The sequence below is a fragment of the Dreissena polymorpha genome, chromosome 5 (assembly GCF_020536995.1).
Source record: "Dreissena polymorpha isolate Duluth1 chromosome 5, UMN_Dpol_1.0, whole genome shotgun sequence".
Taxonomy (NCBI): domain Eukaryota; kingdom Metazoa; phylum Mollusca; class Bivalvia; order Myida; family Dreissenidae; genus Dreissena; species Dreissena polymorpha.
The window spans coordinates 52,587,568-52,691,843 of record NC_068359.1 but is presented as its reverse complement, the minus strand read 5'-3'; the positions used below and the strand labels follow the sequence as shown (position 1 = coordinate 52,691,843).

The following is a 104,276-nucleotide window of genomic DNA, read 5'->3' as shown; positions in this document are numbered from 1 at the left end:
TTTTTTTTTTTTTTTTTTTTTTTTTTTTCTTTTTTGGAAGATAATGTAATAAATGTCCACAACCCCACACTATACACCCCTCTTCACTCCACTCCTCCCTCCTTTGTGATTGAAAATGAGAGTCCCTTCACCTTTAAAAAGAAAATAGATGAGCGGTCTGCACCCGCAAGGCGGTGCTCTTGTTTAATTGAGCGATGTCTTTGGCTGTTGCTTCCTAATCTTCTAATTAAACTCAGATTTTTTAAATGTATTTCATATTTTGCTGAATCATTTGCAAATAGCGCCTTTTTGAAGCGAAAATGAAGATTATTGAATGAACAAATCTCACACAATCTCGGAGATTGAAAAACCATCGAAAACAAATTTAAATGGGAAAGGCAAGAAACAACAGTGAATATAAATCACAAAGCCATACCACTTTCTGAATTAGTACAAAATATTGACTGTCTTGGTACTAAGGCTTAAGTCTATTCCATGTGAAAAAAATAAGTGAAACTACAGATTCCCTGGTAAATTGGCGTTAGTTTGGACACTGAAACCTGGTTGACATTATTTAGAATTTAAAGGCATTGAGCTAAAACAAAAGATAGCTGCATCATCGTTCACACTGATCGGAACACACTTTGATTTGATGGCAATTAATACTGGTGAATTTGCATAATATGTAAAATGTGAATTCAAACAGGTTTTTATTAATATATCTTGTAAATGAGGTCAACTTAAGATGGTGTTTATTAAATGTCTGTTTTAAGGTTTGTCATTGCGTTTGTTGTATTAATCAGTCTACAGAATTTTCCTCCCCCCAGACTTCACCTCAATCACCACCCCTAAATATGTGCTTATGAAACGAAAATTGAGGGAAATGTCGTTCTTTGTGAAATTTTTGTGACCGCAATCAATTAATTTGTAGTTTTTCCTCGGTTGGGAAAGTGCCTTTTACAGGTACTAAATAAATAAGGGAAAGCCTTAAAAACTTAATCTAATAGAAAGGTCTTTTAACTTTAACTTTCTAAGAGACTACAAATGCATGAAAATACGTATCTAAGTTGGGAAAAGGTTAAATAACAATGACATCATGTTTTGTCCTCTACATGCAATTGCAACTTTGTTTCTTATATCCCAGAGCCCTCGTCAGATGAACTCAAGAGACTGATGATGCTTCATGGGGGCACGTACGAGACCTATCTGTACCGGACCAGGGTCACACACGTGATTGCCACCAACCTTCCAGACAGCAAGGTCAAGGAGATCCGAGGTCTCAAGGTCGTCACACCGGAATGGATTACTGACAGGTTGTGGGATCATAAGTGCCTTGTTCTGGGAAAACTTGGCTAAATGCATGTGCAGAAATTGTGGTCTCAGATTGGCCTGTGAAGTCTACACATGCTTATCAGGGATCACACTTTGAAACTTTCTAACACTTTTTTTGTTGAGAAGGGTCTTCCTTTAAACAAAAATACCATACCAGCCGAAAGTGTCATACTTTATTAGCCTTTGCACACTCTGGTTTAAATAAATTTAGTATATATATTTATAATTAGAGGGCTTTTTATATTTGGGGGAAAACCCATCAACAAAACTGAGGAAGGGTAGATATATTACAAGCTAAATTAGAAATTTGGGGCAAATAGCATATTTTAAAATAAATTTTGTTGAAAAATGGGATTTTCTTTTACAAGAAGGGGTCTTTCTAAGACCTATTCTAAAGGAAAGAGAAGAAAGCCCTTTATAATTATGTTGATAATTATATCTATACAATTTTTAACCAGGTTTTCCGAAGGAAAAAACTGGTTATTAGATTGGCGAATGCGGGCGGGCTGGCTGGCTGGCGGGCTGGCGGAATAAGCTTGTCCGGGCCATAACTATGTCGTTCATTGTCAGATTTTAAAATCATTTGGCACATTTGTTCACCATCATTGGACGGTGTGTCGCGCGAAATAATTACGTCGATATCTCCAAGGTCAAGGTCACACTTTGAGTTCAAAGGTCAAAAATGGCCATAAATGAGCTTGTCCGAGCCATAACTATGTCGTTCATCTTCAGATTTTAAAATCATTTGGCACATTTGTTCACCATCATTGGACGGTGAGTCGCGCAAAATAATTACGTCAATATCTCCAAGGTCAAGGTCACACTTTGAGTTCAAAGGTCAAAATGGCCATAAATGAGCTTGTCCTGGCCATAACTATGTCATTCATTGTGAGATTTTAAAATCAGTTGGCACATTTGTTCACCATCATGGGACGGTGTGTCCCACGAAATAATCACGTCAATATCTCCAATGTCAAGGTCGCCACGACTAAAAATAGATTTAAAAAAAAAAAAAAACTTACAAAGGGGGTTAATTTTTTATGGTCATTTCAAAAGTTCAGTTTGAGTTTTCTCCCTTTATCAGAATTTTTTTTCACAATGAAAACCTGGTTTTGTGACAATTTTGTCCCTTGTTAAGATTTAAATATATGAAAAAAGATCTTACTTACTTTGGCAAGAAGATACCACTGTATATAGCTGGATTTAGTGTGATGACCAAATCAATTTTGCTAATTTATAGATTGCGTATCATCCTTTCTAATGGTAGCCATCAGTCAAAATCTGCTCAAAGTAAGGTTAGTCAGGCAGAAATGTATCATTCAACAACACTGGTCTCTGCTAAGCCCTCAATCCATTGATGGTCACTAGGGCAGGCACTTGCCAACTCATAACTGGCCTGGACAAAGTAATGTCTAAATAGAAGATGTTAAAATCAATCCCACATTGGGGATCAAACCAGGCACCTCATGTTCGCTATGTTTACAGCCTAATTATCCACATAGCCATTTTGAATTACCTGTATATTGCTGCATTTCAGCATTGCTGCTGGGAAGCTGTTATCTTACACCAAGTACCAACTGTACACTGCCCAGTCTGGTTTGCAGAAGGGTTTGCAATCATTTTCTGTGCAGATTGATGCTGAGAAAAGCATCCAGTCAACACCAAATCAGAGTAAGATTGCCTAGCAGTCAGTAGCAGGATCATTCTGGGTTTTGTACTTGAACAATTTTTAGCTCACCTGAGCTTGAAATGCTAATGCTATTATGATCCCCCTATGTCTGGTGACTGTCTGTGTGCAGTGTGCGGTTTGTGGTGGTCATCATCTCTTTAAAGCTTGTTATCAATCTTGAGGCCACATTTTTTTGTCCATCCTAATTGATTTTGTTAGACAATGTTTAGGTCAAGTTTGAATCTGAGCCACGTGTGTCAGAAAACTAGGTCACCAGGTCTCTGAGCCACATGTGTCTGAAAACTAGGTCACGAGGTTAAATCTTAGAAAAACTTGGTACTAATTTTAATGCTACATTTATGACTCAGTCTTGATGAAACTTGGTTAGAATGTTTATCAGGAGAATATTATTATCATGTTTGAAACTATGTAAAGTGGGTTAAAAACTGATAACCAGTTTATGTTTTAAACAAGCGATTGTCGGTGAACCAAAATGAGTTTTAAAGGACATCGTGGCCCCTCTTGTTGTTTTTGTGCCCCTTTCAGCAATTTGCCTGTTTGTTCTTTTTTCCATCCTTCTGTGTGTCAAACGAGGTAAATCTTAAATTTTGTATGAACTCATTAACTCCTACTGCAAAGCTTGGATACATGCACAGATGATGTGTTTGAACTTTATCAACACAACCACTTTACCTGACCTTATTTCTATCTTGACTTTTGAACATTCAGTCTAATTAAGAAAGTCCAAATACTTGTGTAATCTGAAAGTGTTTTTTTTCGTATAACATTAACCCTTTCCCACTTAGATACATTTTTTGATGTGTTTGTAGTCTCTTAGAAAGTTAAATTTAATTAAAGACCTTTCTGACTAGATTCAAATTTGAAAGGCTTCAATTAAATTCTTTATTCTAACCCTTACTGTTGAGCAGCAAACAACATAAAATCTTAACAGACTGTGAGTTACTTGCAGTCTGTTCTGGTTTTATGCTGTTTGTTCACTTTTCTTTTAAGAGGGAAGGGTTAATAATTCTTGGTACAAAGTGGTGATTATTTTTTTAACACTACTTATTAATGAATATAAAAACATTGGTATCATTTAACTAACCTCATTTTGACCAGAAGGTAAAATTTCTTTGCTAACCCAAATATATTTAACAACAAAGCTTCTTACTAAACAGTTTTTAACCAGGTTTTCTGAAGGAAAAAACTGGTTGTTAGATTGACAAATGTCAGCCAGTGGGCGGGATGGTGGGCGGGCATGCGAACAAGCTTGTCCGGGACATAACTTAGTCGTTCATTGTGATATTTTACAATCATTTGGCACATTTGTTCACCTTTATTAGACGGTGTGTCGCGCGAAAGATTTACGTCAATATCTCCAAGGTCAAGGTCACACTTTGAGTTTAAAGGTAAAAATAGCCATAAATGAGCTTGTCCGGGCCATAACTATGTCATTCATTATGACATTTTAAAATCATTTGGCACATTTGTTCTCCATCATTGGACGGTGTGTTGCGCAAAAGAAATAAGTCGACATCTCCAAGGTCAAGGTCGCCACGACTTAAAATAGAATTTGAAACAAGGGATAACTATGAACAATCAGTAACAGTGCACATTTTGAATTGTCTCCCTTTATCAGACTTTTCTTTTCAAATTGAAAACCTGTTTTTGTGACAATTTTGTCCCTTGTTATTCTTAAATCCAACAATCAGCACACCCACATCACCTGACCTCATGTTGACTTTCTTCTGGACTCAGGGGCTCCCACCAGGGGCGTATGTGTTTCTTAGAGGCAGCATCTTTTTGTGTGCATTTTATACAGGGTGGTTTTTTAGTATGGTTAATTTAATTTTCGGGAAATACATAACATATTTGCATGAAGCTGATAAATAAAATATATTTACCTTCTGTTGAATCAGTTGACAATATCTTAATGTGGAATTACACTTCAATAACATCAGTAAAGATTATTTGATGATGACTTTTTCCCATAAATTGACCCACATCGGTGCTTTTGGTTTTCTGCCAAAAAGCCCTTTTATGGAAAAAAGAAAACTACGGAATTATTTAATTTATTAAGACTAAATAGTTTTATATGATCAATATATAATTTTGCCTCTACTGACAGGTTCTGCTTTTCTTGGGGAATCCTTGACCAGACCACTGGCTAACCAGTCTAAAGGTTCTGTTCCAAGAGACCAGTCCACAGGAAGTGGCCCACTGTCGATGGCAGACACGGATGACACATCAACCAGTCTACCATGTAGAGATGACTCAGAGACACAATACTTTGAGACTGGACTTTCCCCCAAAGAGGAATTCTCTGAGAATTTGAAAGACTTTAGTGGAATGGAAACCAGTCTGCAGCATAATGGGCCAGCAGAGAATTTCCATGCAAAGGCACAGTCCAGATCCCCTGCAAAAGCTGGTGACCCAAAGTTCCTTAGCGAATATTATGGGAATTCGAGACTCCATTTTCTATCCACATGGAAAGCAGAATTCAAAGAATATATAAATGCGATTCAAAAGAAGGGAGATAATTTTCCAGGGAGGGAAAAAACTTAGGCATGTTGTGCAATCAAGGGAGGCAAACGCTTCCCAGTCTGAGCACAGCCACTTCACTTATGTGAAGAAATCTCATGAACGGTGCATTATGCATATTGACATGGATTGCTTTTTCGTTTCCGTTGGTCTTCTTAAAAGACCAGACCTTATTGGGAAGCCTGTGGCAGTGACACATTCTCTGGGTAAAGGGGCCACGGTTGATCCAAGGTCAGATCTGGGGTTTGAAAGGAGGGAGTGGGCAAAAAATGTGTCCAATCAGAAGAGAGAAAAATCTGGTTTGAATGCTAAGATGGACAGTTTAAATGAAGGTACATTTTTAGCTCGACTATTATATATGAAATATACATAGTGGAGCTATCCTACTCATCCCGGCGTCGGCGTTAGCGTTAGCGTTCCTGTTAGCGTGCAAATGTTAAAGTTTGCGTACTACCCCAAATATTTCCTATGTCCTTTGACATATTGCTTTTATATTTTGCATACTTCTTTACCAACATGACCCCAATCTATAGACAAGAGCAGACAACTGTATCAAGCATTTTGACAGAATTACGGCCCCTTTTATACATAGATAATTGGACATTTTGCTTAAATTGCCATAACTTCTTTACTTATGATCACATTTGATTCATATTTTGACAAAACAACACTTACCTGACATACCACAATACACTCCACCCGAAACCTTCTCCCATGCCCCACCCCAGAATACTCCCCCCCTTAAAAAATTTTTTTTTCCCCTTATTTTTGAAAGATCATTATTAAATGACCACACACCCACATTATACCCCCCCCTCCATGATGGTTTACGTTATACTGTCAAGCACTCAAATAGTCAAGTGCGCTGTCCTCTGACAGCTTCTTGTTGAATATTTGAAATGCAGTGTAATTTTGTGCTTAAATGAAATGTTTTATGTCAAATTGTGATTTAAAAACGTGGTAAATTTTTATGTCATCCAAAAGTTTGAGTCCCAGTTATAATTTTAGTCGTCTAAATAAGGAAAATCAAAGATCAGATGTACCATGAATTTACATTTGTCAATATTTCAAGTTGAAACTATGTTTGAGGTTGAGATCTTGCATAGTCATGATAATGGGGCCATGTGATTGTACAAAAATATAAAAGATTAGACTTTCATGTATTTTAGAGAACATGAGCTTCCCTGACCAATCAGAATCTGACACTGATGATGATGTCACTGATGATGTCACAGATGTCAGCAACTTCTCCAGGACATCTGAATCATTTCACTCCATGGCAGAATTAGCATCCTGCAGCTATGAAGCAAGAAAAGTAAGTTGATCTTTGTGTTGTCATGTCCCCCACCACTATAGTGGGGGACATATTGTGTTTGCCATGTCTGTTGGTTTGTTTGCCCAAACTTTAAACATTTTGCAATAACTTTTGCTATATTGAAGATAGCAACTTCATATTTGGCATGCATGTGTATCTCATGGAGCTGCACATTTTGAGTGGTTGAAAGATCAAGGTCAAGGTCATCCTTCAAGGTCAAAGGTCAAAAAACTATCAAAGCAGCGCAAAAGGGGACATAGTGTTTCGGACAAACACATTTCTTGTTTTTAACCATGTTTTTGATGAAATTTAAATCCTGGTTATAAGATTATGGTATTTGTGCAGGCAGCTGGATGGACTTTTAAATGTGAAATACTTAGGACCTGTGCAGGGTTAGCCAGGTGTAGGCCAATGTCACTAAGTAAAAATAATTAAATAAATCAATACCGGGTAACATAAGTTTGGATGCAAGTTTTTAACCATGTTTTCAATGAAGTTTAAATCCTGTTATAAGATTGTGGTATGTTGACAGGCAGGTGGTTGAACTGTTTTATGTGACTTAGGACCTGTTCAGGGCTAGTCAGGAGAAGGCCAAGGTCACTACTTACAAAAACTCAATAACATTGGTTTGGGTGCAAGTTTGTGGTAAGTTATCTTACATGCAGTCCTAGCATGGGATTGTATTTTGGGCCAGCGTGATTAATTTCAGGTTTACTGGTTACTTACTGTTAATTATGATAGAAAAACAGTATCTGCTTCACAATGTTAGTTACATTGAAGTTATGGTGCTGAATTGTTTTGTGTAGGTAGCATGCTAAACATTTAACACATATCTTAAATTCAACACGAAATTGAGGTCATTATCTTGAAAATGGGGTTTAAAACAGCTTAAAGACTTGCTGAACCTTTCACTTAGCTAAGACTTACTTATATGATATGAACATGTCTCAGTATTAATCAATTATCACAGGTGTAAAATGCCATATAGCAAAGCTTGGTATTTGAATAAATAACAAAAAATCATAGCACGATCACAAGAAAGTATCATATGAAATGGCTGTGATGAGCATTGTGCTCAATGTATATATTGTTGATTCTTGCATATGTCAGATGCTTTACAGCATTTTGCATCAATTTTAACCCCTTCCCACTCAGAGGCAAAGTGAAAATGGTTACGTGCAAACAGCATAAAACCAGAACAGCCTGCGAGTAACTCACAGTCTGGTCAGGTTTTATGCTTATAGTGCTGCTCATCGGTATCTAAAGTTTGGAAATGAAACCTTTATAACTTGAATCTTGTAAGAAAGGTTTTCAATTACATCAGGGCTCACACTGGGCTAAAATTTTAGGGAGAAGTGACTTCTCCCAGGACACTGATTAAGGGAGAAGTGAGGAGACTCTAGGGAGAAGTGGAGAGACTCTAACACAAGGGTTTGCATGTAGGACGTTACAGCACACATGTGTGTGTATCACATTATTGAAGTATACCACAGTAGTACACATAATTATATTTCTTTTATGTATCTTAATTTTTCTAGCAGTTCTAATTAACCAAGTAATAATAGACACGACAGATAAATAACTAAAATTTTACTAGCTCTATATTCAATCCATTTTGATGTAAAAATCATATTATACAGACTAAAGTATTTCAAAGATAATGTTTATGAAGCAGTAGATAACATAAGCTTAATAAAACTGTCAGACCAGATAAATATTTGTGTTTAAAATATGACATTAAACATATGCTTTCTTAATAATTATTTGTTATTTTTTATAGTCTTTCCAATGGCAATTTCATGTGAATACAATTTGAAATATGATAAACCACACCGTCCGCAACACCCCATCTGTATTCTTCATTCTATTTGTTCTTTAAAGAACTCCGAAATTAAATTATAATAAACGCAAAATAATGTATCCGAAAACGACAGTCCGAAAAATTGTACGCGTTACGCACATGAAACAAATTGTGCATATCGTTTGACAGCAAAATATGAAAATAGGAAACCTAGCAAATACGTAGTCAATATACAATTTAATTGACATATTGCTTTACAATAGCATAGTTTGTGGGTTAAAAACAACTTAACTATCACGTTTTATTTCAAACGATAATCGACAGAAAGGTGTAACATCATCGAAATAGATCTAATTATTTAATTATCATCCTTTTGTTAATTCAGATCGATAGTCGGTAGAAATGTAAAGTGATCAAGTTAGAAATAATTTTTTTATTGTTTGGCTCCTTTTTATTTGTTTATCTTTAAATACGAAGTTTGCCATCGGTCGCTATAGTGTACTCCTATAAATATGAGGTCGGTTTACGTCTAATTATTTGGACTAGCTATAGTGGTTGCAGACGACAATATCAACTGTGTATTTCCAAGTATACAGTGTCTGCGCATGAATGACCCAATATAATGTGTGAGTGAACTCAATGTTGATTGGCCAGCTACCATGTGACTTGAATGCTGACTTGACCAATATCGATCGCCGATTAGATAAGTTCGGAGGTTGGGAGAATCGGGGCAGGGTTTACCTCAAATTACATGTCGCTCAATTGTGACACGCTCTGGGCTGGGACAGTGTGTATTGGAAAATTGAGTCAGACCTTGACATCGAGAAAACCGGATGTAAACAAATTCCGATAAGAGGGAGACTGGAAGTCGCTTTTTATGTACAATTTCTTAATTTCTTAACTTTACGCACATGCATTATGCCCAGTTTTATCAGAACAAGACACAATATGTGAGCCTTATGGGAAATGGGGCTTAATGCATTTGAGTACGTTTTTGCCCAGATAAGCCTGTGCAGTGTAATCAGATACGACACTTTCTGCTTTTATTGTGAGTTTTTTCATGTAAAGCAAGTGTATTAAAAAAGAAATCAGGCAGAAAGTTTCATCCCTGATTATCTTGTGTCTATTGCACAGGTCTATCTTGGACAATAGTTTGTGCACATGAATTAAGCCCAGTTTTTTCCACAGCAAGGCTTGCTCATATGCAAAGAATCATGTCTATTAGAAATATGCTGTGACAGCTGTACAAATTTGTCTCTAGGCTGGTGTGAAAAACGGCATGTTCATGGGACGGGCTAGACAGTTGTGCCCAGACCTGGTCACCATTCCGTATGACTTTGAGGGCTACAATACAGTCTCCAGAGTGCTGTACGACACTGTGGCTAGGTACATGCAGATGGAAAACATAATGAACTATTGAGAATTATTTGTCAGACAATTGATACTGAAATTTCACTCTTCTATCAAATATTTTATCTTAAAAATAAAGTTTAAAAAGGGTATATTTTTGAGTCTGCACAGATAATCTGGGATGACACTTTTCGCACAAGCAATATGCCTAGTTTTTCAAGATTGCCGCACAAATCCATTCCAGTTTTACCCACGACATTGAGGCGGTGAGCTGTGATGAGATGTTGGTCGACTGCACTGACGTTCTGGCCGACACAGGGGCCATGCCTCTTGAGTTTGCTGCAATGGTCAGGGAAGAAATCTACAAGAAAACTGGCTGCTGTGCATCCGCTGGGCTGGGTAGGGCGCATGTTGTTTCAGACTGTAGGGCTTGTATTTATTTTTTTATTTGCAACTTATTAAACATTTACCACTCCGATGTATGTATACGTATTTTCATGCATTTGTAATCCCTCAGAAAGATATTTGAATTGAATACCTTTCTTACTTGATTTAAGATTTTAAGGCTTTATCTGCAACCTTAGATACTGATGAGCAGCAAACAGCATTAAACCTTACCAGACTGCGAGTTACTCGCAGGCTGTTCTGATTTTATAATTTTTGCACATAGCCCTTTTCACTTTGCTTCTGAGAAGAAAAGGGTTAAATAGGTTTTCAATAGAGCTCAATATACTGGTTATAAAATCTGGTAATGACAGCAAGGTTGGCATGCAGCATCAAACAGGTTGTTTCCGGTCTAATTCACTTAAGTATGCAATCACAAATTGGATATACATATTTAGGAGCTTATTTGGGGCCAGTCAAGTCAAAGTCAATGTCCCTCTAAATAGAAGAATTGTTTCCAGTCAATAACTTAAGTTAAGAAGGACGTATACGGTCACACTGTTTTCGAGCTTATACAAAAATGGTTTCCAATCAATAACTTGAGTTATGAGAGGACGTATAGATCGCACTGTTTTCCGCTTAATACAAAAATGGTTTCCAATCAATAACATGAGTTATGAGAGGACGTATAGATCGCACTGTTTTCCGCTTAATACAAAAATGGTTTCCAATCAATAAATTGAGTTATAAGAGGACGTATAGATCGCACTGTTTTCCGCTTAATACAAAAATGGTTTCCAATCAATAACTTGAGTTATGAGAGGATGTATCGATCGCTCTATTTCACTCTTAATACAAAAATGGTTTCCAATCAATTACTTGAGTTATGAGAGGACGTATATATCACACTGTTTTCCGTTAATACACCAATGGTTTCCAATCAATAACTTGAGTTATGAGAGGACATATAAATCACACTGTTTTCAGCTTAATAAAAAAATGGTTTCCAATCAATTAATTGAGTTATGAGAGGACGCTTCGATCACACTGTTTTCCGCTAATACAAAAATGGTTTCCAATCAATAACTTGAGTTATGAGAGGACGTATTGACCGCACTGTTTCCCGCTTAATACAAAAATGGTTTCCAATCAAAAACTTGAGTTGTGAAAGGACATATAGAGTGCACTGTTTTCTGCTTAATACAAAAATGGTTTCCAATCAATAACTTGAGTTATGCTAGGACGTATTGATCGCACTGTTTTCCGCTTAATACAAAAATGGTTTCCAATCAAAAACTTGAGTTATGAGAGGACGTATAGATCGCACTGTTTTCCGTTGATACACAAATGGTTTCCAATCAATAACTTGAGTTATGAGAGGACATTTAGAGCGCACTGTTTTCTGCTTAATACAAAAATGGTTTCCAATCAATAACTTGAGTTATGAGAGGACGTACAGATCACACTGTTTTCCACTTAATACAAAAATGGTTTCCAATCAATAACTTGAGTTATGAGAGGACGTATAGATCGCACTGTTTTCCGTTGATACACAAATAGTTTCAAATCAATAACTTGGGTTATGAGAGGATGTATCGATCGCACTATTTCCCGCTTAATACAAAAATGGTTTCCAATCAATAACTTGAGTTATGAGAGAACGTATAGATCACACTGTTTTCTGTTAATACACCAATGGTTTCCAATCAATAACTTGAGTTATGAGAGGACATATAGATCACACTTTCCGCTTAATACAAAAATGGTTTCCAATCAATAAATTGAGTTATGCTAGGACGTATCGATCGCACTGTTTTCCGCTAATACAAAAATGGTTTCCAATCAATTACTTGAGTTATGAGAGGATGTATAGATCACACTGTTTTCTGCTAATACACAAATGCTTTCCAATCAATAACTTGAGTTATGAGAGGACGTATTGATCGCACTGTTTCACGCTTAATACAAAAATGGTTTCCAATCAGTAACTTGAGTTATGAGAGGACGTATAGATCACACTGTTTTCCCCTAATACACAAATGGTTTCCAATCAATAACTTGAGTAATTAGAGGATGTATCGATCGCAATGTTGTCCGCTTAATACAAAAATGGTTTCAAATCAATAACTTGAGTTATGAGAGGACGTATAGATCACACTGTTTTCCGCTTAATACAAAAATGGTTTCAAATCAATTACTTGAGTTATGAGAGGACGTATAGATCACACTGTTTTCCGCTTAATACAAAAATGGTTTCCAATCAATAACATGAGTTATGAGAGGACGTACAGATCACACTGTTTTCCGCTTAATACAAATTTGGTTTCCAATCAATAACTTGAGTTATGATTGAGTTATTCTGTTACACTGTGGTCTTACATCTTTTCATTATCGCGGTGTGTGTTTTCACAATTTTGGGAATGGGGCAGGGTCCCTTTGAATTGGGATAATTTTTGGCATTTTGACTAAAATTGGGAAATTAGTGTTTTTGCTGTTTTTCAAAAAACATTTTAAATTGAGAATAGAAGTGTTTTCAGTATTAATTTTACTAAGATTGAACTTATATGGCTTGGTGGGAGATGAACAAAATGTTGAAAGGATTTTAATATGTTTTGAAAAGATTAATTGGGAATTTTAAGGTCTCATTTGGGAAAAACGAAAAACAACACTCAGTCTGTATGATTATTTCAGCCAAGCTTTATATAAGTCCCAATTTGCAGGTTCAAGCATCCTGTTAGCCAGGCTGGCCACTCGTAAGGCCAAGCCCAATGGTCAGTTTCACTTGACCCCTGCCCTTGTGGGAGAGTACATCAAGGACCAATCAGTCAGGGACATCCCAGGTATCAGTTCTTTACATTGTTTCTTGTTCTGAGAAAACTGGGCTTAATTCATGTGCGTAAAGTGTTGTCCCAGATTAGCCTGTGCAGTCCGCACAGATCGCGGTGGTGTAGTGGATGAGGTGTCCGCCTAGCTATCGGGAGTTCGTGGGTTGCTCCCCACTCGGGGAGCGTTCTCATTATCTCCTCCATAGACACCTAGTACTGGTTCTTCCCAGGAAACGGACTCGATAATGTCCCTCTGCCTATAATGCTCTAAAGGGCGCTTGGCAGTATATATATATATATATAGATAGATAGACACTTTCCGCTTTAATGGTATTTTTAGTTTCAATGAAGTCCCTCCTTACCGAAAATCAAGTTTAGGTGGAAAGTGTTGTCCCTGATTAGCCTGTGCAGACTGCACAGGCTAATCTGGGACGACACTTTACGCACATGCATTATGACCAGCTTTCACAGAACAAGACACCATTATTTTAGTCTTGTTCTTTGAAAACTTGGCTTAATGCATTAGTTTATTGAAGTCTGCACAGGCTAATTGTCGACAACAACTTTTATGCTCACCCCAAAAATTTGGGGGGGGAGCATATAGACACCGCTTTGTCTGTCTGTGTGTGTGCGTCCGTCCGTCCGTGCACAATTTTTGTCTGGGCTATTTCTCAGCAATTAATGACCGAATTTCAATTAAACTTTATGGGAAGCTTCACTACCAAGAGGAGATGTGCATATTATCAGCCGGTTCTGGTCCGATGATTTTTCACAGAGTTATGTCCCTTTGAAATTTTCTATAAAATGTACATATAATGCAATTCTTGCCCCCCCCCCCCCCAAACTACTTTTCCTTTCATCTGATTATATAGTGCAATATGGTGACAAAAAAAACTTTGGGGAGCATCACCCGTCTCCGACGGTTTCTTTTTTGTTATATTTGGTTTAAAGGAAGTCTCAACGTTGTGACAATCCATTGGAGGCAGAAAATGTCTTCCCTGATTAGCCTGTGTGTATTGAAATAGGATAAAACTTTACATACATGCAAGCCCATTTGTTTTCTAGAATAAGGCTCATTTGATTAGAAAACTTATCTTAGTCAGAATATAATTTTTCAGCAAATGAAGTAAATGAGTGTTAAATATATTGTCCAAAGTAATATTTGAATATTTTTTTATACAAATGTATAGCAAAATCAATTTCTCAATCATAATGTGTATATATATGTAATTCGAATGATTTAAGTGAGCAAATGAATATGAATATTTTATTTCCTACACCAGTACGTTCTTTATAACATTGATATGACCATTTAAACAAAATTGTTGAAATTTTACATTTTGTTGTGGTTTGTTATCTTTTTATGAGAACAGGTTGAGCCAGTATATGTGGGTGGGATGGAGAAGGGGGTTGTAGCGTAGTTTCATGTCCTGGTGTGTTTCCAGATTAACTCCTCTCAACTGTACATTCAGGTGTGGGTTGGTCGCTAGCCAGGAGATTTGAGGCGATGAAAGTGACAACCTGCGGAGACTTGCAGAGGTTCAGTCTTGATGCTCTTCAAAAGGACTTTGGCCCCAAAACCGGTCAATCGCTGTTCAAGTATTGCAGAGGTCAGGATGACCGACCAATCAAAATTGAGCAGCAGAGGAAGTCTGTATCGGCAGAAGTGAATTATGGGATCAGATTTACCACGGTAATTTTTGTGTGAATTATTAATTCAATTAGTATTCAATTATGCATTCAATTAGTAATGTGGCTTTAGTCTTTTATTGAGTTGAATACACATTCATATTGCCTTCTTTGCTAGCTTTGTTAGGTTAGTTTTATAAAGACTAGGTTTGCATGCCAATAATTAGCAGAAGATTATTGGCCTAGAAAGTCCAGACACTACCTATAAGCTCCACTTTCGGAAAACGGGGCTATATGCGTATGCATAAAGTGTCCTCTAAGATTAGCTTGTGCATTCATTACAGGCTAATCTACTCTTTCTTCCCAACTGGATTCTCGCTTAGAAGAGACTTTTAACATGATAACTATAATAAAAGAGGAAAGAGAAGTCCCTGATAAGTCTGTGCAGAAGCTAAACTGGGACGAAACTTTATACAAATGCATTAACCCCTGTGTTCCCCTGAGTGCTGCATATATCTTATTCAACTCATTACCACTGAGATACGTTTTTTCATGCATTTGTTGTCCCTTTGAAATGGACCTTTCTTACTAGATTAAAGTTCTAAAGGCTTTGTCTCCAACCCTGATGAGCAGCATACAGCATCAAACCTTAACAGACTGCCAGTTACTTACAGGCTGTTCTGGTTTAATTCTGTTTGCACATTGCCATTTTCACTTTGCTTCTGAATGGGAAAGGGTTATATATAACAGAGTGCTGAGGCAGAGAAGTTCATGCAGGATCTATCTGAGGAAGTTACCTCTAGACTGCGCAACATTCGCATGAAGGGGAAGACAATCACCCTAAAACTCATGGTGCGGAGGCCTGACGCCCCAAAGGAGACATCAAAGTTCATGGGTAAAAATCATCATTAGGCCTTCTATTTTTTGTCTGAATATAAGAAATTCACCCTTTCAAACTCAGAGGCAAATGGAAAATAGCTATGTGCAAACAGCATCAAAACAGAACAGCTTGCAGTCTGTTCAGGTTTAATGCTGTTTGCTGCTCATCAGTATCTAAGGGTTCGAAATGAAGCCTTTAAAACTTGAATCTAGTAAGAAAGGTCTTCAATGAAATTTTATTTTGTAAGGGACTACAAACAAGTCAAAATACGTATCTCAGTGGTAAAAGGTTAATTATGGTAAATTTTAGTTATGCCATCAAATGTCAGTGTTTAAAAAAAATGTATTTGGTGATGGTTTGGTTAAGAGAGGCAACATATTTTGTTTATATTGAACCATTTGTAGAATTATATGTTGGGCTCAAATTGTGGAGATATGATATGGCTTGTATATTTGCAGAAAGATATTTATGTGAAAAAGTACCTCAACTTGTATTTATCTGACACACATTTGTGAGGAAAAAACATTCTATTCAACTGATAATATTTCTTTTGGATACCATTAGTTCACTCATTTCAAAATAAAACCAATAAATAAAACTTAGTATTCATGTATATCAACGTGCATTTCATCCAAAATACCAAAAAAGCACACATTTCTGCTGGGACTTGGCTAGATTTTATCATACTCTCCGAGTAAAAATAAAAAAATGTGTCTGTTTTTTTTCTGAACACCAGGACATGGAATTTGTAACAACATATCCAAGTCTATCACATTACCCCTGGCAACAGATGATGCCAAGATTGTCACCAAAGAATCTTTGGGACTGCTCAAGCAGCAGAAAGTGGCACCAGAGGACCTTAGGGGGGTAAGTTATTGCTATTGAAACATTATCAACATAAGGGATAGATCTATGAAGGAATAGTAAGGTTTGAGTCCTGTTCCTTTTTGCTTTCAAACCTTCCCCCACCTCCCACCTCCTGCTACCTCTCTAGTCAAGTAAACACAAAAAAATGTGAATTTTGAATGAATTGTTGCAAACATATATTGACAAATGAACGGCTTCGCAAAAAACTCAAGAAGTGTTTGATCAAGATATCGGATCATCCAAATGATTAGAACATGTCACCAGACTGGTATTGCTTTCCAGTCAGCATCTTTTAACCCATATATGCCTAGCGTCTAGAAAAAAGGCCTTGGCAAACAGTGTAGATCCAGATTAGACGCCGCATGATGGGGCGTCTCATCAGGGTCTGCGCTATTTGCTTAAATGAATTTCTGTAAAAATATTCTAAATATAGAAATAAATATACAAGACATCCCTAATTTTTGAAATAAATTGATCCAATTTAGAAGAATGGGTGAGTCCACTAGGCAAAAAAGGGTTAAGCAGCATCCTTTACTTTTTGTGATCCTAGATCTTCCCACACAACATCTAAATATAAATAATCATGCATGTTTGCGGAGGTAGTTGAAAATATTAACGGATTTGGGTTTTAAAAAAAAGTGTGATTATGCATGCAGTATGTTAAATTTTACTTATTGTATAGTTAGGCTTCGTCACCAGTGGTATAATTGTTCTTTAATATCACACAATGTAGAAAATACTAAAAAGAATTGTTTGTGCAACAAAATTTAAATAATGATAGATTTATAAGCAGTTTTATGCAAAAATAGGTCTAATGCATTATGCTGCCTGCATATCTGTAGACCAACCTGCACAATCGCCAGTCTGGTCAGGAGCTACCACTTATGAGACCACTAAACCTAGCATGAGTCGATAATGGACATGCGTGCTACAGACCTATCATGGCTGATGCATAGGCTGTTCTTGAGCGATGCTGGCTGCATATGACATAAGACCCATTTTCACATGACAATATTTATTATTTAAGCTTCCAAATTTACCATGAAATGCATCAATGTATCGTTCATTCCGCACAGATTGGGATACAGATTAATAAGTTGGAGCCAGTCAGTATGGGCATGTCTGGAAAGTCCACATCCACTACTAGCATTCTAAACTTCACCGTGAACAAGGCGCTAGCTAGTGACACTACCTTGGCTGCCTTCAATACCAGCCGAGTCCAGGGGGACATGAAGTCACCTGGTAAAGCAGCCAGCATTAAAGGGAAAGAGAATGTAACGCACAGCAGTCATATAGGTGGAGTGAGTTATTGTGTTGATATTCAGCAAAATTATGAAGGTGTTAAGAGTAACGGTGTTAAATTTGTGACAAGTCCTGAAGAAGATTTCGGGAAAAGCCGCAGTGCTATTGGGCAAGTTTTACCTGGGAATAACACAAAAACTGAGGATTTTGACTTTAATCATGTTTACAACGTATTAAAAAATAAATCTGCTGATGTAATAAACACTTTTGCAAATGACCAGAAAAATGATGAGAACTCTATAAAAGAAGCCTTAAATAAGGATGATGCCTGGTATGCCAATTCAGAAGACGAGGATTTGTTCAACTCACCAGAGCAGAATTCAGAAGATAGGCTCAGACTCCAGCACTCGCCTCAGGCATACAGTGTGCCAGAGAGCTCTGTGCTGACAGAGTTGGGCAGGTGAGCTTCTCATGTAGTGTTTGATGATTGAATCATAAGTATACCCATGCAAACCAAGTTTGAGAGAGGATATCATGTCATCACTTTCTTTGTTGGTCCATCCTTTTGGCATTAAATGTTGTGTGTGGAGCAAAGTATCTGCACATTACTCAAGGGATTATATTGGAAATTTCAAAACTGTCATCACCATCAAGTGTTGATTAGCAAGGTATTTGTATTGTGCCCAGTAATCCACTCATTTCTGAGTTTTTTGTCCTGGAACATGGCTGACTAAGTGAGGGGTATTTAGTATTGGCCCTGGAACATGACTGTCAAAGTGGTGAGGGGTATTTAGGTAATTTGCCCTGGAACATGGCTGACAAAGTAGTGAGGGGTATTTAGGTAATTTGCCCCGGAACATGGCTGACAAAGTAGTGAGGGGTATTTAGTTTATTTGCCCTGGAACATGGCTGACAAGTGATGAGGGATATTTAGTTTATTTACCCTGGAACATGGCTGACAAAGTGAGGGGTATTTGTCATGTCTGTGACAAAGCTCAAGTCTGTCTTTTATGTGTATTCCCATTGCGATGATACTAATGCAAAGGCATAAAGAGGTACCCCTGTCAGTATGTTAGTCTATTTGAATGTTTGTATGGGACATTTTGTGTCCTGTTTATTACCAGGGTACTTTGTTGCCTGTTTCAATATTAATCAGCATAAATGATCATGATATCAAGACAGCGTGTTGAGTGCTACAACCCTCTTTAGCTTCAAGGTAAGGTCACTGTGGATTCTTAGTGTTTGCTTATTCCTTATATGTAAATGTTTTATTGAAGTTGAACATACATGCTTGTTTTGGGGCTCATGAATTTGTCTTGCATTATGGGATTTCAAAATAAATTGTTTCAAATGATCATCATATCAAGGAAAGGTGTCAGATGCAACAGCCATGTTGCTCACACTTAAATGTCAAGGTCCCAGTGGAGACTCGTTTCTCTGTCCAGTGAAATATTGCAGGGGCATCCATACCCTTTCACTTTTCTAATATTTTTTTAATTTTTATGTCCTTTGACCTTAGTCAGTTTCAAACTTGACATTAGAATATTGTTGAACAAAAGTGAACATCATTTTAAAATTATTGTTTGATATTGAAAACATGTTTTTAGAAAGTTAATTTATTGAATCTTTTCTCTGCCATTTATTTGTTCCACAAGTACTAATTTTCTTTATACCACCTTAGAAGATGTCATGTATGTTTGTACAGGAGGCAGACTGACCAGGATATGTTACCTCCTTTACCCTGTCTCCCTGAAGTGAACACACCAGAAAGTGGCAAGAAATCATCAAGGACAGTGACAAGGCAGTCCAGATTATCACCAGTAGTGGATTTCTTCCCTTCTCCCTCTCAGGTTAGGCAACTCAATTACTCAAATCTGTTTGGGCCTTGCCTTGGGAAAACGGGTTTTAATGATGTTTATATACAGATAATGGAATTTTTTTATGAAACTGAAACAACCTCCTTATTTTTTTTGATTTATAGAAAAGCAATGGGGATTTTTTTTTAATTGCCAAGATTGGGAAAGTACTGGTACTTTATGAAAATAGCTTATCTTCAAATGCATTGTTGCTTTTAATATGAAGTATTGCTATTTTTGTTCTTAAAAAGTTATTACCCTTTGTCAAGTTGGAATTTCTTTAACATCATTTGTATATGTTTTTTTGTCATTTCTGTGAAAAGCTGTAGTTAAAAAGTTGTGTTGCATTATTAACAGGTTGACCAAGATGTTTTGAATGAGCTTCCAGTAGAGATACGACAACAGATTGAGAAGGAAATCGCTAGCAGAAAGAAGACCTCATCTAAATGTACACTCAGACGATCCCAAGAACAAGGTAGCTCCAGATTGCAACAGGATCAAGATCAAAGAAGTGCTCTTTTTCCTCACTTTGAAAGTGACGATGGTCTAGATGCTGAAGATCTGATTGCATATCAGCATTCTAAAGGTGGTAATTCTGAACCACCAAAGGGAGGTTACCTGTCACCAGCTAAGGGCAGCAAATCTACTAGAAATAGGTCAAACTCTGGGGATCCAATTGTGGCTCTTCCTTCACCCTCCCAGGTGAGTTGATAAAATAAAGATTGTAAAACAAACTGTGACATTTTATATTGCATCAATTTATTATGCTTTTTCCTCTCTTATCAGAACAATTCACATATATAATTTATTAAATGTGAACATCTCATATTAGTTTCACAACGCTGTAACAAATATTAGTAAGACCTCCACAATAAATGACACACTTTTAGATTTTTCTTTTAAAGCCCCTCAGAATCAAAATAATATTTCTTAAATAAACTTAATTCATAAATAAATCCATTTTCCTAATAGCAATAGACACCATTTTAATGCTAGATGTGGAATGGTAACATAGATTTAACGAGATACAAAATGCTTGTTTTTATTTTTTGTGTGACATTAAGCAGATGGTCAGTTCCCACTTATATTCAATGATCTAATCAGAATAAAGTCCACGAGGAATGTTCATTATTAAAAAAATTGATGTCATTGCCAATATAAAATTAAACTGCATGTTGATAAATTTAATCGTCAATAGCCAAATAATTAAATCAAGTAATGTGGGACTGTATTTATTAGCCATTACAATGGAATGGGTACCCCACATTTAAAAACAGTAGCAAAACAAATGGACGTGAGTACAATCATTATATATGATCATTATGTACGACCATTTTGCAGCTAGATCCCAGTTGTCTGGATGCTTTGCCAGAGAGTCTCCAAGCAGAGCTGAGAGAGGCATACGCCAGACAGAATGCTCATGGAAATCTAACAAACAGGGGAGGTAACCAACACCAGTCTCCAACTAAGGGAGTTAACTTTCTCAGCCTTAGACAAGCATCACCCACAACTTCTCCAAATAAGAGGTAATTAAGGCATTAATAGTGAAAGTTTGGCTAATTTGTTAGTTTTAACATTTCTGTTTGGCAGACAGCATAATAAATCATGAAATAGATTGGACAATAAGAATGAAATTATCATCAGTTTCTTTCCATGATGTTGACTCAAGAAGTTTATCTTTTAAAAAGTTATCATGAAATAATGTTCCTGATTGGCTAATTTAAACCTGTCAAAAAGAAGGTAAAGAATACCTTTCTCAGGAGTTAGTTTTTAAATATTCATTCAACATGTCTGTTCTGTTTAGGTCCCCAAACAAGAGAAGTCCTCAGTTCAAAATACCTAGGGGTAGACCTGCAGGACGGGGCAGAAAAAAGGGAACCCGCTCAAAGAAAACACTGTTCAGGGACCAAAAAAGGGGCCAGTCAATCAAGGCAACTAGGCATTTTTTACTATTACAATCATTAAACTTAAATTGAATTATTCATAGCCAAAAGCACCTTCCAATAAAATTTATGAAGACTATTGTTTTATGATGTGTTTATGTCTGCACATGTTAAATTAAGTTATTATAAATAAATAAAATTTTCCATAAATGAATATTAAGATTTAAAAAATGTATATTAGACAAACCATTTATAAACTCAGGCCGCTCCTCATCAATATGGTTTATTGTTTTGCACCTGTCTCCCGTGAATTGTCGGTTAGTAAACCATTGAACCCTTTCCCACTCAGAAGCAAAGTGAAAATGGTTATGTGCAAACAGCATAAAATCAGAACAACCTGTGAGAAACTCTCAGTCTGTTCAGGTTTTATGCTGTTTGCTGCTCATCAGTATCTAAGGGTTTGAAATGAAGCCCTTAAAACTTGAATCTACATGTAGTAAGAAAAGTATTTAATTAAATGCAACTTTCTGAGGGACTACAAGTGTTTCAAACTATGTATCTAAGTGGTAAAATGTTAAATGTCAGTTTCCATTTTGATCTACAATAATTTAACTTAACTTATATTATCGAATACTCAGGAAAGAATGAATGTTTTGAGGTCAGCAGGTAAAGCTAACAGGAAATTAGTTTTTACAAGAAAGGGTATGCTTTGACCATAATCATAGAATTGTTATTGTTTAATATTTCATAAAACAGGAAGAGGTCAAAGTTCAAGGTCATTAGCTTTTAAAATGATAACTATTTTCTCCATGATTGACCTTGTAAAATATGCTGGAAATGTTGGAAATGCTTTCACCTATGACAAGACAGACAGACAGACAGAGACACTTTATTCAGACTTATACAAAAGTACATCGTCTTAATATACACATTATTTTCTGTTTAGTCAGCAGTTGTTAAATATGTGTTGATAAATCAGAGCCAAAAGTAAGTGATTAATCAAATAATCATGACATATAATGTGTATTTTTATTTTATCAAATACCTTTTAATTGATTGTATGTTTGTTTATTTTGCTGAACACAGTTCTAAACTTGATTAAAACATGGATTAAATTTGCAGAGTTTGTCATATAAGACATTAAATTAGGAGATTTTGAAAGCCTTATTAAAATAAACATACACACCAAATCTATTCATTATTGAACCTGTTCTTGGAAATATTGCCTTTATGCATGTGTTCAGTGTGACTAAGAACATGTGCATTCTCTTCAGAGAGAAGAATCAAGTGCAAGGTCTGATGCCACTACTGTTGAAGTTCTGGAAACAGATGTGATTCAAATAGATGATTTCAAGGATGAGATGACAGTGATTACCGGTACAGACATCGGTGGTAAGTCCTAAATGGCTTTTCGTTTATTTTATATCACTGAAAAATTGGCAAGTGCTTTTTAGCTCACTTGATTGCTCAGGTGAGCTTTTGTGACCGGTCTCTGTCCGTTGTCCGTCCGCCCGTCGTCCGTCCATCCACATTTGTTCGTAAACACTCTAGAGGCCACATTTATTGTCCGATCTTCATGAAACTTGGTCAGAAGATTTGTCCCAATGATATCTCGATCGAGTTAGAAACTGGGTCATGCTGGGTCAAAAACTAGGTCACTAGGTCAAAAAAAAGAAAAACCTTGTAAACACTGTAGAAGTCACATTTCATGCCCAATCTTCATGTAACTGTGTCAAATGTTTGCCTTAATGATATGTTGGTTGAGTTCAAAAGTGGTTCGGGTCCGTTGAAAAACATGGCCGCCACTGGGCGGGGCAGTTTTCCTTATTGGGCTATAGAAAAACCATGTAAACACTCTAGAAGTCACAAGTTTTGCCCAATCATCATGAAAGTTGGTCAAAACATTGGTTTTATTGATATCTCGAACGAGCTCTAAAATGGTCCAGATCGGTGAAAAAACATGGCCGCCAGGGGGGTTGGGCAGTTTTCCTTATGTGACTAGAGAGAAACCTTGTCATCGAACACTTTTTTCTAGTCACATTTTTTGCCTAAATCATTGTGAAACTTAGTCAATACATTGGTTTTATTGATTTCTTGAACAAGTTGGAAAATGGCTCAGATCGGTGAAACACACTTTTAAGCTCACCTGATTGCTCAGGTGAGGTTTTAGGATTGGTCTTTGTCCGCCGTCCGTAAACACTCTAGCATTCACATTTCTCAAGCATTCTTTATCAAGATCTCCGTCAAGTTTGATAATAAGCAAAATCAATTAATTAATGCCATAATTATTGCCCTTAGATTGTTCAAATTTTCATTTTTATTAAACAAAATCCTTGTAAACACTCTAGAGGTCACAATTTTGTTTAAGATTTTATGAATCTTGGTCATAATATATATTTTTGTAAGCAAATTTTGATGTTTGGTAAGGGGGGGCAACTCAAAATATAGGTAACCAGGTCAAATCTTACAAAACACTCCATACGCCAGTGTTTTGGTTCAATAATGATGAAACTTGACCAGGATGTTTGTCTGGACAATATCTAGGTAAAGTATGACATTGGTAAAGATTGAATAAACCGACTCCTCTCAGGTGAGCGAACTAGGGCCATCTTGGCCCTCTTGTTGAAATATCTATCTATCTAAATTAATAAAACTAATATATGGCAAATTTTAAAATTTAACAACTGGGGTTGCTATAATTTATCTTGATAATATCTGATTTTGGATCGTATATGGATCGTCTGGGGTCAAAAATTAGGTCACCGGGCCAATGCTAGTAAAACCTTGTGTAGATGAAAGAGGTCACAGTTTTCATCATGTCTTAATGAAATTTTGTCAGAATGCATTAATTGATGAAATCTTGCGTGGGATTTATATGGGTCTGATAGAATTTAAGTTGACTGTTGATGTAGCAAGCTTAGTCAGGTGAGCGATTCAGGGCCATCATGGCCCTCTTGTTTTGATTTACATGCCAACCAATTGAATAAAGATCAACATGGTTTAGTAGTAGATCTAGAAAGTATGAAGTAACTGTAAACAAACAAAACATGTTTCCTCTCCCATATATATAGAGAATACTCGGCTCGTGGTTCAGATTTTCTAAGCCTCGCAAAATAAACTTTGCTTTATTCGGCACCGACCTAGTATTCGATTTATCCCATCAATTTTCTTAGTCGTAAATTATTTCTTTAAAATTAGAATAGGAAAATCGAACTACACGGAAAATCCCAAAGTTATTTTAAGCAAACATTGTTTCATTATTTTAATAGTGCCGAGCTTAATACATTACAAAAAGATCAGTAACTAACCTGTTTTTCAGTTTATCATACCTCTACGTCCCCGATTTTTAAGAAATAATGAAAAAAAACACACTAAACAACTGCAGCTTTAGCGTGAAAGAACATGCATTGTGTCGTATGACGTGTTTATAATGACGTCACGAGTACGCGCACTTAATATTTGTAAATAATGTTTCCTTGCTTTTTGAGTTGCATTATGTGTTAAAAATATATTACATCTTGGTATCAAATCGTTTGTTTTGTTGAATCTGATTCGATTTTACTAAAAATGATTACTTTATAGTTGATTCCGAGTAATATGACCATTCTCCGCTGCGCGTGACAGCTATATTTCAGCACTGCCGAAATAGAGGAAAAATTATTCCAAAGTGGTTTATTTCGACAATGCACGTCTGATGGTGGGATAAAATGGGAACACCTTGACAGTTGTTCCTGTGGCCATTAGGCAGCTTCAAGGTGGACCATGTCTACTTGCTTAACACAAATACCTAAAATCGCAACATCACGAAACTTGGTGATAATATTTGTGGGCATATAATCTAAAACCATTTCAATTATCAGATTTTCTTGAGTGCCTCTGAATTATCGATCTTCAACTGTAATAAAATGTGCAATTAACCTTCTCCGCTCTCTTACTCAAAAAGTATTAATCAGGACATCCGTAAACTTGGTGACAATTTTTTTGGCATGGTATATGGGTCTTAGGCACTTTTGAACTGTAGCCCTGCTTTATCCAAAATTTGCCTGTTGTACCTAACTCTAATAGAATTTATTGAATCATCATCAAACTTTGCTGCAATGTTGTTTTTGTGCATAATATTTAGTCAAAATTTGATAATCAGCTGACCACTGAAGCGCACTTCTGAAATGTTGCTGATAAAATGTGCAAAAATAACCCTTACCTTTGATATTTTTTACAAGTTGTTTATTTTTAGATGCCGAGGCTACCAGGGCTTCTACATCTAGTACAAGTGGCCCCATGGACTCTGTAGAGACAATAACTGATGTCAGCAGAGACAGTGCATCTGTTGGTGTGAACCTGTGTGGGGCTGTGTCCATACATAATGTGAGAATACTTCTGAGGGTATGTACTCCAAGCAAGAGATGACTCGTTAGTTCATGCTTTGATAATTAAACTAGCCTTGTTCTGGACAAACTGGGCTAAATGCATTTGGTTGAAATGTCATCTCAGAATAGCCTATGCAGTCCACTTATTGCTTTTATAGAATTTTTTGCCAAAAGGAAGTTTCTTCTTAAAAAGATCTATTGTAGGTTGAAAGGGTAGTCACTGAACAGCTTACGCTGACTGCACAGGCTTACTTTAAAGTACATGATGTATTTGGTCACATAATATAACTGAATGTATATTACTGTTGAACTTCTTGTTCTGGCATAACTCTACTTCAGGAATGGATCTCATCCACGCCCGCCCCACAGGCAGAAGATGAAGAGGTCCTTATCAGCTACCTACAGGACCTTGTCATGGACAAGAATCTAGAGCAGGTGGACCTTGTGTTGAAGTTCATGGCCAGGTTTGTATAAGTACCATTACTATTTCTACAGTATATTTAGAAATACACATGTATTGCTCTTTGTTTATTCTCTAATTTAGGATATTAAGATGAATTTTATAGATATTCAGAAGCATTTTGGGTACTGGTAATCGCAGAATGATAGAACTATAAGTAACACTCTTTAGTGTTTTCTGAGTTATTGCTATTAATATTGTATATTTCTTGTATTTTAATTGTGTTGATAATTACTCAAAAAGTAGTAAAGGAATATAAAACTTCATAAACATGAGCTGTCACCATAGGATGACTTATGCCCCCAAAAAACGCTTTTTCGAAACTTTAATGCGGACCCTAAGATCAAGGTCAATGGGGTTAAAATTTGTGTGCGTATAGAAAGGCCTTGTCCATATACACATGCATACCAAATATGAAGGTTTCATCTGAAGCGACGTAGAAGTTATGAGCATTTTTCGAAACCTAAACGCAAAGTGTGACGGAAAGACAGACGGACAGTGCGATCACTATATGCCCACCTTTGGGGGCATACAAATATTTAAGCATTTGATGAGTGTCGAGTACAAGAATCATAACTCTTTGTATATGTATGAATTTAAATAGTGACTATTGTTTAATTTTCTCCTGCTAAGTTTTAAATTGACTGTGATGTAAATGTATATATTAAAAGAAGATGAAGATTGCTCTGTTTTTCAAGAACTTGATACAATTAGAAATTAGACTATTTTCCCCAACTGTTAAGGTCAAGAACATCCTTTTAGGTAAAAACAATTCTTTGAAGGCATTCAACATTTACTATAACAGCACATATATTTTAAATTGCATACATATGTAGGCATCATTTATCGTGTTCAAGATCCATTTCATACAGTTGGGATTGCTTTTTCAACAAGCATACGTAAGGTTTTGTATTTATTCACATTTCATGCAAGGTGTAATACCTGTTTCTTTGCCTTGTCTGTATATATCTCATTTGAAAAAACCAGGGTGGTATATTATTATCATATATTTCATTTCATTTGAATATTTTCAGGAACTTAAAGCAACAGGAGAATGACAACTGGTTAACATCACTTCATCGAATTTTCACTCAAACACAGGCATTGGTTTTCCATCTCTATGGAAGCCGACTTGCATCAATCAGCGTATAGGACATTGGTAATCCACATTTACAAAGTCTGTGTAAAATATTTAACAAGGACAATAGCTGTAAAGGACATCATCGTAAAACATCAGCCAACTTGTATTAAGAAACATATAACCTCTGCAGAAAATATGGTGTACTGAATTTATTGAGTTGTTAAATATCTGTGATATGTATGAAAGTACGGTGTTGTTGTAATAAACTAAAAAAATAGGGTAGGGCTTTTTTCTTTCTATATCAATATACAAACTTTTGACAATCCTCTGATCAGGAACCACAAATCTGAAGTCTTCTACCAACAAATCCTAATTATTTTGAATGCTTTAATTTTACTTATCGTAACGCATAACCACTTAGCTATGTATTTTGACAGGTTTGTAGTCATGTAGAAAGTTACATTTAATTAAATACCTTTCTTATTACATTTAAGTTTAAAAGGCATCATTTCCAACCCTTAGTTACTGATTTGCAGAAAACCCTAACAGAATGCGAGTTACTCGCAGGCTGTTCTGGTTTTATGCTGGTTACAAAAGCCATTTTTACTTTGCTTCTTCTGGGGGTAGGGGTTACACAGTAAGCTCATGGGTTTACATATTAAAGAGTTATCTTCAGCCACGTCTGGGACTTGTTCCTCTTTTGAAAAAAAAATTACCAACCTTATCTGACACTAAAAAACTGTCAAAAAAAAATACAATTCTAGTAAAAAAAACTATTATTTAATAATTGCTATATTCAAATTGTTGCAGTCTATAACGAGTTGCATTATAACGAGAATATAAATACAGGTCCCATATTTGTTAATGCATAAGGTATTGATGCATGTAAATACAGGCCAGATAATTGTTGATGCATTAAAACCTCTTGGTAAATTAGGGCCCAAGATTTGTGAACGCATTATAACAAGTTGGTAAATTAGGGCCCCAGATTTGTGAACGCATTATAACAAGTTGGTAATTAGGGCCCCAGATTTGTGAACACATGATAAGTTGTTAAATTAGGGCCCCAGATTTGTGAACTCATGATAAGTTGGTAAATACGGGCCCCAGATTTGTGAACGCATGATAACAAGTTGGTAAATACGGGCCCCAGATTTGTGAACACATGATAACAAGTTGGTAAATACGGGCCCCAGATTTGATAACGCATGATAACAAGTTGGTAAATACGGGACCTAGATTTGTGAACGCATGATAACAAGTTGGTAAATATGGGCCCCAGATTTGTGAACTCGTGATAACAAATTGGTAAATATGGGCCCCAGAGTTGGGAATGCATGATAACAAGTTGGTAAATACGGGCCCTAGATTTGTGAATGCATGATAACAAGTTGGTAAATACGGGCCCCAGAGTTGTGAAAGCATGATAACAAGTTGGTAAATACGGGCCCCAGAGTTGGGAATGCATAATAACAAGTTGGTAAATACGGGCCCCAGAGTTGTGAAAGCATGATAACAAGTTGGTAAATACGGGCCCCAGAGTTGTGAACTCATGATCAGTTGGTAAATACGGGCCCCAGAGTTGTGAACTCATGACAACAAGTTGGTAAATACGGGCCCCAGAGTTGTGAACGCATGATAACAAGTTGGTAAATACGGGCCCCAGAGTTGTGAACGCATGATAAGTTGGTAAATACGGGCCCCAGAGTTGTGAACGCATGATAACAAGTTGGTAAATACGGGCCCCAGAGTTGTGAACGCATGATAACAAGTTGGTAAATACGGGCCCCAGATTTGTGAACGCATGATAACAAGTTGGTAAATACGGGCCCCAAAGTTGTGAACGCATGATAACAAGTTGGTAAATATGGGCCCAGATTTGTGAACGCATGATAACAAGTTGGTAAATACAGGCCCCAGAGTTGTGAACTCATGATAAGTTGGTAAATACGGGCCCCAGATTTGTGAATGCATGATAACAAGTTGGTAAATACGGGCCCCAGAGCTGTGAACGCATGATAACAAGTTGGTAAATACGGGCCCCAGAGTTGTGAACGCATGATAACAAGTTGGTAAATACGGGCCCCAGAGTTGTGAACGCATGATAACAAGTTGGTAAATAGGGGCCCCAGATTTGTGAAAGCATGATAACAAGTTGGTAAATACGGGCCCCAGGGTAAATACGGGCCCCAGAGCATGCCAAAACCCTGCAGGGACATGATTAAGCACAAACAAATCTTTTCAACACATTTATATGAAATATATTAAAGCAATATTTAATAAATAACAATATACACAGAGAGATCAAGTTTTGAGATGTTTTTCCTTGACAGCTGAATGATGTTGGAAAGCACCAGAAGATCTTTGGCCTGAGAGATCAGGAACCCGCTCAATATTCTGAAAGAAACAACAAATGAGCCTAATTCTGGGAATACTGGGTGTATGTGCATAGTGTCATCCCAAATGCCGTATGCCTGGGCAGGTGGCATAAAAGGCTAATAACAGGGGACGAGACTCTCCGCCTACACTGGATTTCCATTTAGAAGAGACTTCATTGAAACAAAAAAATTCATAACAGAGGCAAGTGTCGTCCCTAATTAGCCTGTGTGGACTGCTAATCCGAAATGACACTTTACACACATTCATTAAGCTCAGTTTTCACGGCTCAAATTATCTCCCCTACAGTCTGGAAAGGATGTCAACGTCCTGAATGAAACTACGAATCATCTATATGATATTGCTGGGAAAAAAGAAAAAAATACTGGAGCAGTGCTCTGATTGTTTGAATTTACTTACGGGTTTAGCCGGAATAAGTTTTTGCAGAACCCATCAATAATCACACACCCTTGTTCTCATGAATTGTAAATGTATTATTATCTTCTAAACCAAACACTTGGTGTTTGTACATATTGCTTTGTGCTTTTTACTGGTGAGTGAATTTTACTATAAACTTAATACCAGTGGAGATTTATTTCTCTAGAAATTTGAAATAACTACATAGAAAGTGTCAACTGTGAAATTGCGTGAACATCATAATAAACCTAGGTTGTCCACACAAACACAACTGTTATACACATTTACAATAACTCTCACACATGTTCCATCATTCTACATCACACATTCATAATAATACTGTATCACACTTCTTTTACCTGTGCAGGCCAAATCCATGAGACAAGCCACAGAAACACGAGGTCTAGAATGACAGCTATGACGAACAGTTTGCCTGCTAATGGACCACATTGGTAGTACCTGAAACAACAGTGTGTCGGGGTGAGAGTTTGTCAAAAGACCGTCGCCCTGTGGAAACATGACCCGTGTCTTGACTAATGTGCTGTCCGCACAAGCTAATCATGGATGACACTTTCCGTTTTTAAGGTATTTTTAGTTTCAAGGAAGTCCCTCCTTACCAAAATTCAAGTTTAGGCAGAAAGTGTCGTCCCTATAGACTGTGTGGACTGCTAATCTGGGACGACACTTTACGCACATGCATTATGCCCAGTTTTCTCAGAACGCGACACAATTGGTCATTCGCAAAGGTGGTCAGAGCACCCTGTTAGCTATGAAGTCATGCAAGGTTTCCTGGTCTCATAGGCTAATGTGCACCCTGGGGCTTGAGCAACTCTAGCCACATATGGCAAACGCCCCATTGTCACATGGTGCTGGTAATATGATAATTAAAGAAGAATAGAAGTATCCTTTTCATGCTTTTTACCCTATGTTGTAAACAATTGTGTGTGTGTGTGAAAGTCAACAAAACTCACCAATTATTGCATATTGAAGAAATAGTTTGTTTTCCCTCCAAAATGTGTAAACGTCTTAACCTAGTGTTTCATTTTTGTCTAGAAATACTTAAATAGCAAATGGTTAAGATTTGTAGTATTTGTTTTATTTAATGCTGATCTACAGTACAAATCTACTTTAATTTCTCTAATAAAAAATACCAACATCAGGCAACAACAAATCTATAAATTCTATTGAACCACTCTGAATGTAAAAAACTACAATTGATTGATCTTAGGCAAGGTCAAATCAAGTAATTTTTAAAGTTCAAACCTAGAAATTCTGCTTTTCAATTCCCGATGTGGCATCTGACTGACCATATCATAGACGACCTCAGTTCTACGGGCCACGTTGGGCCATGTGTACATGTTCTGTATCCTGTTGTGGGCCTCCATGGGGGGCATCACGTTACCACGACGACAATCACAGATAGCCTCTTCTAATTTCTCCACCAAGTCTGTGTACAGAATGAGCATACACACAATTTTGAGGCAAAAAAAATGTTTTAGGTGTTAATTTTATTACATGTACACTGCAAATGTTAATGAAACCACTATTTGATAAACTCCTGTTTTAAAAGACACACAGAAGATGAAAGAAGACAGCAATTGCTTGAAGAGGAAACAAAAATGCTTATTAAAGCAAACAGTTTAGCCTCACTCTGATAAAATGGAGCTTAAAGCAAGGCGTAGTGTCACCCCAGATCAGCCTGTGCATTCTTCACAGGAATGGAGCTTAAAGCAAGGCGTAGTGTCACACCAGATCAGCCTGTGCAATCTGCACAAGCTATTGAGCTTAAAGCAAGGCGTAGTGTCATACCAGATCAGCCTGTGCATTCTGCACAAGCTATTGAGCTTAAAGCAAGGCGTAGTGTCACACCAGATCAGCCTGTGCATTTTGCACAAGCTATTGAGCTTAAAGCAAGGCGTAGTGTCACACCAGATCAGCCTGTGCATTCTGCACAAGCTATTCAGGGATGATACTTTCTGCATACACTTGATTTTTGTTTAGAAGAGACATCCTTAAAACATTAAATTCCAAAGTATCGTCCCTGATTAACCTGTGTGGACTGCACAGGCTAATCTGGTACAATACTTCTTGCACATGCGTTAAGCCCCGTTTTCCACGAGTGTATCTCAATTTGTTTGTGCTTTTTCAAAAAGTTCACACTGTAACTGCACTGTGCAATAGGCAGATTTTAGTCAATGTGGTTGTTAAACCATTTCCCCCATAAGAAGTGAAGTGAAAATGGCTTTTGGAACCAGCATAAAAACAGAACAGCCTGCAAGTAACTACTTTACAACTAGAATCTAGTAAGAAAGATCGTTAATTAAATGTAACTTTCTAAAGGACCACACATGCATCAAAATACGTATCTAAGTGGTAATGGGTTATTAACAATATGGAATATCAGGGGTTGGAACAGTTCAATAGAATCTGCGTCCTGATTTCAATATCCTTATTCCCACTGTACCTTTTACACTTGGCTCTGCTAGCTTTATCATCTCGGGGGGTAAGACTTCTGGGACCCCGCCCACTTTAGTGCTCACCACCTGTAACCTAGGCAACAAGCAAGAAAACAATTGCAATGGACTGAACTGCAGGCAGACAAGATTTTATCTTTCTGCCTCGCCTCTTTAGTGAAGATATTACAAATAAAATCCTATAAAATTGAGGTACATTGAGCTTTTGTATAACTATCTTGTAAAATAATAATACACATGTTTATATGGTAGTACCCGGTATATGACATTTTGTTAATAAGCAAAAACTACTTGACACTTCTTACGTCTGTTTAAAGAAACTTAGAAGATTAGTTTAATCTTGTTATTTGCAATAAAACATGCAGTTTTACTCTTGCATATACATATTTAATAAAAACTGTTCTTTAGATCATAACAAAATGGATTTTCTTTTGTGATGATGAATACAGAACTGTGCAAGGCAGGTGACAAGTGGTTGAGACCTACCCGCAACATGCCGCCTCCACTATGGCGATACAGAAGGCCTCAGTGAGGGAGGTGTTAATGAGAATGTCCCCCCTTACCAGAACCTGTAAACAAAATAACTCATTACTTTCTGCATAAGATCCGCGTTCATGGAAGATAAAGCTTAATGCATGTGTGTAAATAAAGCTTAATGCATGTGCGTAAAGTGTTGTCCCAGAATGGCCTGTGCAATCTGCAAGCTAATCAGATTCCATACTCTCTGCCTGTGCAATCTGCAAGCTACCCTTGTCAAAAAATAACCCACTTTCATACCAAAACACACTTAAACCAACATAAAACTGTGTTTTTTCTGAGTTTTTCTTAGCGGAAGTTGGTTTTTGCTAATAAAAGTGAGTTTTATGTGCGCTAAACTGTGCTTAACTGAGTTTAAAGTTGGTTATTTTAAGAAGATGTGTGTTTAAGCGAGTTTTTTTCAGTAAGAAGTCGGTTTTTTGTGTGTCAAAAGTGAGCCTTTTTATTTATGAGTTGGTTTATGTGTGTTTAAGTGTGTCTTTTTGTTTTATAAGCGAGTCTTTTACAACAGAAGTTGGTCTTTTTTTAAACAGAAGTGGGTTTAAGCGAGTTTAACTTGGTCTTTTTGTAAATAAGTTGAGAGCTGCAACGAGGCTTAAAGACTCACTTTAACACACTTTTCAACAAGTTGGTCTTTTGTTTATTAATATAACTCATCAATGAAACAATAATTCTTCAACTGGGTCTTTGTTTGATGTTTATAGCCATAAATAAAACAAGTCAATTGTAAAGGGGCTTTTTTTACAGCTTGTTTGCCATTGTCCCTATTGTACATTTGTGTGCTCCCCATAATTTTTAGGGAATATTGGATGAAAATGGCTCTTTCAGAACATCACAGGTTCACAGATGGACAACAAGTATCACTGACAAAAACTAACAATGGTCAAGCTTAGTTTTATACATGAAAATGAAAGAGTTTGTGTTTCACTTTGAATTTTTTCTTTATGTTTGTTTTTATTATAAACAATATCTTATGATTGTTTTATGTCTTAATTTTTTTTTTTTTTTTAAACAATCTCATATGATTGTTTATATTTGTTTAAAACAGTATTTACTTGTAAAATCTGCATATTTAAATAATTATGGTATTGGAAACATTATTTTGGAAATAATCTATTTATTTTTGTACATAAGTTATGCAAGATTTTGATATTTGCATATGATACCATCATATCCATTTTCTTAATTTGGAATAAAATAATAAAATGCCAAACATTACCTGTGTTACATAAACTGTCAACAAAATAACAAGACAATACCTTAAAACACCCTTATTTCACACCACTAACAATAAACAGATAACAATCTGTCAGGCATTCAGAGCTAAACAGGGTACTGATTATCTAGGGGTAGATAAGGCTACTGATGGGGTCCTAGAGATAAGGCTGTGTGGAATAAGATATAAGGCTTTTGATTGGCTATTGCACTGAGGAAGTTATCTTTTTGAAAACAACAACTTTTGAAAAACAAGCTGGTGTCAGCAACTGAATATTGAGCTAAATTTAATTCAGCAACATTAATATAAAGAAGTGAAAGACTTATAATGGTAGTGTAAAATGTCTTGAAATTCTGTCAGCATGAAGTATTGTGTGATGAAAACAATGTGTTTTTTACTGCAATGTGGAAATCAATAATAAGTTGGTTGGAAAGGAGGTTGAACTGCCTGTTGTTGTTTTTGGAATACTGAAGAACAGTTTTAACAGGTTTGTATTGTCATTTCTTCACCCCTTTTTTTATTTAGTTTATTGAATTAATTATGATCATTATCATATTTATGTATTGTCACTGGGAAATGTAAATGGATAAGTTATTGTATTGCAATTTAAAGGATAAACAACACATTTTGAAGCAAAAATAGATAAACTTACACATGAAAAAGTGTAAATGTTGTGTACAGTGAATAATTATGGTTGTGTTTCATGGTTATTGTCATCTAAAATTTTATTTATATCTATTTCTGGTTATTACTGAACGGATTTCTTTCCCTCTTACTTAATTAGAACTTATATATTTTAATTTTGAAGGTTAAACTCTTGCCACAAGGCAAAATTGACATCGTTGGGAAGATCCTTTGGAAAGAATGTGCATCATCGCCTGCCTGATGTATGGACTTTTAAACCTGGTTTTTACCCTGCACAAGCTGGCAAACTTGAGGGGAACAAGAGTGGGAAAACCTCGCCCTGTCCTTGACCAAGAAAGCTCGATTTGTTGAGAGGTAAACTATACAGGTTATTGCATTTACAATGCCACCAGACCACACAGCCAAATGAGACCACGCATCTTGGTACATTTTCAAACTGCATTTTCTACCAAACGCAATTTCTTTTAATAATTGATGAAAAGTGCTAAGTCACATGTGATCACGGGATTAAAATTTCAAAAATAAACAAACAAAAACAACAAGCAAATAACTTAAATTTATTATTATTAAAGCAACAAGATTACCATAACAGCAATATTTCATAGTTAAGTGGAACAAAAACATAACCAATCAACATGTTTGAAGAATGCCTTGCCCTTTTGAAAGTGATATGGTATTAATCCTTTGCAGATCAACTGGCATAAGAGATGCTCAAGAGGAGAAGGACACAAGCAGCATCAATGGAACAACTACATGTCGCTCCAGCGCCCGCTTTCCAGGTCTCTACCAGCTGCTTTCCAGGTCCCTCCACCCGCCAAGATCAGGTCTAGGTCCCTGCACTGGCTGCTTTCCAGGTCCCCTAGCGGTCAAGGTCTCTCCAGTAGCTGCTGTGCAGGTCCCAACACCGTATGCCGTCAAGGTCCCTCCTTAAGCTGAAATCCAGGTTCCTCATTCCACTGCGGTTCAGGTACCTCCAACAGCTGAGATCCAGGTCTCTGCAGCAGCTGCGGTCTAAATACTCCACCCGCAGTGGTCCATTGCGGTCAAACTTTTGCTTTAAAATCTTCCATAAATGTCTATTATTTTATAATGTATTGTAAAAATAATCTGTTAGTATTAATTTGCGGTGTACTATTTTTGTCATATAAACATAATTTTCGTACACATTGTGTTTTTTTCCCTTTTAACCACATTGGGCTTATAATGAACTGTTGTAATTGCTTCACAAAAACCATTTTTCTAGAACATATCAGTCCAAAATTTTTTTTTTCACACTGCAAAATCCCACAAAAGGCTCACAAAAAAACTACTTTCTTAAAAAAAAAATCACTAAAACACTGTTAAAACCCACAAAAATCAACTTACCCAAACCCACAAATTGCTTTTGTTTTTTTCACAGATAAAATACTGTTAATAACTAGGTTTAAAGCGAGTTAAAAGCATGTTTTCACTGTGAAAAAAACTAACAAAGGCTTGCTTTCAGCTCACTTTTCGCTCACTTAAAAACCGTGTTTAGCCTGCTTATAGCTCACATAAAAAACACACTTTTTACCCACTTAAAACCAACTCCACAGACAGAAGTTGGTCTAAGCATGTTTAAAAAACCTCAAAAAACCAACTTGTAGAAAATCATACTCACTTTAAACCCACTTAAGATGGTTAAAAAACCCACTATGTTGGTTTAAAGCGAGTTAAACCAAGATTTAACTCAGAAAAAACCAAGTCGGTAAGCTAAAAAACCCAGTCGGTAAGCTAAAAGCGTGTCTGAAAAACCCGCTTTTAGCACAGTGCAAATACCACAGAGTTAAACACAGATGCCTGAAAAAACTCACTTTAAACCCACTTAAGACGGTTAAAAAACCACTATGTTGGCTTTAAGCGAGTTAAACCAAGATTCAACTCAGATAAAACCAAGTCGGTAAGCAAAAAGTGTGTTTAAAAGACTCGCTTTTAGCTCGGTGCCAATACCGCAGGGTTAAACCCAGTTTAAAACTGGGTTATAACCGGATTTTGCCCACTTTTTTGACAAGGGTAATCAGATTCCATACTCTTTGCCTTATCTGGATTTTCTTTTAGAAGAGGCTTCCTTTAAAAGAAAAATTCCAAAAAAGTGGAAAATGTCTTCCAGATTAGCCTGTGTGGACTGCACTGGCTAATTAATGGAGACACTTAACACACATGCATTAAAAACAGTTATCCAAGACTGTGGCTCTAATTATCATACCGAACATAAAGGAAAGACAAAACAACACATGATAACACATATTCCTCAACAAATAATTATAATTATATTACCTTCACAATTATTTAACATAAACACAATTTAAGAATTTACTTACACTTTTGGTGAATGGAAATAAATAGGTTCCCCTATTTTGCTACCGAAGGAAACAAAAGCTTTGTGACAAACGTGATAAATATTAATACCTTGACACCGTACTACTTTTACAGCATCGTTGAAGGGGGATACACTCAAGAATGTGTGGATACAAAGTGTCTTGCACATCTGCGCTTCAAGGTGGTGACATATTACAAGTTTCAATTCAATATCTTAAGAAATGTGCTTGTTGTTCACTTCAATAGTCACTCCCAACTGAGATATACAAACTCATTTTTGCAAATAAATAATAATAGATACCAGGGGCGTAGCTGCTATTAGGCACAGCAGGCCCGGCCTACAACTTTTTTTTTAAACATGAAAAATATTAAAATGCTTCAACTTCGAAAACCACATTAAATTGTTGACCCTGATGGAGTGAGGTGTTAGAAATCTGCATTTCACATTGACACAATCCTCAGACAATGGATTCTGGTCTTGTTTAAAGGACATATCTTCCAATTATCAAATCTACTTCTTTCTATGTGCATAGATTCTAGCTCGCTTCTTTTCACGTGACTTGCTGTATCAAGTATATTTAGATCTACAAGTAGATCTACTTGTCTCCGTTTCAACACTACAGTAAGTTGTAATCGATTATCGTTGGATTTTTAAGAAACATTCCGAATGATGTTTATGACCGCGGAAATTTAAAATGGAGCACTTGCCCCCGTATCCCGATCCACTGACTGAATCCGGGTTAGTTCGGTCCCTTGATGCCGAACAAAAACGTGCTGTTATAGACATGCAGACAGTATTATTGGAAAGAATTCCCATGGTTTGACTAGTGAATAAGTGGAGTGTTACACTTTTAAATGTTTCTTTGTTCCATATTGTTTTAAAATTTAGTTCCCTTGTATAAAGATAATACAGTAAAATTTAGTTATCTGACATTGAGATAAAACAGTAAACAAGGGACAAAATTGTCACAAAACCAGGTTTTCATTGTGAAAAAAAATCTGATAAAGGGAGAAAACTCAAACTGAACTTTTGAAATGAACAAACAAAATAAACCCCCTTTGTAAGTTTGTTTTTTAAAAAAATCTATTTTTAGTCGTGGCGACCTTGACATTGGAGATATTGACGTGATTCTTTCGTGCGACACACCGTCCCATGATGGTGAACAAATGTGCGAAATGATTTTAAAATCTCACAATGAATGACATAGTTATGGCCAGGACAAGCTCATTTATGGCCATTTTTGACCTTTGAACTCAAAGTGTGACCTTGACCTTGGAGATATCGACGTAATTATTTCGCGCGACACACCGTCCAATGATGGTGAACAAATGTGCCAAATGATTTTAAAATCTGACAATGAACGACATAGTTATGGCCCGGACAAGCTTGTTCCGCCCGCCCGCCAGCCAGCCCGCCAGCCAGCCCGCCAGCCAGCCCGCTCGCATTCGCCAATCTAATAACCAGTTTTTTCCTTCTGAAAACCTGGTTAAATATCAAAGAAATACAGGCCAAAGTCTTATCTTATTATTTGTCTAGATATGCTGTAAATCTCACCAAAGGCGTTCTAGGATTTAACAATTTTCAGGGGGAGGACCCCCGTACCCCACGTTTTTATGTATTATATCCGGGCCTTCAGCTCAAAAAATGCTAGCTACGTCCCTGGATACCAGGGCTCAACCCCTACACCCAGCACATATGGATATAATTGGTCACCCCTTTCTTGAATTATGTTAGAGTGCTGGGACACACACAGTCCTTTTTAAAACGCAGCTTTATCCATGAAAAAAGCTTATAAACATATAACAAGAGGGCCATAATGGCCCTGAATCGCTCACCTGACTAACTTTGCTACATCAACTTAAATTCTATCAGACCCATATACAATCTCAAGCCAGATTTCATTAATTAATACATTCTGACAAAATTTCATTAAGACGTGATGAAAACTGTGACATCTTTCATCTACACAAGGTTTTACTAGAATTGGCCCGGTGATCTAATTTTTGACCACAGATGACCCAAATACAATCCCAACCCAGATTTCATCAAGATGAACAATCTGGCAAAATTTCATAAAGATTGGATGAAAGCTGTGACCTCTACTGTCTACACAAGTTGTTTTTTTAACTTTGACCTAGTGACCTAGTTTTTTACCCTAGATGACCCAAATTCAATCCCAACCCATGTTTTAACAAGCAAATTTGTTGAATTGATATCCCCCGCCAATATGCTTCTTGACAAAAGGGTTATATTTGACACTGAAAAAAGCATTTTTTCAAGATACAAAGGGCCATAACTCCGTAATTAACACATGGTGTACAATGTCATTTGGTGTGCATCATCCTCTTATCCATATATATACTCATACCAAGTTTCAATGAAATCCGCCAAAGCACTTCCAAGATATGGCTCCGGACACACACAAAAAGCATTTTTCAAGATACAAAGGGACATAACTCTGTTATTTACAGATGGTTTACAATGCCATTTGGCGTGCATCATCCTCTTATCCATATATATACTCATACCAAGTTTCAAGGAAATCCGCCAAAGCACTTCCAAGAAATGGCTCCGGACGGATGGAAAGACGGACGGAGGGACGGATGGAAAGACGGACGGAGGGACGGACGCAAGGACGGACAACGCCAAAACAATATCCTTCCGCCTATGGCGGGGGATAACAAGACAAACATTCTGACCATATTTCATTAGGATCTTATAAAAACTCTGACCTCTATTGTCTACACAAGGTTTTTTATGATTTGACCTAGTGACCTAGTTTTTGACCCCAAATGACCCAAATACAATCTCAACCAAGATTTCATCAAGATAAACATTCTGACCAAATTTCATAAAGCTTGGATAAAAACTGTGACCTCTATTGCCTACACAAGGTTTTTCTATTATTTGACCTAGTGACCTAGTTTTTGACCCCAGATGACCCAAATACAATCCCAACCCAGATATCATCAAGATAAACATTCTGACCAAATTTCATAAAGATTGGATGAAAACTGTGACCTCTATTTTCTACACAAGGTTTGTTTATTGTCTACACAAGGTTTTTCTATTATTTGACCTAGTGACCTAGTTTTTGACCCCAGATGACCCAAAAACAATCCCAACCCAGATTTCATCAAGATAAACATTCTGACCAAATTTCATAAAGATTGGATGAAAACTGTGACCTCTACGGTCTACACAAACAAATTGTTGACGGACGCACGCACGCACACACACACGCACACGCAACGGACACCAGACATCACAAGGTCACATAAGCTCACCATGTCTCATCGTGACAGGTGAGCTAAAAACGAACATATAATTGCTTGGAAGATTGTATCTCAAACTTCTGTTTTAGTCTTCTATTAAGCATTGTTCTAGGAACACATGATTTAACAAATATGCTTTAAATGCCTCCCCCCAGATAAGCCAATTGCAATTCATAGGCTTATAAGGTACTACACTTTCCACCTAAAATGGATTTTTGTATAGAGGAGACTTTCTTTAAACAACTGCATAGGCTTATCTGACACGACGCTATTCATATGCATTAAGCCCTGTTTTCCTGGAAAGTTGCTCTTTTATACAATCCACTGTCCGCCATACATTCCTGACTTGGCTGTGTTCCAGGGCCCCAAGGAAGACAACTCTATCCTGCAGCTGATAGTTCTCCCTCACCTCCTCCAGCACTGTCCTCTTGGGGCCGTCACCACCTGGCCACATACAACAGTGATGTGATCATTTAAACTGCATTCTGGGAAACTAAGGCTTAATGCATGTGTGTGAAGGGTAGTCCCAGATCAGCATGTGAAGTCTGCACAGGCTAGTCTGGGACAGCACTTTCTGTGTTTATGGAATTTTTCATTAAAAGGAAGTATTTTCAAAACAAAAATCAAGTAAATGCAAAAGGTGTTGTCACTGATTACAAAGCGTCAATTTAACAGTTCATCCCCAATAAACAAATGTTAGACACATCACATTTTCTACACAATCAAGCCATTTACTAACTAACAAATCAATGGCAATCAATTGCAATTATTAACAAATTGTATCATATTGAGCAGTAAGTACAATTAACTTATGTATAATTATAACAAGAGCACCCACCGCCTTGCGGGTGCAAACCTATCATCTATTTTTCTTTTTAAAGGTGTACGGACCTATCTCAATTTCAATCACAAAGGAGGGAGGGGTGGAGTGGAGAGGGGTGTTTAGTGTGGGGGTGTGGTCATTTATTACATTATCTTCCAAAAATGCAAAAAAAAAGCAAAAAAAAATAAAAAATTTTTGGGGGGGTGGGGGGATTCTCGGGTGGGATGGTTGTACGGTATTTAAAAATAAAATAATAAAAATAAATATTTGTGTTTTTTAACCATGTTTGAAAAAAACAAGAGATGTGTTCGTCAGAAACGCAATGCCCCCTATTGCACCGCTTTGAAAAAAAAAATGTTTTTTTTTTACCTTTGACCTTGAAGGATGACCTTGACCTTGAACTTCCACCACTCAAAATGTGCAGCTTTATGAGAACACCGCTTTGAAATTAATTTTTTTTTACCTTGACGGATGACCTTGACCTTGAAGAATGACCTTGAACTTCCACCACTCAAAATGTGCAGCATCATGAAAACGCCGCTTTGAAAAAAATAAAAATACCTAGACCTTGAAGGATGACCTTGACCTTGAGGGATGACCTTGACCTTTAACTTCCACCACTCAAAATAATGTACAGCTTCATGAGAAGGCCGCTTTGAAATTATTAATTTTTTTTTTTACCTTGAAGGATGACCTTGACCTTGAACTTCCACCACTCAAAATGTGCAGCTTCATGATAACGCCGCTTTGAAATAATAACAAAAATACCTTTGACCTTGAAGGATGACCTTGACCTTGAAGGATGACCTTGACCTTGAACTTCCATCACTCAAAATGTGCAGCTTCATGGGAACACCGCTTTGAATTTTTTATTTTTTTTACCTTGAAGGATGACCTTGACCTTGAACTTCCACCACTCAAAATGTGCAGCTTTATGAGATACACATGCATGCCAAATATCAAGTTGCTATCTTCAATATTAAAAAAGTTATGGCCAATGTTAAAGTTTTCGGACGGACACACGTCATATATTTGACATTTGACCTTGAAGGATGACCTTGACCTTCACCTTTCACCACCAGATTTATTCAACTTGTCCTTTACTGTCCCCTTATGATAGTTTGCGAGTGTTCCAAGTATGAAAGCAATATCTATGATACTTTAGGGGTAAAGCGGACCAAAACACAAATCTTAGCCAAATTTTCAAGTATAAAGGGCCCATAATTCCGTCAAAATGCCAGTCAGAGTTATATAACTTTTCCTGCACAGTCCCCTTATGATAGTAAGTAAGTATTGCAAGTATGAAAGCAATAGCTTTGATACTAAAGGAAAAAAGTGGACCTAAACACAAAACTTAACCAACATTTTCAATTTTCTAAGTATAAAAAGGGCACATCATTCTGTTAAAATGCAAGCCAGAGTTATCTAACTTTGCCTGCCCAGTCCCCTCATGATAGTAAGTAAGTGTACCAAGTTTGAATGCAATAGCATTGATACTTTATGAGAAAAGTGGACCTAAACGCAAAACTTAACTGGACGCCGACGCCAACACCAAGGTGATGACAATAGCTTATAATTTATTTTATTTTTTTAAATGAGCTAAAAAATGGACAACACTTTACACATGCATAAAAACCCATCTTCCCAGAGTGACACTCATATCAATCAATCCATCCATCCATCTATATGATCTAACTTCCTGCCAACAGAAATATAGCTCACTTAAAAGCGGAGTTATAGAGACAGTTATTTATATTTTGAAAGCTCCACATTAACCACACTAATGTAAAAAAAAAAATACAATTTTTTTAAAATTAATTTTAACAATAAAGTGCTCTATTATGAGATTTGTCATCAATGTTTAAACTTGAATTCGATCAAATAAACATGGTTCTTGCATGGTGCAACAAGCCATCTCCGATAAGTGAATATTTGGACCATACAAAATTGAATCATGCATCTTCTAGTATCAAAGAGCATCTGCAACAATACCTGACAATTAAGGACTGAATGTTTATCTCTTTATTGACCTTGACCTTGAAGGTAACCACATGCACCATCACATTGTACATTTGTTCTAAATTACGGGTGCCACGCTCGGCTGCGAAAGCTTGTCAGATTTTTTTTAGAGGTCACAGTGACCTTGACCTTTGACCTAGTGACCCGAAAATGGGTGTGGCGTGTAGAACTCATCAAGGTGCATCTACATATGAAGTTTCAAAGTTGTAGGTGGAAGAACTTTGATTTTAGAGCCAATGTTAAAAACCTTTACAAACCTTAACACGGACGGCGGACACGACGAGCTGGCTATGACAAGACCTCGTGTTTTCTCCGAAAACAGCCGAGCTAAAAATGCATTCATGTCATGTGGAAGAAACAGTCAGAACAAGTATCAGGAAAGATGGACAGACTAATAGACTGAGGGAAAACACTAATGCCAATAATGCAGCTTCAAGGTGGTGGGGGTGTTCTTATCTGTTTTTAATGTCATATTTTACATATCTATAAATGGTAATACCATCAATTACTATATAAGAAACAAGAGCACCGCATAACAGGTGCCAACGCTCGGCTGCAGGTGCAGTTTTGAATAAATGAAGCTTGTCAGAATTTTTTTATTGTTTTATTTTTAAAGGTCACAGTGACCTTGACCTTCAACCTAATGACCCAAAAATAGGTGTGGCGTGTAGAACTCGTCAAGGTGCAGCTACATATGAAGTTTCAAAGTTGTAGGTGGAAGCACTTTGATTTTAGAGCCAATTGTTAAGGTTTTAGCACAACGCGGTTGGCGGACGAGCTGGCTATGATAACACCAGGGGTTTTCTCCGAAAACAGCCGAGCTAAAAATCAACTTGGTTCATTGTTGAAACTGAATAATGAATCCTTACCAATAATGAACTGTACATCGGGATGCCTCCTGCAGATCTCAGGTATGATCCCTGCAAGGAGATCCATGCCCTTCCTGTAGACCAGCCGACTCACCACCACCACCGTGACTGAAGTCACAACAGTCACAAGACAGTAAATGTAGATAATACATGTTCAAGCTGTCCTTTGAATAATATTGGAAATAGTGAACTGTAAAATCTGGTTCTACAGATCATTGGAAAAAAATCCATAGGACAAAAGTATTATATTTTCCCTATTATTTTCCCTATTATAGATTAAAGGGACATTTTTACAGATTTTGTCATGTATTGAAGTTTGTCATTGAATGCTTTATATTGATAAATGTAAACAGTGGATGTAAAAAGCTCCAGTAAAACATTTAGACCACTCGGCCAGTGATGCTCATACAATTACCGATGTATTTCATACTTTATACAAGCAATCTTTGTAGTGTCACAAAATTAAATTACAACAACAAAACTCTCACAATTATCGATCATTTCCTGTTGCAACGCTTTATAATTTTCAGGTTTTTAAATCGTCAAAAGATGCATATAATTGATATTTTAGAGCATGGTAAAATGTCCAGTATTACTGTTTCCTTTTAAATATCATAACTACAAGAAAATTTGCGAATTTGAAACATTTTCATTTTCTTTGTCAATTTACCAAAACATGGAAAGGTCCCTTTAATATATGTAATAAAAGTTAAGTGACCCCTGGGGTCTGGTAGATTTAGACCCTTAAGGTATGATTTGAACAAACATGGCAAAAGACCATCGTTTTCAAAAATTACATAAAGGGGGAAATAATCAAGAAATACAAAACCTCAGTGAGGGCCCTATGGCAGAATAGTGACCAGCCAGGCAGCCCCTTTGGCTTCGGTCAATACTTTTTGGGGCTGCCTGGCTGGTCACTATTCTACCATTGGGCCTGAAGTGAGGTTTTCTATTTCTTATATTATACGGAACATTTTGTGCAGATAAATGTCAATAAATAACAAGAGCACCGCCTTGCGGGTGCAGACCGCTCATCTATTTTCTTTTTAAAGGTGAAGGGACTCTCATTTTCAATCACAAAGGAGGGAGGAGTGGAGTGAAGAGGGGTGTATAGTGTGGGGTTGTGGACATTTATTACATTATCTTTCAAAAAAGCGAAAAAAAAAACAAAAAAAAAAAAATCGGGGGGGGGGGGGGGGGGGTATAGTGTGAGGGTGTGGTGATAATTTGTGAGATGATCTTAAAAAAAAAAAAAAAAAAAAAAAAAAATCAAAAAAAAAATTTTTGGGGGGGGGGGGGGGTGGGGTGGGGGGGGTGGGGTGGGGGTATAGTGTGAGGGTGTGGTGGTCATTTGTGAGACAATCTTAAAAAAAAAAAAATTAGGGGGGGGGGGAGGGGGGGGAGGGGGGGGAGGGCACGGGGGATGGTTTGGGTGAAGTCTATTGTGGTATGTCAGGTAAGAGTAGTTTCATCAAAGTATCAATCAAATCTAATCATAAATAAAGAAGTTATGGCAATTTAGCAAACTTTAATAATTTGACCTTGAGAGTCAAGGTCATTCAAAGGTCAAAGTAAAATTCAAGTTGCCAGGTACAGTAACCTCATGATAGCATGTAAGTATTTGAAGTTTGAAAGCAATAGCCTTGATACTTCGAGTGGATCGAAACACAAAATTTAACCATATATTAAAAGTTACTAAGTCAAAAAAGGGCCATAATTCCGTAACAATGACAACCAGAGTAATGCAACTTGTCCTTTTACTGTACCCTTATGATAGTTTGTGAGTGTTCCAAGTATGAAAGCAATATCTATTATACTTTAGGGGTAAAGTGACCAAAACATAAATCTTAACCAAATTTTCAATTTTCTATGTATAAAGGGCCCATAATTCCGTCCAAATGCCAGTCAGAGTTACATAACTTTGCCTGCACCGTCCCCTTATGATAGTTCATAAATCTTGCAAGTATGAAAGCAATAGCTTTGATACTGTAGGAATAAAGTGGACCTAAACAGAAAACTTAATCAAATTTTCAATTTTCTAAGTATAAAAAGGGCACATAATTCTGTCAAAATGCCAGTCAGAGTTACATTACTTTGCCTGCACAGTCCCCTTATGATAGTTAGTAAGTGTTGCAAGTATGAAAGCAATAGCTTTGATGCTTAAGGAATAAAATGGACCTTAACACAAAACTTAACCAAAATTGTCAATTTTCTAAGTATAAAAAGGGCACATAATTCTGTCAAAATGCATGCCAGAGTTATCTAACTTTGCCTGCCCAGTCCCCTCATGATAGTAAGTAAGTGTACCAAGTTTGAATGCAATAGCATTGATACTTACTGAGAAAAGTGGAACTAAACGCAAAACTTAACCAAAATTTTCAAATTTTTAAGTATAAAAAGGGCACATAATTCTGTCAAAATGCACGCCAGAGTTATCTAACTTTGCCTGCCTAGTCCCCTCATGATAGTAAGTAAGTGTACCAAGTTTGAATGCAATAGCATTGATACTTTCTGAGAAAAGTGGACCTAAACGCAAAACTTAACCGGACGCCGACGCCAACGCCAACGCCAACGCCGACGCCGACGCCAAGGTGATGACAATAGCTCATAATTTTTTTTCAAAAAATAGATGAGCTAAAAATAAATAACACAATATAATTCTATAAATATTTATCAGTTACTTTTAATAATATGTACCGTATTATTGTTGTGCGCGAGTTGGACACGGAAAAATTTGCTTCTTTATTAATAAGTTCATTTTTATTGTAAAACATTTCACATATTGAGATACATTTTATATAAAGATAACTACTTATATCAAAGACAACATGTTGCAAAACATTGATCCCAAATATAGCATTTAATTTTTGTATTTTTAAGATGTGATTAATAATAAAAATCACACACTCGTGGCCTGCCGAACGAATCGTTACTATTAATTATATGTACGGTATTAGTGTTGTGCGCGAGTTGTCTCTCTGCGATAGTTGGACACGGAAAAAAATCTCTTCTTTATACAAAATTCAATTTGTTTTGTAAAATATTTCACATATTGAGATACATTTTATTTAATAATATCTGCTTTAATTACAGACAACATGTTGCAAAACATTGATTCCAAATATAGTATCTTATTTTTGAAAGTTTTAAGATGTGATTAATAAAAAAAACACACTTGTGGCCTGCCAAACAAATCGTGCGTTTACCCTAAGTATATAAAACACAAATCTCATCGTTGTAAAACTTGCACAAATGTTACAAATAACTATTCTAGAGGGCACTATTAGATGCGAGCACATCTTGTCAGCAGGCGCTATTATGAATATCGCCCGCTGACTAGATGTGGGCGCGTCTTTACCGGTCACTATTCAAAATAACAGACCTGTGTAGTTTATGTACGCAAAGAAGAAACACATTAATGTGAGGTATAATATATGACAATTAGAGGGGCCCAGTTTTGAGCCAAGTGACATATGAGGTGCAAACACTTTATAAAGACCATAAAATGATATTACATGCCAAATATCAAACACATTGGCCCTTATGTTTCAGAGCATTTATTGTTTTTACTAAATACATATAAGGGAAACAAGTTAGCCCAACAGTGGGAACACTTTTGACTGAATGAACATGATTGGAACACACATTTTAAAAAAAAACATCATATGACATAACATGTAAAATACAACTGTGTTTTCTACAAACGTAAAATACTACTACATAGATACCTACTTTTATCAGGGTCCCTCTGAGATGGGTCTGGTATAAACATGGAGGCCTCTACTGCATTCGGTATCACAGACACTGTCTCCGGCTTGATGGCCGCACGTAACACAGTGTTCTCCTTGCTGAAGAATCAGTCATATCAGTTTAACTTAATGTTAAATTGAGAGTTGACAGCAAACTAGTATTTGTTAATCCTTTCCCACTCAAAAGCAAAGTTAAAATGCTATCTGCAATCTGCGAGTCTGTTCAAGTTTCATTCAATCAAAATCGGATCTGGTAATCGGTCCCATTCCCAATGCAAAAAAGGAAAAAAAATATTCCCAAATGAGAGCTAAAAATTCCCAATGGAAGGTTCCCCCCCCCCCCAAAAAAAATTTTTTTTTATAGATCACAAAAGCTCTAAATCTCAACTTCCATCTATATAAGTAGTTCAAGTAGGTAAATATAAAACTGCAAACACTTGTATTCTCAATTTTGAAGATTTCTTTAGCAAAACAACAACACTTATTTCCCAAATTTAGTCAAAACGCCGCAAATTTTCCAAATCAAAATGGGGAAAAAGCACACCAGGTTTTATGCTGTTTGCTCTTATCAGTATCTAAGGGTTGGAATGAAACCTTAAAAACTTGAATACAGTGATTAAGACCTTTATTAAGTTTAACTTTCTAAGGGAATACAAATGCGTCAAAATACAAAGTGGTAAAGGGTTAAATGTTTGTATATTAGTAGTGTCATGCTCAACCCTCCATGTGTCAGTGATAGGGGAAATACAATAGCCTTGCAACAACCAATATTTTAAATGTTATATTAATTTTCAATGTTTGATATTTAATCCATGGAAGTTTCAGCTTAAATGTTACAAGAATTCCAGATAAAATTATAGTGGAAACTTTTCCTCATGTTAGTACTGCCTTAATATTTGGTGAACACATGGTCTGAATGTGCACTCATATATATGCACTTGTTGCATATAAGAAGCACAAAGAACAATCATGTGACGCTATACAAAAGGCATAAGTTTGGATATTTTTTTAGATGTATTTGTTTCTTATATGTCACCTGAACAATATACATTATTTTCGTTAAGATTACGTGTAGGTTCTTTAAAGCTGATTCATGATAAGTATGAATCAAATGACATATGTGAAAAACAACACTTTTATTACAAATAAAATCACCTAAACACTAACCCACGTGTAAGGAAATAGGCCGGGTTATCACAAACAAACATTTTTTTAAGAATGGTCCAAGTAAGGGTTTTGTTTATTCTGTTTAGTATAAAATCAAACAAGGCTTGTAAAACAATGTGAATTTGAATAAAATCATATGAGGTAAATAAAGTATTATTTTATTCAAAATGTCCTCCTAGACCAAATTTTCACACAGTTCAGCATTTGTTTCTTTAAAGTGAATTATTACCGGTAAGTAACAACCCTTACTCTTATCATGAGGGAAATGAAATCTCTAATGAACTATAAAGAACTATGAGTATACCTTGTATGGGACACACAGATTGCATGATGGCAGTCGGCAAGGGAGAACTTGAGGAGTTTATTAGTGAGAATGGAGCTTGCATCAGCGAAGCCGAACAGTGAGTGATCTGTGAACACGGTCTTCAGGCCCATGTTACGTGCATGGAACATTGCTTCATGGGCCATAGTGGAAAATGCCTGGAAGAGAATAGATTGATTGTCATACTCAAGACAACAAGCTGGGAAATTATACGGTAAACTCTAGTGTGTATTTTTAACCTGTCTACATGTATTTTGAATATTATTTCAAAAAGTCTTTAAGCCTATGAGGTGAGTTCTGGGAAAACTTGGCTTAATGCATGTGGGGAAATTGTCTTCCCAAATTTACTTGCGCTTTTAGCACCAGCTTATTAGGGTAGACACTTTACGCCAAGAATCGAGTTTTGTTTAGAAGAAATTTCCTTAAATAAAAAATTCCATTAAAGCTGAAAATGCTGTCCCTGATTAGCCTGTTGAGGCTGAACAGTCTAAATTGGGACTATGCTATAGGCACATGCATTAAGTCCTATAAAAAAGGGCACATAAATCTTGAGATCACTGAATGTCCTACCGAATGTCCATGCACAATGTGGATGTCCTCTCGTATGAAGATGTTTCTCAGCAGGGGCAGGGTGGTAAGAATGGTGGGCAGAACACACTGGTTATACATGGTCGGGAAGGGTAGATAGTACACCTGAACAACAGTGAGCCGTGTTCTGAGAAAACTTGGCATAATGCATGTGCGTAAAGTGTTTTCAGATTAGCCTGTGCAGTCCGCACATGCTAAACAGGGACGACACTTTCCGCTATTATGGTATTTTTAGTTTGAAGGAAGTCCCTCCTTACCAAAAATCAAGTTTAGACGGAAAGTGTTGTCCCTGATTAGCCTGTGCAGACTGCACAGGCTAATTTGGGATGACAATTAACACACATGCATTATTGATTAAGCCCAGTTTTCTCAGAACAAGGCTTAGTGTGATATTGCTATGAGAGCTAGCTACATTTATTGCATTTAACCAGCAATTTTTATTTTATATCCCGCATTTTTTTTTATTCTGATAAGTATATTAATTTTAATCTCAGCAACCAAGCTATAGTCATTTTCAAGATTTGAAATTTTAAGCACATAAGTTTAGTGATTTAACGTTAAGTATTTTCTTCATTGGCTTCTTCATCTGATGAGAGAACTAAGCGTTTCAATATGCCTTAGGCTTTTGATGTCATCAAGCTAAAATAAATATGCTTAAACTAAACAGACCTTGAGCCCATTCTTGAGGTACCTGACCCCCCTCCGGTTTCCATAGAAGTGTGTGACAATTATGACCTTGTGACCCCTGTTGATGAGGCACTGGGACACGTGGTATATGTGACTCTCCACGCCACCTTGGTTCGGGAAGAAGAAGTCTGATACCATACTGAAGAAAATGATGCAGATTGCACAAATAAGTTTCAGGACTGGTAAGTGTATTGTCATTATAACATGGGTTTAGGAGGGGCATATTTCTTGCAAAAATTTACAATTTCTTTAATAAAATGAGGGTGTGGCATGACACAAGATATACCTTGAAGGCTGAGAGATGAACAACATTTGGAAGAGATAAGATGTTATCCAATAACATTTTAAATGCAATGGCTTTTAATAACTTAAACAATAATAAAACAAGGCTATTGTCAAGCAATATGGTCCCCTACCGGCTCCACCATTGTCAGAAATTCCACCATTTTCAGGATTTTTTTTTGTTGTTGCCATAGCAACCACAATTTTTTACGTAGGAACAAAATGAAAATGAAATAATGTGCTTTATGTCCATATTGCCATCTATCCATGTTGCAAGTTTCATGAAAAAATATTAAGAACTTTTACAGTTATCGCAGGATCCAGAAAAGTGTGACTGACTGACTGACAGACTGACAGACAGAGCGCAAAACATTAGTCCCCTCTGGTGAAACCGGTAGGGGACAATAACTCAAGCTAAAACAATACTAAGTAAATGGAAGTACATTCAGCGATTTTTTACCCTTCTTTATAAAGTACCTGTAAAATATACTTTCCCAATTGAAGAAAAACTACAAAATTCCCAATTGCCATCTGAAAAATTCCCAAAGTAAAGAAAAATTTCGACCATTTTTCTCCAAAAGTGCATTATCTGTAAGTTAATAAACAAGAGCATCCCATAACAGGTGCAACGCTCGGCTGCGGGTGCAGTTGTGAATATTGACCCAAAAATGGGTGTGGCATGTAGAACTGATCAAGGTGCAGCTACATACCAAGTTTCAAAAATGTAGGTTGAAGCACTTTGATTTAAGAGCCAATGTTCAAAACCTTGACAAAATATAAAGGTTTTAGCACGATGTGGACGACACGACACAACAAGCTAGCTATGACAATTATACCTCGGGTTTTCTCCGAAAACAGCCGAGCTAATAAAATGAGCACTGACACTGAACATTTCAAGCCAAAATGAATGGAAATCAGTATTTGAGTTAATCTGTTCTATTGATACCAAGCAATTAAAAAAACACATAATTCCCAATTTGAAGATTTCATGACGCGAATTTTCCCAATTTCAGGGGTTATTGCGCTAATTTTTCCCAATTGGTATCATGGTACCGGTACTTTTCCCAATTGGGTAAGAAAAATCGCTGACGTTAATTTACTTTTTGCATTTCTTACCATACATTATATTTCATGGTTGTTTGCTGCAATGTAGCAGTTAACTCTGATGTTTCAGTTTTACTGTCAGGAGGAGTGAGTACATCTGCTTAACTGAAAGTGTTCAACTGGAAAAGTGAACATGTATGTTTGTGTACAACAAAAAGCAATTTCAACATTCAAATAGTATTGAATTTTTAGTACTTTCACAAACATGTTATTGTTGTTTTTTAAATTTAAATCCTGCACTAAAGCTAAAATATCCATTATATGCATCTTTTGACGAAAAAACCCTGAAAATTAGAAAGCACTGCCACGGGAAACAATGAAATAATTTGGATAGTTTTGTTGTTGTTGTTTTTATATTTTGTGACAATACGAGGATCGCTTACATAAAATACATCACTCATTGTATCAGCGCATACATGTAGATAAACAAGTGATAGAAGTGTCAGACTTTTACTCCAGAGGCCAGTGGTTCGAGCTGAGTTGAGGGTTCCTTTTTTTTTCTTTCTTTAATTTTATTCTAGTTTTCGACTAGAGCCTTTTAGATCCAACGTTTACATTTACCAATATCATGCATTTAATGACAAACTTAAATATCTGCCAAAGTCTGTGAAAAAGGCCCCTTTAATGGTGATGATTCTATATCTGTCTCTAACCAAAAGCAACTATGGCATTTATTATATCATTGTACATGTACAAAGATCAGATGTGCGCATTTTCTCTAACTTAAAAACAAGTCATGAACGCTGTTTTAAGTTTCTATGATATGTACCCAGAACAAAATGAGTGTGTTGGATACCAGACACACAGCAAAATTGATCACTGTATGATGAAGTGATTTCACTGTATTTCCAAGGATAACATATCACTTTGAACACATTTATTTTTTTTGTATTATTTGATAAAAGCATTTTATTTATTGTGTTAATATTCTTGTGCTTGCATATAAATGTTATTTAATATTTGTATTGCCATAAATTACAATGTACTTAATTATGTCTGTACTGAAAACACTAGCATCATTAAATTTAAATGCTTACAAAAGCGGAAAAGAAATATAATATGATGATATAATGTTGTGTTTGTTTGCATGAATTATATATATATATAATACAGTACAGTCCACGCGTTTTCCCTAAAAAACGCGCTCCCTCCGCGGGGGATTTATCTGCTAGAGAGTGATTCCGCGGCGGGGAAGGCGAGGTGTACTCGCTAAAACGCTTGGCATGCCGCCAAGTAAGCTAATACCCGCGACGTTTATTACTTAAGCCTAGTCGGTAAATGCAGACAATTTCCGTTCTTATCAGGACACCGCCGCACGACACCGCGGTAGCAGTGTGCTACTGTGCATGCCAAAAAATAAAAACATTGTAATTAAAAATTGTTTAAATACTGTGGGTTATAAAAATAAAGATAATTGTTTGAAAAATAAATATATGTTTTTATTCACAGGTACGTCTATTATTAAATATGAATGAATATTTGACACGTTAAGCATTTTGACAAATTAATATTTAATTCATAACACGTATAACACAAGAATAAATGTTCCGTAAATATCCAAATGAGAATAATAGTTTGTAATCCGAAACGCGCTTCTGATTTTTAATGCTTACACGACGTTTACAAATGCTTCCATTATACAGTCATCATGTATATTTGAAATTTTCTCGACATAAGCGCGCGAAAATTATGCTGCAATGTACAAGTTCAAGGTGTATGCGTGGAAAGAGTGCATGTATTGATTTTTTTATACAAACTTTGTAGCACAGAGAACACTGAATTCTGTTGATTTCGGTTAAAAGTTTCTTTGGTATTTTTTAACACAATTATATCGCGAATAATTTGATAATTCATCCAAATTAATTTCAATTCAAAAACGCTGTATCTTTATCGTTACGGTATTTTAGTAGAGTAATTATTGAAACAGTAATTGTACTGTATACTGATTAAAGAGAACATCTGGAACGGAACTGGATTAAGTGTTTGGCGTTTTGAAAACATGCAAAGCTTGTCTACTGACCTATTGTGTAGACTGCTGTCTGTGGTGTTTTGACAAAAGGGATTATCATGTGTGAATGTCACTCTGCCGATTTGGTTCATAATTGACCACTCGCCAGGTGTCAATCATACTCACAAAATAATCAATAAGATTTCGTTTATTGCGGCCACATGGTCCGACAAACAAAAACACAACTTAGTGGGCGGAGCGATCTCATATTTGGCGACTGGTCAATGATAATTACTGGTAATACATTGTTTGGAATGTCATTATTTTATATACATAAGTACTTGTAATGAATGTAATTTTATTTGAAAATCAGGAAGTCAAACAAAGTTAAATTGATCGTGTTAAACACGGAGTTTCCTCCGCTTGCACAACGCAGAAGGCCGCAGCGTCAGCTTATCAATTTGCTGATCATTAACCTCAGCAGCACCAATCATGCAAACTCCGCGCATCGCAGGACGTTCTTAATCTCCCTCCGTGGGCGTGTCTGCGGAAGTAGCGAGGGAAATAGGGGAAAACGCGTGGACTGTACCGTATATATATAACCTTACAGCAACAAAGCTTAATGTATGCAGTGAAGAGTGATAAGTGATAATTTAAAATGGCTTTAAAATAGCTCAGTTTTTAGTTGCTAAAGATTATTAAACTAGAGACAAATACTGAAATAGGGCAAATGAAAGTTATCACAGCGAGATACCTGACAGACCTACAGTTAAGGTGCGTATTTGCGTAAATACCCAATGTACAATTGCCAATTACGCATAGAAAAATAAAACCATGCGTACCGAAGCCCAATTGAAATTGCCGATTACGCATATCATATTTTCCTGTGCGTAACAAGTAAATCTGTCCCGGAAATACCCGGGTCCAAAATATGGGGTTCATTCCGCTTTGTCCAAGCACTTTCAGTATAACCTTCAGCACAATAATATGTACAGAAGAAAGCGTCTATGTAACTATGTGTTATTGTTGTGAAAATGTCAAAACCGCGAGGCTGTAAAAAGGGAAACAACGTATCCCAGGCACAAACAAAATCAATTTTAAGTTATTTAACCGCGAGCAACACAAAATCAGAGGCGGACACAATTGTAAACTAATTCTTGACGATATTGTGTCGGAGGAAAGCGTTGACAGTGCTTACATTGCAAGAAAACTGGTTGAAAAATTTGTCGAACTTTTTTTTTATGGATACATAATAACACCACAGGTGGAAGTAACGTACCCTGGATAGTATTTTTTTTTTTGGAGCCCAATATATTCAAATAAATATATAAAATCATGTTTAATGGGAAAAAAATGACAAAGAGCCATGAAAAAAAAAATCCCGACCCTCTGATATTGGTATCATAACAAGGTCATTAACTAGAATTTATCATAGACCTGTCTTCGCTGGCCGCAAAAATGTCAAAAGTAGCTTTAATCAAAAGCATCCATTGATCCTCCTATGGGCAATTGGACAACCTTTCAAAAAAAGTTAACTTCAAAAATATCTGTCCAGCCGTTAACTCACAGTCGGTCAAAAAACGAGCAATATTTCGAGTCCGTTTGTCAACCCGAATAAATCTTCTACAGACTTTCAAACAAAATTTTTGATTTTTTGCCTCTTAATCGATAGCTCGCGTCCTATTCCTTTGAAACAACGAAGCTAGTCAAATAATGCATGCATATGCAACCACTTACCCCTAAAAACTAATTCCAAAATGTTATATTTTCTTTGCAACAACTGTTTTAACTCTAAATTTGATTTACTTGAAAACGAAAGAAGCCATCGCTCTTGAACCCGGCTTAGCAGTGAATTACACTGACAGAGCCAGGCACATAAATATGCAATCAACAACAACAACGATGTTTTAATAAATGTGAATAAATGGAAATTACTTTTCATTCTGATTGTTTTGGAATAAGTTTTTAGGGGTAAGTGGTTGCATATGCATGCATTATTTGACACGCTTCGTTGTTTCAAAGGAATAGGACGGGAGCTATCAATTAAGGGGCAAAAACTAAAAAATATTGTTTGAAAATCTGTAGAAGATTTATTCGTGTTGACAAACGGACTCGAAATATTGCTCGGTTTTCGACCGACTGTGAGTTAACGGCTGGACAGATATTTTTGAAGTTAACTTTTCTTGAAAGGTTGTTCAATTGCCCATAGTAGGATCAAGGGATGCTTTGGATTAAAGCTATTTTTGACATTTTTGCGGCCCGCGAAGACAGGTCTATAATAAAGTCTAGTTAATGACCTTGTTATAATTCCAATATCAGAGGGTGGGGATTTTTTTTTTCATGGCTCTTTGTCAATTTTTTCTCATTAAACATGATTTTATACATTAATTTGAATATATTGGGCTCCTAAAAAATATATATATGAAAAATACTATCCTGGGTACGTTACTTCCACCTGTGAATAACACTAGATATCTGAAACTAATCAATTAAGAGTGGAACTTCAACCAGCTCATTTTGGTAAGCATTTGAGAATTTAAGACAATGAAAATACCAAATTTTAATACAAAAATACCCAATTGCCAATTAAATAACTGGGTTCCGACTTTTTTGTACCCAATTTAAAATACCCAATTGGACTCAAAAGTAGTGGGTATTTACAATACTCAGAAAAGTTATTTGGAGCTCTGACCTGATCTGACACATCATGTTGTTTTATTACGATATTCAGTTTATTATATAATCAACAGCATTAAAGCAAAATTAATTATTCATATTATCATAATAGGACTTGCAATGTTGAAAAAAAAACTTATGCAAAATACACAATTGTTTGTTGAGGTTGTTGTTGTTGTTCTGATATATTTAGGTCCAAACGGTTCATGGCAAAACAAAACGGATTTCAACAAACTGTTTAACTTAAATGTTGTCACTACATTCCCTGGTAAAATCATGCTTGTTATTTGAATTTGTGACGAACATATGTGTTATTTGTTCAATTATATACAGTGAATTAAGTATCAAGTGTTTCATCCTGTGTTTTGTTTTTACATAAGTGAACTTTTTATAGTAGGAAAAACATCGATCATCTTATTTACACTCCGCAATGCCACAACTAATAAAGGTTCTTACGTCTCCCTTTTTTTTTAATTTGCTAACTCATAGGGAGACGTAAGAACCTTTATTAGTTCCTATTAAAGTGTGAACAAGAAGAAGCGGCAATGTTATCAGTTTGCTTGAGGAAGAGTTTGGAGAAAAAAAGTAGTCAAGATAAATTTCTGAAATAGACCAATCGAGATCAAAAACAGTTTCTCGCGAACCAAGTGTTGCTCCCTCCAACAACTAAGGCTTCATACGCTGACCTTTGCAAATAAAGTAAGGTGGGATCTATGTCCTTATCAAGTTGTGCCTGTAGATCTACTTGATGTTACTTCAGGCATCCTTGATGAGCAGTCTTAATAAATGGAGACTCGTTCTTAGTTTGAATCTCTTTATTTTAACAACAAAGATTAGTAGTTCAGTAGATCAGTTTTAACATATTAAATAAACCGTGAATGTATAGTACGATATCAATGTATTATAAATGCTTTGTGATTGCCAGTTCATTTGACTCTACAAGCCTCTCTAAATCTTTCTGAAGCCATCAACCCATGTATAATTCAACGGATTGTCATGAGGTCGCGTTCCAAGGTTTACTTCGTATTAAAATGCTTTGCCAATAGTTTTCTTCACCATGTATTGATACCCTAGATAGGCCGTGTGTGTCAATGGTTAATGAGTTGTTCCTCTTCCTCCAAATCTTACTGAGGCGCTAGTTCTTACTTTAATAACTCTGGATCGGTTTTGTGTCGACTCTACCTTTTATCCTATCTCTTAACATATTTTTGGTCTTGCTTTTAAACTATCTGATTGGCATCAGTAGAAGCTGAGGATTGTTTGTTTTCCTGAAATTGCACAAAAAAATCATTTAGAAAATTCTGCGAAAACAATACACCCATCCTCTGCTAAAACTAGTTTGACGGGAATATTAGTTTTAAAATGAACTGTAACAGTGATAAGCAATATCCTGCACATGTCAGTCACTTCTAAACCACAATGGGCCAAAAGGGATTACCATGTAGAAAAATATCGATTATAAAACATACTCGTATAAATGTTTTCCTGTAAACAGCAGATGCAATTGTTTGCATATAGTGTTCGATCATTATCAGTTTCCAATAAAAGGGATGCTTGTTATTAATGGGGTTGGATCAACTTGATTGCTTGCTGAATTTATTAGTATTTTTCTGCATCTTCGGTTCATGTTTTGTAAGAGAAAAATAACGCCTATAATTTGGGTATGTAATAAATAAATGTATAACGACATATTGTTCAATCAATCGCGTCTTTTAATTTCCATTTGTTTACCAGCATACGAGCTATGACAGACAAATACAACGTCTTAAATATAACATAAATCGTATTAATGATTACTGTATATGAATGATCAAACATAGTTTACTTGCAGTTCAGTCGAGACGAAGGAAAACGTCCTACATGACGACATCTTTTTTTAATTATCCAAAATAAAACTAGTTTTGTACAGACGATTTTGCCGCTTCGATAGAAAAACTATCATTATTGTATACTTCTGACATCGGTTTAAGGTGCTCTAACAATTTCCAAACTATGATATATAGTGACAAAAAGAGAACAAACATTTATTGTTCTAATTGTTCTGTTTACCCCTATCAACAAGTTGTCGAAACATTGTGATGTGCTGCAATTTAATACGAAATTCTATAATACCATTAAAAAAACATCGTGTAGTTAAGAACAACGCACGTCAATACTGAATTTTTTTTCAACGCTAAAGTGGGAAACACATATCGTATTACCAGTCACAAATGCAATATGCTCCCAAATATCCTTTGAATGTCTTGAATGGATTTTATTGATAGTTTGTGCAAGTTGAATATTTTGGCCATGACTGATTTATTCTAGAACTGTAAGAGAAGGACAGAATAGCATATTCAAAAGAAAGGATACTCTGTACTTGGTTTAAGATTTTATTTGACACATCGTCAGGATCAATAGGATTTTAGTAAATATCGAGCTACCTTTAAAGGGGCCTTTTCGCTGATTTCTGCGGATGAGCGGACAAAGAGCAATTATGTGTCTGAAATAGCTCTACCTATTTAAGATTAGTCCAGCTAAAATGGATAAGGGATGGGTATGGATGGAGAAAGTTTAGCAAGCTAAACTTTAGAACTATCAGCCTTGTCTTCAACTCATCCGATAAATAACTTTATTTTACATACTTACTTTTTTCAATACACGGAATGTTATCAGTATATATTACATAACAATTACTGTTAATAAGTATGACATCTTAATTTGTATCAGAACATGTGCTTATTCTTTGATATACCGGTGCATGTTTTTTTCATGGGCATGATTGTATAAATTGGCGCAAACCGTTATCGTGTAGAATTTTAAATGAACGTATACATCTATAAACATTTAACATTATTATAGGTCACAGAAAAAATCCATCCTGGAATGTATGAAGGAACTCACATTCAAGTTATAAAATTAAACTTTTCAATAAATTAAATGTATGATAAACCTTTTGACTGCAGTCTTCGGAACTAGTCTTCAAGTCTGTTCGCGAAGGTTGCTTTTCAAATTCTAGTGATATGACTGTTGTGAGCTTAGCTGTTGTTTAGCTATTCCATATAATTGCACACACTTGATGTTGATTTTATGGTGTCTGATTAAAAGTCCTAATTTTAAGTCGTTTTTTTTAACCCTTTTGACAGTATTGACCTTTTCGACATTATTTTAAGGGAGACAACTCTGAGTGGATTTAGTGAGGTCGGGGGGGGGGGGGGGTACTCGATAATCTACTGCAGTGCGTCTGCACACAGGTGGAAGTAACGTACCCTGGATAGTATTGTTTTTTATTTATTTTTTTAGGAGTCCAATATATTCAAATAAATATATAAAATCATGTTTATTGAGAAAAAAATTGACAAAGAGCCATGAAAAAAATCCCCACCCTCTGATATTGGAGTTATGATTCCAATATCAGAGGGTGGGGATTTTTTTCATGGCTCTTTGTCAATTTTTTTCTCATTAAACATGATTTTATATATTTATTTGAATATATTGGGCTCCTAAAAATATATATATGAAAAATACTATCCTGGATACGTTACTTCCACCTGTGCGTCTGCATACAGTTCTATGTTGAAGCAATTATAATTTCCCAATAATTTGCAGATATAACTTATAAGGTATGATATTTTTTGGTAATTTTTTATTAGCTTAGTATCTTTGATATAATTGTCGTTCATGTTAATGCTTTATTTCGATTTCATTGTGTTTAAAATAGGTAAAAACAAAACATGCTAAAGCAGGTGGGGTATGGAAAAATATCTTATTTGTTAAGTTTGGGCAAATTAGAAGTTTGATGGCATTTGGTAAAATACTTTTCTTTAAAAAGAAAAATTATTTTAAAACAGATAACTTTGCTGTATTTAAATGTTATTGAATGGTTTATTGTTATAACTTCTAGAAACTTTTTTTTCAGGAATATCACACTTCACAGTGTCAACAGAAACTGGGATACTGTACTGAGTATCTAATGCTGCATGAAGATCAAGATTTCTTCACCTGGAATTTTATTAACACTTGCAATAAATATTATACATCACCACAGTTACATAACTATGTTCTTTGACAAAATAAAATAAAGATACTTCAGATGTGTGTCTACTTCATACCCTTACATTAAAAAATATCCTACACATTCAGAAATATAATAAAATGGATGGTGGTTTAAGTTGCTACACATCCAATGTTGTCATGTAATCATTTAATATAACATGTGATGTGTTGTAACTTGACATGACTATTAACACTGCTAAGAAAACATTTACTTTGAATCAAAATTAGTGTCCCTGGTCAAATGTCCATTGGCTTAATATCTATATGGGTGAAACTTTCACCTGCATCACAGTCATCCTTAATTGGTTGTGTGTTAAGCTATCCCAATTAACTACCAGTCATGGCAGATTTGTTCAAAAGAAGACAAGTATCAATGTTTGAAGAATTGTTATTGCTTTTACAGTCTTGACGCTAACCCCTAGCCCGACAGCCCGGGGCTAGTGATATGTATTAAATTTGGGCTATTAAAGTTTCCAGATTCATATAGTCGGGCTAGTGGGTATTTTAATCTGTTCTATTAAAGCATAAAGATTCAGGCTGCAGTTAGTTGTTCAAAAATGCTAAAGTGAAGACTGCTTGTATATGCTGGTTAGTCTGAGACATTCCAACAAGTAATAACTGTGACAGTTCAAATATTTGCTCATTAAAGTGTGTGTATGTGCAGGAGCTTGTGTGTGTGTTTGGTACAAGCTCATCTCAAAAACTGATTCACTATTTAGTTTTTAACCTAATAGAAGTAAAACCGGACTGTAAAATGAATACTATCATTGTAAAGATTTTGTTGTTGGGATGAAATATTATAAATTGTAATCCCTATGATTAACACAGAAAACATTAACCGAACGCCTATTCTGTTGGTGTAGCAGAGCCAAAAGACCTGGAAGTATAGATGGTTAATGGATGATGTTCCTTATGATAGTACTAGTAGGTACCAGTTGGTTTGTCTTTTTGAATACATCTGATAGTATATTTAATTTTTTTCATTAATAAAATGGGTTAAACTAAGTAATCCTGCTCAGTGGTTGAATCTTCAGGAAATGTTAACATAAGCACATAGTTACAATGTATTTGATACATGTATGCCGGTGACCCTCAACTGCAATTTTGGTTACAGCCAGGGTAGCCTAAGGTGTAATTATTTATTAGAGATGAACCCGAGTTGAGGCTTAAACTTACCAACCCATAAGTGAGTCAGAGATCAGCACTCTACCGGTTTAACTGGCCGGGGTAAGCTTGGGGTAAGCTTGGAATCGGGGACTTACTTTTGCTTAATTATGATCTTAAATAATATTATAGTTGTCAACAATAGATTTTTATGTATTTTAAAAGCGCAACAAGTTGGGCTTGCAACAGAAGTAATAAAAATATATAGATTATTATACAATTTACAAATTTAACAATAAAGTAGTCTTATGTTTACTGAAATGTGCAAATACCAATTGGTTTTTATTTCTAAAAATTTAGAAAAATGAGCTAATATAATAAAAATGTTTATTTTTAATTAGTGGGTGGGTTTAAATTAACTTGCACTCAAAAATTATAATAGTCTGGGGTTGTTTTAATTTCTGACATTTCAGCACACAGTACAGTAACATGAGTAAGGTATATGATCTTGTTATTTTTGTCAGTACCGGTAGTTAATTACGGAGCCGTTAATTACAATTATACTGAACTATTAATGAGCAGATGGTCGTTGAACGTTATAATAAAAATAATGATTGTTTTTATTTGTAATAAATCGGCAATTTATCGCTTTTATTCTATTTATAAAGTCAAAATATCGGATAAGTAAGGTGTCTGCTGTAGAGCGAATACTGTCAGAACCCCCCCCCCCCCCCCCCCCCCGAACCCTTGATTTGCGAAAACAAAACCATATTTTTCAAAACTAAACATATTTTAATCAATAGATGTAAACAAGAGTTTATTTAAATTTATTGACCTTGGATGAAGTGTCCTCAAATGTGTCAATCGCATCTTGTGAGTGATTGGTGACACGCGTGATTCAATCATCACTGGATAATTCTAGGTAGCAATTAGCTGCTGATAATATTAGCTTGATATACAGAAAAAACATACCTATGATAGTACATTCGTGTATTTCAATACATTTAAATAAACATGTGTTGTAACGTTTAGTTGTGTTTTAATAGACTGAAAGGAGGTATGATTCTTGAATTTTCGTAAAAATACTCTACATCAATATAATATGTTTGTGAAATTGTAATATCTTCAATACCGTTTACGTAGTTGTTAACAAACAAATGGAAATAATAACTACACATGAAAAAGTATACGTACTGAGGTACCAGTAAGTCTATTGTAAATACTTGTAATTTAAAGAAATTGAAGAGGTGTGATCACAAAGAAGTCACAGGGGGCCAAAGTACGTTGACTCTGGAAAAGTGACATGCATAACTTAGTGACAAATCTTTAAAAACAGACATAATAATACACACACTAAGTATTGCTAGTGGGACTTTTTATTTCTTATATTTCTCATATTAAGGATACATATGTTACAGTATTCATTGGGTTGAATTCCTAGATGTGTATTATTTTGTTTTCGATCCCTGTGAGCATTGTTATCAATCTTTTACATATTCTCAATGACTTACTTTCACAATATTATTATACGGGACACTTGCAATAATCAAACTCTCAGCTACATGTATATGACAACCAGGGTCGGTAAACGAATGTACTCATAAAAGCTCCAATCATAAAAGAAGAACAAGGCAGAGTTAACAGGTATTTCAGAAAAAAACTCCGCGGAAATCACCGTACAAATCATATGCCAAAATACCGCAAGTTGTTCCACAATTAATGAAACTAAGGCAATCGAAGGCGCATAACTGCATGTAACAATGTATCATATTTGTCAGTTGCAAACATGCACTCATCCTCTTCTGAATGCATATGACAGCAAAACAGGAAACCGTTTCATCTATCACAACCGCATACTTTGCACGCTTATTGTTCATTTTGAATTCGTATCAACACCGACATTCGAAAACTTTTATTAGAATTTCTTAACAAATGAATTCGCGTTGGATATGCTATTGCTTTTATATAATGGGTTCAGCGTTGCAAATTGCGATTCAGTACAATCTGGCATCTGCACTTTATCAATAGTGAAAAAAGCGTTACATTAAAAACTTCTTCAATCGTGATTATCGTACAAAGAAATTCTCTGCATCGCCCTATATTTTTGCAAAACAAGCATCCATTGATAAATATGTTCACACATGCACGCATGCAATTAATAATGTGACCTGCACGCATGCAATTAATAATGTGAAACTCATTTAACTTCACTTCAAAGACGAACGTGTCCTGAGACTGAAACAATGAGTGTGTAATGGGAAAATGCCAATAATCATACCATCAGTGTGTTTATTTACCATCCTAGATACATCTTGTTTGTGTTCTGTATCAGTGTTGATTCCTAAAATTGAATGTCATAAACGAAGTCAAAAAATAAAATATATGATCGTTATATATATATATATATATATATATATATATATATATATATATATATATATATATATATATATATATATATATATATATATATATATATATATATATATATATAACTCTAGCTCTAAAAGCCCTTATTGTCACATACACTAATACTCATGTCTAAAATACCCCAATAATACTAGTTTAAGATAAACCCAACTTGGACATCAAAACTGAGACCGGAAACGGCTGCCATCTTGAAAAAAATCGACGCCATCTTCTATCTTCGGGTGGATAAAAGGTTTTATTAAAACGCACATCAAACTTAGTTTTTATACCAAATTGCATGTTTCCTTACTGTTTTTCTAAATTATTATGCATACTTATGAAAGCTGCCCAACTTGTTCACATGAACTGAGACCAGAAATGGCGGCCATCTTGTTACTGGACGCCATCTTGAATTTTTGACTATCTATCAAAAGTGTGTATCAAACTTAGTGTTTATACCAAATGTCATGCTAAATTGAAGATTTGCACAATTTTACGCACAGTTGCTTAAGATATACCCAACATGGCTGTATAGATTGAATCGGAAATAGCGGCCATCTTGAAAATGGCCGCCATTTTGAATTTTTGTGTGGCTAACGATTTCTATACATAGTGCATATCAAACTGAGAGTTCATGCAAATTTTCATGCTTGCTCACAGATTTGCAAGATTTTTATGCTAATTCTCCTAGCTAGAGAGAGAGGTGAATTTTGTTTCATTTTTGACCACATGCTAACGGATTTCTTTAAAAGTAAGCAGCTAGGAAGGTAGGGATTACGTTCACAACGTCCTTCTTACTAAGGCTCTCAAAGAACACACGCAATACTGCTTAAATCAATAGGTAAAATATAAAGAATAGGGAAATACTTAAACTCCGCTTTTAACCGACATGTATACAGTACCTCAGCCGATGGATGAGCCACAGATGTTGCGTTAGTCGATTGAACGGTGTGGTATCAGGGTCAGTTCGCGGTCAAAAAAGGATCGACGCGCGAGAATCTACCACGAAATATCGCCCTTGAGTAGGAAGCCCAAAAGGCGATGTATCGTGGTTTATATCGAGTTTCGCTTCGTGTATCGCGCAAAACATCTAGTGTCGCTTCGTGTATCGCGCCAAAAATATTAAGCGCGATACATGAAGCGACACGCGATATTTGTACTGTTCAAATATCGCTGTAATAAAATCGCCTGTCAACTCTCGCGTTTTCAAAAATCAGGGGAGACAAAAAAAGGGGATAATGCAGCAATATTGTTAACAAATGGTTAAACATAACTGTAACACGGTTTAAAGAACGCGAGAGTCGACAAGCGACAAGCGTGTCGCTTCGTGTATCGCGCTAAATATCGTGTGTCGCTTTGTATGTCGCTCAAAATATCGTGTATCGCTTCGTGTGTCGTGTGTCGCGGTCTTAAATTAGACCATGATACACGAGATTCGAATAATATGGGCGATATTTAAATAATAAAATATCGTGTATCGCTTCGTGTGTCGCGCAAAATATCGTGTGTCGCTTCGTGTTTCGTGTGTCGCCTTTTGAACGCGAGACACGATATTTTGCGCGATATTCAAAGCGACACACGATATTATGCGCAATACACGAAGCGAAGCACAATATTTTGTGCGATACACGAAGCGACACGCGATATTTACCACGATATAACGCCTTTTGGGCTACCTACACAAGGGCGATATTTCATGGTACATTCTCGCGCGTCGCTTCGTGTATCGCGCAAATATCGTGTGTCGCTTCGTGTGTCGCACAAAATATCGTGTATCGCTTCGTGTGTCTCGTGCCGCCCTTGATGAAATAAGGGCGAGATTAAAGATGGCACTATCCGGACTCCGTAGTACATACATCAACTTTCGATTGCTTTCAAAGCCGTTCGATGCCTGATGCTTTTTCTTCTTTAATGGTTTGCGAAGATGTGTAAACTCGAAATATTTTTGTGGTAAATACATAATTATCAAGCTCATAATTATCAATAAAATCAAATATTAACACGAATATAATCGTTAAACGAATGTTTTTTTTTATTAATATTCATTAAATTATTTTTCAATGTATTGAATTATTGTGAACATAAACCATGATAATCTCAACGTGTTTCTATACGCGATTAAATGGATTATATCACCTTTTGCCAAACATTGGGCGGGGTCTAAACTGTGTTAGTGTGCTTGACGTAACTCGTCAACGAGTCTATTTGCTGGCGCATGGAGACAACGTCCTGCTCGTGACGTCAATTTGTTATTAACGATGATTAAAAACTAACATTGATATTTGATTTCGTAAAAGTATGTTCAGTTTAAAATATTGATGAGGGCGATTTAGCATTTCAAAACCAGGTATAATGCGCAAATATTTACCGCTTGTAACAACAAAGTGGTAAACGGTGTTCAATGCTCAGTTACGTTTTATATAGTAGAATAGCAGAGGGGTAAATACGTGATAGTCAAGATGAAGACATCTATACCGAGACAGTTATTTTTGGCCGTTTTATACAAGTTATTTCTTCTGTTTATTTTTTAAATGACGCTCACTTTCCAGCAATATCAGTTAAAAGGTGATTAGCGTTTATTTCGTATTTAAATCCGCTTTATATCTCGACTTTACTCCCCGCAAATTTTCTTAGTGGAGCCCTAATTAGGTCATCCCGCTAAGAAATTTCGCACCGAGTAAAGTCGAGATATAGAGCGAATATTACTATGGAATAAAAGCCAGTTACTTTTTTCCTAATATGGCTGGAAAGTGAGCGGAATAAAAAAAATAAGTAATAAAGGGTATAAAACGACGAAAAATACCTGCCTCGGCATGGACGTCGCCTTCTTGTTTGACACGTGATTACCCACTCTGGAATAGGTAAAACCGGTAAATCGATGTACTTGCACATAGCATGAATTACAAAGTTTTACCGTTATAACTGAAAGTTTTCGACCACGTATAAATAATATTTAAATAAAAAAGGAAAACAAAACTGTGTGTCCGAAAAATAAGAGTTAAAGAAATTTATTTTAGCAAAAAGGAATATTTTGAAAATTAAGAGTGTCCGAAAACTTAGAGTAATAAAGGTAGTTCCCTTACGCTTAAAACTGATTTGCGAGTTTCGAAAGAGTCGAGTTTCGACAGTCTTGAAACTATATTCGATTCGTGCAACAAATGTAGAGTCCGCCATGTTTGTTTCAGTCTATTCGAGGATGACGTTTTCTAAGAAGCTGATCGGTGTTTGCCTTCTCCTGTGTGTGTTCCCGAAAGGAGCGGGAGGTAAGCTGCTGCCTTAATGAACTGACAACAGCTTTGATCCTAATGGTTATTGTTTTATTGTAAATCTAAAAGGGACTTTTTCACAGATTTTCGTAATTAAAACAATGCCATTAAAATAATGGAGAGTACGTCGTTTCCCTTTTCCTAGTTCATGATTCCTTATTTAAGCGTTACATATTTGATATAGGTTTTTTTTACAGAAAAACATTGCAAATATTTATCAAGTAAATCAAAACGAAATAACTCTAATACATTTACTATATATACCGGTAGTACGTTACATGTTCAGGTTTTTCTTCGCGCTTGCATATGAATTTTTATTTAAACCGGACCGGCATGTTCTACTTCGAATACTAGCTTCACATAAACAAAACCTGAAGCATATAAAAATATGTTACATTTATATGATGTAAAAGAGTAATCTAGTACATTGAAATATGTTTGTTTTTATTTAGAGTCCAGTTCCTTTTTTCGCGGCTGAATGAGGAAAACAGAACCAGTTCCTTATTCCTTATTAAGGCCGAATAAGGAACGGGCATTTCCTCATTAAAATATCTATGGAATTGATTCAAAGTTAGCCAAATATAAATGAACATATTATATATAAAGGTTGTATATTTAAAATACTAATTGCAATATATTTCTATTAGTTTTATGTAATGATACTCCAGTTCCTTATTCAGTTTGACTAAGGAATATGGAACTGGTGCACTGTTTCTGCTTAAATACATATATTTGCATTGCTTTTATTTAAATATAATTACTAACTTACGTATTTGATTGTTGTTTTGTGTATTTTCAAGTGTTTTTTACACGTTTTGATGAAAATGCACAAGAAGACATATACAATGTATTAAGTGCATTAAATGCGTATTTAATACGCGTTAAATACAGTACTTAGACCAATTGGTTTAATGCCCATTTAATGCGCATTAGATACACTTTTGTGAGAGGAGCTTATATTGCAATCTTTTAGTAATATGTGCATCACTATTCATGTTCTATTGTATGTATTTTATAACATATATACATGCAATTCTTTAACTTGTGTAAGTTTTTTTCTCAAATAATTTCATCTTTCAAAAGTATTGTAGACGATTACAAATAATACGAATAAGACATTTAAATCAATGGTTAACCTATTATTTCATCACAAATAAGTTTTTTTTAGCTCACAATATCTTGACAATAACCATTATTAGATCGAATAGAGTATCTCGCGTTCAAAACTGAGTTGCCAGGTCAAATCTTACAAAAGTGTTGTTACCACTTTTAAATCCACATCTACAACTAAATCATGATGAAACATGGTCAGAATATCTATCTTGAATGGTTATGTTTGTAACGGTGTCACATGCGTCCATGTTTTCTTTTCTTCAAAATTTCAAATCATAGAATGCATTACTCCTCGAAGACGCTTGATTGGAATGCGTGTTATGACAATATAAGGTAAATTTAGGCAACACGACCGTTTAATGAGCATGCGAAAACTAGGTCACTAGGTCAACCATTAGAAAAACATCGTTACCACTCAAGATGTCAATGTATGATTGAATCTCCATGAAACTTAGCTATAATGATTATCTTCAAAATATGTTGGCCAAATTTAAATCTTGAAAACGTATAAAAAAACAAGACCACCCAGCCATATAAAAAAGCTCACTAAAGAAGCCACACCTAATCTTGCTAGAACATATATATCGATGCCATGCTTGAGATTAGATCAATCACGGTCAACAACTAGGTCATCGGGTCAAGTCTCTGACAACTGGTGTACCTTGAACTCAGGTGAGCGTTTAGGGTCATCATGAACTTCTTTTTTCTTTTAAGGGGGGCCCATTTGTACCGTCTCTTGTATCGCGGCCGTCGGTGTTGGTGGTCTACTCCTCGGTACAGCTATACTGCCTTTGCTGGGGTTCACTTCAACAGGCATCGCAGCCGGATCTTGGGCCGCCGGCTGGATGGCTTCCTTTGGAGGCGCGGTGCCAGCCGGAAGTCTCTTTGCTGCACTCCAATCAGCCGGCGCTACCGCGTCGTTCTCCCTCAGCACTTACGGTGGCCTGATGGGCTTTTGTACTGCTCTGTGTTTACCTTTACCATAGTAACATTTATATTGTAGTGTATATTCGATAATTCTCATTAAGTGAATAAGAGATTTGTATGGCATATTTATATGCTTAAAATACAGCGGCTATCGCTTTTAAACTAAATCACTGTTCTCTGCTTAAAAGAGAAAAATACGATTACTATTAATTGCTTTTGTTAAATTATGTTGGGTTGTTAATGTGTTTCTCCAAATAAAATAAGGCTCGTGTGTGGGTGTTTTATTTCTACTTGTTTATATTAGTAAAAATGATACATGTAGTTGTAATTAAATTCCACACCTGCAATCCGCTCACATCGATCGTATACTTTATTCTCAATATAGTCTAGTCATTAAGCGCCACACATAGACTGTTAATCTTGACATTACTTTGAACCACGATTGCATACAGACAGACAGACAGACAGACAGACAGACAGACAGAATAGTTTATTTACGTCTCACTTTTGTACATAAAACACAATAAAACAGTTCAAAATCATTATATATATATATGTGTACAAAACCACTCTAAAAGAGTAACGAGAGACGGTAGTTCTAAAAATTCTAAAAATGTTCAACGATTATATACAACATAGAATCTTTCATATCTGTTAGAAATATAAAGAAAGTTTCTTAAGGAAATTCGATTTAAAATGATTAGTGTTTTTAAAATAAATAAAAAAATACAACTGTTAGAAATATAAAAAAGATCCTGATGAAATTCGGTTTAAAATTATTAGTTTTCTTAAAATAAATAAAAATATATATCATCAAACAATACAGTAAGAGAAAATTATGTAGTACAATTTATATTATTATTTGATACGAAATTGACTATGCGCACACATTAAGTGGATTATATATACATGTGGTTGCGTCGCTTCATTAAAATGTCATGACAGGCTCTGGCACTGGGTTTAATGATGCGGTCATCTGACAGCAAGAAGTTCATTTTCTCTCTTGGGTTTAATGTGTTGAAATGTTGGTTTACCAGAAGAGCACTTTCTGTTAAATTGGATCTTATATTTTCATATAGCGGACATATCATTAGGGCATGTTCTTCACTTTCGACATACGTCTTACAGGTAAAACAATATCGTTCATTTTCTGGTACACCTTCATACCGTCCTGTTTCTATACGAAGAGGTGCAACGCCACAGCGGAATTTTGCCAATGCACTACGTTGTGCTCGACTTATCGTTTAACACTTGACGTATGGCTCTACAGTGAATTCTGTTTAAAACTGCCTATAGTTCCGAAGTTTATTAACCCCATTTGCGCGTATTTGACCATGTTCTCCATTAACAGTGACTTCCCATTTAAGCTTAAATTCGTTCAACATGGCTTGTTGATAGCTATTAATTATCGACGTTTGTTGAGCTTTGCTGTATGTGTGTCCATGGCTGAGAGCGGCATTTTGGAGTTTGGTATTGACTGATAAGATTATCGTTTTGCTCCAGTTTTTTCGTCGTGCGCCCTGTCAAGTTAAGTAGTCAAAACACTGTTTATTAAGTATGTTACATGTGTTGCTGTTGTCGGTCTTTATTGCCAAGCGACGTTGTACCGTAATAACACATACATAAATCAACTCAATGATAAGTTCTTTGCTCTTTATTTAGCTGTTAACATGATGTTTCCAGGTACATATACTTCTTTAAATTAGTTGTTTATGCAATATTTCCAAGTCCATGTAATTCTTCAAGTACCTAATAACGTTACCAAGACATGGCAAAATCCGCCCAAATCCATCCGGATAGGACGCCCCCCCCCCCCCCCCCCCCCCCCCCCCCCTGTGATAACCTGAAGATAATCTTCAAGCGTCTCTCATATGGATTAAATTCAATCAATTAATAATCAATAAATCAATTAACAATCTTGTCATGATCTATAATTAAAACGGACTGAGCCCATATGCAAGCGCGCATCTACTGTCAACAAAGTGATAAGTCTCCGGCCACACTGACGGAAATATAGGGCATGCATTATTATGATACCATATGTATACATGAGTTGTGTGACAATGTGTAGGAAATCAACGACTAATAAACCAGAGCCTGGGTAGCCCCTACGCTATTTGTTTATATCAATTATATCTATGGGCCGTGCTCTGTGAAAAAAGGGTTTAATGCTTGTGCGTACGTGTCGTCCCAGATTAGCCTGTGCAGCCCACACTTTCAGCTTTTATGATATTTTTCGATTAAAGATAGTCTCTTCTTAGCAAAAATGCAGTTTAGGCGGAAAGTGTCGTCCCTAATTAGCCTGTGCGGACTGCAATCTAATCTGGGACGACGCGTACGCACACGCATTAAATCCGCTTTTCACAGAGCACGGCCCATATTTATTACACGATCATACATGTCATATATCAAAGCAGTGCAATTTAATTATGTTTACTGTTTTTAAATCAAGCTTTAATTTTTCTGTCAAATGAAAGATATTACTCGGTTAGGTAAAGGGTAGACATGAAATTAAAAGTCAAGATGTACATATGTGCTGAAAAAGTTAGTCATATCAAGTAATTAAAAAAATGCGTCATACTTATCTTTTTTGTTTTATTTTATTTTATTATGCAATTACAAGGTAAAAACATGAACATGTAATTACAATATCTCTTATTCATGTTTTACATACACCGATGGTACTATATTTAATAAACAAAAACGACTATGAAAGCTAAGTTTTTTTTATTTTTGGCTACAATGTCTTGAATTTAGCTCCAACTTTTTTCAATTTGGCACAAGTGTTGGCGCAAACAAATTTTGATCCAGAGAGAACCCTGAATGAGGATATGGTTTAATTAAGTGTATATGTGCGCATGCGATAATTAAACGGTGCGCGCATGATAGCTATGACGTGTTAAGACACATGTTCGTCAATGAAAAAATAACGCAGGTTTGGTAATAGCGCCATTTCATAGCGTTGTCTCATACGAAAACGACATGAAAAAAAATCTTCACAATGGCAACCTATGTAAAAGACCGAGCCAGTCCAATTGAGATTTTTCTAATCGGCATACCTCGCTGATTATCATCGATAAAGGTATAGGAAGCTCAGCTATAAATAGGATAGCATATTCTGGGGAAAAGATTTAATAATAGTTTGAAAACGTTATTTTAAATCAGTTATATTCAATCCATTATATGTTTATAGATCAATGAAACAAATGCATTTTTTTTGTATTGTATTTGACATTTGTCGTGATTCAGTAAATAAATTGGAAATTAAAACGTGTATAATTAACTTTCATCGCGATCATGAGTGTAAAGAAAACGAATTATTTCGAAAAACCTGCCATTTGTAAACGTTGTAGGGACAATGGTATATAAACAGCATAATAGCCGTATGACATCTGTGAAACTCGTTTTTCTGCGTGCTTTCTCATTTTGCATATTTAATAAACTTTTCAAACAGAAATAACAGAGCCACATCAGTGCACATACTATGTTTGATAATTCATTCGTTTGTTGGATATTGTTTGCTGTTTTAAACACATATTAGGTCTTATCGCGGAGATTTAGTTAACCTTACCATGCGTTCATGGGCGAACTCACGTATTCAAGTGCTATTACGACTATGTGCTCATACCTACTTTCGGGAATCATCATGAAATTATTGCCGTACTTAACGAACAAACATGCCTAAGCTTATTGAATTAGAGAAAAAAACAATAATCAAAAGAGGAAAGTTACATGTTCATGCACACGGGTATGCGAAATCACGTCCGTACACATATCATTATTAATTCATGAAAGGAAACAATGAAATATAAAGTTTGGTATGATATACATGTGAAATTAAACAGCATGGTGTAATTAAAGAGCATGTCAAGTTTTGATTTTATATGCTGAAACGCAATGTTATAACCCGTAATCGTTTTACTGTAGCAGAACGTTTGATTTAAGATAAGTGGTACAGAAAATACACGTCGAATATCTTTTTAAAGATATGTCTTGTTATATTTGATCGAGAATGTAATCCGCCTCCCAGTTTCGCTGAATGGATCAAGTTCCCCACGGGTACTACTTCCCAGTATCCCCAAATTTTTTTTTCGTACCCTACATTTTTCGTTCCAATTTTTTTCGTACCCATTTTTTTCGTTCCCAAATGTTTGCTGGTACCCAAAAAAATTTTCGTACCCATTTTTTTTTTGCCTACCCAAATTCTTTTTCGTAACCAAATCTTTTTTCGTACCCATTTTTTTTGCATAATATTTTTACCCAAAATGTTCGTACTCATTTTTTCCTACCCAAAATTTTCGTACCCACATACACAATTGTGGTGATGTAGATAAACTTAAATATATGCTTTTTTATATCAATCCTCTTCAAAAGCATCGTCACACCAGTACTGTCAGTACTTTGATTATTTACTGTGTTATTCTTTCTTACGCTCTATTAACCATATTAGAACACTGTCGCAATGTTGCCGATTAAAATTTCGCTATCGGTTAAGTTGCAGTACACCAATCTTTTGCACATTGTTATTAGTGACGTAGCCTAAGTCGATAATATTTCGAATATTTACACTGTTCCAAATTTCAATATGAAAATGTCAGCAAGAATAGTGTATTGAAACATTGTCGTGTTTTTAAGAGTGCATGCAAAGAATAACGTCCGTAGGTTGCCATTCAGGTAAATTTAAAGTGTGTTTGAAGTTTATTCATCGCTTTCCTTGATTGGTCACGAACGACGTGATGCGCACTGATAGCTGCGGAGAACTGCGTTTGTGTTTATGAAGGAGTGCATATGGATTCACAGAGCCGTCATAGCTAAAATCATCAAAGGCTCTGGAAGTCCGTTAACATGGACTATATGATCACGATACCTCAAATGACGCCTTGAAGTACAGAGTTATAGAAGAAAGTTAGCAAGAAATCAAGTTCTACCAAAGTAATTTAACACTACGGCTTCAAATAGTGCAAAATAAAAGATATAAACAGAGAGTGATTCCATAGAGTTTAGTAAGTCATATTCAAAAGCAGATGATGGTATGTATAGTCTTGCACGCTGAATATTGACAGACATTTCAAACACGTGATCTAAGAAATTGATGAGCGAAGCCTTCTCTAACTCGAATAGTTTATTCATTTGACACGGGTTCAGGAATTTTGTTAGTAAGCGAGCCTTGTGTGTTACAAGACGAATGACAGAAGTGTTGGTGGTATATTAGTATTCTAGCCTTTGCTGTGATTTTAAACTGAACAGAAAGATACCATTATTTTGCTCTGATAAGTAGGCATAATATTTTATAATAATGTTTTATCTTAATTGTGATGCTTTTCGGTTTATTTCAATAAACGCTTATATGTTTTGTGAAAGAATCTTAAACAAGTACCATGCCTTGGCGCGCAATTACTGGTTTAAACCCAAATGCTATGCTCTTCATTGCCTGTCCCAGGGACTGCAGTTCTATTTTTTGTGATTGCCTGTGTCGTGCGATTTTTGCCCGTTTTTATGTTGGACGATTAGTTGATTTCCATAAATAAAGGACCTCGTAGTGATAATAAGATTGAACCCTGCTGATGAAACTAGAATAACTCTTTGTTTATAATTTAATTGGGTGATTTATACATAGTCATCAATAATATATGCATTTATACAACAACAGCACTATGGCTAATCTTCCAGTTGATTTCGCTACTGAATATTTGTCGCCTGTTGTCATACCTTGGCGTTTCTATGGTGTAGAGTTTTAGTGCATGTTTAAAGTTTTCACGTAAATCTAAATTTTTGATAAGGGTCTGTCGCCCAACACGTCCCGTACAATGGTACATTTATATCATTTAATTATTGTCTAAAGAAATGTATTCGACACGTTGGAACGAGTGCTTCTCGTTGTCTAAGAAAGGTTTACGTATTTCATGTCCCAGACTAGCTATATTAGACACATGCTGCTTTATCAGCAGCACATCTTCCTGTATACAAGCTGATTCAATTATAGTAAACGTACACGTTATAACAAAACACTACAAGAAACATTACATTTCTTTAAATGATTTATTGTTATAAATGGATGTTCTCCCTTTCACAGATTCTGTGCACTGACAGAGTGTCTGTTTGAACTTACTAGTATTGACCTTCAGATCGATGTGTGATTGTCAATCGATTGGTAATGACCGGGTGTCTGTTTGAACTTGCTACTCTTGACTTTCAGATCGATGTGGTAATGACAGGGTTCTGTTTGAACTTGCTACTCTTGACTTTCAGATCGATGTGTGATTGTCAATCGATTGGTAATGACAGGGTGTCTGTTTGAACTTACTACTCTTGACTTTCAGATCGTTTGGTAATGACAGGGTTCTGTTTGAACTTGCTACTCTTGACTTTCAGATCGATGTGCGATTGGAAATCGTTTGGTAATGACAGGGTTCTGTTTGAACTTGCTACTCTTGACTTTCAGATTGATGTGTGATTGTCAATCGATTGTTTGATAGACAGATCTGATTTTAAAGGCTAAATGGCAAAAACTAAATACTTTTTATTATTATTTCATCCTGAGTACTGAACCTTTATTTAGGTTTTACTTAAAGCATAAAAGAAGAAAAAACTGAACGAATACATTTTGCCAATGTATAGTAGGCAATATTAATTTTTAATGAATTAAAGCTTTTAATCTAATATTATATGTAATCCTTTATATTTTAGAAATTGTCTTTACTTTAAGTATTCCATTCTGGTATAGACCTAATAGCTTACCTGTGGTTTGGCAATTGTAGGTTAACTACCATTTAGTGTATACAAAAACGTCAAATGATTTTGCTAACAGATGAAAAGAACACTGCATTAACGAAATTGATCAGGTCAAGTCCCTTTGCTAAATAATTCAAACAACAAACAAGGTTAGCTGTAGCCACTGGACATTTGTATTCCGTTTGTTTGACCATGTTATTATTGAGTTTGAATCAATGAACGGGTAATTTTATAATAATTAGGCATATTCATTTTTTGCAACACACTTTTTAATCTCAAACTGAAAAAGAAAAAACCACCAATAAAATACGTGCACGTTGTGTTTGCGGATATTTTAGACAATACATTTAAACTTAAAGATTTCTCGATGAAGGAATTGATATTATCCTTTCTTGTTTCTACGAAAATAGGTACGGTGTTTATGTATTACATTACTTTTATAAACTCAGTACATGTGTATATTGATGTTTTTCTTATATATTCTGAGTTGTTGTTAAAGGCATGGCATTGATGGACATTACAAATTATAGCGAACTAATCCCCGACAACTTTGAACGGACCCAAGCCAAATGCTGACTAGACTGTCATTGTAGTGCGATTTGGGCCGAAATTCTATTTCCTATTATTTATAATAGGAATTATGGTGTATTTCGATTAATTTTCAAATAGTAGGTTTTCTTTGTAAACACCTTTAGTTTATTGCACATAAGAGCAAAATTAAAACTAAAATGACAATTCCATCCAAAAAAATACGTGTTTTTTAGCAAAATCACACGTCTCATTCTTTTAAAATTTTCTAGCGTTTGTCTTTGGCCCAAAATTTATACATATAAAAATTGGTTCATTTGCACGTCAAACATTAACGAACCTTATTTGTCATAATACAATCATTAGCTTGTATTAATAATATGACATGTTAAACAAAGAGATTTGTCAATAAAAAAACAGGTGATTTTCAAAACTATGTGGCGTCGCCTTATTTAAACTCAATGCACATTAGAAGTTTATCTGCTTTTATCGCGTGTGTTCCAGTTCTTGGTGGTGAGTTTATGCACCTCACATTAGCTGCCGGTTCCAGGCTAAACTACACTCAGGCACAACAGCAGTGCATGGAGGCAGGGTACCACGACTTGGCTGTGGTTGACTCACAAACTGAATACGACAGAATGATCGAATACTTCAAAACTCAATAGTGAGTATTACATCAACGATTCAAAATTAATACTCCGATACTTAACAATGCATCTTACATACAATTTCACAAATAACACGTAGAAACTGAGAAGTGAGAATCATTTCACGTTTTGATAAATTAACAAAATTGAAAAAAGTGTTTCAGATTTGCATTCTTTTTTTGTTATGATAGTTACGAGGAAACAGTTATACTTAACGTAAACAATTCAGCTGTAATAATTTGAAACTAAGATATGCTTATAATTCAAACGTTTCAGCACTTACACTAAATTTAGTACTGCGCATCTTCTAACCCTCTCCAGTTAGATACGTACTTTGACGCGTTTGTAGTCCCTTCGAAAGTTAAATTTAATTAAAGACCTGTCTTCCTAGATTCAATTTTTAAAGGCTTCATTTCCAACCCTAAGATACTGATGAATAGCAAACAGCATTGAACATGAACAGACTGCGAGTTATTCGCGCATCATTTTAGCGTTTCAGAAACAAATATTATAAAACTTAGTAACTCGCATCACGTAAACGTTTCAGCAATATCCCGAAAATTAGCACACGTAATGCGTATCATTAAAGCGTTTCTGGAATAATAATTCGAAGCTCAGTAATGCGTATCATAGCAATGCTTCAACACATACACTTAAACATCCTGCAGGCCATATAATAGAAGCGTGTTTCACTAATTAAACTTCAAAAAAACAAAAGTGAGTGTCATATAAACATTTCTTCAATAATACTTCAAAACTACATTAAGTACCACATAATCGCTTCAACGATAATACTCTGAAGGTATACAGTGAGTGGCATATACAAACAATTCACAATAAATGCATTACTTCGAAACCAAATAGTAAGATTGATATAAACGTTTCAACAATAAAACTGAGCAATCCAAAAGTGAGTATAAAATAAATTAAAAGTTCAATAATTAAACTTCTACACCCAATGAGGACAACCATACAAACGTTTTAACTAAAATACATCGAAACCCTATTGAGTCTATCATATACACGTTTCAACAATTAAACTTCTAGGCCCAAATAGAGAGTATGACATAAATGCTTCAGCAATAATACTTCGATACTCACCAGTGATTCATTAAATTATCAACAGTACACGTTTGAAACCAAATAGTTTGTGATGCATAAAGTCAGTTGTCTCGATTTCAGTGGTTTCGGGTTTGTGCTGCCTTCTGATTTCTGGATTGGCAGTTTCTGGGAGTACGACGGGACCAATTGGACGAGCGTGTGGCCAATGTGTGACACCGTTATCCCTGTAACATGGGCCGTTTGGGATAATGGCGAACCAGACGGTATTGGTATTCAAACGTGCAACAGGATCCATAGTACTCTGAAGTATAGAACGTACTACTGTTACGGGCTTTATGACGCTCTCTGTGAGAAATCAGGTATTGACCAAGATATAAGCCAAAATGTAATGTGCTTGGGCATTTATTTAAATAAGAGTTGTTTGAGTTGAGTTGTTGTCGTTGAAATGATGAAGCTATCTTTATGTTTCGAACCTTTAAGGTTGTTAAGCTGTCCTTATTTTCCATTTTCATAAATTATTACAGGTGCCTTTTCACGTTTTGGATTATAAACCAAATTTTTTTTTCAGATTGGCAAATTTTCGTTGTAGTTATGATATTTGTGAGGAAACAGTAATACTGAACATTTACCATGCTCTAAAATATCCATCATATGCATCTTTTGACGATTTAAAAACCTGAAAATCATAAAGCGTTACAACGCAAAACGATTGAATAATTTGGAGAGTTCTGTTGTTGTCGTTATATTTTGTGAAAATACGAGGATTGCCTATGTTAAGTACAAGTTATATCATGAATTGTATGAGCACGGATGGCCAAGTGGTCTAAGCGATAGACTTTTACTCCATGAGTCAGTAGTTCGAGCCTATTTGAGGGGTTACTTTTTGATTTTTTAATGATATTGTTGTTTAATGACAAACTTCAATGCATGCCACAATCTGTGAGAAGGTCCCTTCAAGCAGTGTCTTTAAACAGACAATCGAGGTTAAACTTAATACTTATATGGCATGTTCTAAATAAAAGACCAATGTCACCGGTAACATTACTTCCCGAATTTCGAAACTAAAAATCCTCATTTACTGAAACTCGATTATTGTTTTTCCTGAGAATTAGCACACGATACCGCGCGCTATTTTAAAAATATTTTATTAAATCCACAATAAATTGTGTATTTTAGCGTACTATACTTATTTGGCATATTTATAAAAATGCTTAACACATTCATATTTTGTACTTTTCAAAATCAACAACTAAATCGTACTGACAGGCGATCGTGATCTAAGGTTGAGTAAATAAAGATCGACATCAGCTCTTCCATCGTTGCTATTCGTTTCACTAATATACGCCAAACACACAATATGTTTCTTGTTCTGAGAAAACTGGGCTTAATTCATGTGCGTAAAGTGTCGTCCTAGATTAGCCTGTGCAGTCCGCACAGGCTAATCAGGAACGACACTTTCCACCTAAACTTGATTTTCGGTAAGGAGGGACTTCCTTGAAACTAAAAATACTATTAAAGCGGAAAGTGTCGTCCCTGATTAGCCTGTGCGGACTGCACAGGCTAATCTGGGACGACACTTTACGCACATGAATTAAGCCCAGTTTTCTCAGAACAAGACTCATATATACCCCGATTAAGCAAACATATTAAGAACATCACACACAGGTTTGGAAATGATGTAATATTATGTTCGATTATATATTGGGAGTTATATATATGCTTATTACTTTATTTTAACCGCTTAATTTAAATAAGTAAAACAGACTCAATTAAGTAATCTGCGATAGTTTGCAGTAAGTGTGCATTCTCAAGGAAATATTCCCAATTCTTTTTGCGTTCAATATACAACAACAACAACAACAACAACAACATTTATACAATATACCAGCCGCATAAATTATCGCAAAAGTTCAATGTAAAAATTGAGCGAAGACAGCTACACCGAAATAATATTATAGACCCTTACTATTTGCCATGCATTATTTTTCAGATTATCAATCATGCGGATCGAACGAGGTAAGGAAATTATTTCTAAATATTTTAAATGTTCAATAACGGGTCTATAATTTCTATTCACCAGATGAGTTAACTTAGGAAATCGTAATTCCTTTGCTTGTAATTAGTTAGTAAATGAACAGGAAAAAAACACTAGTTCTTTTTGTTGAAAGGCTACTGTGAGGAATATGTTCTGTTCACTGCTCATAACCGCGATACTAGCTTTAGACAATGTCATGTCGCGGCGAAGATCTTAAGAAAAAAAGTTAAGACTGAATTATAAGCTCGTAACAAATAGACACGTGAAGTACTGAAGGCATATAAAAGGCATATGAAAGGAATTACTCAAATTAAAACACGTAGTCACAAAAATAGGTGTTAAGCTTTGCAGTTAATGAAATCTTTAAAAAAAAATGCACCGTATCTTAAATTTGTCGTAAGATGTTTTACAAAGACGGGCTCCTGATAAATATTATTTCTTCTTTGCTCTAAGACTTCCTCCCCGGCCCCGGGATGCAAGTTCTTCGCTCCGTGCTGGTGGACCCCGGCCAAGATCGGCCTCATCACAGGCTTCGCCATTCTCGCGGTGTTCTTCTGCCTGTGCTGCATGGTCTGGAAATGCTGCTGTGGAAAACAGACACAGGTATGTACCATTACGTGGCAATCTAAAGTGCTACCGGTTGTGGTAACGCGAGGGATCTACCGTTACGTGGCAATCCAAAGTACTACCGGTTGTGGTAACGCTAGGTATGTACCGGAACATGGTAACCCAAAGTACTACCGGTTGTGGAAACGCGAGGTATGTACCGTTACGTGGTAACCCAAAGTACTACCGAATGTGGCAACGCGAGGTATGTACCGGAACATGGTAACCCAAAGTACTACCGGTTGTGGAAACGCGAGGTATGTACCGTTACGTGGTAACCCAAAGTACTACCGAATGTGGCAACGCGAGGTATGTACCGTTACGTGTTAACCCAAAGTACTTCCGAATGTGGCAACGCGAGGTATGTACCGTTACGTGGTAACCCAAAGTACTACCGAATGTGGCAACGCGAGGTATGTACCGTTACGTGGTAACCCAAACTACTTACGAATGTGGCAACGCGAGGTATGTACCGTTACGTGGTAATCCAAAGTACTACCGAATATGGCAACGCGAGGAATGTACCGTTACGTGGTAACTTAAAGTACTACCGAATGTGGCAACGCGAGGTATGTACCGTTACGTGGTAACCCAAAGTACTACCGAATGTGGCAAAGCGAGGTATTTACCGGAATGTGATAACGAGAGGTATGGATGTTGTAACAAGAGGCATATCCCGGTACGTGATAACTCAAAGTAAATACCGGTACGTTGTAACACCAGGTATGTACCTGTAAGTGGTAACGCGAGGTGTGTATCTTTGCTTTGTAACGTGAGGCAAGTACCTGTTTTTGGCAACGCGGGGTATAAATGTAGCGAGGTATGTACCGGTACGTGGTAACGCAAGGTATGTACCCGTCCGTGATAACTTGAGGTATGTACCGGTACTTGTTAACGCGAGACATGTACTGTAACCTGGTAACGCGAGGTATGTACCGGCCCATGATAACGCGATGTATGTACCGGTACTTGGTAATACGAAATATGTACTGGCACGAGGTAACGCGATGTATGTGTCGGTACGTTATAACATTTCCATTCAACAAGTGTGAAATTTGTCCTTTCGCTACAAACAACTTAGGAAGCTGAAACTTTCCCAGATGCAGTCTTGGCTTTGGAGTATTATATGAGACGCGTTCTGCGAAAACTGGGCTTAATGCATGTGTGTAAAGTGTCGTCCCAGATTAGCCTTTGCAGTCCGCACAGGCTTATCATGGACGACACGTTCCGCTTTTATGACATTTTTTGTTCAAATAAAGTCTCTTCTTAGCAAAAATCCAATTTAGGCGGAAAGTGTCGTCCCTGATTAGCCTGTGCGGACTGCAAAGGCTAATCTGGGACGACACTTTACGCACATGCATTATGTCCAGTTTTCTCAGAACACGACTCAATTATTGTGGAGCTGTTTGAAATCATTATTTATTTTACTTCAAGCCTGTCACTCCTTACATGTTGACTTGATTGTGTTCAGGTAGGTGATGAGTTTCAAAATGAAGAGGAGGACGATGGCGACGAAAATCCCAACCATCCGCCCCCTAACGGCAGCGTGCATCAGCTACCGAGAATAAGCGATGTTGTAAGTCCCGTTTGGTTAAATTCATCCGCCCATGAACCCCTAAACGAGAATGCTCCTCCGCTTTCATTAGTAAATACCTATATTACACAACTTAATTCCACCATGATAAAGGAATTCCTACCGATGTCAATTATATGCTATTTGATTGACAAAGAGTATGTATGCATATATTTCCTATTAGCCTCTTATACGATGAATTAGTTTATTAATGAGTAATTATCGATGGTTTAAGACTAAATGCTGGTAAAGTATAATACGCGATTAACTCAACTTAATCACTTCAAGTCCATGCTTGGTTGCAAAGTTGGCTGAGCATATGGTCCCAATTTCACCTTGGTTACAGCGAAAGAACCACAACATTGATGAGAGCCCCGTGCCGGCCGCCCCGGCCCCCAAGATCCGCTCCGTCATACTGCGGCCCGAGGACGCGCCGTGGCTTAGCCCGGAAGAGCTGAGTTTTAGCGCCAGGCACGCTTACAGAGAGTGACCTAACGTCACCCATGAAGCCCGTGGTTACCACTTTTATAGACTTGATCATATCAATATGAGCCTCGCTCTGGGAAAAGGGAGTTTAATGCATGTGCGCAAAGATTCGCACCAGATTAGCCTGTTCATTCCGCACAGGCTATTCAGGGACGACACTTTCCACATTTACTTGATATATGAGAACTTCCTTTGAACGAACATTCCATAAAAGGGAAAAGGGTCATCCCAGACTAGCATTAAATCCCGTTTTTCCAAAGAGGGGCTCATAAAGAAGTGCTTAGACAAAACAAAAACAAACGACAAGCAATTTTAAAGTATTGTATTCATCAACTAATATATGCACTCAATAATAGAGATAAAATGTATATACATTTACGTGCTTTTGTTAATATAGACGGTATTTTTGCCGCTTATGTTATCAATGTATCGTTTTGTGTGAAGACTGCATATATTTTTTGATTACGTTGTAAATGTTTTTTCCAGATAAAACTCGTCCTTAAAAATTCTTGTTAATAGCAAAAGGCTTGCCTGAGTAATTTGTGTTGAGTAAAAGACAAACCTCTGCAAATATTTTGTTTATTATATATTTGTACACAAAAACCGTCTCCAGTTTTGATGGCATTTTAAAAGGTTACATGCCAAAAGCTACAACTTTGTGGCTTGTGATTACTTATATGCAGTTTGTTCACATTTTGATATTGGTATGTTCTGTGCATTTGTATTTACTATCTGACACTAGGATCGTGGCCATTCATGAACCATTTTTGTAAATGACCAGTTCTAAAAGTCTGGATCTTGTGGTATGAGAGATTTTAACACTTTTAAGCTATATAGAAAAATAAACATCTTTTGTCCTTAAATAAACGAAAACGCGGTTTCTGGATTATTTACTCGATACATAGTCAAATATGAGTCCGGTTATCATTTGTGACCGTTTATTTCCGAAGCATTTAACGAATGGGAAGTTGTACAACAGCGGAATACACGTTTTCGTCATTGAATGCTGTGTTTGATTTTTGCAGCGAATATGACGTTGAGATTTGTTTTTTACATACCGACTGACATACAGACCGACTTATAAAGTGATTTCTAAAGTGTGGAGATACTTGATTTTTGCGTCGCAAAACGAACTTGAGGCTGCTCAAAAACATTATTATGCCAGGAAGTTCACGGTTCTTACGTATGGACGTTCTTAATCATAGTCCTGACTGTATCTTCATCGTTTATCAGGCAATTTCATACATTTTATTTTAAATTAACTTGGCACAATTGATCACGACATATCACGTCCATTACCACCAGAGTCCCTGACTCAAATGTCAAGGTCATATAGGGTCAAAGAAGCACGGCTCGCAATAAAACAGTTTACTTGACAAACATCATCAGTTCAGCTAATCATGGATACGGTGTGTCGCTGACAACCCCTGTGTCCCAACCCCTGTGTCCCAACCCCTGTGTCCCACAGCTCAAAGAGTAAGGTTACTCTTTAATAAACCGAAAGTCAAATACGGCTTTTGTAAAGCTTGTTTTGGCTGTAATTTCGTTGTTAATCGGTTAATTTTAAAATCATTTGTGACAGATGATCAAAAATTTGAAACGGTGTGTCGTGCACGATACACGAGTCTAGCACGACGGTCGAGTTACACTTGGGGGTCAAAGGTCAAAAAGATGGATTCTTATGATTATTTACATCGGGATATTCCAGATGGATTGTAAGGATAATTAACATCAGGATATTCAAGAAGGCTACTAATGATCATTTACTTCAGGATATTCAAGATTGATATTGATGAGCATTTACGTCAGTATATTTAAGATGGTTTCTGGGGATCATTAACGTCATGATATTCATGCTGGATACTGGGGATGATTAACGTCAGGATATTCAAGATGGTTTCTGGTGATAATTTACGTCAGGATATTCAAGATGGTTTCTGGTGATAATTTACGTCAGGATATTCAAGATGGATACCGGGGATCATTTACGTCAGGATATTCACGATGGATTCTGGGTATCATATACGTCAGAATATTCAAGATGGATACTGGGAAAATATTACGTCCAGATATTCAAAATGTATACTAATGATCATTTACGTCAGGATATTCAAGATGGATACTGGGAAAATATTACGTCCAGATATTCAAAATGTATACTTATGATCATTTACGTCAGGATATTCAAGATGGATACTGAAGATAATTAATGTTTGGATATTCAAGATGGAAACTGGACATCACTTACCTCAGGATATTCAAAGGTACTGAAGGTCATTAATGTAAGAAAATTTAAGATGGATAATTAAAATTAATTATGATAATTTGCGTCAGAATATACCAGATATGATACTGAGGAACAACTACGTCAGGACATTCAAGAAGGATACTGATGATCATTTACGTCATGATATTCAAGATATATATACTGAGGGTCATTTACGCCCGGATATTCAAGGTTGATACTGATGATCATTTACGTCAGGATATTCAAGATGGATATTGGGGATCATTTACGTAATGATATTCAAGATCGATACTGATGATCATTAACATCAGGATACTCAAGATAGATACTGGGGATCATTTACGTCAAGATATTCAATCAAATGTATGTCGGCCGTTAACATGGAGCTTGCATTCATATCTAGATTGTACATATTAGCCGAAAAACAACTCATTTTGTCACTTAACAAACAATCGTAAAACATTATATTACGTCATTAAATACTTGATCAATCAGCTGACTAACGATGCAATATAAGTTGTGTAGTTTTTGTTCCGTTATCATTGTCTGATAACAATGATTAATTTTTATGATGCTTATGTGTTAAAACTTAATAAAAATAATGACACAGCAACATTAAAACCACGCCGAGGCAGAACAAAATAACTGCATTAAATTAAGTTGCAGACCAAAACATAAATTTCTTGACAATGATATATAGAGAATAATAGGTTGGTGACGTGGATGGAGAATGGTTATCTTTCGCCCGATAAGATCCTCCGACGAGCCAGATTACCATTCTCCATCCACGTCACCAACCTATTATTCTATTTATCCTGTCACATTCGTTGAAATGTTTCTAAAATATCTGGTTTTCGAGTCTTTGTGTTTAAATATTTAATATGGGAAAAAACACGCGCGAACAAAAACATTGTTACGTCACGTCATGCAAAACACTTAGGCTAGCTTCCATCTTGTTAAACAACACAGAAACCGAGTCAATCGTTATTAATTCAATACACAAAGACGAAATTATGCTGTTAAAATAATAATGTTTAAACAAACAGTGCTTTACGTGTTTTGTTTTTTTAATTGAAAACAAGTAGATTCTATATTTTATTAATAGAAAATAGTACAGGCGTGCGCATGCGCGGAGAGCAACTGACGGATATTTGAGGTCACGTTGTCATCTAGCCTAAACTCTTTTTGGGTTATTAGGTTCCTTGGATATCGGGCTGATTCTAAGGCATGTGACAGGATAACTCAGAATGTTGCCAGATTTTACATTTTCACAGACAATAAGGCATTTTTCATTAACACGTATGACCTATGTCGTGATCTAAGTGTGCATATAAGCAAAACTGGAGCGTGCTAATTATGTAAATATTGTACTGCGCAGTGCGAAATGTTGTAAACCGCTAAGTGCCTAATGCTTAATGCTCAACAACAAACCGCATTACGTCTAACGCTTGACTGCAATTCGAATACGAAACTAAACTAAATATTAAAACTTGTTTCTTAATATTATATTCTGTCCATATATTTTGGGACAATGTTGTAAACCGCTTATGCTTAATGTTAAACGATAAACCGCAATACGCTTGGCTGCAATTCGAATACGAAACTAAACTAATACTTGTCATAGCTTGCTATATCTGAAACGTATGGACGTATATTGTCGCCCTTCAAGTTTGTCAGTTGTAGCATAGAGTTACTTGCCTCGTGTTGACGAGCGGTTAAATGGTGACATTAATTAAAGTTTGTAATGATTCACTTCATAGACCGCTCGATATTTAACGAAAACATAAATAAGCATGGTTGTTTGCCGTAAATCTCGTAAGCTAATTATTTTAAGGTAGACGTACCGAAGGATACTTTCACGAACACGTGCTTTCAAAGCGAACAACCATGTGATTATGAATAAATACACGTGCAAATAAATTGACTTAGTAGCATGTGTATACAGGTGAAAGTGCCTTTTCATACCGTTTATATGTCAATTAAAAAGTGTATGAGGTCACTCAGCGCATGAGGCTGCATTATATGAGGATCCAGAGTGTGTCCCAGCTCTATTAATAAGCATAAGAAAAATGAAAGTCGCGATAAAGTTTGAATTATAGATACAGTTCAAGCTATTTATATCCTTTTTATTTGATTGTGTCGTGTGCTGTGGGTTAAGACTGGATTACCCGGGGAAAACAACACCTGTCGGGTGTTCTGACCACCAACCAAACTCGCATGCAGGAATCCGTCTGGAGTAGCCAGTATGGCAACAACAGCGCTAGCCAGACAGCCTGCTGTTGTTTTTTTTTCATCTGATTTTGAAGCCATTATTCGGTCATATTCCCAATCGCAAAATATCTTTTTCCAAAATGCAGTAAAACATGTATATAATTCCATTTTATAACAATTTACTACGAAATTCAGTAATTTTACTCATAATATTTTTTATTTGAAATGAGTACGTGATTTGGTGTCTTTAATCATGTTTATGCTCTGCCAGTTGAAGAGGCATTCAAGGGGCTTTTTCACGTTTTGGTAAATTGACAAAATAAAAAAAAATGTTCCATATTCGCAAATTTCGTTTTAGTTATGTTATTTGTGAGGAAAAGTAATACTTAACATTTACCATGCTCTAAAATAGCCATTATATGGATCTTTATTTAAAAACATGAACATTATAAAGCGTTGCAACGCAAAACGTTTGAATAATTTGGAAAGTTCTGTTGTTGTCGTTATATTTTGTGAAACTACGAGGATTTCTTATATAAAGTATTAAATACATCTTTCATTGTAGGAGCACGGATGGCCGAGTGGTCTAAGTGGGAGACTTTTTACTCCAGGAATCCAGGGGTCAGTGATTCGAGCTCTGTTGAGGGTTACTTTTTTCTGTTTTTTAATTTATTCTTGATTTTGTACTGGAGCATTTTAGATCCAATGTTTACATTTATCAATTTAGCATTTAATGACAAACTTCAATACATGCCAAAATCTGTGAAAAGGCCCCTTTAACAGTTACGTACGGAATACCGTAAGGGCCATCGTGGTTACACATTAAAATCCAGAGGGCGACAATGCGATAGTGCGATAGTACGATGGCGACAATGCGATAATACGATGGCGACAATGCGATAGTACGATGGCGACAATGCGTAAACGCGATAGTACGATGACGACAATGCGACAATATATAAGATACTACTTCTTCTTAAAACGATGTTTTATGTCTCTTAATCCAAATGCTTAATTTACTTAAAGGCCATAGTAAACGAATCTTAATTAGCCTCAAATATGTTGTTTTTCCCACGATCAACTCCATAAAATGAAGATTGCTCGGTCTTTCCATAAACTTGTTTGTTTAATACATGTTAAATATTTTTATCTTACAATGACGAACGTTTAAATCCATCAAGACATTTTTGACGAATCTGCTTCATGGTTTTTCGTCTAAGTGATAATACCATGAAAAAATTTTTCACAATGGCGACCTATTTAAAGACCGAGCCAGTCCGATTGAGATTGCTCGATTTTTCTTATCGGCATACTTCGCTGATTATCGTTAATAACATTCTCCTAGCAGAGTTGTCGTTCGTGCCTCAACATACAACAATGGCCGCGCCCATAAGAGAATGTTGACACTCGTGTCAAAACTTTCTTACAGCATAAATCGGCTTGTTTGGATATTTAGAAACTGTCATTTAGGATATATGAGTTATTTATTCACTAAATCTCGGTTAATGACAACAATAGATGGAATTCGAAGGATATATTCGATGTGAATGAAGGACTTTCTGGATCTTGACAGCTTGACACGGCAAAACTGGCATACTGGTATTTTTAGTTATCAATGTAAGTCACATTTTGCTTTATAAATTGTATTCGAGCCTTTTGCGACTTATGGAATGACTATGATAACCGATATCAACATATCATATGGGATTTGCAGATCACCAAGCTGTCCTGAAATTCAACATTGATTACAAACTCTACTCAAATTACTGGTTTGTATTCTTTCTTCTTTCTATTTAAGTACTTGATATCATTTTAAAGTTAAATGAGCTGTGTCACAGTAAAATATGATTGTGGCCAGTTTGGATCCAGATCAGCCTGCAGTCGCTTGAAGAAAGCTGTTTGCTTAAAAGCGGTTTTCTGACAATAACAAATAGTTTAATTGGATACTGATTACTCTTTCCTGTGACCTGGCTCAAATAATAGAATTGTCATTAGTCAAATGATTTGATTTTATTTCGAACATTAATCAAGTGTTCTGGTCCCTCGGGATCAATGACTCCAGCACTTTCGTGTTGAGAATTGAATACTGCTTAAAGCGATGCTAGGGTGCGTGAGAAATGTTGCACCTTCCATTATCTCTCATGAACCGACTCAATAAAACCGAGGCGGCATTATTTGACTTTCTTTTTTGGTTTGGTTACTCTCGAGGGATCGAACAATTTCAGAACCTTCCTAAAAGCCTTGTGGTAGAGTGTCAACTTTGATTGCAGGAGGTTGCGCTGCGGGTTTGATCCCCAGAAGCGACATTGAAAACTAGCCAACTTTGTTATCTAAAAGGCTGCTTAACCTGATATTCAAAAATAATATGAATTTTCTCTCACATGATGGTCAACAGTTATATTATATAAAAACTCACAGCAGTAGTAAACAAAGGGACAATAATTAATGAACGCATCTTTCATTTGTCTTTGACACTGAGTTTGACATGGCCTAGATTTAAATATATGACTTGACTTTACCAGCACTCTTGTGACAGAGCTAAAGTGTAAATGTACCATTGAAGATCACCTAAATCCAGATTTGCTATTATAGAAGTGTGGAACGTTTTGAGGTTGTGACAAGTAAGCAAAAATGGGTTATTACCGAGAGGCCACAACTGATCTATGACTGCTTTAAAACAAGAAAAATCATTAGATTTCCTTTCATAGTTAAATAAAAATTCATTTCAGAAGCCTGGTAACAGTTTAACGTGAATGTTTCCAATGTTTCAGACCAGGGCCTTGATTTTAAAATCTAGGACATGCATGGTCAGATGATGTCATTAAAGATTATACATTTTTTTCAAACACATACAAATGTAAATATGTATCTGTAACTAATGCAAATGTTATATTTAGTAAACTGCTAGTGTGCTTGGATGTGTAGTTACATTATATATAGTATATCAAATTGGATTATTTCAAATATGTTTGCATCTAGTATACGTATATTGATAATATTTACAAAATCAATGTATATGAATGATAAACTTGACTGAACTCATTTAAAGGATACTGAAATCATGACGGTAATTTATAATGTAATTATTTAATATATGTTGCTTGATACAATCATGTACATCTACATCAATTGAGATCATACTGTAACTTCAGTGATGAATTTCAGTGAATTAAAATTAATCCAAAATGTAAGTCACTCTCATCTCTCTCCCGCAGCGCGCATACCTAAATGTCCTGCTGTGTACCTAACCGGATCCTGATCAAGATCCATAAAGATTATACATAATTACATATCATGTTGTTTAGAGGGGATGATTTTCCCTCTGTTGTATCAATGTATTGTTTTACTTCTTTAATCAGTGTGTTTAAAGATAATATAAACATAGCTCCATGGTCAGAGCTTCAGGCAATCAATATTTCACCCCCTGATACTTTTTCTTATGAATATTTAGCTAGTTCCTACATTCAGTACAGTCAAATATATGTTAAGTAGTATCTGTACACATTGGTAGATTAAATTTGTACATTTAATATTATTTTTAGTGTTAAAAAGATATATTAAAAATATTTATGCTAAGTGAACTAAGAGCCTTAATCAAGCGGTATTTAAACATTTTTAAATGGTTAAATTTTCTGAAATGTATACCCATTTTCTCTTGAGCACTGGCCAGATATAAAATGTATACCGTTTAAACACTTTTATATGGAGCCCTGACCAGATCTCAAATGTATATCCCTTTTGTCTGGCACCCTGGTCATCTCCTGTTGATCACCTAACAAACACCTATCAAAAAAAGTATATGTAGAACAGTTAATTTTATGCAATGGTTGAATGAAATACTAAAAAACACACATACTTTTCACATGGAAATTTCACTTTCACAGTCATGGAAAAAGAGCCTTCACAACACAGATCAAAAATACTTTTTATTTATGGATCTCCCCATATCTTGATACTATATGTGCATAAATATCTCACGTCTTCATGAAATGTGGACAAAAATTGTATTTTAAGTCTTTAATTGACCTGGCTATATATATCAGATTATTATAAGCTCAATCAGTATATTTATATCAGAATTTATACTTTGTGTGATATTGTAAACATATACACAATCATGCAGTTACATGATAGCAATAAAAAAATAACAAAGCCACCCATACAATAAAAGTCATTGGTCAAGCCTATGGTAAAAATGTGAACACATTGAGTGTAATCGCCCTCTCGCGCCAGCAAAAAAACAACACGTTGGCAGGTTGTCGTTTTTGACAGTTCTACGTTTACTTTCATTTTGTGATATCAAACTATTAACAATTATGTGGCTGAGAAAAATATCGCCATTGCTTATTTAATATATTTTCTGTACATTTCTTCAATAAACTTACATCAATACACAATTTTCTTCGTAAATTCAAACATTCCTGACAGTCTACCGCCTTGTTTACATACTTCGCCTACATTTTTACGCGCGTATGTAGGACCGCATTACCGCTTCCGAAATGTGTATTTATACTACTGCCTTCAAGGTACTTATCCGATGTTTGACGGAAAGGGCCGAGAATGTGTGATTGTTAGTCAAGTTCCCCACGGGAACTACTTCCCCTTAACCCCAATTTGTTTGTCCGTACCAAATTTTGTTCTTACCCCAAAAAAAATTCGTACCCAAGTTTTTTCGTACCCATTTTATTTCCTCATTTTTTTTTGCAGATTTTTTTCGTACCCAAAATTTTCGTACCCGTATTTAGTTTCGTACCCACATACACAATTATGGTGATGTATATAAACTTAAATTGATGCTTTTATATCCATCTTCTTCAAAAGCATCGTCACACCAGTACTGTCAGTACTTTGATTAGAAAACTACTTTTTTTTTATTAAAAACGCACGCGACTCAAATGTGCTGAAGTAGTCAATTTACAAAAAAATAATGTAACTCCTGTAAACATAATAGAAATCATAACATAAAATATTTCAATGTAAAAAAAGTAAGCAATGGCATTGACACCACCTCCTTATCTGAGCGCCACCTCCTTGGCAGTGACTCCTACTCTTTCTGAAAAATTCAAATATGTCTACTAGATCGACTAAAAGCCGATGTGTTTATGAACGCATTTACTTGTACTGGTTCAAAGTAATCGTTTTATCAAATGAGCGATTTAATTGGCTGGTAATTTGCTCGTCACACATGCAAAATACATCAATTTGCTTTTACGAATTCTACCATGCCACAACTAATAAACGTCCTCACGTTTTAAAATGGGTTGTGAATGTATGTTTCTGTACTTTTTTGGATGAATTAATCGTCGTTGAATCGCACAACATTGCCCGATTTTAAAAATAATGCGAACGATGTAAAACAAACAACAACATAAAACAGTATCACCCTGTACAATTATCCATCAAATTGCAAAACATCCGGGCCTGAGCGCCACATCGGAAGTTGCATTGGCTTATTTATAAATGCATCGCAACAAGAGGTGGCGCACGTGATTTACGGCCGTGTTGTTTGATGATGTCATAGAGGAATTGTTGAAGAAGAGATGATATATTAGATGTGTCAGACAATGAAATTAGCATTGACCTGATAATGCAAATATGTACTGGGCCCCAAGTCATACACCCATAAGGAGTGGATTTCAGCAGAGAAACTTCAGAAAGTTTAAGAAGGACAAGAAAAGAAGATAAGTTGTTTACAACAGCAGAACACGACCCGCGAAAATAACAACACAAGATGAATACACAGAAGCATATATGAGCGCTCAGCGAAGTATTAGAGCAGACAAGCGAAACTACCTAGAGATGCTTGTAATACCTAAAACAATTTGAACACTGTACCATTCATAACAAGCAGCTTTTATTGCAATTTTCCAAAGCCCAGCTGTATGACGACCCAAATACTTTAAAGAAGTGTGTGTGTGTGTGTGTGTGTGTGTGTGTGTGTGTGTGGTGTGTGTGTGTGTGTGTGTGTGTGTGTGTGTGTGTGTGTGTGTGTGTGTGTGTGTGTGTGTGTGTGTGTGTGTGTGTGTGTGTGTGTGTGTGTGTGTGTGTGTGTGTGTGTGTGTGTGTGTGTGTGTGTGTGTGTGTGTGTGTGTGTGTGTGTGTGTGTGTGTGTGTGTGTGTGTGTGTGTGTGTGTGTGTGTGTGTGTGTGTGTGTGTGTGTGTGTGTGTGTGTGTGCGTGCGCGCGTGTTTGTGTGTGCGTGCGTGTTTGTGTGTGCGTGCGTGTTTGTATGTCTGTGTATGTATGTAATATAGGCTTACTGTGCCAGTAAGCACACACAGAATCGGAACGCCGAAGGCACTGTTATTCGCTCCTTCAATGTATTTAATAGCTGTAAGTCACTTGACCTGACGTTCAACTTTTTATCATCGTAATATACCCGTTGTATAACTAAGAATTCACTTAACAACTTACACTTATCTTGTGTAGTATGTTTGATGCTGACATAATCACGTTGAACATATTACCAATATAATAAGCACTATCGGCTCGTTTGTATTTACAACATTTATATTAACGCTTCAACAGAATGTATGTTTTCTTCATTCTTCTAGAATACCCATCAGCTAGTTACTTTATGGTCGCCTTGGTGTTAAGGATATGGTGGCCGCATAGCGACCGCAAGGTCAGGGTTCAATCCCCCTGTGGGATCGTTTTTAAGATCTCTCCGAAATGCACTTAATACTGGTTTAAGACATCGGGCTCGAGAGCGTTGTAATGGGCCTAAACCTTTCGATACAATCTAACTAAAATGTATATGTTAACACTACTAGAATATATATTAAGTGGATGCTAAACTAAGATAATTTGTACGAATGATAGGTTATTGAATAGGTCTTTCTAGCATGCTAAACTAAGAGTATAAGTATGGTTATGAGATATTGAATAATTATAAATAGGATGCTAAACTAAGATTATACGTATACATGATGGGTTAATTAATAACTATTAATAGGATGCTAAAATACTAATATTAGTATGAATAATGGGTAATTTAATAGCCCGTAGTAGGCTGCCAAACTCAGATTATTAGTATATGGTGGATTATTGAATGAATAGGATGCTTAACTAAAATTATTAGCATGAATGATGGGTTATTTAATAGCTTTTTTGTATAGAATGCTAACCGTAGACTATTAGTTAGAATGATTGGTTATTGATTATCTATTAATAAGATGACAAACTAAATGTATTAGTATGAATGAATGGTAATTGAATAGCGATTAATAGGATGCTAAACTAAGATTTTTAGTATGAATACTGGATTTTTTAAAAGCTAGTAATTCAATGCTTAGCTAAGTTTATTAGTTTAGATATTGAATTGTTGACTTGCTATTAATAGGATGCCGAACTTATCTAATGCGTGTGAATAATGGGCTATTGTTTTGCGCGCTGATCACCTCCTCCGTCTTAGGCCATTATCTACCAACCGATTCGAAGGCTTTAAAATAAAAAAATCGACTTAGAGCAAAGATAAATTCCTCCAGCGTTTGAACATATGGAGGAAACCACTGGTGATAATTTCATCAATAAAATGTTCTACATGAAGAAGGATGTAGATACAATTGATAAATACAAATTATGACTTAAAATTTAAGGTAATCTTGAATATTTCAGTCTTAAGTCTAAGGATTGTTTGGTTGATACGGCCTTTGACAATATTTAACTGCTCTTAAATCCTTGATGGATTCTGTTGGTAGTTCAGATTCAATGTATCCGTATATGTGCTTCATCGTTCGAAGTATTTAATATGCATATGATAATACAAGTGATAAAAAGTTATTGCTGTCATGGCACTTGTCCCAGCCAATATATCAAATATTAGAAGCAGATGTGTTTGTTGATTAGATTTGCACACTAATTAGTTTCCCAAAGCAAAGCGTGCTCACTGACTAAAAATACTTAATTAATCATGGCAAGACATGTCGGGAGTTTATGAAGTAGGATTTGTGTTATTTATATGTAGCTATATCATCAGTACGAACAAATCGACATCTTACTGCTTCGAAAAGTTGAAAAAGACAGTTCAAGATTTGCTGTGTAATAACCATGTATCATTTACACTGCGTTTATTAATACATCGCCATTATGTCAAAGTTCTTACATTGCTTCTTAAAAGCTTTGTATTTAAGAAGGTTAGCGATAAATAAAAGAAACGTCTCTTCCCGTTAGTAATACAATTATGACGCTAAAACTTATTAACGTTTGATAAATAAAGCATGTACAACTAAAATCTGATGGATTATTTGAATGTCTAACACATTGCCAATAACATACATCTACGAGTGGCCAACCAATCGGAAACCGTATATAATGTGCTATATAACGGACTGAACATTAACAATCAGATACTGGCATATACCGGTAGTTGTGAACATCTTCTGGCAGAAAAGTGAAGATATATTGGGCGAAGGATTGGTATAGGAATCTGAATCTGAATCTGAATCAAATCTGCAAGGGTAAGTAATAAAAAATTATCATAACTTGAAAGATTTCGGATACTATATATTATTTTAAGTTTTGCTATTTGTCAGTGTACTGTTTCTGAGTTGACACTGCTATTATGAAACAAATACACTTTAGTCTTATGATCTGTCGAATTATAATAAATTATTTTTAAAAAGCAAACATTTAGCTGTATTATTATTATAAACACAAAAAACATAAATATTCAATCAAACCCAACTTAAGTAAACCATACTTAAAAAAACTGTGTGTTTAAAGTATCAAAAGTTATGTGGGTATTGCATTACATGTTTCTTTCATTAATAGATAAGGCTATAACAAAATACTGCAACATTTATATTTAAATGTTTTCATCGATAATTATTGTGTATGGCGTTTCTAAATAAATATGTTATTCACAAAACAGTAACATATATGTTGATATAGAATATAAATGTTACCTTGATCAGGTGCGAACCAACCATTTGAGCATTCACAGCCTGAAAAGTAAACACAGGCAAAAGACTCAACGATTTAGTTTAAGTATAAGTATTTGAAACCTGTTACCTTATATTAATGATAATTATGAATGCACAAATAACTTATAATCAAAGTAAGTAGTAAATTATTAACTTAAGTCTATCAGTGTGTGTATTGTACTGCACTGTGTCAAGTTTATTTACTGCTAACACGGATTATATTTAGTAGTATGTCATTGTAATTTGTTGTGCGGGTGTATGACAAAAAATGTTATGTTATTATATGTAAATTGAATTCTGACCATCGATTTCTTATATTAAAATATATCCCTTTTTTCCTACGCACAAATGGTTACCCCTGTATAATATAATCTTGATCTTCTTTTAACGGGAATATAGCCATGTATAATGTAATTAACCTAAACAAAATGTCTTCTTTTAAGATCTGTTCTTAAAATGCTTGTCCGACACGTATATCTCTTCTGTTGAAACACTTTATACAATATTCATGCTAACTATATTAAAACGTTTTACTAGGGATACTTTTGGTGGGCGCGAACAATATAAAGTGGTAAAAGTGGTAGTACAATAGTTTTTACAGCAGAAATTATTATAAATTATTTATATATATTGAGACAGTGCAACTGTGCTTTTAGTCGAGTTTTTAAAGCGTGTGCTCATATCCCACTGGTTCGTTTTATTCTATTTCATGAAAACATAAATTTAAAAAAAAATTTAGAAGGAGGATATATTTAACAAACATTGGGAGGGAATACTGATTGTTTTTATACATGTATATACCGTCGAAATGCCCCATCTAAATTGCATCTATTTGTATTCTATGGAGTCGGTCTTTTAAAACAATTGAGTGTTGCTCTGTTGCTTTTAGATACGCGTTTGCAGACCTGACAACAATGGCACGTGCTCTAAACGATGAAGAAATTGAAGCTTTGCTGCCTTTAACGAACGAAATGTTAAGGCATCATGCTACTTTTGCGAAAGCCTTTGGAACGGCTTTATTTTATACAGGACAAGCAATACAAGTCGCTGTACCGGTTGGAGTAATTCTAAATGCTCTTGTTATTTTGGCTATTGTGAAACGAATGCGAAGCCAAAACAGTCAAAATCAAAGTAACAAAATGGCATTCCTACGATTCTCGCTGTGCTTATCATTTTCAGATTTTTTAATGTGTATGATTTTTACTTTCTATTCTGGCTTTGATTATCAAAATGTGTGGCGACCAAGGTTGCACCTTATATCTACGTTTACTCAAAGCAATTTGAATCCAAATAACACACCTCCAACGGGTTCATCTGCAATTGTCTTTCCAGATAATGTAAGACAAGGAAATATGTCAGGAGGGAATACAGATGTCGATTTGCCTCTTCCACGGACAACAACCGTTTCCATGTTTGGACAAGACAATCAATCAATAAATGAACGAATTGAGAATACATTTCAAGATATAGACATAATTAACGAATCTGGTTTACCACTTGACCATAAGCGTCATGATTCACACGAAAATGAATCACCTACTAATTACTCGAATACAGACATCTCCAACAATAACACAGATTTCAGTCGTCCATTGGCTGATATATCAAACACAGGTATATCCAACGCCAGCACATATTTCAGTCGTCCTCTTTCATTTGTTACCAACACACCGTTCAATTTTAAGTTTCAATTTGATGACATGATTAGTATTAATGATTTCGTAACCCCGGACAAAACTGAAGTTAGCCTGGACTCAAAGATTTTAAGCTCTGTATTTGTCTTACCAATAACAGCTAGTTCTCTGTCAATGACAGGCTCCGCGATTGTTGTAATGATAAAAATTGTTTGGCCGTTCTATAGTGTTTCCAAAAAAGCAACAATTATAGCAATACTTATGATTTGGCTCGTTTCATTGAGTGTTTCGGTGTTTTCGTTCATGTATATGTTCAACGATAATACAGGAATAATGAGAGAAAAAATGGACAAAGTACAAGTTTACCTGTTTACCTTTACTTGTCTGACCGTTGTGCTCATTGCGTCCATTTACCTAATTGTTGTTGTTGTCGCATTTAACATGTGTAGCAGATCTATTGTAGCACGTAAACGCAAAAAATCTAAAGCAATTATTACAGTAAGTATAATAATAGGCAGTTATTTTATTTGCTACATACCCTTCTTATTTTACTATATAGGAACAAACCGTTACGCTAATTTACCAATAGCACTAACAGTAGCCGGAACCGTTGTCCCACTGTTCTTTGTGATCAACACCTGCATCAATCCAATAGTGTATTCATTCCGAGTCCTCGACATAAAGCAGTTTATCACTAATATAGTAAACAAATTTTCATGTTAGAGATTCAAGAAAAATTCCGTTTGATAATCGGAATCTTAAAAAAAATATGCAGAGATGTAAGAGTATATTTGTAATGTTCACGTAATCATATATTTTCGTTTCATTAAAAGCCGTGTAAACATGTTTTCATGACTAGTAGAACCACGAGAGAAAATAAATATTTCACATTAATGAATTGTAAAAAGCGATTTTTAAACTACATGTATAATTAGATATCAATATTTTATTTGTGTATATGAAATTGACACACAATGCGCATGAGTATATTTACAAAATTGTGTCAACAGGTTAACTAACGAATTTATTTGTTGATACAACTTTGCTCTGACGTTATTGCATTTGATGTCGATATAAATCAACTCCAGATCACTACGTAGTGAGAAAAAAAATCAAAAGTTATATATAATGGATAATACTCTCTTATTTTTTATTTAATTTAGTAAAATTAGTTCGCGTTTTGTAGTGATTAACAGACGCATGTTTACTGCCCCATTTGTACGTAGATATCGTTGCTTAACGTCCGTGCACATGTTCTTGCATTGTCAAACGATAGGCATACAGTGGATTTTATTGCATAGAGTATAATTTCTTGTCATTATTATCTTAATTGTCGTATTGCTGTTGTTGATTTAGATATATTTCTGTGTAGATATGTTATGTCATATATTTTTGTGATAGGTATGCGATAAATATCATTTGTTTTGTGATCATTGGTTATACGTTATTGCCTATTTCTTACCGTTTGCAAGCCGTTATGGTTGTGTGCTCATTTAGACAAATTATGAACATAGCTGCAAAAACATCACAAACTTTTACTTTTACAATTACAAAATTTTGACAAGACTGTTGTAACCATTCCAACAATGAACTCATTTTGGTACCTGTTCGACATATGTGTTTTGTATACAAAATTCAGGTGGCTTAAGTCCATCAAAAAGTATTGACTCGAAACACTCGTGTCAAGTATTCCTGTTTTACTTTTTTAATTACCAACTGAAACTGATGTAGTAAAATCAGGGATACAAACAATTATCGTATAGGTCGGAATTGTATGTGATTGTGAAGTTACGCAAGTTACGATCTTGGTCCTCTTCTGTGTATTTCATTATATCTAATTATTAGCCCCGGATTATATTTTCAATTGACACTCTTTTTTTAAATATCTGTCGCTTTTTTGGATACTAAAACATAAACTTTAAACCTATCATCAACTTGGAAAAGGTTAATTCAGCCTCCTATCTCTGTTAAGAAAATTATACACTGTATGTATACTTTGTATGAATCAGGATATAAAGATAATAACCTTGTTAACGTCATAACAGATTGAACTGATATTATCATGTTCAATATAAAAGGAATATGTACTCTTTGTTGTAACATAATTATAGTGCGTTGTGTTCTTCTTCTTTTATCTTTACATGATATTTTCGCTGTAATGTGGTCGTGTTTAACGTATTGATAATTTTATTTTCTCAAGATAGGAAATGTTACTATATAAGATATATTTTAATGCATGTATTTTATATAGAGAATAATAGGTCAGTGTTGATTATAGATCAGGTTTATCATGCGAGGCTTAGAAAACAAAAAGCACGAGCCTTGGCGAGTGCTTTTTCGTTTTCGTGCTGAGCATGATAAACCTGATCTATAATCAACACTGACCTTTTATTATATTTATCCCACTTTTTATTCAGTAAACTTTTTTTATTTAAACAAAATAAGTTTTCACGAGTGTTTGTCGTACTTTTGATAATGACTGTAGTGTAACCAAGGTCAGTGAATTACTCCGCGTTCCAAAAATAACCGCTGATCATTTTTTTAAATCAGAATATCGTTCTGTAACAAAGTGTCGAGCGTTATTAATTACAATTTTAATCATATTGAATTGCAAATCTTTAAGTTTTATGATATCAATATGACATTAAGTTGTTATATACAAGGAACTACATTTGTTTACAACGTAGCCTAACACCACACACAATTCACTTTCGATATCAAACTATCGAGTCGATCACGAGGTGCACATTATTTGCTTCTTTGTTATAATATGTGGTTATTTCGTGACGAAATAACAAAGATTACTTGGATTTAAGCTAATTATATACATTAACATTTTGAATGTTGAAAGTGGCACCAAAGAATTGTGAGGCAAAGTTGTTCGAACGCTGGTGAACCGTGAAGTGACTTGGTGGGGCGAACATCAAGATCAACTTGTTCGACGGTAGACAGTGGTTGTCTAGGCTGCATTTCGGCCATAGTTTCGGTGCGTGAAGGTGTACAAGAGGAATTGTTGGATTGTTACATTTACTGCACTGAGCAAGAATGAACACTTTTGCAGCTGTTCAACAGATATGTTGGACTAATTGGTTAAGGACTGGACATTTTCGTGCCCTGTTATTGCCATGGTTTCAGTGGGTGGATATTTGTATTTCGAAATTTTTGGACCAGGCATTTGCGAACTGAGTGGTTCGTTATTCTCTTGTGCTTGAGAAAGCCGGAGTCTTTTGCCATGGCCTTCTGACCTAACTTGTTGACACCCAATTGTTGACGCAAGAATCACCGGGATGCAGTGTCATTTGTGCGTATTGCCAGGTAGAAAAGATGCTTTGAAGAAAAATCAGATGGATGCATATCCGAGTACAGCTTGTAAATTAACACAGTATTTCTTGGTCCAGACGATTGTTTTCTACGGTCAAAGGGGAGCAACTCGCACTGACTTCTTCAAAGGGGAGCAACAACAACAGAACCTATTTGCATAGTGTTAAATTTACCTAATACTTGAGGTTTTAATAAAAATAAATGACAAAAAAACACGTTTTTTTGCTACTTTCCTTTGTTTTAAGGTCATTAAGATTGACAAACATTTGAGATTGTTTTTATTATTGATGCACTTGGCAAACACAGGTGACGAGGTGCGTGGGAAAAAGTAGTCCCGGTTCGGCAGTTGATGACGTCATTTCGTGCCATTGATTATAGCCTTGCCGTTGATTATAGATGAAATTTAATAAACGGTGCTTTAATCAACCGAGTTCGCTGTAAAAGTGGGATAAATTATTTTTTTTACGTGAAGCATATTTCTTTTTGTTGAGTTCAATAATTTAGCAAGCGTATAAATGTTCCGGTCGTGCAATTAGATAATGATCTCGAGATAAAACTTCGCGTTAAGTACTTTTAACACGCCGCAAACAGAGACACAGACCGTTTGAGAGAATACCTCGATAGAACGTAATAACACAATGGATTTACACAATGCTCGGTTCCGGTAGCATGACTTGTTCATCAAATCATCACGTTGCAGAATCACGTGACTGTTCTAGGTTCACAAATAATCGTTAATTGATGTAAATACACCGGTTAGTTTTGATTTTGTTTTTCAAATAACTTTTTGCAAAAATTGTTCTTAAGACTTTCAAATAGTGCATAAAATACAATGTTGTGCTTCTGATGGAAATTTGAAAGTTTGGTATGAATTTCAGAAATATTTAAGGATTTATTCTGACATCTCAAAATATCGACACAAACTGAGAGAAGAACTGAATTGTACTACCGTTTTTTGCAAATGTATTTCCGATAAATTGAGATATTTGCGAAAAAAAAAACCGTGAATCATTTTTTTTGTGTAACCTGAAACATATAATTGGTTATTGGCAGTAACATGCGTTCTTATATTCATTAGGATGCGCATTGCAGGGAGGAGTGAAATTGTAATTATGTATTATTAATATAAAACTGAAAAGTGGCGGTGATGTTCTGATGCAATCGTAATACTAGTAGCTAAAATGAACATAATTAAGGAAAATTGTATTAAATGGACGTCACAGACAGAAAATTGTGATCAATCATACACAGAAATAATTTGAACATGGGAGTGCATTCAATTATTGTTTGTTGTAATGTTTCTTGATATGTTATATTACTTTTGTTACGATGCATTGAGGATGAATCTAATTTTGACGTTTTATGTTTTCTCATTTATATTTGCTGTAAAAACTCTAAAGTACTATTGTATCGGCTTCATAATACGTGCACCCCACCTGAATGCTTCATGATGAGTGCGAACAAGTCCTTCTCCCTCACAATGTATTGATAGTTAAGGTTATTCGGGGCTGTGTTACGTAGATAATTAGTCCCTGAACTGGTCTCTTACAGGTGCAAAGCAAATGATTGTTATTGTAAGCCCAATGTGTTTTTGAGTTTCAAATCATCACAGCGCATGATTATGTGGGATTCATATTTGTTCACTCATATATGTGCAATATGTTTGCCATGTAATGTTGGAAAATTTCAAAGAACGATCATAATTGGTTCATTCAATTAGCGATTTATGTATTTAAACAACACGTGCACATATAATTAACACAATAACAATGTACCCTGATGTAACAGTTTAGTTATGTTTTGTGTTTATTATCATTAAGCAATTTCAACGCAAATTGTATATTGAATAAGTTATTTTTTATTTGTTGTTTTTTAATAAGCAATTCCAACAAAAACAATTAAGTGTTGTCCAGTGTATATTTTAATTGATCAATTTTAATAAAAAAGTTGGCATAGTTTGTGGCTGTTGTGCTTTTTAATAGAAAAGCAACGTTGGGACTGGGTAGTCTGTATTTTTTGCATTGCCATTTACCAATTTTAAAGCAGTGTCGTTTTTTTGTGTAAATCAAATGGTCAATTGAACATTTCGTTTAGCAGTACCGTTATTACTCATAGTTTGATCGTATTCGTGTTATTATATTGTGTTTTGTTATTTTCAAAATACCCTGTGCAAATAAATAGAAGTATCTGTGTTGATAAAACTTTACTTCATCCCTGGCAACCAAGTTCGTTTTTCTAGTTAAGTGGCCATTATACCACTTCGTTCATGCAGCTCGTTTGTATGATGTACATAAATTATAAGGTCTGATTAAATACCACGGACGCAACGGAACATATAGTAGGACACCTTAGAAAAGAATCCGTGTAATATGAGAACTGTTTACATGATAAGGAAATAGGATGAAAAGGCTTTGAGAAATCTGTAAAACGGGGCTTAAAATTC

The 104,276-nt window shown here is 35.7% G+C and overlaps 3 protein-coding genes and 4 long non-coding RNA genes across 12 annotated transcripts; 5 read left to right on the top strand and 2 right to left on the bottom strand.

Annotated features, from left to right (window-relative positions):
• The first annotated feature begins 1,126 nt into the window (after positions 1–1,126).
• Positions 1,127–27,739, top strand: LOC127831714 (DNA repair protein REV1-like). Its single transcript, XM_052356748.1, is given in 20 exon segments — positions 1,127–1,292; positions 2,849–2,982; positions 5,109–5,536; positions 5,538–5,853; positions 6,691–6,836; positions 9,899–10,023; positions 10,232–10,386; positions 13,092–13,211; positions 14,669–14,889; positions 15,576–15,720; positions 16,442–16,572; positions 17,649–18,274; positions 19,520–19,664; positions 20,028–20,372; positions 21,012–21,196; positions 21,475–21,601; positions 22,828–22,945; positions 25,788–25,936; positions 26,260–26,384; positions 27,415–27,739. Coding segments are annotated over 20 exon segments (3,999 nt in total). The 5' UTR covers positions 1,127–1,152; the 3' UTR covers positions 27,533–27,739.
• A 1,958-nt stretch (positions 27,740–29,697) lies between these two features.
• Positions 29,698–57,157, bottom strand: LOC127831716 (phosphatidylinositol N-acetylglucosaminyltransferase subunit A-like). Of its 5 annotated transcripts, none has more exons than XM_052356751.1 (13): positions 57,123–57,157; positions 52,362–52,454; positions 50,946–51,102; positions 50,259–50,381; positions 49,671–49,846; positions 48,183–48,298; positions 44,451–44,558; positions 41,077–41,183; positions 33,215–33,297; positions 32,719–32,804; positions 31,518–31,701; positions 30,614–30,713; positions 29,698–29,858 (listed from the first exon to the last, which is right to left on the bottom strand). In XM_052356751.1, exons 2-13 carry the CDS (start codon positions 52,376–52,378, stop codon positions 29,766–29,768), a joined length of 1,350 nt encoding a protein of 449 aa, XP_052212711.1. In that variant the 5' UTR covers positions 52,379–52,454; positions 57,123–57,157; the 3' UTR covers positions 29,698–29,765. The 5 variants fall into 5 exon arrangements, with proteins under 5 accessions (XP_052212711.1, XP_052212710.1, XP_052212713.1 ...); XM_052356750.1 differs by having other exon boundaries at positions 56,990–57,139; XM_052356753.1 differs by lacking the exon at positions 57,123–57,157 and adding an exon at positions 56,990–57,110 and having other exon boundaries at positions 52,362–52,468.
• On the top strand, positions 34,272–36,288 carry LOC127831721 (uncharacterized). Of its 2 annotated transcripts, XR_008026470.1 has the most exons (3): positions 34,272–34,968; positions 35,290–35,480; positions 35,817–36,288. It is a non-coding gene; the product is annotated as an uncharacterized LOC127831721 (long non-coding RNA). The 2 variants fall into 2 exon arrangements; XR_008026469.1 differs by having other exon boundaries at positions 34,272–35,480.
• A 3,351-nt stretch (positions 57,158–60,508) lies between the features above and the next one.
• Positions 60,509–61,044, top strand: LOC127831723 (uncharacterized). Its single transcript, XR_008026472.1, has 2 exons — positions 60,509–60,575; positions 60,872–61,044. It is a non-coding gene; the product is annotated as an uncharacterized LOC127831723 (long non-coding RNA).
• A 5,694-nt stretch (positions 61,045–66,738) lies between these two features.
• Positions 66,739–70,098, top strand: LOC127831720 (uncharacterized). Its single transcript, XR_008026468.1, has 3 exons — positions 66,739–66,868; positions 67,707–67,784; positions 69,615–70,098. It is a non-coding gene; the product is annotated as an uncharacterized LOC127831720 (long non-coding RNA).
• A 4,267-nt stretch (positions 70,099–74,365) lies between these two features.
• On the top strand, positions 74,366–84,145 carry LOC127831718 (uncharacterized). The gene is made up of 7 exons (XM_052356758.1): positions 74,366–74,501; positions 77,592–77,751; positions 78,917–79,155; positions 80,787–80,812; positions 81,285–81,434; positions 82,909–83,013; positions 83,357–84,145. The coding sequence occupies exons 1-7, from the start codon at positions 74,468–74,470 to the stop codon at positions 83,498–83,500; spliced, it is 858 nt and encodes a 285-aa protein (XP_052212718.1). The 5' UTR covers positions 74,366–74,467; the 3' UTR covers positions 83,501–84,145.
• On the bottom strand, positions 77,476–89,196 carry LOC127831724 (uncharacterized). Its single transcript, XR_008026473.1, has 4 exons — positions 89,111–89,196; positions 81,211–81,415; positions 78,836–79,097; positions 77,476–77,711 (listed from the first exon to the last, which is right to left on the bottom strand). It is a non-coding gene; the product is annotated as an uncharacterized LOC127831724 (long non-coding RNA).
• Between the last annotated feature and the right edge of the window lie 15,080 nt (positions 89,197–104,276).

Bases quoted from the DNA above. Each gene is read 5' to 3' on its own strand.
- LOC127831718 (XM_052356758.1), top strand. From the start codon at position 74,468: ATGCAAAGAATAACGTCCGTAGGTTGCCATTCAG. The intron at 74,502-77,591 runs GTAAATTTAAAG...CGTGTGTTCCAG, and splicing joins GTCCGTAGGTTGCCATTCAG to TTCTTGGTGGTGAGTTTATG. The intron at 80,813-81,284 runs GTAAGGAAATTA...CTTTGCTCTAAG, and splicing joins AATCATGCGGATCGAACGAG to ACTTCCTCCCCGGCCCCGGG.
- LOC127831716 (XM_052356751.1), bottom strand. The intron at 32,805-33,214 runs GTAGGTCTCAAC...CTTGTTGCCTAG, and splicing joins GTGGAGGCGGCATGTTGCGG to GTTACAGGTGGTGAGCACTA. The intron at 31,702-32,718 runs GTACAGTGGGAA...TTCTGTACACAG, and splicing joins AGCAGAGCCAAGTGTAAAAG to ACTTGGTGGAGAAATTAGAA.